Source organism: Chiloscyllium punctatum, chromosome 38 (assembly GCF_047496795.1).
Source record: "Chiloscyllium punctatum isolate Juve2018m chromosome 38, sChiPun1.3, whole genome shotgun sequence".
In the NCBI taxonomy this organism is placed as follows: domain Eukaryota; kingdom Metazoa; phylum Chordata; class Chondrichthyes; order Orectolobiformes; family Hemiscylliidae; genus Chiloscyllium; species Chiloscyllium punctatum.
The window spans coordinates 15,705,906-15,850,084 of NC_092776.1; the positions used below are offsets into that span (position 1 = coordinate 15,705,906).

The 144,179-nt window shown below is 44.9% G+C and overlaps 1 protein-coding gene across 3 annotated transcripts; it reads left to right on the forward strand.

Moving 5' to 3' along the window:
• Positions 1-33,286: 33,286 nt before the first annotated feature.
• Positions 33,287-92,351, forward strand: LOC140463382 (kazal-type serine protease inhibitor domain-containing protein 1-like). Of its 3 annotated transcripts, none has more exons than XM_072557251.1 (5): positions 33,287-33,386; positions 79,862-80,475; positions 85,655-85,815; positions 90,467-90,614; positions 92,155-92,351. In XM_072557251.1, exons 2-5 carry the CDS (start codon positions 79,974-79,976, stop codon positions 92,229-92,231), a joined length of 888 nt encoding a protein of 295 aa, XP_072413352.1. In that variant the 5' UTR covers positions 33,287-33,386; positions 79,862-79,973; the 3' UTR covers positions 92,232-92,351. The 3 variants fall into 3 exon arrangements, with proteins under 3 accessions (XP_072413352.1, XP_072413351.1, XP_072413350.1); XM_072557250.1 differs by lacking the exon at positions 33,287-33,386 and adding an exon at positions 71,071-71,259; XM_072557249.1 differs by lacking the exon at positions 33,287-33,386 and adding an exon at positions 71,072-71,264.
• Positions 92,352-144,179: the final 51,828 nt, after the last annotated feature.

Below are 144,179 nucleotides of genomic sequence, written 5' to 3' on the forward strand. Positions count from 1 at the left end.
CAACACAGGCATCTACCTGACAATTTGGAAAATTGCCCAGGTATGTCCTGTACACTCAAAGCGGCTCAAATTCAACTGATTTGACCAATTACCATCCCATCAGCCCACTCTCAGTAAAGTGATGGAAGGTGTCACCAACAGTGCTATCCAGTAGCACCTGCTCAGTAATAACCTACTCAGTGACACACAGTTTAGTTTCTGCTAGGTCATCTTTTGACTTAATTACAGCCTTGGTTCAAACATAGACAAAAGAGTTGAATTCCAGAGGTGAAGTGCGAATCTCTTGACATCAAAGCTGCATCTGACCAAGTGTGGCATCAAGGAGCTCTAGCCAAACTGGAATCAATGGGTATCGAGCGCAAACTCTCAGCCGTTTGGAGTCACACCTAGTACATAGCAAGATAGTTGTGGTTGTTGGAGTTCGGTCATCTCAGCTCCAGGATTTTTCTGCAGGAGTTCCTCAGGGTAGTGTGCTAGGCCCAACCATGTTCATCTGCTTCATTAATGATCTTCCCTTCATCATAAGGTCAGAAATAGGGATGTTCACCGATGATTGCACAGTATTCAGCACCATTCACAACTCCTCAGATATAGAGGCAGTCCACGTTCGAATGCAGCAAGATCTGGACAATATCCCGGCTTGGGCTAAAAAGTGGCAAGTAACATTTGTGCCACACAAATGCCAAGTAATGACCATCTCCAACAAGAGAGAATCTAACCATTGCTCCTTCACACTCAATAGCATTACAATCACTGAAACCCCCACTATCAAGACCTTGGGGGTTACCATTGACTAGAAACTGAACTGGACTCATCATATAAATACAGTTGCTGCAACAGCAGGTCAGAGGCTAGGAATACTGCAGTGAGTAACTCACTTCCTGACTTCCAAGACTATAAGTCAGGAGTGTGATGGAATACTCTCCACTTGCCTGGATGGATGTAGCTCCAACAACACTCATGAAGCTTGACATCTTCCAGGACAAAACAGTCTGCTTGATTGGCACCACATCCACAAGCATCCACTCCCTCCACCATCGACACTCAGTGTGTGTACTATGTGCAAGGTGCTCTGCAGTGACTCATCACATTTCTTAGAAAGCACCTTCCAATCCTGTGGCCACACCTTCCATCTAGAAGGACAAGGGCAGCAGATACATGAGAACACCACTAGACGCAAGTTCCCCTCCAAACCACTCAGTATCCTGACTTGGATATCGCTATTCCTTTACTGTCGCTGGGTCAAAATCCTGGAATTTCCTCATTAATGGCGTTGTGGGTCTAGCCACAGCAGGTAGACTGCAACAGTTCACCACCATCTTCTCAAGGGTAACTGATAGTGCAGGATTCCTTCAGTACTGCATTTTAAACATTGACCTGCTTTAGCTGCTGTTTATTGGCTGGAAAGCACATCCCATCCCTGCAGTAAACACACATCTGGACTGACGTGAAATGTCAACCTGGGCGGGGCTGCTCTGTTTGCCAAAGGCCACGAGCTGCCCCACCCTGGTGTTTCTGGTTCTTTACCGATGTTAGTGCACTTGCCGTGTCAGACAGCGACTGACACACGCAGCACAGACTGACAGGTACAACCCACTCTCCAACGCTTTGTTTCTGTAATTGCCTCCTAATGATCCCCATCGTTCAAATCACAACACCAGTCTCCACAGAGCCAACCCATTCCTTTTATCTCATCATTTCAATGTGTCGTAGTTTTTAAATAATGAGCCTCCAACATATCCTGAATCTGATGAACATTCTGTGTTAATCTGCCTTTTAATTTTTAATTAGGAACTGGTTGTTTTTCCCATGCAGCTCTGATTAAGATTGAAATGCATGGATTAATAAACAGCTATCGCCCACTCCACAGCCACACATCATTCTCCAAGTTTCTTCATGCAGTATCTTGTGAATGTATTTGCATGCACACACACAGACATACACGCACACACACACACACACACATACACATACACACACACACATACACACAGCCACACACATACACACAGCCACACACATACACACACACACACAGACAAATACCCAAACATCAATACACAAAGAACACAAACACGGACATACAAACACACACACGATGAGGTAGGAGTTGTTGCCCAACAAGGGTGGGGCTGTAGTTGCCAATATACCACCCCCTATACCCAATGCTTACCTCTTGTGCAGGCTACCCTCAGGAACCCACAAAGGAACCTGACACAGGTTTCCTTTTGCTGACTCCCTCCAGGGTGATGCCCATTCATTGTCCTTAGGGGCCTCTGTGTGCAGTGAGGCAGTGATATGCCATCTACCACACACCTTGGGAAGGCAGAGGCAGTGAAGTGGCAGAAACCTTACCCAGCAGCCTCCTACCTGAACAAATGGCCCCTTAGCAACAAACTCTTCTCATTATATTCTGTCCAACATTTCGAGCAGAAATATTAACTCTGTTCCCCTCTGTGTGGGTGTTGCCTGGACCTTGTGAGGATTTCCTGCAATTTCTATCTTTTTATTTAGAGTTCCAGCAGTTGTGGCATTTTGCTTTTGAGTTTATATTAATGTTAACAAACTCCTAGTCCCAGTTCATGAGCTTTGCACTATGCATGTGGACACTGTCACCTGATTCATTCAGCCCTTAACTCGTAAAGTTTGCTCAATATGGCATTGCTTCAAATGCCTGTTGTAAATGCAATGATGCTATATGTGCATTGCTAAAAAAAAGGCATGTTTTGTCAAGGTTTTACATCTTGCACTCACCAGGACCGTTTGCAAAGGGGAAGGACCAACGAAAGGTAGTTCACCATGTTTCCACCAATCAGAATCCAGTTACTAATGAATCAGCTCTTTAATGTTCTACAGTATTGATTTTCATTTCCTTAGTTATTGGTATCGTTCTGATGAGTGCAAGACAAAAGCCTTCAACAAAATGTGCCTCAGTGATACTTTGTCGCACAAAAACAATGAGTTGTTACTTGTACCAATTCCCCTTTAGACAGGATTGTGGATTTATAACCAGCTCATGATGGGTTCGAGATGCTGGCAGGAGCCAGAAAACATTTGAAAAGGGAAGTCGATATGTTATAATAGGAAATTACTGGCAGAGTGGGGTGATTAGGATTGAGTGGCCAACTCCTTCAAGGAGTTGTACTAAATACAATGGGTGAATGACTGGAGAGTTCAGATTCTGGAAGATGGGGTAATGTTACCAGGAGCTCAGGGTGAGTGTGATGGCTGTGAGTTCAGGGCCCAAGACGTTTGGGGACTGATGAAATCAAAGCAGAAGACAGAGTGCACAAGTGCACTTCACAAAGGACGAGAACAACTGCCTTTCAGAGGAGATGAGAAGTTGCTGCACAAACGATGGATGTGTTACCTGCACTGCCCACGCTGTGAAGAAACACAAAACCACTTAGGAAAATATAAAAAGCACTTCAGTGCTGAACATTGACGGCCATCTTAAATCACAATAATCTCAACCACAGTTTGCCTCCAACTCTTTGCTGAACTTAATTAGTGTGATCTGCATCACTGGAAAGGACTAGTTTCAATGTCGATTTTATCCACTGAGGCCTGTACATGTACACACTGACAAACACATGGGCACAAGAAAGACAGCGGGGTGAATAACCCTCGGTTATATAAATAGAGGAATTATTGAGTGAGCTTTACTCTGTCTCTGGCCTTGTGCTTTCCCTGTCCTGGAGTATTTTGATGGAGATACAGTTGAGGGAGTTTTATTCTATATCTAACCCAGTGCAGTACCTGTCTTAGGAGTGTTCGATGGAGACAGTGAAGAGGCAGCTTGACTCAGTATCAAACCCTGTGCTGTCCCTGACCTGGGAGTGTTTGATGGGGACAGCATGGAGGGAACTTTACACCGTATAAAACCCTGTGCTGTCCCTGTCCTGGGTGTGTTCGATGGGGACAGTGTGTAGAGAGAGCTTTACTCTGTATCTAACCCCATTCTGTCCCTGACTTGGGAGTGTTTGGTGGGGACAGTGCAGACAGAGCTTTATTCTGTACCTAACCCCATGCTGTACCTGTCCTGGGAGTGGTTGATGAAGACAGTGTAGAGAGAGTTTACTCAGTAACTAACCCTGTGCTGTCCTTGTCCTGGGAGTGTTTGATGGAAACAGTGTAGAGAGAGTTTTATTTGTATCTAACCCTGCGCTGTCCTTGGCCTGAGTGTTTGATGGGGACTATGTAGAGGGAGTTCTGTTCTGTATCTTACCCCCGTGCTGTATCTTTCCTGGAAGAGCTTTTTTCATGAATAGTCTGCTCTTGCTGATCTGAAAATATATTTCGACAAGCATTCCTACATTGTCTTCTGAAAAGTGCCTTTGATTCTTCATTATTTTTACCAGAATCCCCGATGTGTTCCTTACTCTTTCTCTCCGAATCCCTGCGGAGTGTGTCAGTGTTCTCTTGCTTTTGCGTCCGCTCCCCTGCTGTCACCTCTCTTGTTTTTCTCCTTCCTTCTAAGAAGATGCTCATCACCACGAGTCTCTAACTAAAGGTGATGTGAGTGAGTGGGAACATCAAATAGTGTGAGGCAGAGCCAGGCCTGGCCAGCAGGTGACAGCAGAGTGATAACTGGGACGTGATGCAGTCCAAATAATTAGGCACTGATCTCACTCGAAGAGTTCAGTATTGAACTAATTGTCACTAAGTTTGGCAGAAAGCAAAAGATCAGAGAAGGAGTGAAGCAGGTGCAGGTGAGAACTAGAGTGTTTCTCAGTCTCCTGTTCAGGTCACGTGTGGGCCTGCTGTCAGAGGGTATACATTAGGGGTAGATGGAGGGAGATGACTATGAGTGATCACTCCTTTCACAGAACAAGGTGGCTGAATGAAGTGGCCATATGAAATATTAAACCCATTAATCAGCACATTGCTGTTTGTGGGATCTTGGTGTGCACAGATTTTTTTTTTGCTTATTTCCTAATTTATGAGAGTATAGAGGGAGCTTTACTCTGTATCTCACCCTGTGCTGCACTTCCCTGGGAGTGTATAATGGGGATAGCATAGAGGCAGCTTCATTCTGTATTTAACCCCTTGCTGTCCCTGTTCTGGGAGTGTTTGATGGGGACAGCATAGAGGCAGCTTGACTCTGTAGTTAACACCATGCTATACTCATCCTGCAAGTAGAAAGGGAGAGGGAGTTTCACTTTCATTTCAAAAGAGTAGAGGGAGCTTTACTTTCACATCAAAACAGTAGGGGTAGGTTTACTCTGTATCTAAACTTTTGCTATACTTATCCTGGGAATGTTTCATGGGTTAAGTGTCAGGCCAGCTTTACTTTGTATCTGACCATGTGTTTGATGGGGATAGTGTAGAGAGAGCTTTACCCTGTATTTAACCCCATGCTGTACCTGTCTTGGGAGTGGAGAGCGAGACAGAGCTTTACTTTCAAGTTAAAAGAGTAGAGGAAGCTTTACTTTGTACCAAACCCAGTGTTGTCCCTGTCCTGGGAGTGTTTGATGGAGACCGTGTAGGAGATGTTATATTTATCTTTAATGTGCCTCTATCTTCGCAATTAAATCCTGATTCTCGTTGAATGCACCTTTCAAAAAACCAGCAGGAGGTTAATGAGTCCTGCACAGCTCCAGTGAAATCTGAATTGCTCTTAGTAAAAAGATTCAATTTAGAATTTCCTGTGGATTTATGGGATCTTATTTTAATAGCTGTCCAGTCTTAACACATTTCAGCTGTAGAAATAAATAAATATTTAAAACATATTGTATTTAAAACTGATGATTTAATGTAATTGAGAAATGCAGAGAGCCATGATGTGTCAGATTACATTGTACTGTCATGAATTACACAAAACAGGGACATTCTGAAAGCTTGTTCCAGCAAATGGGCTCTGGGTAATCACAGCCATTTCACTGATTGAAATGTTCTAACGAGCTGTGAGATATAAATTATATTTTTATTATGTTTTTCATGATGTCGCCAGTTTAAGCTGGGGCATCTGTTACCTTTAATGTCAGAATTTCACAGGGTATTTTACACACTTCCATAATGGGGGAAAACAACAGAGACCTGCTTGATGGAGGGAGGAAGAGAGAGAGAATGTGAGAAGAGGAGGGGAGAGAAGACAGATTGCGAGGTGTGAAGATGAGGGAGCAGAGGAGAAAGAATGAGCAATGGGAAGAAGGGACAGAGAAATGCCACACAAGGGATCACGTGTCAACAGTGGGACATGACCCACTCACTGCACTGTGTGAGCTGCTATTAGAACAAAGCCCCAGATTCTGGAAACAGGCCATTTGGCCCATTGAGTCCACACCAACCTTCAGAAGCACATTCTGCCCAAACCCACCTCCCGCTACCCTGTCCGGCATTTCTCACAGCCAATCCACCTAACCTGTATATCTTTAGACAGTGGGGAAAACCTGATGTACTCAGAGGAGACCCACACAGACACAGGAAGAATATGCAAACTCCACACAGACCATCACCCAAGGCTGGGATTAAACCTGGTCCCTGGCACTTGTATTAACTGTTGAGCTACTGTGCTACTCAGTATAGAAATTGCTGCCATCATCCTCTTTAAATGAAGAAAACTCCAGGTCCAGCCTGTTCTAATCTGATCAGGGCAAGCCACCTCCTGGTCCAATGAGAAGAGTCTCTTGTAGTGAACAGGATATTGTCCTTGTGTGTTAGCCACTGATTACTGGTCACACTGAAATGATGGACATTGTTACACAGACTTTGAGGAGATACAGAACTAAGTTCTCCCTCCTTCAAAATGCTAAACTGTTTCACCTGTAAATTTATACAACATCATCATATTGGGTGGTGCTAATGATACCCCGTTCACACTGATACCCAGAGCAGACAGGGGGTGAATGTAAGATTCTGCGATTGAAGGATATGAGTTAAAGGTGGGTAGGTGGCACTGAAGGATATGGGCTGGGATTGAAGGTTAAAGGAGGGTTTGGGGTTTAAGAGCAGAGATTTGTGATTGTAAGGAGGGATTGGGATTTATGGGGTGCTATTGGCATTTAAGGGGAGGGGTTGGGGTAAAGCATTGAATTGAGATTTAAAGGGAAGGTTCAGGGGTTAAAGGGTGGGTTTGGGGTTTAAGGGGGAGGGTTCAGGGGTTAAAAATGGAATTGGGGTTTCAGGGGAAGGTTTAGGGGTTAAAGGGTGGGTTTGGGGTTTAAGAGGAAGGTTCATTTGGTTAAAGGGTGGGTTTGGGGTTTAAGGGGGAGGGTTCAGGGGTTAAAGGGTGGGATTGGGGTTTAAGGGGAAGGTTCATGGGGTTAAAGGGTGTGATTGGTGTTTAAGGGGAGGGTTTAGGGGTTAAAGGGTAGGATTGGTGTTTAAGGGGAAGGTTTAGGGGTTAAAGGGTAGATTGGTGTTTAAGGGGAAGATTCATGGAGTTAAAGGGTGGGACTGGGTTTAAGGGGAAGGTTCAGGGGTTAAAGGGTGGGATTGGTGTTTAAGGGGAAAGTTCGGGTATTAGGGGGTGGGATTGGGGTTTAAGGGGAGGGTTCATGGGGTTAAAGGAGAGGGTTCATGGGGTTAAAGGGTAGGATTGGTGTTTGAGGGGAAGGTTTGGGGGTTAAAGGGTGGGATTGGGTTTTAAGGGGAGGGTTCATGGGGCTAAAGGGTGGGATTGGTGTTTAAGGGAAGGTTTGGGGTTTAAGGGTGGGATTGGTGTTTAAAGGGAAGTTCAGGGGTTAAAGGGTGGGATTGGGTGTTTAAGGGGAAGGTTCAGGGGTTAAAGGGTGGGATTGGTGTTTAAGGGGAAGATTCAAGGTTAAAGGGTGGGATTGGTGTTTAAGGGGAGGTTTTGGGGTTAAAGGATGGGATTGGTGTTTTAGGGGAAGGTTCAGGGTTAAAGGGTGGGATTGGTGTGGAAGGGGAAGGTTCATGGGGTTGAAGGGTGGGATTGGGTGTTTAGTGGGAGGGTTTGGGGGGTTAAAGGGTGGGATTGGTGTGGAAGGGGAAGGTTCATGGGGTTGAAGGGTGGGATTGGGTGTTTAGTGGGAGGGTTCGGGGGTTAAAGGATGGGATTGGGGTTTAAGGGAAAGGTTCAGAGGTTAAAGGATGAGAATGATGTTTAAGGGGAAAGTTTAGGTATTGGGGGTGGGATTGGGGTTTAAGGGGAGGGTTCATGGGGTTAACGGGTGGAATTGGGTGTTTAATGGGAGGATTCGGGGGGTTAAAGGGTGGGATTGGTGTTTATCGGGAAGGTTCAGGGTTAAAGGGTGGGATTGGTGTTTATGGGGAATGTTCGGGTGTTGGGGGTGGGATTGGGGTTTAAGGGGAGGGTTCATGGGGTTAAAGAGTGGGATTAGGAATCAAGTAGAAGGTTCATAGGGTTAATGGATATGATTGGTGTTTAAGAGGAAGGTTCATGGGGTTAAAGGGTGGGATTGGAGATTAAAGGGAGGGGTTGGGGTTAAGTGGTGGAATTAGAAGTTTAAGAGGAGAGATTGGGGCAAAGAGGTTGGACTGGTAGATTTTTCATTAGAAAGTTGATGCAATTTTATTCTGCAGCAATGGAGCCATGTCCCTGATCAGGTGAATCCAGGCCTTCCTACAACTCTGAGGAATTTGACATCCAAGCTTGGAGACAAGCAGGACCTTAATAGGATGCAAATATATAGAGGAACATAAACAGCAGCAAGTGGGCTGAATGGCCTGTTTCTATGTCCTACATTCGATCAAACCAGACCTGTTGTCAGACGGAGTTCAGCTTCAATGTGTATTTTAGAGTATGATGTTATTAACAGTGCTGACTCAGACTGTTGGCTCACTGAGGAGACTTTGTTTATGGAGGACAAGGCTCTGGTTTATTGCAACAATTAGGTGTTTTCTCCTGCCCTCCCCCTATGTACCAAACACCCCCCCCCCCCCCATCATGCCCTGACTTCGGGTGGTCTGAGTGAGTCTGATCCATGGGGGATTAACCACAATTTTATAACACTCTTGAGGAACAGACAGTATAAGACCAAGTGCGTCTGCGGTTTCAAGTGTGAATCAATCTGAAGAGAGCTTTTCCCAAACCTCACCCAAAAAGCATTTGTGTTGAAGTAGGATGGCCTGCAACCATTTACTGATAGTGTCTGGGAGTTCTCAAACTCAGTGAGATAGACCACAGTGATGCAAAATAACATGATGGAAATCCTTCTCAAATTCCAAATCACTGGAGCCACCTGAATGGATGATACCAGCTGGGTATGAAATAAGTGTTGTTGCCATGGTGATCTAACCTGGCCAGTGTCAAGGCTGGTTACAGAGAACCTAGTTTCAACACCCGTTGTGAGTGTCATTGTCAGTCTTTTCATTTAATTCACTTTAGAACCTGCACCATTCCACACAAACCCACTCAAACCAAATCATCGGACTTGTTTCAACTTGTCCACCTCCAACATCCAACATCTCTCCAGCCTGCCTTCCTATAGAATCATATTGAGGTACTGTCCAAAGCTAGGCTCAGGATCCTCCTTGCCACACCCTCACTCTTCATCTCACCCTATCACAAGATCCTTCACTCCTCTCGCCCTCCTCTGTTTATCCAGCTTCCCCTTATCTGCTTCTGGGGGATGATCTTCACATTCTCACCACTCCCATGGTATTGATGCTTCTCTGAATCCCTTCCTGGATCTATTAGTCTTATGTTTATAGTCTTGTGTCAGACTCTCCCCTATAATAGGAAACATCCCTTCTCTGTCTACCCGATCAAATCCTATCAGGTTTATAACACCTTGATTTGGTCACCCCTCAATCTTCTGTTTTCTAGAAAAGAGACCCAGTCTGTTCAATCATTCCTGATCTTTATAATCTCTCTGTTCTGGGATCATCCTTCTCCTCTCTATTCAGTCTAAGTGTTTCCCTCATCTCCACGTTTTGACCTTTTATCTTGCCATCTCTTAAGAACATCAACATTGTGATATTTTTCTCCCTCTCTCACCTTCTCACTCTCTCTCTGTCTCCCCTTCTCTCTTTCCTCCTCTCTTTCTTCCCTCTCTCATCCTCTCTCTCTTTCCATCTCCCTAAGTATCCCTCTCTCTTTCTGCCTCTCCCTCTTCTTGTTCTAACAGTCATAAATAGTAAGTAGCATATAGTAAATGTAAATCTCTGTCATCTAATTGTGTGATAAGAGAGGAGAATGTTCCAGAATGTTGCAAAGTTAGGCCCCAGTTCTATGTGCTCTGATGTCACTATGATTTCACACATGGTCAGGTGCTATAATTACAGTAAAGATATTATTCACTATTTATTATCTATTTTCTCCTGATTCTATTACAGTCCCTCATTTAAGCATTGACATTTAACCATGAACATATAACTCTTTACATTCATAAGATCATTACTTACAAATTGCAGGACAAAGTATTCTTCAGCTAATAATTCGTGATCTCAGAGCTCTGCATGTTTACCGAAATGAACTAATTGTTGTTTGTGTCAATGTCGGGTGTCTGTGTAGAGGATTTCTGGAAATTGTCAATAATCCTTACTTTTTACGTATCCAAGGCTCAGTGACATTGTGTAACTCCTAACCAGTGGGCTTTTACGACAACAGTCTCTTTGAGGTAGTTAGACTGCTCTGATCATTTAACCCTGATCTAACTGCGCTCCAGTGATGTTCTATTTAAGCTTCACCTTTGCATTCTGAGTCTCCAACAGCTCTATGATTTGGTTCCCTTTCTCTTTACTAAGAGAGGATTTCTATAGATGCTTGAAGGGGTTCAGTTGCAGGTTTGTGCTGGCTTTTCTTTGGAGATTAATTATTTTTCTCTAATGAGTATAGTTAGGCCCCAATTCAGACCTAAACATCTCCTTTCCTCTGGGCGCTATTTCTTAACTATTTAGAACATAGAACATAGAACAATATAACGCAGATCAGGCCCTTCGCCCCTCGATGTTGCGCCAACCTGTGAACTATTCTCAGCTCATCCCCCTACACTATCCTGTCATCATCCAAGCTTTGTTTAAATCTCCCTAATGTGGCTGAGTTAACTACATTAGCAGGTAGGGCATTCCATGCCATAACCACTCCCTGAGTAAAGAACCTGCCTCTGACATTTGTCTTAAATCTATCACCCCTCAATTTGTAGATATGCCCCCTCATACAAACTGATGTCATCATCCTAAGAAAAAGATTTTCACTGTCTACCCTATCTAATCCTCTGATTATCTTGTATATCTCTATCAAATCCCCTCTTAGCCTTCTTCTTTCCAATGAGAACAGACCCAAGTCTCTCAGCCTTTCCTCATAAGAGCTTCCCTCCAGACCAGGCAACATCCTTGTAAATCTCCTCTGCATCTTTTCCAATGTTTCCACATCCTTCCTGAAATATGGCGACCAGAACTGTACACAATATTCCAAGTGTGGCCGCACCAGCGTTTTGTATAATTATTATTGATTTGTCATTATTGATCTAAGCTTTCACCCAATAAAAATGTCTCTTGGCCCTTGATAAGAGCCTGTGACTATCATGAACTGAGGTGGCCTATTGTGAACTGTCTTTATGTGGCACTCAGCACTGGGCAGCATTGGCACTAATGTGGAGTTTTCCCACCACAATGCAAACAGGGAATAATAGTGAGAATAATATCCTCTTCTTCTTCTTCTGGCTGTTGCCTTCCCAGCTCATTAATAGCCCTCAGGTTAGCAAAGTGAACTGAGTCCAGGGTTCCAGGGAAATTCTCTGACCCCCTCAAATAGGAACTCTTTAAGAGTGATTTAATCAAAGTGGATTCAAGCACTAATAGGGGAAATGAACTAGATAGGAGCAACTATTTCCTCTGGTGTGGGAGGGGGATCCAGAACAAATCCAAATTAGACCCATTCTATTCAGGGGTGACAATTTTCCAAATAAATGACATTGCAGATCCAGAACTTTGTCCCTCAAAGTCTTGGAATCAACTGGAGCTTTCGAGACAGAGATTGGTTGTTTATTTTCTGCTGGTAGCAGAAAGAGGGTAGACATATACATCAGTCAAGAATTAACTGTACTGTAGAAAGGGATAGAGGGGCTGAACAACCTCCCCCTGTTCCTGTGTTTCAGTTCTGTCCTCACCTGGTATCTGCAGACCCACATCGTGCAGTAATCAGGAGCAGGAATATCAGCAGGATTTAACCAGGGGGGCACAGGTTAACCATGCTCCCGAGCTCGAGAAGAGAATTTCCCCTCTGGAGAAAGCAAAGAAGGCAACACTAGGGGTATGGGTGGAGGGGAGAACATAAGGGAGCTACACTGGAGAGGGGAACTCGCAGGGTTATATGGAAGAAATACTGTAAGGAGCAATGCTAAAGGGGTCATTGGGATCTACACTGGGGGAAGGGGGGCATTATGGGGATGGGAGGCTACACTGTGGACGAGCTTGGGCAGTGCTGCAGGGGGCAACACTAGAGGCTGTACTGTGGCGACAGTGGACTGGGAGGGAGAGTGTTAAACAGGAGGCTACAGTTTCATTAAGCTTGGACTATGTTACATTTTGTACCTCATTTGCTGAATGTGTTTATGACCAAGATTTACTGCACTCTCTTTCTTTAACTTGTTTGTTTGAAGCTGTACATTTACCCCCTCCCACCCTCCTTCCACCACTCCTTCCTTCCCTCCTTCTCGCACTCCCTACCTCCCTCCCGCACTCCCTCCATCACTCCCTCTGACCCTCACTCCTTCCTCCCTCCGTCACTCTCTCCTTCATCCCCTGCTTCCCTCCCTCACTCCTTCCTTCATTTCCTCCTTCCCTCCCTCACGCCTTCCCCTCGTTCCCTCCTTCCCTACTCCCTTTCCTCCCTCATTCCCTCCTTCCCTACTCCCTTTCCTCCCTCATTCCCTCCTTCCCCCTCACCCCCTCCTTCCCTTACTCCCTCCCTCACTCCTTCCTTCCTTCATTCCCTCCCTCATTCCCTCCTTCCCTCTCTCATTCCCTCCTTCCCTCTCTCATTCCCTCCTTCCCTCACATCCTCATTCCTTCTCTTATTTCCTCCTTCCCTCACTCCCTCCTTCCTTCCCTCATTCCCTCCTTCCATACTCCCTTTCCTCCCTCACCCCCTCCTTCCCCCCCCCACCCCCTCCTTCCCTCCCTCACTCCATCCTTCCTGTTAAAAACTTCAGGCTGCTGTCACTCTATCACTCCTTAGTCAATCTCTTAATCTTCTCTTTGTCATGACGTGCGGGCCTGCACCAGACTGTCTGTCTCACCATGCCCGCCCCCCCGGATATTGGATTGTACTCTACAATACAGAGCAATGCGATTAATGTATGAATTTATACAGAACCAATGGTTGAGCTGTCAGTGAAAACAGAATAAATGTAATTATGTCAGATTTTTAGTGGGAGATCAGTAGCAAAGCATTCAGTGTTGTAAATGTGCAGGACAATGCTTCCCCAGGCCCCCAGAGGGCAGTAGTACACGCTCTGCTGTGACCTCGGGACTGCAGCAAGATTCCAGTCCACTCACAGAGGGATTTAAACCCCCCACATTAGAATCCATTCCTCTCCTAACGCACTGCCCTTCCCCAAATCTATTATCCCTCCTTCCTCCTCGCCTATCCCTTAATACTTCCTCCTGCCACACCATCCTACACAGTTATAATTCTCTTACTCCCCTCTTACCCCTCTCACAATCATTACTACACTATCCACCCTCCATTTACTGTCCTCTAGTCTATCCCCACACTCTCCTCCTCCTCCCTAGTCAACTCCTCTACTACCCATTCGCTCCTTTCACCTCTCCGCTCTCTTTAATTCCCCTACCACACTATCTGCACTTTTCTCTCCATCCTCCTCCTCTTCTCCTACCTCCCACTCCCCTCCCTCTCCGACCCACTCTCCCAACTCGCTCCGTCACCCTCTGCTCATCCCCTGATACAGACTTTCACCTGCTTTCTGCTCTACTCCCGATAATCTAACTGCAGTGAGAGTGTTATCCAGACTATGGGATCCTCACTGTCTTCATTCTTTCATTCCCTGGGGAGTTAAAGCATTTCCTTTCTCCATGTCTATTTTTCTGGAATCAAACTCATTCAGGTGAATTCCTTCAATAAATCAGTTGTGTTCTTAATAAAACACAGACCAGAATAACAAACGCAAACACAACAGGACAGCTATCACATGAAAGAAACTCACAACAGCACATTTTACTGATGGGGTCAGAGTGGAAGGATTGTTGGATTCAAGAAAACTCTCAGAGAATCAAAGAGTCAGCAATTTCTGCTCAACCATCCAACAGGTCACCACAGCTTCCAACTTTTCATCTGTCAATAAAGGGTATGGAATATATTAGTACATTATAGTGAGGTGTGTGGAGTATATCACAATGTTACAGTGAGTAGTATGGGATATGTCAGTGTATAAATGTGTGTGGAGTATATTAGACTGTTATAGTGAGGGGTGTAAGATATATCAGAGTCTTACAGTGAGAAGTGTGAGGGTATATCACAATGTTATTGTGAAGGGCATGGGTTATATTAGAGTGTTACAGTGAGGGGTGTGGGGTATATCAGTGTGTTACAGTGAGGGTTGTGGCATATATCAGTGTGTTACAGTGAGACGTGGAGTATATCACAATGTTACAGTGACGGTCATGGAGTAAATTAGATTGTTACAATGAGGTGTGTGACATATCAGTGTGTTACAGTGAGGGGTGTGGGATATATCAGTGTGTTACAGTGAGGGGTATGGGGTAAATCAGTTTGTTACTATGAGAGGCAGGGGACATATCAGAATGTTACAGTGAGGGGTGTGGAGTATATCAGAGTGTTACAGTAAGGAGCGTGGGATATATTGGGGTGTTGCAATGAGGGCTGTGATATATATCAGAGTGTTACAGTGAGGGATGCGATGGATATCAGAGTGTTATGATGAGGGATATGGGATATATCAGTGTGTTACAGTAAGGTGTGTGAGATATATCAGAGTGTTACAAAGAGGGGTGTGGAGTATATCAGAGCATTACAGTAAGGGGTGTGGGATATATTGGGGTGTTGCAATGAGGGGTGTGGTGTATATCAGAGTGTTATGGTGGGGGATATGGGATATGTCAGTGTGTTACATTGAGGGGTGTGCAATACATCAGAATGTTACAGTGATGGGTGTGGGATATATTGGGGTGTTATAGTGAGGAGTGTGCAATATATCAGAGTGTTATAGTGAAGGTGTGGAGTATATCCGAGTGATACAGTGAGGCCTGTAGTATATAGCAAAGCATTACACTAAGGGGTGTGAGATATATCAGGGTGTTGCAATGAGGGGTCTAGTGTATATCAGAGTGTTATAGTAATGGGTGTGGAGTATATCAGAATGTTACAGTGAGGGGTATGGGATATATCAGTGTGTTTCAGTGAGGAGTGTGGGATATATCAGTGCATTACAGTGAGGGATGTGGGATGTATCAGTGTATTATAGTGAGGGATATGGGATACATCAGTGTGTTACAATAAGGGGTGTGCATTATATCAGAGTGTTACTGTGAGGGGTTTGATGTATATCAGAGTGTTATGGTACTGGATATGGGATAAATCAGTGTGAGGTGTGCAATATATCAGAATGTTACAGTGATGGGTGTGGGATATATTAGCATGTTACAGTGAGGGGTGCAGGGTATATTAGTGTGTTACAGTTAGGGGTGTGGGTTTTATGGGTGTGTTACAGTAAGGGGTGTGGGGTGTATCGGTATGTTACAGTGAGGGATGAGGGGTATATTAGAACGTTACAGTAAAGGGTGTAGAGTATATCTTTGTATTACAGTGAAGGGTATGGGATATATCAGAGTGTTACAGTGAGGGCTGAGGGGTATATGAGACACTGTTCAATGTTCTCTGTCACAGACTCCAGATGTCAGACGGCTTGCTTCTGGTTTTACAGGTCTGCAGTGTTAGGTTAGTATGAAATGAGAAGCAGGGATCTCAGATATCTACTGCCTATCCCTGTTTCGACCATGACCGAACCTTGTATCATTAAGTGCTCTGAGTACTGGGAGCTATGCTTCTTTAATGACGATGACATTGTGCCAGGGACAGGGAGGACCCTGCTGTATTGGGCACTGTGCACCGGGCAGGAAGTGACTGTCTCACTCCAACACCAGGACAAACAAGTGGAGACAGGGTCGAGTCTGACTTCAGCACTTAGCCTGATCGTAAATCTGACCACAACTTAAGCAACATTCAACACTCTCGCAGCCTGGTAATCGCTGAATCCATTATTGAACCGGCTTAACTGGCCTGTGAATTCTTACATTTCCTGATCAATATTACTGTCAATTGAGTAGCTCCCTTTGGCCATGTCCCAGCAAGTTAACCATCCCCTCAATAGTCACTTCAGTATGTGAGTGTCATCAATTGCTGTTTTATTTTTGAAGGTTCCTGTGAAAGGATTCTATCTTTGATCTGGCACTTTGACAGTATCCCTCTATATCAGCATGAGAAATGTAAACTGAGAAAGAATCATTTATTTCAGAGAAAGTGGAAGTCAGGCTGAAGAAGGAGTTTGTGGACTGTGTGACATGTTACAGCAGTGGCTACCATTTCAACACAATAAAGTATTTGGATTGTATTATGAGGGCCGTTATTAATATTTACACCTGATTCTCTCTCTGTGGGAGAAGCTGTAATTGGAATAGGCATTTCCCAATCACTGGGCACTCACTCACTCACTTTTTATTAGAGCCACAGTAAAGCAGTACACTGCAAAAAACACCAAAAGGAACAGCCAGTGTACAAAACTCTTGATCAGTCAATAATTCTAACACATTCCCTGATTTATTGTTCCCCTCCAAATATTGTATTTAACAATTTCAGACTGATTTCTGCCCCTGCTTTGTTCTTTTGCTAGTTTATTATATCTCGTGTTTCTCCCTTACAGCCTTTGCTTCCAAGCTCACCATCCTGCCATTCACACCTCCTCCAGACACTAGCTTGTTTCTCGCCATTGTGAAGTAATTTCCCTCCTTCCAGCCTATCACGGACCTTCCCTCTGTTTTTCTTCCCTACTCCCCCATCTTTACTCACTGAAAACCAATATTTTTAACTTTTGCTGTGGTGTTCTGGTGTGAGGTGCTAATCTGAAATGTCACCTCTGTTGCTTTCCTCACAGATGCCACCAGGCATACTGAGTTTCTCCAGCACTTTCTGATGGGTTTTCGTATTCATGGCTACCACAAGATTTTGTTTTTCTACCTGTTCATTTGTACCCGAATCAAAGGGAGTGTTTTGACTCTATGTTGCTCTGCACTTTAAACTATTTGAACACTGCAACTCACTCCAGTGGTAGGGGAGGTACCTATCGCACCATCCATCTCCTGTTCAGCTGGATTGTGTGATGTAAGTCACAGCAATTAAAGCTCATGTGCAGTTTGTAAGTTGTGGGACATGCAGAGCTCTGGCCAAAGTAGCTTGTCACTCAAAAGCCCCCCTTTAACTTCCAAATCCAGCCACTTCCCATCATCCCCCAGCCTGCTCACTCTTCCATTGATGAGTCAGGGCTTTCCTCTCAGCTACTCACTCTCAGTGGGGATTCAGGGCTTTGTAGCCAAGATTTAATGTGTCAGTCAAACCAGATGTTGTCACAATGGACATTGCTCCCTGTCATCATTTCCATACTGACGACTGTCAGTGATTGGAATTCTGTTTGGGTTTTCAGTCATTCAGTAACACTGAGTTTACAAACACATACTCCATTAACAAGGGAACTGGAGCTATGCGGAATTAGGAATGTCTGTGAGCAGCCTCCAGTTCCAATCATTCCTCTTGACCCAGGGGATAGGGGAAACCAGGCTGATCAAAAAGAAACAGCTTCCCTAGTATCTGCAGTGCCCCAAGAACCGACCATTTTCTATACGATGGATACACAGACCCTCTCTCCCTCTCTACCCAAGAGATATACCAATGCATCCACACACACACACACACACACACACACACACACACACACACACACGATACTAACAGCTAAAAGTCTTAAATTATGAGATATGGTCTCAAGAAAGAGGTGTGTCAGGACTTGAGTTCAGAAAACTGAGCAGCAGTCCTATTGAAGTGATTAAAGGATTGAATCAGGTTGATAGAGAGAAACTATTTCCTCTAATGTGGGGGATGAGTTCAGAACAATGGGAAAAGGCTGTACAATTCAAGCTAGGAACGTTCAGGAATGAGGTCAGGAAGCACTACCTCTCACAAATGAGGGCTTGGAAATCTGAAACTTTCCCCTTGAAAAAGCTGCTGAGGTCGGGGATCAGTTGAAAATTTTAACCATGGTGTGGGGTGCCGGTGTTGGACTGGGGCGGACAAGGTTAAAAATCACACAACACCAGGTTATAGTCCAATGGGTTTATTTGGAATGACTAGTGTTTGGAGTGCTGCACTAGCTACCTGATGAAGGAGCAGTGTTCTGAAAACTTGTACTTCCAAATAAACTTGTTGGATGATAACCTGGTATTGCGTGATTTTGAAAATTGAACGTGAGGGGGTTTTTGAAATCCACTGGGATTAGAGAAACCAATAGAAGATGAACATGCAGCACAAATCAGATCAGAAGACCCTTGAGGGGCTGAATAGCCTCTTCCTGTTTTCAATAAGCTTTTAGAGTCAATCCCTTTTCAGCTTCTTTCTCAGCTGTTTTCCAATGCGACCCGGATGTGCTCCAAATGCAGGAAATCTTCACCTGGTTGTGAACTTACTCTTCCTGTGTGATCAGTCCAATGTCAGTCTCAGGTGCTGAGGAATGTTCAAATATATGAATGAGGAGCAGAATTAGGTCACTCAGCCTCTCCGGCTTACTCTGCCATTTAATAAGATCATCACTTATCTGATTATACCTCAAATCCACATTCCCCCCTCCTGTTAATCTTTTACACTCTCTTTCTGCACAAGAACTCTGCCTTAAAAATGTTCAGGGACACTGCCTTCAATGGCTTTTCAGAAAGAGAATTCCAAAGACTCTCAACCCACACAGTGAAATGTTTTTCATCTCATCTATTTAAAATGGCAGCTCCTGATTATTAAAGAGTGACCCCAAGTCTAGATTCTCCCACAAAAGGATGTAACCTCTCCACATCAATCCTGTCAATAACCTTCAGAATCTTGTATGTTTCACTCGTCTAAACTTCAACAGATACAAATCCAACCTGTCCAACCTTTCCTCTACAGGCAACCTGTCAATTCCAGGTATTATTCCGGGAATTCTTCTCCTGCCATCCCTTTGATTCTGAGTTATGTTTAATGCGCTTGTGCAAAATGGCCTGGAAGGTGCTGAGATGAGGGGAATATGGTTAGGCCGCTATGCTGTAAGTAGGCCTCACTACGAGGCCCTCACTCAATTCAGGGAAAATCTAAAATGATCGTTTTTTGTTCTGTACCAATCCCAGTTGGGGCCAGAAACCCCCTGCCCCCAGAAAATTAGTAAGGAACTGGGAGCCGGAGAGATAGCCTTCATCTTTTGATAATGTAAATAACCTCAGCATTAAAGGGCAGTCTCAGGCTCCCAGAGACATTAGGCCAACCCTCCTGAGTCAAACCAATTGTCAGACTGTCTGTTCCCTCTCTATGGCGTGCTCTCAGTATCCTGATGCAATTTGCTAACTCCTGTTACTGTGAAACTCTAAACCTCGGCTCTGTTAATCTCAGTCAACACAGTGAAGTGGAACACAAAAATGGGATTAACCCACAATGTGCTGAGAGTTGGCAGAGTAGGTTGTGAATTCAAGCTCAGAGAGGATTCATTCAGAGCTACATAAAAAAAAGATGAACAGCCAGAGTAGTACTGAAGGAGCGTTGCACTGTCAGAGGGTCAGTACTGAGGGAGTGACGCACTGTCGGAGAATCAGTACTGGAGGGAGTGCAGCACTGTCGTAGGGTCAGTCTGAGGGAGGGTTGCACTATCGGTGGCTCAGTACAGAGCGATTGCTGAATCGTCATAGGGTCAGGACTGAGGGAGTGCTGAACTGCTGGAGGGTCAATACTGAAGGAGTGTGGCATTGTCGAAGGGTCGATGCTGAGGGAACACTACACTGCTGGAGATCAGTACTGATGGAGTGCTCACTGTCAGAGGGTCAGTACTGAGGGAGTGCTGCATTGTCGGAGGGTCAGTACTGAGGGAGTGCTGCATTGTCGGAGGTTCAATACTGAGAGAGTACTGCTGTATCAATGGGTCTGTGCTGGGGGAGTGTTGCACTGGTGAAGCATGAGTGTGTATATAAAGGCATACCCCAATGAGAATCAAAGTTCCTGGGACTAGTAAGCCAATATGCAGGGGCATACCCCAGTGAGAGTGAGTGTGATTGGGACCCTGTCCCAGTGAAAGTCAGTGTGTGTGGGACCCATACCCCAGTGAGGGTCAGTGTGTGTGGGAGCCTGTCCCAGTGAGAGTCAGTGTGTGTGGGACCCATACCCCAGTGAGAGTCAGTGTGTGTGTGTGTGTGTGTGTGTTTGTGGACCCTTGTCCCAGTGAGAGTCAGTGTGTGTCGTGAGGCGAGGTGAAAGTTTGGGGAAGTATTATGGAATGGAAGGAGTTAACCGATTGCCCCTGGGGCCACACTGAGAACAATAAAACATAACTGGAACATTCTAAAGGGGTGGGATTTAAGTCAATAAATCATTAAAGTTTTAATGAGTGGCTCTAACCGCAGGCTTTAACCTTGCTGGTAATGGGGGTGCTGCCTGTAATCTTTATCGACAAGGGAGATTTTGCAGCTGAATGATACAATCAATATTTGCTCTCATCTTAATTTACATCTAATTGTTATTTAATGAGGCGCTGATAATGGCTACTCTCTAGTGAGCTTGGCGCTGTGTCAGGAACAAAGGCTAGTGCCCTGGGCAAGAAGCATTAACTCCTGATCCATCCCTACCTGCGCTCCCCACCCCCCACCTCCCCACCACCCCCCCACCCTGGTCTAGTCTAACCAGCTGGGCTCATCGTTTCCTGCACTAACCCCAAACTGAGACATTTGTTGAGTTAAGAGGCTCATTGAGGAGTCTGGAGTTGGGGATTTGGGTGATACCAGAAGTGGAAGTTTGCCAGTCATCAACCTCCCAAATCTTTAACTCATCCAAAGTGCTTCTACACTGGAGCAGCCTTCACCTGCTCACTGTGTCTCTGTGATTCAAAGTGTGTTCACTGTTGTTCAAAATGCAGCAGCTAAGACAGCTTTGGAAGATTATTTAGATCAAAATGGCGGGCAGGGTTTTGGGGAAAGGTAGCAGATTGGTATTCGACACCATGGGCTGAATGGACCCCAGCTGTGCTGCAACAACTCTGTGATATTGTCAATGGTGCACAGTAATATCCCACAAGCATCAGTGTTTCAAACAATCAGCTTTTGTACTTTGATCCTGGATGACTATTAGCCAGAGCAAGATATAACTCCCCTTCAATTCTTCAAAATAGTGTCCAGGCTCTTTCACATTGGCCTGAGAGAGCTACAAATCCTTGGATTAACATTTCATCTAAAAGATAGCATGACTGGCAGTGCAGCACGCCCTCAGTCCTGCACCAGAGTATCAGCCTGTTCTTTTTGCTTGAGCCCTGGGACCTGAATCCAGAACGTTGTGGCTCAGAGACGCGCCAGCAAACACACACTTCAGCAACTCTCAACCAGTACCTCGACTTGCAGTAAATTCCAGGCCCCATCACCTCCTGTACCGGCTGCATTATACTGTCTGGTAACAACTGGTAAAAATACAGTCATAGAGATGTACAGCATGGAAACAGACCCATCAGTCCAACCCGTCCATGCCGACCAGATATCCCACCCCAATCTAGTCCCACCTGCCAGCACCCAGCCCATCTCACTGCAAACCCTTCCTATTCATATACCCAACTAGATGCCTTTTAAATGTTGCAATTGTACCAGCCTCCACCACTTCCTCTGGCAGCTCATTCCATACACATACCACCCTCTGTGTGAAATAAATGCCCCTTAGGTCTCTTTCATATCTTTCCCCTCTCACCCTAAACCTATGCCCTCTAGTTCTGGACTACCCCACACCAGGGAAAAGACTTTGTCTATTTATCCTATCTATGCCCCTTGTGATTTTATAAACCTCTATAAGGTCACCCCTCAGCCTCCGACACTCCAGGAAAACAGCCCTAACCTATTCAGCCTCTCCCTATAGCTCAAATCCTCCAATCCTGGCAACATCCTTGTAAATATTTTCTGAACCCTTTCAAGTTTCACAACATCTTTCCGATAGGAAGGAGACCAGAATTGCACACAATATTCCAAAAGTCAAAGGATGCAGCAAGAAAGGGATCAGTTGGAAAGTTATGCAGAGAAACTGCAGATAAATTTTAATTCAGACAGATGTGAGGTGATACATTTTGGAAGGCTCATTGCATGAGGAATCTATACACTAAACGGAAGGGGCCTCAGCAGTGTTGATATACAGAGGGATCTTCAGGTGCAAGTTCACAACTCCCTGAAAGTGGTGAAGGACGTGTATGGAATGCTGCCTCCTTCTTTAGAGACTGCAATTTCCCTTCCCACGTGGTTAAAGATGCCATCCAACGCATCTCGTCTACATCCCGCACCTCCGCCCTCAGACCCCACCCCTCCAACCTTAACAAGGACAGAACGCCCCTGGTGCTCACCTTCCACCCTACCAACCTTCGCATAAACCAAATCATCCGCTGACATTTCCGCCACCTCCAAACAGACCCCACCACCAGGGATATATTTCCCTCCCCACCCCTTTCCGCCTTCCGCAAAGACTGTTCCCTCCATGACTACCTGGTCAGGTCCATGCCCCCCTACGACCCACCCTCCCATCCTGGCACTTTCCCCTGCCACCGCAGGAACTGTAAAACCTGTGCCCACACCTCCTCCCTCACCTCCATCCAAGGCCCTAAAGGAGCCTTCCACATCCATCAAAGTTTTACTTGCACATCCACTAATATCATTTATTGTATCCGTTGCTCCCGATGCGGTCTCCTCTACATTGGAGAGACTGGACGCCTCCTAGCAGAGCGCTTTAGGGAACATCTCCGGGACACCCGCACGAATCAACCACACCACCCCGTGGCCCAACATTTCAACTCCCCCTCCCACTCTGCCGAGGACATGGAGGTCCTGGGCCTCCTTCACTGCCGCTCCCTCACCACCAGACGCCTGGAGGAAGAACGCCTCATCTTCTGTCTCGGAACACTTCAACCCCAGGGCATCAATGTGGACTTTAACAGTTTCCTCATTTCCCCTTCCCCCACCTCACTCTAGTTCTAAACTTCCAGCTCAGCACTGTCCCCATGACTTGTCCGGACTTGTCCTACCTGCCTATCTCCTTTTCCACCTATCCACTCCACCCTCTCCTCCCTGACCTATCACCTTCATCCCCTCCCCCACTCACCCATTGTACTCTATGCTACTTTCTCCCCACCCCCACCCTCCTTTAGCTTATCTCTCCACGCTTCAGGCTCACTGCCTTTATTCCTGATGAAGGGCTTTTGCCCGAAATGTCGATTTCGAAGCTACTTGGATGCTGCCTGAACTGCTGTGCTCTTCTAGCACCACTAATCCAGAATCTGGTTTCCATTGGCAGTCATTGTTTTTTACCTCGTTGATTTTTGCCTTCTTCTGTCAGGGGACTGAATATAAAACTGTAAATCTCATCCTTAGTTTTCAAATCCCTTCATGACCTTGTCCCTCTCCTCCAGCATTGCACCTCAATGGAATCTCTGTGTTTCTCTAATTCTGGTTTCTTGAGCATCTCTTGATTTGAATGATGAAGGGTCACTGGACTTAAAACATTAACTCTATTTTTCTTGCTGTAGATGCTGCCGGACCTGCTGAGTTTCTCTAGTAGTTTGTGTTTCAGATTGCATCTCAATTTTTAATATTTATTTTACCTGTACTTACCTTTACACATCTCTATTTACCTGTTTTCACCTGCTCCTGGAACTTCATGTCTGGTCTCATGGCAGTTGTTGACATTGCTGGGACAATCTGATTGGCCAACAGTTTTTGGAAGATGAGTCCTTTCCAAGTGTAGCAGTGATCTTGTCTCCAGCCAATGAACACTTTTTGGTGTGGTAAACCCTTGCCAAGGAGTGATTAGCAATGTTGCTTCTTGCATACAGTGACAGAGTGGGGAAATTCCGTCATCCTACCCTCGAATTTTGGGCGGCACGGTGGCACAGTGGTTAGCACTGTTGCCTCACAGCGCCAGACACCTGGGTTCGATTCCCGCTTCAGGCGACTGTCTGTGTGGAGTTTGCACATTCTCCCCGTGTCTGCGTGGGTTTCCTCCGGGTGCTCCGGTTTCCTCCCATAGTCCAAAAATGTGCAGGTCAGGTGAATTGGCCATGCTAAATTGCCCGTAGTGTTAGGTACAGGGGTAAATGTAGGGGAATGGGTCTGGGTGGGTTGCGATTCGGTGTGGACTTGTTGGGCCGAAGGGCCTGTTTCCACACTAAGTAATCTAATCTAATTGTACAAGACTTTGGTTCAGCCGCATTTAGAATACTGTACAGTTCTGGTAACCACATTACCAAAAGGATGTGGACGCTTTGGAGAGGGTGCAAAGAAGATTTACGGGGATGTTGCCTGGTATGGAAGGTGCGAGCTATGAAGAGAGGTTGAGTAGATTAGGATTGTTTTCATTAGAAAACAGGAGATTGAGGGGGGACCTGATTGAGGTCTACAAAATTATGAAGGGTTTGGACAGGGTGGATAGAGATAAGCTTTTTCCCAGGGTGAAGGAATCAATATTGAGAGGTCACGCTTTCAAGGTGAGAGGTGAAAAGTTTAAGGGGGATACACGCAGCAAGTACTTTACACAGAGGGTGGTGGGTGCCTGGATTGCGTTGCCAGCAGATGTAGGAGAGGCAGGCACGGTAGATTCATTTAAGGTGCGTCTGGACAGATGCATGAGGAGGTGGGGAGCAGAGGGATACAGATGCTTAGGAATTGCGCGATAAATTTAGACAGTGGACTTGGATTGGCTCAGGCTTGGAGTGCCGAAGAGCCTGCTCCTGGGCTGTAAAATTCCTTTGTTCATTTGTTCTTTAATCACACAGCACAAAATGATTTGTGCTTGTGCTGTCTTTTGAAAGAGCTATCTAATTATTCCACTCCCTCTTCCATTCTTTCCTCACAGACCAGCAAACATTTCTTGTCAAATGTGTATCCATTTCTTTTTTGAAAGTTTCTATTGAGTCTGTTTCCACTGCCCTTTCCAGATCATAATTCAATCTCTACAAAAACATTGTCTGCATCTCTCACTCTGGATTTGTCGTCCATTCCTGTCATTCTGTGTCTCTGTGGTCTAGAATCCTCCTCTCACTGGCAACAGTTTCTCTGTATTTTCTCTGCAAAGCCTTTCCTGATCTTCTTGTCTCAATCTCCCCTAATCTGCACAGCTCTAAGGAGAACAATCTCAGGATCTCCAATTTCCAGTGTAGGATAATTAATCAGAGTCTGTTTGATATTGTACCAGGTACCCTCCCCAAAGGAAGCGAGTTAGCACTAACATCCAGAATGACACAGTGTTGGGGACGTGTGAGTGGGGGATGTCTTCCTACTCTGGGTCTCAGAGGAGATTTGAAAGTCTCACTCATTCAATACCAGATTGGCAGGTGCAATTATCATTGAGAGATCAGGCATGCTGAGTGTCCTTGGGGTCAGAACCAGTTCACCCCAGTTCTGATGAAAGATCTTGCTTTCCCTCCTGAAGAAGGGTTACACCCGAAACATTGACTTCTTCACCTCCTGGCTTGTGTTCTTCCAGCATCCTGCCTGTCTACTTTGGATTCCGGCATCTGCAGTTTTTTTTGTCTTTTCTCTCCAGACTTGCTGGGTTTTTCTAGGAATGTCTGTTCTTGTTTCAGACTTCCCCATGTTTGAGAAAGAGAAAGGAATAGGCAGACTTCCCAGATGCAGGAGTGTAAGAGAGGGGGATTACGGAGTTCTCCACAGATACAAAAGTGAGACAGAGAGACAGGCATAGAGAGAGAGAGAGAGAGACAGAGAGAGAGAGAGAGAGAGAGAGAGAGGAGTAGCAAAAGCCTACAAATAATAGTTATAGTAATTTATTGTCACTTGTAGTTATGAAAATACATAGTTATGAAAAGTGTATAAATCGCCATAATCTGGCAACATTTTAATCACAGAAATTATAAAAAAAGGGACGAAACTAAGACAAAGTTCATCTTTTGTTCCCTCCATGGCTCCTGGGTTTCTACTGCAGCTACAGGATGCCAACACTGAAGTTGGCCCTGAGGCCGCCAAAACAAAGCAAAAGAATTTCCAGACCGGGCCCAAAGTTAACACTGAAGACATAACACTGCCATTGGAAAAGGGTAACTCCCGGACCCACCAAATCACCGACACTGAAGCAGTCGCTGTTGAAACTGCCACGTTGCCACCTCGCCTTCTCGCAGACCGCTTCAGAGAACATCTCCGGGACACCTGCACCAACCAATCCCACTGCCCCATGGCCGAACATTTCAACTCCCCCTCCCACTCTGCCGAGGACACGCAGGTCCTGGGCCTCCTCCATCGCCACTCCCTCACCACCCAACGCCTGGAGGAAGAATGCTTCATCTTCTGCCTTAGGACCCTTCAACCCCATGGCATCAATGTGGACTTCACCAGTTTCCACTTCTCCCCTCCCCTCACCTTAGGCCAGTTCCAACCTTCCTGCTCAGCACCGACCTCATGACCCATCCCATCTGTCCAGCTTCCTTCCCACATATCTGTACCACCCTTCCCTCCGACCTATCACCTTTACTCCCACCTCCATCCACCTATTGCATTCTGAGCTATGCTCCCCCCAGCCCCACCCTCTCCCATTTATCTCTCCACTCCCGAGGCTCCCAGCCTCCTTCCTGATGAAGGGCTTTTGCCCAAAACGATGATTTTCCTGCTGCTCAGATGCTGCCAGACCTGCTGTGCTTTTCTAGCGCCACACTCTTGACTCCAACATCTGCAGTCCTCACTTTCGCCACATTGCCACCATAGCCATGAGGACCAAACCAGTACCACCAGGCCCCCACCACTTAACCGCCGGTGCCAGGAGGAATGGACTAGACCTGCCCAGTTCCCGATGATGAAACCTTTGCTCAAGCCTCTGCCGCTATGGCCATGGGGAGGCCGCATCCAGATCTACCACACTGCTGCTGCCGCATCAGCCCCTGGCAACCCCCTTCCTCCAATGCAGGAAAGAAGGGAAGGTGAACTTTGATACAAAAAAGGAATGAAGAAACAACAAAAAAAGGGCAAAGAAATATGCGGTAGGCCAGGTGAGCAGGAGCACAGAATCCTGAACATTTCCCACTGTCTGTCACCATCATTACAGGGTGAGAGAGAGAGAGGGTTACAGATACAGGTACCGGAGTGGGAAGAAGAAGGTTTTAGAGAGACTTCCCCAGATAAAGCCTGTGAAAGAGTTAGAGAGAGAGGGTTAGATGTTACAGATGCAGGAAATGTCCGATAACTTTATCCTTATTTAGGATTGTATGAAGTATTGATTTGTTAGACAGTGAGGGGAGAATGTTGTGTAAAATATATAAAAACAGTTTTTTAGAAGGAGATTCATGCTGAATTACACAAAAATGTTTAGATGATAAACAGATGCATTTTGATTCCATACATTATTATAGGCTATTATCCACATAGCCCCGAGGTCCTAATATTGAATTCCATGCCTTCAGAAACTGATTGCATTACGTCTGTTCTCCATTTTACTTACATTCCCATCCCCCCTCCACCCCCCTCCACCCCCCCTTCCACACCCCTCCACCCCCATGGCCTTGCCTTGTTTATGCCTTGTTTATTTTGCTCTAGTAGTTAGGACCCATTCCCTCCCTTTCATACCCTAACTCACATCCATTTCACATCCTTTTTCCCTTTACCCACCATTAACAACCCTTGATCAGAGGCACTGTGCCTCTGCCTCCATCAGATTTATAAAAATACCCCATTTCCAAACATCTGAACAGTTGTACTTGACTCAAAACATTAATTCTGTTTCTCTCTTCACAGATGCTACTCGACCTGCTGAGCTTCTCCAGCATTTTCATCAGATCCCTACAGTGCCGAAACAGGCCATTTAGCCCATAGCAAACCTGCAAAAAGCATCTCACTCAGACCCCAACCCAATCATAAACCCACATTTCTCATGGCTAATCCTCCTAGCCTGCATAGCCCTGGACACCATGGGGCAATTTCCCAAGGCTAATCCACCCTAAGCTTCACATCCTTAGACTGTGGGAGGAAACCCATGCAGACACAGGGAGAATGTGCAAACTCCACACAGACAGTCACCCGAGGCTGGAATCGAACTGGGGTTCCTGGTGCTGTGAGGCAGAAGTGCGAACCACCATGCTGCCCCCATTCTCCTGAGGCTTGGTTCAGCTTTCCAGCATCCACAGCGTTTTGCTTTCTAAACGTCTACAAATGCCACATTAACAGTGTTAGAACATTGAGACTTTTCTGTTACTCTTCGAAAAACTTCAGCAAGTTATTCAAATGTGATTTTCCCTTTAGAAATCCATGCCAGCTCTTCCTAACCAACACACCTTTCTCCATGTGACCACTAATTCAATCCCAAACATCTGTCTCCAGAGGCTTCCCCACCACTGTCATTAAATGGACTGGTCTGTAATTCCTGGGTTTATCCTTGCAGCTTTTTTGGAGCAAGGTTGAAACGTTTGCAATTTTCTTGTCTTCTGGCACCTCCCTGAGTCTAGGAAAGACTAACAGATTATGGTCAGTGCGTCTGGAATTCCCCAGCTCACTCCCTTCAAAAACCTTGGACGCATGTCATTTGGTCGCAGTGTCTTGACAACTTTAAGTACCTTGTTTGTGTCTTGTTTACTTTGCTCTTAGTAGTTAGGACCCATTCTCTCCATTTCACACCTTAATTTACATGCATTTCCCATCCTTTTTCTCTTTCTCTGCTATTAACAACCCATTTGTCTTTTACACTGTGCCTCTGCCTCTGTTGAATGTATAAAAAGACCCATTCCTTGCAGTTCTGGAGAATCCATCCCAACCCGCCTGCCCGATCAGTTTTGAACCATTCTGGTGACTTAGGTCCTCCCTCTATCACTATGGCCTGAGCAGCATCTCTCCGTGTTATAGAGATGGATGCAACGTATTCATTTCTAACTTTAGCCAGCCCATTACCTCCATGAGTAAATCCTCTTTATCATTTTTAATCAGCCTCATTCTTCTTTTTTCTTTTTGTTTTGCTGTTTATACACCTATTATCTGATAGCAAGATGGCGGAGATGACAGGTTAGGTCGTTTTCAGGCTCCTGAACTATCCATTCCCTTTTGACTGATGACTGATCCTTCATTTTTTATTATTTTTTCTGATTGTTATTTCTGAATTTCAAATTTTGTATCAAATTCCTCTTCTTTCTGTGGCTGAAATGTGGCAGTTTTGTTTGGACAGCCCAGGTCCAAAATGATAAAGAGGATTTGTTCATGGAGGTAGTGGGCTGGCTAAAGTCATAAATGAATACGTTGCATCTGTCTCTATAAATAGGCCCAGTCCTCAACAGTTTCAACAGGTGCAAGTCCTCAGCAGTTACAACAGGCCTCGTTCCTCAGCAGTTTCAACAGGCCCTAGTCCTCTGCAGTTACAACAGGCCCCAGTCCTCAGCAGTTTCAACAGGCCCCGTTCCTCAGCAGTTTCAACAGGCCCTAGTCCTCAGCAGTTACAACAGGCCCCAGTCCTCAGCAGTTTCAACAGGCCCTCGTCCTCGGCAGTTTCACAAGCCCCCCCCACCCCAGGCCTTAGAAATTGGAGAAGGCCTTGGTCTTCGGCTGTGGTTGATTCATTAAACAAAAAGGCCTTGGAATGAACAAAAAATGACATCTGTCTTAACTTTGTCTCTTTTATACATAATTTATCATTAAATGGTATTTTTTATGGTGACTTCCACACATTTTACTGCATTTTCACAAACGCAGGTAACAATACATTTCTTTCTATCTATCGATCGAAGAGTTTGGGATACTACTTTATGTTGGATGTCTGTCTTTTCACATAATTCCTCTTTGTTTCTCATTTAATTTTTCACCTTCCCTCTGACCCTTCAGTACTCCTCATCGTTCTCAATTGTATTTTCCATCTGACAGATGCTATGTGCATTCTCTTTCTTCTTTAGCTTAATTTAGTCTCGTTTGTCACCCAGAGAGTTTTGGGTTTGTTTGTCCTATCTTTCCCATTTGAAGCAATACACCTCAATTGTACCTGAACCACCTCTACTTTGAAGATAGTCCATTATTAAATTACAGGTGTTCATGCCAACCTCTCATTCCAGTAAATTCTGCTCAGCTCCATTCTTATCCCATTGAACTTTAACATCAACCTGAACCTTATGAGATAATGATTACTGCCTTCATTGACACTTGATCGACTTAGCATATCTCATTTCCCAAGGGGCAAGTCCAATATTGCATCATTTCACATGGTACTGCACACACATTGCTGTAAAAATGAACAAGTTAGTCAAATGTGATTTCTGAGCACAATCTAGGAACACTTGCCCCTCACTGCCCTTAATATTGCCAGTATTCCAGTCTTTATCTGAGTAATTGAAGTCCCTATTGTAGCTGTTCTGTAATGTTACCGTTTCTCTGTATTTCCGTGAAGAATTGCTCCTCTACTTCCTTCCAATGGTCTATAGACTACACCGAGTATTCCCACTTCTGTCCTTATGGTGGAGGGAAGACCACCGACCAAGTAGCTGAAAACAGTAGGACACTACCTTGTAGAAATCCTGCAGAGATGTCCTGGGTTGAGATGACTGACCTCCAACAACCACACTATCTTTCTTTTTGCCAGGTCTGATTTCCGTTGACTGCAGTGTTGCTCGGGCTCCTTGATGCCATACTCAGTCAAACATGGCCTTGATCTCAAGGGCAGTCACTCTCACCTCCCCTCTGGAATTCAGCTTCTTTGTCCCTGTTTAAACCAAGGCTGTAATGAGGTCAGGGGCTGAGTGGTCCTAGTGGAACCCAATCTGGGTGTCACTGAGCAGCTTATTGCTGAGCAGGTGCTGCTTGACAGCACTGTTTATGACATCTCCCATCACTTTACTCATGACTGAGAATAGACTGATGGGCCATATTTGACGAGATGGTACTTTAACTATTTTTTGTGGGCAGTATGTATCTGGTCAGTTTTCCACATTGTCGGGTAGAGGCCAGTGTTGTAGCTGTACTGGAATAGCTTGGCTAAGGGAGAGGCAAATTTTGAAACACGTGCATTCGGAACTATTGCTGGAATGTTGTTGGGGAGGCCCATAGCCTTTAGCAGTATCCAGTGATTCAGCCATTTCTTGATAAGTCATGGAGAGAATTGATTTGGTTGATGATTGACATCTGTGACGCTGGAAACTACTGGAGGAGGCAAGATGGCTCATCTACTGGGCACTTCTGGCTAAAGGTTGTTGCAAATGCTTCAACCTGATCTGTTCCAACATTTGTTTTTTGATAGACTGCTGCAGACAAAATATGAGCATGAATATAAATTCAGTGACGGTCTGGGAGAGTCTTGTGTAGACCCATGGAATGTCACACCTGTACACAGTCAGGGAATCGTCAAACAGACAGACTAAAGAGGAAGAGCTACTTTGAAGCTGACAAGCCAATTCCAACTCCACAAGACATACTTGTGTTTTACCATTCCAGAGAAAATTGAGCTAATGACTGCTCTGAATGTCATTGAGTCATAGAGTCATAGAGATATACAGCACAGAAACAGACCCTTCGGTCCAACCCATCCATGCTGACCAAATATCCCAACCCAATCTAGTCCCACCTGCCAGCATCTGGCCCATATCCCTCCAAACCCTTCCTATTCATATACCCATCCAAATGTCTCTTAAACGTTGCAGTTGTACCAGCTTCCACTACTTCCTCTGGCAGCTTATTCCATACACGTACCACTCTCTGCGTGAAAAAGTTGCCCCTTAGGTCTCTTTTATATCTTTCCCCTCTCACCCTAAACCTATGCCCTCTAGTTCTGGACTCCCCCACCCCAAGGAAAAGACTTTGTCTATTTATCCTATCCATGCCCCTCATAATATTGTAAACCTCTATAAGGTCACCCCCAAGCCTCCGACGCTCCAGGGAAAACAGCCCCAGCCTGTTCAGCCTCTCCCTATAGCTCAAGTCCGTCAACCCTGGCAACATCCTTGTAAATCTTTTCTGAACCCTTTCAAGTTTCACAACATCTTTCCATTAGGAAGGAGACTAGAATTGCACGCAATATTCTAACAGTGGCTTAGCCAATGTCCTGTACAGCCGCAACATGACCTCCCAAATCCTGTACTCAATACTCTAACCAATAAAGGAAAGCATACCAAATGCCTTCTTCACTATCCTATCTACCTGCGACTCCACTTTCAAGGATCTATGAACCTGCACTCCAAGGTCTCTGTTCAGCAAGACTCTCTTGGACTTTACCATTAAATGTATAAGTCCTGCTAAGATTGCTTTCCCAAAATGCAGCACCTCGCATTTATCTGAATTAAACTCCATCTGCCACTTCTCAGCCCATTGGCCCATCTGGTCCAGATCCTGTTGTAATCTGAGGTAAGCCTCTTCGCTGTCCACTACCCCTCCAATTTTAATGTTATCTGCAAAAGTACTGTTAGTGACCGATTGGACGTGAAGATCACAATCATTTTAAATGCATCTGCGTTGTGGGTAAAGAAAGGCAAAAACAATTACTCACCCTGATTGCTGCTGGACAGCCACTGTCATAAGAAATCAGGACAAAAGAATTTCAATCAATCTGCAATTTGAAGAATTTTCAAATGGATTGCATAACCACCGTCGTGAACACCGCCAGTAAAATCAAATGTAACAGTCACATCATTCTACTTTCTATTCTCCACAAATGACCCAGAGACTGATGGGTTTATCATTATTAGTTATAAATATTTTTAAGACTCACTTCTTATTTCTAACCTGTCTGTGTATGTGCATGATATTATTATTTCTTCTCAGCTTTGTGACTAATAAATTCACTCTCTGTTTACTGAAGAAAGTCTGGTTAAATTGGATATTTTTGAAACAAGTTACATTAATCTGGGAGAAAGGGATCCATAAGGTGAAGGTATCCATTTGGGATTAAATCTTTCTAAGACCAACTGAGTGGATGGTTGAGTAAACAAGGGGAGTTGGTTCATTGTTCCTCCCTGGTTGGGGGGGTGGGGGGGCGGGGGATGGTTTTAATGATTTGGGATTCGTCATCTAGAATCATAATAAACTGGTGAACCTTGCCCAGAGGCTGGTTGCGAGACCATTGAATGTTCACTCCCGCCAATGAAGGCTTATCCACTTCAGCCAGAGGTCAGGCAAACTTTTCAAATCTGTTTTCTGAATTCCACGTAATTCTACGCTTTCAGTCTAAAATAGCTCCTGGATTTTGAAAGTTTGTCTGGAGAAAGAATACCCACAGAAATGAGGTAAGAGCCTAAGGTTGGAAATGCGAGAGTTGTCATTATGCTGTGTTTATGTTGGCTCAGTGCCTCACCTTGATGGATGGCTGTCGGACCACTGCACTGCTCTTTATGAAAGATTTCTTCTAGAGGTTTTTGAGGTTCTGCCTGTCCCAGTTGGGCTAAACTGTGTTAAGTTACTGGGGGAGGGGTGGGGGGGGTTGGAGGGGGAGGTAGGCTGCAGCTGCCAGCTAGTTGTGCTGTAACAGAGGTCGAAGGATGTTATTCCAGATGTGCGTATTTTCTCCAAAAAGGAGAAAGCCAAAATAGACCATCCATCTTTTGAGCTGAGGTTCTGAATCCAAAATACTCAAAGTAATCATTAATAATCTCCCGTGGACCAGATCAGTGTGATAAACTGTGCAGAGAGTGTAACATGAGGGTGTGTGACATAGAGTGTGTAACAGGAGGGGGTATAAATGAAAAGTGTATCACGTGAATGAGCATAATAAGAGGGTTTGTAACAAGAGGAGATGTAATAGGCGATTGTGTGATGGGAGGATGTGTAACCAGAGGGTGTGCCACAGGAGAGTGTATGATGGGAGAGGGTTTAATGAGCACATGTGCAACAGCAGAGAGAGTGTAACTGGAATGTGTGTAATAGAAAGCTGTGTGTGAGAGAGTGCGTAACGGGAGCATATGCAAAGGAAATTGTGTGATGGGAATGTGTGTAACAGGAGATTGTGTAACAGGAAGATGTGTAACAGAAGAGTATGTAATGGGGGCGGTGAATAAGGGGTAGGTTAAAAATGTAGGCGAAAGTGAGTACTGCAGATGCTGGAGATCAGAGTCAAGATTAGAGTGGTGCTGGAAAAGCACAGAGATCAGGCAGTATCTGAGGGGCATGAAAAATCAACATTTTCAGCAAAAGCCCTTCATCAGGTTAAAAATGACCTAATTCAAATTGCAAATGAAATGCTCAGGATAATGGTTTCTGAAATGCTTCAACATTCACATCAGGAAATTTACTCAAACCTCAGTAGGTTTGACACACCTCAGAGCGATGCCATGGTGCCAGCGGTGTGTACATCTACAAGATGCACTGCAAAAACTCACCAAGGCTTCTCAGACGGCAGCTTCCAAACCCACCACACTTCCATCCTGAGGGACAAGGGCAGCAGATAAATGGAACACCACAACCTGCAGTTTTCCCTCCAAGCTACTCAACATCTTCACTTGGAAATATTTCACAGTTTCTTCAGTGTCACTGGGTCAAAATCCTGGAACTTCTCCTCGCCCCACCCCCCTCCAAAAAAGTCATTGCATGTCAACATACAACACGTGGACTGCAGCGGTTCAAGAAGGCAGCTCACCCCCACCCTTTCCAGGGACAACTAGGGACGGGCAATAACTGCTGGTGCAGCCATGTTCCAAAACTTATTTCTTTAAATTTTAGTTCTGGCTAGAATTGATTGTTACGGACAGAAAGTTAAATCACAGAAGGAGAGAACGAGAGCAAAGATCAGGCAGAATCATTGGGACAAGAAAATGATTTTACTGCTGCTGGAATTTCCCTCACATTGAAATATGGATCTCCACTGAAAGCATGTTTCCAGTCAGAGACACATTAATGGGAACCAGCTGCCTGGGTTTCTCCTGGATTATTAACAGAAACAGAGAGAGCAATCGCTCCATCAGGGTGAAATTTTATAGAAGATCGAAGCCAGAATCTATCCCAATGTATTCTTCAGTCCGTATTAAAACTAAGTAACAATTTTTGCATTTATGTGGTGCCTTGCTCTACTGGACCTCAGTTTTGTTGATCTATGAATTGCTGACACCAAATGGATGATCCAAGACAAATCATTGGAGAAACATAAATCTCTCAATGCAATGTCAGTCACTTTGAATGGCATTATGCACTCGAAACACTGGGGTTCGGGAGCCAAGTCTCTGGTTTGTTTTTCCTGAAATATATTAAAAGAAAAAAAGGTCACAAACTCCCAACACTGCATGCAATCCACTCTGGGATTATCTGATGGATAATGTGAGAAGAAGTTGTAAGAAAAATGACAGTTTAATTGGTGGAAGGAAGTTAAATGCAACTCAGAAAAACTGTTTAAACAATGGAATAAATAGATCCCAATTCTAGGGGATAAGAAATCTTACTGGAAGTAGAAAATTTTAAGTTATGAATTGATAGAGCTTCCATTTCCTCAAAGTTGAGATAAGTGGGAGCAGGTGAATGAAGAGTGGAACATGAGGGGATTTGAAAGGTCGCACAATTTTAAATAAAAACAAAACTCTGGAAAGAAACATCTTTTTCGATTGTCCTAAATTGTCAGAAGCAATTGTTGAGTGTAGCAACATTCAATGAGCTGATGTCACCCAGTACATTGGGGTTTATATGTTAATGGAGTGTTCAGTCGCTCCACCAATGTCGCTCAGCAGCAGCTGTATGTACCGTCCAGTGTGTATTGCAGAAATTCATCAAGTCTCCTTCGAAAGTACTTACAGTCATAGAGTCATAGAGATGTACAGCATGGAAACAGACCCTTTGGTTCAACTCAACCATGCCGATCAGATATCCCAACCTAATCTAGTCCCACCTGCCAGCACCTGGTCCATATCCCTGACAGTGCAGCACTCCCCTCAGTATTAGAGTCATAGAGATGTACAGCACGGAAACAGACCCTTTCGGTCCAATTTGTACATGCCGACCAGATATCCCAACCCAATCTAGTCTCACCTGCCAGCACCTGGCCCATATTCCTCCAAACCCTTCCTAATTATATACCCACCCAGATGCCTTTTAAATGCTGCAACTTTACCAGCCTGCACCAATTCCTATGCAGCTCATTCCATACATGTACCACCCTCTTTGTGAAAAAGTTGCCCCTTAGGTCTCTTTCATATCTTTCCCCTTTCACCCTAAATCTATGCCCTCTAGATTAGATTAGATTCCATACAGTGTGGAAACATACCCTTCGGCCCAACAAGTCCACACCGACCCTCCAAAGAGCAACCCACCCAGTCCCACCTCCCTCTGACTAATGCACCTATCTCTACAGGCAATTTAGCGTGGCCAATTCACCTGACCTGCACATTTTTTGACTGTGGGAGGAAGCTGGAGCACCCGGAGGAAACCCACGCAGACACGGGGAGAACGTGCAAACTCCACACAGACAGTTGTCCATGGCTGGAATCGAGTCTGGTGCTGTGAGGCAGCAGTGCTAACCACTGAGCAACTGTTCTGCCCTGTAGTTCTGGACTCCCCCACCCCAGGGAAAAGACCTTGTCTATATGCCCTATCCATGCCCCTCATAATTTTATAAACCTCTATAAGGTCGCCCCTCAGCCTCCGACACTCCAGGGAAAACAGCCCCAGCCTATTCAACCTCTCTCTATAGCTCAAATCCTCCAAACCTGGCAATGTTCTTGTAAATCTTTTCTGAACCCTTTCAAGTTTCACAACATCCTTCTGATAGAAGGAGACCAGAATTGCATGCAATATTCCAAAAGTGGCTAAAGCTTACAAGTTTCATCCTGTACAGCCACCATATGACCTACGAACTCCTCTTCTCAATACACTAGTAATGCCTACCAGCACAGTGTGTACCCTCTACAAGATCCACTCACCCAGGCTCCTCAGATAGCCCCTTCCAAACCTGTGACCTTTACCACATAGAAGGACAAGGGCCGCAGATAGATGGGAACAAGACCACCTGTAGATTCCCCTCCAAAGCACTCACCAACCTGACTTGGAAATATACCACCACTCCTACAGTGTTGCTGCGTCAAAATCCTGGAGTACCCTCCATTTCACCCTGCATTGTGGACGATCTAAATGCGCAACAGAATCAGCTCGGGGAACGAGGGACAGGAAATGACTGTCAGCCTGCCAGAAGCAACCGAATATAAAATACCTAAAGCTCAGGATGTAGTAGAAATACAGATTTGTGAATGGGTTGAAAAATTAATTAGACAAGAGGTGTTCTTAGAACCTGAGATAATTGTTGAAATGAAGATTTGATTCGTGACATCGGGAGTTTGTAGAGAAACAGAATTTTGAAACTCTAGCATCAGGGAATTTTGCAGAGAGTGGAATGGAGCCATTAAGCATGAGAAAGAATAATCCAGCAGGAAAGTTCGAGCGCGATCGAACAAAGCTTGAAGCTAAAGATACAAAGAGCATATTGTGTTAATGGGAGTGTGGGATGGAGCATAGCCGTCGGAAAGTATACATTTGGAGGAAAAGTAACCACTATGTACAATGCTGTAAATCAAAGATTTTTTTAAAAATCACGAGCAGATTGTAGATGGAAAATCCCTTGAGAAATTTATGTGGATGCAATAACTGAAAATTGTATTGGCCCAATAGTCCATGAAACAGTCACATGATTCAAACTCAATAAAAAAAACAGAAGCAAAGTTAAAGCTTACAAGTTTTATCATTATTTTTAAATCCCCACATGGACTCACCCCCAAGATCGCTATAACTGTCAGCCTCTTCATCATACTCAATATTAATCACAATCAGTACGATGGAGTGCTGCACTATTGGAGTGTCAGTACAATACTGAGGGAGTGCTGCACTGTCGGAGAGTCAGTACAATATTGAGGGAGTGCTGCACTGTCAGATGGTCAGTACTGAGGGAGTACTGCACTGTCAGAGGGTCAGTACTGAGGGAGTACTGCACTGTCAGAGGGTCAATACTGAGGGAGTGCTGCACTGTCGGAGGGTCAATACTGAGGGAGTGCTGCACTGTCAGAGGGTCAGTACTGAAGCAGTGCTGCACTGCCGGAGAGTCAGTGAGGGAGCACTGCACCATCAGAGGTCAGTGCTGAGGGAGTGATGCACTGTCAGAGGGTCAGTGCTGAGGGAGTGCTGCACTATTGGATGGTCAGTTCTGAGGGAGTGCTGCACCATCAGAGGGTCAGTACTGAGGGAAGACTGCACTGTCAGAGGGTCAATACTGAGGGAGTGCTGCACTGTCAGAGGGAGAACAGTGAGGGAGTGCTGCACTATCAGAGGGTCAGTACTGAGGGAGTGCTGTACTGTCGGAAGATCAGTACTGAGGGAGTGCTACACTGTCAGAGGGTCAGTACTGAGGGAGTGCTGTGCTGTCGGAAGTTCAATACTGAGGGAGTGCTGTACTGTTGGAGTGTCAGAACATAGGGACTGCTGTACTTTGAGTTTTTTTCAAAAATATACTTCAATCATAAAAAAAATGTTGAGAACATACATGGTCAGTACAGCTGTTTGGTTCTGTATACAGTGTTTATATATGAAGAACAAACAAACCCAAGGCATCTCTTACACGTACAAGATTATATTTACAGATACTTGGGGCACTGGGAAGGCCCGATAAATGAACAGATCCCCATTATATTTTCACAGAAAGAGCTCAGTCGGTGGTCTTTCCTCACTGCCCCTGACAGCAGCTGCCTCAGGCTTTACTGCGTCCCTCAGCACGTAGTCCTGGACCTTGGAATGTGCTAGTCTGCAACACTCGGTTCAGGGTCAACTACTTGTTCTGGACAATCAACAAATTTCGGGCAGAGCAAAGAGTGCCTTTCGGCGAGTTGATGGCCCTCCAGGCGCAGTCAATATTTGTCTTGGTGTGTGTCCTGGGGAACAGACTGTAGAGCACAGAGTACTGGATTAGTGGTGCTGGAAGAGCACAGCAGTTCAGGTAGCATCCAATGAGCAGCGAAATCGACGTTTCGGGCAAAAGCCCGAAGGGCTTTTTCGCTGCTCGTTGGATGTTGCCTGAACTGCTGTGCTCTTCCAGCGCCACTAATCCAGTATTTGGTTTTCAGCATCTGCAGTCATTGTTTTTACCTTGTAGAGCACAGAGTCCCGCTCGGGACGAACCTCGACAAAAACGACTGCATCTTCCTCCAGTCTCAAGCACCCAACACCCCCCCACCGCCCTGCCGTCACTTTGAGGGTAGCGCGTGGTTGTGTACACAGACCAGGGGTCCACGAAGCATCTCACAAGTAGTGCCCTTCACACCATCAGCCAAGGGATGTCCTGGTGTTTGTTGGAAAGTTCTTGTGATGAGGTGTTCTGCCAAAGGACTTTGTTACTCTGCTCAGGGGACAATCCGACAGGATCCACTCTCTCCTTTTCCTGCAGGGTTTCAAGGACACTACATGCTGACCACTTCCTGATGGACTTGTTGTTAAAGGTGCTTATCTTTGCAAATTTCCCCACAAAGGACAAGTGATGTGGAACAGTCCAACTGCTGACTGCATTCCGCACCAATGAGGCCAGACACATCCTTTGTAATAGGCGAAAGTGAGGACTCCAGATGTTGGAAATCAGAGTCTAGATTAGAGTGGTGCTGTAAAAGCACAGCAGGTCAGGCACATCCGAGGAGCAGGAAAATTGACGTTTTGGGCAAAAACCCTTCATCAGAAATGAAGGCAGGGAGCCTCTGGGGTAGAGAGATAAATGGGAGTGGGGTTGGGTTGGGGAGAAAGTGGCAAAGAGTACAATAGGTGGACGGGGTTGGGGATAAAAGTGATAGGTCAGAGAGGAGGGTGGGGTAAGGTAGCAAAGAGTACAATGGGTGGATAGGGGTGGGGATGAAAGTGATAGGTCAGAGAGGAGTGTGGAGTGGATAGGTAGGAAGGAAGATTGGCATGTAGGACAGATCATGAGGATGGTGCTGAGCTGGACATCCTTTGTAATAGCAGGGATATGTAGAATCTCAGTAAGTAGTAACACTTTGCGTTTACATACCAAGGGTCTATGTAGAGCTTGATGCAGCCACACACAAAGGTGGCCATCAAGATGACAGCAACATTGAACACATTCTTCCCCTGCTTATCCAGATTCTTGTACATGCTGCCCCTACATAAAATCCATCTGAGACCTCTAGATGAAGTGGAAGACGGTTTGGGTGACTGCAACTGCACAGGTTCTGGTATTGGGCCAGGCCGGCATCACATACAACATCAGAGACAGCAGTGCTGCACTGTCACAGGGTCAGTACTGAGGGAGTGCTGCACAGTCATAGGGTCAGTACTGAGGGAATTCTGCACTGTCACAGGGTCAGTAGTGAGGGAATGCTGCACTGTCACAGGGTCAGTACTGAGGGAGCGTTGCACTGTCAGCAGGTCAGTACTGAGGGAGTTCTGCACTGTCTCAGGGTCAGTAGTGAGGGAATGCTGCACTGTCAGAGGGTCAGTACTGAGGGAGTGTTGCACCGTCAGCAGGTCAGTACTGAGGGAGTTCTGCACTGTTGCAGGGTCAGTAGTGAGGGAATGCTGCACTGTCACAGGGTCGGTACTGAGGGAGTGCTGCACTGTCACAGGGTCAGTAGTGAGGGAATGCTGCACTGTCAGAGGGTCAATACTGAGGGAGTGCTGCACTGTCAGAGGGTCATTACTGAGGGAGTGCTGCACTGTCACAGGGTCAGTACTGAGGGAGTGCTGCACTGTCACAGGATCAGCGGTGAGGGAATGCCGCACTGTCAATACTGAGGAAGTGTTGCACTGTCACAGGGTCAGTAGTGAGGGAGTGTCACTCTGTCAGGTCAGTAGTGAGGGAATGCCACACTGTCACAGGGTCAGTACTGAGGGAGTGCTGCACTGTCAGAGAGTCAGTACTGAGGGAGTATCACGCTGTCAGAGGGTCAATACTGAGGGAGTGCTGCACTGTCAGAGTGTCAGAACTGAGGGAATACTGCACTGTCGGAGGGTCAGTACTGAGGGCGTGCTGCACTGTCACAGGATCAGTGGTGAGGGAATGCCACACTGTCAATACCAAGAAATATTGCACTGTCACAAGGTCAGTAGTGAGGGAATGCTGCACTGTTGGAGGGTCAGTACTGAGGGAGTGCTGCACTGTCAGAGAGTCAGTACTGAGGGAGTGTCATGCTGTCAGAGGGTCAGTACTGAGGGAGTGCTGCACTGCCACAGGATCAGTACTGAGGAGGTGCTGCACTGTCAGAGGGTCAATACTGAGGGAGTGCTGCACTGTCAGAGTGTCAGTACTGAGGGAATACCGCACTGTCGGAGGGTCAGTACTGAGGGAATACCGCACAGTCGGAGGGTCAGTACTGAGGGAGTGCTGCACTGTCGGAGGGTCAGTACTGAGGGAGTGCTGCACTGTCGGAGTGTCAGTATGGAAGGAGGGCTGCGCTGTCACAAGGTCAGCGCTAAGGGAATGTGAACTGTCAGCTTTCTTTGGATTAGGCATGGAGTTATTGTCAATGATCCTGTAGCATTGCTTTGAGGAAGCGCAGGTGAGTTTTGCTGAAATCCTGTCCAATATGTACCTGTCCACCACCATCATTAAAAGTGAATAGAGACCTTCTTCTCATCACCAAATGTTTGTTTGTGACATTTTGCTGAGCACTCACTAGCTGCTATGTTTCTTTTGTTACAACACTGACTACAATTCGAATATACGTTCCTAGCTACCAGGTGCTGTGGAACTTTGTGATGTTTTTGGAAAGTGATAAATAAATACAAGCTGTGCTTTCATTCCTTCTTCCCTTATGTCAATTGTGTCCTATTCACTGTATCCGTGCTGGGAGTCCCATCATAAGCAGCTTCTTATCGAATCATACCAACTGAGGGGGTTTTGCAGTTTCACAGACACATATCTGCAAAGCGAGACTAGCAAGAGAACTGGGATGATAAACCTACTGAGGGAACAAAATTCTGGTGCAAGTTGTAGCGCATGGGCCTCCACACCTTCCTCTGGATACAAAGAATTATGTTAAGGATTGAATTTTTTCCAAGGACATTCATAAGGCACAAGTAAGGAGTGTGATGGACTGCTCTGCACTTGCCTGGATAGATGCAGCTCCAACAACCCTCAAGAAACTTGAAACCATCCAGGACAAAACAGCCTACTTGATTGGTACCATATCCAAAAACATTCATTCCCTTCACCACCAATGCTCAGTAGCAGCAGTATGTACTATCTACAACATATACTGCAGAGGTTCACTAAAGAGTCTCAGATAGCATCTTCTAAACCCATGACCACTTCCATCTAGAAGAACAATGGCAGCAGATACATGAGAACACTATCACCTTCAAGTTCCCCTCCAAGCCACTCACCACCCTGACCTGGAGATATATCGCCGTATCTATTCGCTGGGTCAACATCCTGGAATCACCTCCCTAATGGTATTATGGTGGACTGCATTAGTTCAAGAGGGCAGCTCACCACCACCTTCTCCAGAGCAACTATGGATGGGCAATAATTATCGGTCAGCCAGCAATGTCACGTCCCACAAATTCATTAAAAAAATAGACACAGGGAATGAGGAACCTCAGTAATCTAGGTACAAAGGAAGATACTGAGGGAAGCAATTGAGCAAAACAGGATGATAATGATAATAAAAAATGGAGTGGATCATCAGGGATTGTTTAAAAAATGGTAAATTGCGAGTTTGTCAGGATGTCAACAAGTTAAATTTCTTTATTAAGAGGGAGCCTATTAAGAAGGATAATTACAATGCAGTTTGTTGATACAAATTAGCCTCAATCTGTGGTGACCGAAATGAGATGAAGCCAGTTACAGATCAGAGAACGTGACAGCGCAGTACAGGCCCTACGGCCCTCAATGTTGCACCGACCTGTGAAACCAATCTAAAGCCCCTCTGTCCTACACTATTCCGCTTTCATCCAAATGTCCATCCAATGACCATTTAAATGCCCTTAAAGTTGGCGAGTCCACTGCTGTTGCAGGCAATTCCATGCCCCTACTATTCTCTGAGTAAAGAAACTACCACTGACATCTATTCTATATCTATCACCCCTCACTTTAAAGCTATGTCCCCTCATGCTAGCCATCACCATCCGAGGAAAATGGCTCTCACTCTCTACCCTATCTAACCCTCTGATTATCTTATATGTCTCTATTAAGTCACCCCTCTCAACCTTCTTCTCTGAAAACAGCCTCAAATCCCTCAGCCTTTCCTCATAAGACTGTCCCTCCATACCAGGCAACATCCTAGTAAGTCTCCTCTGACCCTTTCCAAAGTTTCCATATCCTTCCAATAATGTGGTGACCAGAACTGTACACAATTGACCAGAACTGTACACAAGATACAGTTCATTCTTCCTTACTGGAGTTGACATTATCAAACCCATTGATTAATTATTGGACCTGGATAGAAAAGCTACCATGTTCAAGGTGTTGACATTTCAATGGATGACCCCAGGGCGATGTGTTGGGATTGTCCTAATAACAACTCAACATCAGAAGGTATTTGGAGCTCTTGGAAAAATCAGCCAAACCCTTCACAAAGGGAAGCACAAGATAAAGAGAAATGAATCCAGAAAAGGTTGAAATAAAATAAAGAATCATGGATTCTGGAAATCTGAAACAAAGACATATGTTACTGGAGAAACTCAGCAGGTCTGGCAGCATCTGTTGAGAGAGAAACAGAGTTAATGTTGGGAGGAGTTATATTTGTCTTGATGACAGCATCAGGGGACAGGGGTGAGAGAGGAGTGATTGGATGGTGGAGAGGGAACTCAGAGACAGAGAGAGGAAATTTAGGCAGATAAAGGCAGAAAATGCTGGTCTTTGTTTAACAATGATGTGGGGGTGCCGGTGTTGGACTGGGGTGGACAAAGTTAAAAATCACACAACTCCAGGTTATAATCCAACAGGTTTAGTTGGAAGTACAGGTTTTTGGAGTGCTGCTCCTTCGTTAGGTAGCTAGTCCACTGATGAAGGAGCAGCGCTCTGAAAGCTTGTATTTCCAAATAAACCTGTTGGACTATAACCTGGAGTTGGGTGATTTGTAACTTTGTTTAACCAGTCAGCCATTTTCTGGGGCAGGAGGAACTGAGTGCTCACTCTTCTACTGTGGACTCTTTCTGTGCATGAACTGTTTGTGCCTCTCATCTCTCAGCAGACACTGCTAAATACTTCAGTCTCCTCAGATTTGGCTTTTGTTCCTGTTACTTGGAGTATGTAAGTTGATCATCACTGTTTAGTTATGTAACTTCAACTCATGCAAATCTTGACTCACACCTAAGAGCGCTCCCCGATCACATTGCGCTTGCTGATTTATGCTGGCTCACAGTCTAGCAACATCCCAATTTTATAATTCTCATCCCTGTTTTCAAATCTGTTCATGATCTTGCCTCTTCAATCTCTGGAATCTCTTCCAGCTCTACAGCACTCTGACATCTCTGCACTCCTCCAATTCTGGATTTGCCCATCCCTGATTTTAACGGCTTCACTCTAGAGACTTTTCAGCCGCCCAGGTTCCAAGCTCCCAAATTCCCTCCCTAAATCTCTCCTTCTCTCCAATCCTTTAATGTGTTCCTCAAATCCTACTTCTTTGTCCAGGCTTTCGGCCATCTGTCCTAATCTCTCCTGTCGTGACTTCTTGCCAAACCTTGTTTGCTAAAAACCTCATGGAGTACCATGGGACACATGCTTTGATTAGGTGCTACGTAGGTGCGCAGCAGAGGTGTCAACCCTGTGAGTGTAATAGCTCATGGCTGAGTAAGGCCAGAAAATGCCGTAAGCAGAGACTGCCAGACACAGATGAACTCAATACCAAAACATTTTGCACAATACTATCTCTTACAAACAGTCAATGGGAGCAAGAGTTCCCAATTGATAGAAACATGAGATATTTAATGGCAGACTCGAATAAGAACTGTTTAGGAATTTCTATAACTGGAAGTAGCAGGTAAACATTTGAGCTAATGTCTCAGTGATAGGATTACAGATGCTGATACAAATTGTTCTGACACATCAGTGAGGCCTCACATTTGGACACTGTGCAAGATACACGAGGTGCATTCCTGAGATGCAAGGACTTTACTTGCGAGAAAAGTTTGATGGAGCATTTCTTCCAGCCCTCAGCTGCCAGCTGTGAATGTGTCTAATGGTGAAATCCAATCAGACTTTGTGGATGATATTCAATGGTGATTTTAAGCTATTAAGGAGAAGGTTCCTCACCATCACTCACAACTGGGACACAAAGATGATTCAAACTCAAGTGATATTGTCCAACTTCCCCCTGACAGGGCTAGAATTGAGCTGTGCAGAAGGTGCAGTTAATCTGAGTAATTCAATGATCCAAAGTTAGTCAGAGCCAATTGGGATTGGCTGGGTTCTGTACTGAGCTCTGTAACTCAAAGGAGATCTTGACCATGGAGGATCAGCAGCAGATTTTGTGAAGTAGGTGTCAGATTCAATATCCATGTCAGCTCTGGTGAGCCTCTCAGTCACTGAGATTTTCTCCTACTTTATTTTTAATTCCAAAAATATACTTTATTCATAAAAAAATCTTTATTTTATATATATACATATATAGTCACAATTGCATTTTGGTTCTGTACAGTTGCATATTAAGGAAAACAAACATTGGAATTTGACTCTGCAAATGAACCAAAGGCATTTCCTACTTGAATCAAGCTATATTTACATGCATTTTAGGCACCAGGAGGGTCCAGTAACTGAACGGACCCCCATTTAACTTCAGCAAAAGACCTCAGGCCGTGGTCTTTTCCCACTGTGACTTGGCAGCTGCTGCCCCAAGCTCAGGGCATCCCTCAGCACCTCATCCTGCACCTTGGTTTGTGCCAGTCTGCAACACTTGGTTGAGGTCAACTCCTTGCTCTGGAAGACCAACAAGTTTTGGGCAGATCAAAGAGCACCTTTCACCAAGTCGATGGTCCTCCAGGCACAGTTGATGTTTGTCTCAGTGTGTGTCACAGGGAACAGACCATAGAGCACAGAGTCCTGCGTCACGGAGCTGCTCAGGACATTCTGTTCCTCAGGAGCTTCCTGAGGCAGCTCAGATGAAAGCGGCTGAACTTCTTGGTATGACTCTGGTCCTTGTTCAGACGTGTCAAGTAGGTTGGGTAGGAGTATTGTTGTATGGGGTTTCTGTTTGGGATAATCAGACCACGTGAGCAGAAAGCATTGATAAACAGAGGAAGGGAACCTGCCGGTGAGGTTGAATTGTCTTGTTATTGATATTGAGGAGCCCTGGGCTAATGGGGCCCATCATCCTTCAGCACGTCCTCTTGGTCATATGTGTTGTTTAAGGTAACGGTTCTGAAAGGGTTCTTGTTGAAGGCTCCAACCAATCTGATGCTGTCATACATGGGTGAGGAGAAGAGGATTCTACCTCAAGATCCTGACAGAGACTGAGGAGTCATCAGTGTTCCTGACTATTTGGATGGGTATATGAATAGGAAGGATTTGGAGGGATATGGGCCAGGTGCTGGCAGGTGGGACAAGATTGGGTTGGGATATCTGGTCGGCATGGACGGGTTGGACCGAAGGGTCTGTTTCCATGCTGTACATCTCTATGACTCTGTGTCTCTATGTCTAACTAGACAATGTAATAGCCTACTGCTTGTTATTAGGAAAGGTTCCTTTTCTTGTTAAGATTTTCTAGTGGTTTATTTTCTACTCCTATTGACCAAAGACGTCCTTGGTCCAAGTATGGAAATGAGGATTGGGAGCAATGTTCCCTCCAAGCTGCTCAGAAGATCCACACACACTGATCAGTGTATTGACTCCTGCAACCTCAGTCAGAACAAATATTTGGAACTTTCATCAGGCATTGAGCTCAAAGGTGAGGGAACGTACTTGGAAATTGGGGAAACAGTCTATATGTTCAAAAAAATCTCAATTGCCAGAGCAAAATTATAATCTGTGAAAAGTCAAGTTTTGAGGTGAGTGTGTTTCTAAGGCAAAGTGAAAAGGCATGGTTCACAAACAGGGAGCTGGAGGGGTGCAGGGGATGCAGGACAGAGGGGGTACTGAGTGACAGTGTGAGGGAGCTGAATTAACAGCAGTAGAGATGCAGTCAGCAATACAGAATACTGGGGAGAAGGGTTACTGGAGTTGGACTAACATCAGGAGACATATAGTTATCAGCTGTTCCTATCAGGATTAATGGGCATGGATGGTGATGGTTACTAAAGCAAACTAGGTGAAGGCAGTAATTATATCATTCCCAGCAAGATTAAATTGAATGTGGAGAATGCCATAAACTGGTGTTAATCGTGCAGTTCCCAGCAGCCCCTGCTCCGTTTCCTGCTAGCTGCAATAATAAAGTGAGTTGCTCCTTTGTTTAAATGTTCTTGATTGGTCTAAATTTGGCATAACGTCTGTGTTATTCAATCCTGTGATTACAGATGAAAGACAGTTGGGTCAATCGCTGTTATTTTAACTTGAGGGGGGTTGATAATTACTGTTTGTACAGAGTTGGCCAGGAACAGCTGTTATATATAAGAGTGAGTGTGTATTCAGTAACTTGATCTGTGGTCACCCTTCAGCCAGTGTGTTACTGAGAGTGCAGAGCTGAGTGCTTCCCAGAAAGTAAGACATTGGGGCAATGCAGCATAACATTGCAAACTCTACTAACCATCAGACAACTGGCAGCATCAGAGGGACCACTACTGGCCCTGAACATTAGTGCGAAACAAAGGAGCTTGCAGAACACTCACATTCATCATGAACAACCTTCCCCATCAAACGAATGCTTGAGAAGTGTTTTTGTAACTGAGGAAATGCAGCGGCTACCTTGTGCACTGAAACATAGATAATAGCCTGAGAGGGAAGACAAGACCTTGGTTTAACACGTGGTCCCAATGTTAGCAGCATTCTCACTACAGCATTCCCTCAGTACTGACCCTCCGACAGTGTGGCACTCCCTCAGTACTGACCCTCCGACAGTGCGGCACTCCCTCAGTACTGACATTCTGACAGTGTAGCACTCCCTCAGTACTGACATTCTGACAGTGTAGCACTCCCTCAGTACTGACATTCTGACAGTGTAGCACTCCCTCAGTACTGACGATTCAACAGTGTGGCACTCCCTCAGTTCTGCAGAGGGAGTATTAGCCACAGTTAAGAATGTTTGTCACAAGGGTGTCATTTGAAGCTGCAATGTTTGTGTGTAAGAGACAAGGGCCTTACAGAATCACAGAATTGTCATGGTGCAGAGAAGGGCCGTTCAGCTCATCATGTCAGTATTCACAGAGACTCAATGATTTTGCAGTCATAGAGATGTACAGCGCGGAAACAGACCTTTAGTCCAATTCTTCCATGCCGAACAGATATCCTAACATAGTCTAGTCCCATTTGCCAGCACTTGGCTTCTCTCCCTCTAAACCCTTCCTATTCAAATACCCATCCAGATGCCTTTTAAATGTTGCAATTATATTAGCCTCCACCACTTCCTCTGCAGCTCATTCTATACACACACACCACTTTCTGTATGAAAAAGTTGCCTCTTAGGTCCCTTTTAAATCTTTCCCCTCTCACAATAAACCTATGCCCTATAGTTCTGGACTCCCCCATCCCAGGGAAAAGACTTTGTCTATTTATCCTATCCATGCCCCTCATGATTTTATAAACCTCTATCAGGTCACCCCTCAGCCTCCGACGCTCCAGGGCAAACAGCCCCAGCCTATTCAGCCTCTCCCTGTAGCTCAAATCCTCCAACCCTGGTAACATCCTTGTCAATCCTTTTTGAATCCTTTCAAGTTTCACAACATTCTTCCGATAAGAAGGAGACCAAAATTGCACAGAATATTCCAAAAGTGGCCTAACCAATGTCCTGTACAGCTGCAACATGACCTCCCAACTCCTACAAAAGGAAAGCATACCAAACGCGTTCTTCACTATCCTATCTACCTGCGACTCCACTTTCATGGAGCTATGAACCTGCACTCCAAGGTCTCTTTGTTCAGCAACACGTCCCAGAACCTTCCCATTAAGTGTATAAGTCCTGCTGTGATTTGCCTTTGTCTGATAGCACAATAATATTCGCTCATCAGCACAGGCACCACACCCCTGGCTCTGCTGTCCATGTTAGTTACCTCTCAGATTTGCTCAGAGGCAATGGAGACTTTCTGTTCATCCTGGGGAGTTGTCCTGTGCTTCAATTTGATTTCACAAATGCCAGCTTCCTTCACCCCATTGGCCATTGTCACCATGCCAACCCAGAGGTGGTGTGTCAGGAGCTTTCTGATTGCTGCATATTTCAGAATAGAAACTGATCATTCCCCTACCAAGGCAGCTCAGGGACTGTGCTCAGTTAGTTGCTCCGATCCATGGTCACACTTCAGTGCTATAGTCACTGGAGAAGGTGTAGTGAGAATGAGATATAAACCCTGCTGCTTGAACCCTGCCTAGTGCTCCGCCCCAACCCCTCAAAAGGGTCATTGCCGAGGGGTAAATTCAGCTGGACTGCGCTGGCTTCCTGTCATCTCTATTGAGGCTCACACTCCAAAGACGGGCTCTGTGCTCAGCACAGTCTTCAGGGCTAAAAGCCTCAGCTCTGTTAGAAACCCAAACACGTATTTCTGAATATTCTATCCCACGCTGCCTTTAACTGAGGAAAACTTCCGCAAAAGTTGCAAATGTGCTTCTTGGAGTCCAGGGGGATATAAAAAGCAAAGCATGAGCTGTCCACACAGATTTAAAAACTGCGTCTTCCAATCACCACATAATGCATTCCAGCTGTAACTCCAGCCCAACAGAGAGAGTCATTAACCCATTCAACCCTCAGGAATACTAACCCCTTCCACCTTAGGAACAATTAACCCCTTCCACACTAGGGGCAATTAGCCAATTTCACACACAGCCTTAATCTGACAAAGCCAATTAAATACCTTTTGATGTGTTGCCACTGATGTAACACAAAAAATGCTATTTCTTCTATGACAGAGAAAATTTGAAAACAGCAGGATTCCACAATGTTCAGATAATCCTCTCCAGGTGATATAGGCTAAAGGAGAAATATGAGAACAACATCAGGGGGCTATCTCCTGATTCGTCCTCCAGGCCAGGTCACGTCATCTTACACATTCCCCTGAAAGGACAAAATCAGCCATTGTTTCATGATTTCTGAAAACTCAAAACAAGGCCACACAACCCCGCTATTGACCCTCTGACAGTATGGCACTCCCTCATTACTGACCTTCTGACAGTATGGCACTCCCTCAGTACTGACCCTCTGACAGTGCGGCACTCCCTCAGTACTGACCCTCTGACAGTATGGCACTCCCTCAGTACTGACCCTCTGACAGTGCGGCACTCCCTCAGTACTGACCCTCTGACAGTATGGCACTCCCTCAGTACTGACCCTCTGACAGTGTGGCACTCCCTCAGTACTGACCCTCTGACAGTGCAGCACTCCCTCAGTACTGACCCTCTGATAGTGCGGCACTCCCTCCGTACTGACACTCTGACAGTGCAGCACTCCCTCAGAACTGACTGTCTGACAGCATGGCACTCCCTCAGTACTGAGCCTCTGACACTGCAGCACGCCCTCAGTACTGACAGTGCTGCACTCCCTCAGTACTGACCCCCTGACAGCACATCTCTCCCTTCATACTGACCCTCTGACAGTGCAGTTCTCCATCAGCACTGACCCTCTGACAGTGCAGCTTTCCCTCAGTACTGACAGTGCAGCACTCCCTCAGTACTGATGCTCTGACAGTGCAGCATTACCTCAGCACTGACCCTCTGACAGCACAGCACTCCCTCAGCACTGACCCTCTGACAGTGCAGTTCTCCATCAGTACTGATCCTGTAAACATGAAGAAAACCATTTCTCATTCTTACAGCAGTTATTGTGAGCTGTGACATTTGAACTAATAAATCAGAGGTATTTTCCGAGTGAATCAGTTGCTGTGTTCTGGAAGTTTGCAGCAAAAGACAACTGAACAGCAACAGCCTGGCTAATCAAAGAAAAATTCCCTCAACATTGAATTTGGGAAGCAAAGAAATCTAAACTGACTATCGCGTATTTTTTCTACTTCCCCAGTAAACTGTGTTTGTTTTTGTGTGTAAAAGGGAGAGGTTGAAGGGGATTAGAATGTTATTTAACAATGTTCTATGCCAGTGGTTCATATTTGTTTATTTATAGCTTTGATCTAGATACTTGCAATAAATAGTAATTCTTGTTTAATTCTGACCCATGCTCTCTATCAACCCTGGTTTAACAATCATGTAAACTGGGCTGCTGTACATAATTCAAAAAAAAATTCCAGGAATAGTTGGACTTGATTTATAGCATGCTATACCAGTGGATCATAATACTGTCCTGGGAGTGTTTGATGGGCCAGTGTAAAGGAAGCCTTAGTCTGTATCTAGAGTGTGGTGCTGGAAAAGCACAGCAGGCCAGGCACCATCCGAGAAGCAAGAGAATTGACATTTCGGGCATAAGCCCTTCATCAGGAAATACTCTTGACTCTGGCCTCCAGCATCTGCAGTCCTCGCTTTCTTTTAGTCTGTATCTAACCCTGTGCTGTACCTGTCCTGGGACTGTTTGATGGGAATTGTGTAAAGAGAGCTTTACTCTGTATCGAACCCTGTGCTGTACCTTTCCTCGGAGTATTTGATGGGGGACAGTGTAGGGAGAGCTTTTACTCTGTATCTAACCCCATGCTGTACCTGACCTGGGAGTGTTTGATGGGGACAGTGAAGGGGGATTATTAAATTGAAGTGTTTAGAACTTTTCCGTTGAGTTCCTCATTTCATGGACAGGATTAGTGTAAATGTTTGGTGGATCAGATTGTTATCTAGCTTTGTAGATCACAGAGGTGTTTGGAATCTCCTACAGTTGTAGCTGGTTTGTACATCTTCAGGCCAAAGGCCATCACAGTGTCATTCAAAACTACCTGCAGCGTTGTTGAGCATTTTATCATTTTGTACCTTTTTCCAGTGTGGCTCAAGTTGAAGGACTCAGTTGTTCCCAATCGCTGTGTATCTGCTGCAGCTCAGGGTAACTCAGATATTCCTGACTCATAGCCTCGGCTAATGCTCTGGCAGCATGAGTGAACCAGCACTGATTGCACGGTCAAACAGCTTTAAATTGCAACAACTGTTGAGTCTCTTCAGAACCCTCACAGCCTGGGACACAGCTATCTATCAGCAGGCAACCACTGACTATTCCAAAGACGCTGAATGGAGGTTTTGGAGTGTTATCAAGATGTTTAGATTAGATTAGATTACTTACAGTGTGGAAACAGGCCCTTCGGCCCAACAAGTCCACACTGGCCCGCCGAAGCTCAACCCACCCACACCCCTTACCTAACACTACAGACAATTTAGCATGGCCAGTTCACCTAACCTGCACATCTTTGGACTGTGGGAGGAAACCGGAGCACCCGGAGGAAACCCACGCAGACACGGGGAGAATGTGCAAACTCCACACAGTCAGTCGCCTGAGGTGGGAATTGAACCCGGGTCTCTGGCGCTGTGAGGCAGCAGTGCTAACCACTGTGCCACTGTGCCGCCCAATGTTGTTTTGACTCATTCATGAGATACTGGGCCAACATTTATTGTCTATCGCTAGTTACCTCAGATCAGGTGATGGTGAGCGGTCTTCTCAAACTGTTGCAGTCACTAGGGGCAGGGAGACCCACGATGCTGCAACTTGTGTACCAAGTGTTGTTGAAGGTTTTATCACATCCCCTCACACTCATGTCATTGGTCAGCCAAGACCCCCATCCCACTTGCTCACAGCTAATTGAGAAGCAAAAACTTTTCATGAAAAAATTTGATCATCCCGGTTCTCTTTTCTCCCCAGCTTGAAAATCGCTGAAATGAATAAGCAGAAATGCTTCAGCATTTCTTTACAGAAGTAATATTCTGCATAAAAATCTGACGATCCTGTCTGATTGGTAACCTGGTGTGGGGGATGGGCACCAGATCTCCTCACAATTGTGAAGCTAAGTAATAGTGAGACAGACCTGATTTCAAACGGTCTCGGAGGTAGAGAGAGTTTGGATGGGTTCCCAAGTCTGGACGGGCTTGCATCGACAGGAGCTGAAGGGAAAGTTTGTAATGAGGTTGAGAATTTCAACTGTGGTTGTGAGGAGTGTAGTTTACATCCTCATCTCTCCCTGACTCCCTGCAGACATAACTTATAGAAAAAACACACTCCCTGCAAAAACAGCAAAGCCAGAAAGTAATGAATCCCAGCTCAGAGTGTCTACTGTTCCCCCAGACCTAACAAGCAAAGCAGTTTTGCTGCAAATGTTATTGATCATTCTTCTCAGTCTTAATACAGCAATCGTCCAGGAAACAGTTTAACACAATGTGTCTGCAAACCTGGATAAAATTACACTTATTGTTGATCACATCAGGCTGACTCAGAGTTAGTCTGAGCTCTGAAGGAGAGTCAACTGGTGTCGAAATATTAATCCTGTTTCTCTCCCCACAGATGCTGCCAGACATGCTGAGTTTCTCTAGTACTCTCACTCTTTATTTCAGACTTACACCCGTATACATGAAAAATAGTGGACTTATTAGTGAGTTTTGAGAAGACTTGTAGCTCAGGTTGAGGTTTTGGATGTAGGTCTGCTCGCTGAGCTGCAAGGTTCATTTCCAGATGTTTCGTTACCTAGTAGGTAACATCTTCAGTGGGCCTCATGCGAAGCAATGCTGAAAATTCCTGCTTTCTATTTATATGCTTGGATTTCTTTGGTAAAGAAAGATGAAACCCAAACATATAAATAGAAAGCAGGAATTTTCAGCATTGCTTCGCCTGAGGTCCACTGAAGACATTACCTAGTGAGGTAACGAAACATCTAGAAATGAACCTTTCAGCCCAGCGAGCAAACCTGCGTCCAAGTGAACGTATTCTCAGTAATTGAGCTGAATGGTGCACTTCATGACAGAACTTCTTCACAAGAGACAAGAGGGAGATCACACCAACCCTCTGGAGACCAGTGTCACTGGGGATCCAGCAGAGTTCTGGGTATCACTGCTCCCACTAGCTGTGGAAGGACAGGTTCGGGTTACATTCCTATTAATAGACATTTATTCCTCCTGGGGATACTCAGTCTCTCCAACCTAAGTCCCTCATTCAACCCCATCCTCGCGATGTGTTGATCCCAGTTACTCTGCATCCAGAGAGAGATCATACATTAGTTGGAAACATCTAGCACTCCAGTGGTGATTATGGTTTTGACTCAGGGACGTTGCATTTTCACCCAGAGTCTGAAGGATGCAGTTCTTTGTCCCACTCCCACAATTTGAGCCCAGAATGTAGGTTGACACTCCCAGTGCAGCACTGACTGCTAGGCCTTCAGTTGCCTCAGCTCTTGAGCTTGGAAACACCCTCTTTAAAGCTCTCCCTCTTTACACCCTACAGTCAATTCTAAAACCACCAAACTTTTGGTCATCTGACCTAAATTCTGCTTAGGATGCAATGTCAAATATTGCTCTTGTAATGTTCCTGTGTCATATCTAAAGACTTTTGATTATGTTAAGGATGCTACATAAATACACAATTTTCTTATTGGGCGGCACCATGTCTCAGTGGTTAGTACTGCTGCCTCACAGCACCAGGGACCCAGGTTTGATCCCAGCCTCAGGTGTGGAGTTTGCACATTCTCCGTGTCTCCAGTTTCCTCCCACAGTCCAAAGATGTACAGGTCAGGTGAATTGGCCATGCTAAATTGCCCATACTGATAGGTGCATTAATCAGGGGTAAATATAGGGTAGGGGAATGGGTCTGGTTGGGTTACTCTTCAGAAGGTCGGTGTGGACTTGTTGGGCCAAAAGGCCTGTTTCCATACTGTAGGGAATCTAATCTTGTTGTCTTTTACATACTGCTTTCACCCAAAGCCTTGATTGGATTTAAAAACACACAGTCATCATTTAACTAGGGGCAAGAGGGAGTTCTACCCAGTTTCCTGGGCGATATTTATCCCTCAAAGAGCACCATAAAAACAAATTAGAACGAGAATTACAATTAGCTTTTTATTGTCACATGTACTCAGCTACAGGAATACAGGAGTGCAGTGAAGTGTATACAGAATCCACCATTCATTGGGCCATCTCAGGTATAAAAAACAGAGTTAACATTTCAAGTCTGGTGATTCTGCTGAAGAGTCACCATTTTCAAAATGTTAACTCTTCTTTCTTCTGACAAATGCTGCCAAACCTGCTGAGTTTCTCCAGCAATCTCTGCTTTTCTTTCAGTTTTCTACCCACATCTACTCTACCCCTAATCCCTTGCACTTTAATCTTACATGCTAATCTCTTATATGGGACCTTCTTGAAACTATTCTGAAAGAACACGTAAACCATATCCACTGGCTCTCCCTTATCAACTCTAGTCATTACGTCTTGTTCATATACCCATCCAGATGCCTTTTAACTGTAGCAATTGTACCAGCCTCCACCACTTCCTCCGGCAGCTCATTCCATACACGTACCACCCTCTGTGTGAAAACGTTGCCCCTGAGGTTCCTTTTGTATCTTTCCTCTCTCACCCTACAGTGTGGAATCACTCCCTTTGGCCCAACAAGTCCACACCAATCCTCTGAAGATTAACCCAGCTAGACTCATTCCCCTGCCCTGTTACTGTACATATACCCTTGACTAATGCACCTAACTTACACATCCCTGAACACTATAGGTAATTTAGCATGGCCAGTTCGCATAATCTGAATATCTTTGGAATGTGGAAGGAAACCAGAGCACCCGGAGGAAAACCATACAGACTGCCTCCAATGGCAGTGTATCCTTCTTCAGTGTCCAAAATTGTTCATAATATTCATAATGTGGCCTGAATATCACCTTTTAGACTTTCAACAAAACCTCCCTATAACTATACTCCATTCCCTTTGAAACAAACGGCAGCATTCTATTTTCCTGTTCAATGATCATTGAATTGGTATACTTGCTTTTTTGCAATTTATTCACGAGGAATCCAAATCCTTCCATGTCACTACTTCCTGCAGTGGTGTGACATTCAGGGTGTGAGCACAGTGGGATGGTCAGAGAGGCTGTTGCTAACGGCGATCCCTGTGACAATGTCAATAGAAACGCCACCAATTATTGTAATTCTAATTCCGGATGTTGCCAGGGTTGGCGGGTTTGAGCTATAGGGAGAGGTTGAATAGGCTAGGGCTATTTTCCCTGGAACGTTGGAGGCTGAGGGGTGACTTTATAGAAATTTATAAAATCATGAGGGGCATGGACACAATAATAGTTTTCCCTGGTGTGGGGGAGTCCAGAACTGGAGGGCATAGGTTTAGGGTGAGAGGGGAAAGATATAAAAGTAACCGCAGGGGTAACATTTTCACACAGAGTGTGGTACGTGTATGGAATGAGCTGCTGGAGGAAGTGGTGGAGGCTGGTACAATTGCTTACATTTAAAAGGCATCTGGATGGGTATATGAACAGGAAGGGTTTGGAGGGATATGGGCCGGGTGCTGGCAGGTGGGATTAGATTGGGTTGGGATATCTGGTCGGCATGGACAAGTTGGACCGAAGGGTCTGTTTCCGTGCTGTCCATCTCTATGACTCTGTGATATCATTCTTGCAGATTCCACACTGGAATTCACCAGATACACCAATGCAGTTGGGATTATCACAGATTCAGCTGGTCAGGATATGGAGTATAATCGACAGTGAGAAGAAGCCCCATGTGTCTATGTCAATGCTTATCATTTGCTGCTCAGAAACATATATGAAAGTGGTTTGATAATAAAAGGAAACCTAGTCAGAGGAGCCTACTTTGGTGGATTAGAGACTCACCACTGCATTTAGCTCAGGCACTTTGCACGCTCAAGCCACTGAGAGCTTTTCAAAAGAATCTTTCTGACCTGTCGAGGGGACTGTAGTGTGAAGTGCAGGCTCTTGATGGAATGTTTTGGGGGTCAGGGCAGTTAGTTGCCAGCTGGACGGGTTAGGAGGAGGATTGAAGATACCGGTCAACAACCGTTGCAGTTAATGTGAAGAGTCGGGCACCGAAAGTCAGGACTCAGTGATACCCTGTCCCCTCCACCACCCCACCCCCTACAGACACAGACAGACACACACCCTTTTGGGAACACTCCAATGGTGACAACTCTCAAAACGGCAGCCTGGCTCCAGAATTATCTTCACTTCTGATTTCCATGGTTGCCCCTTCAATCTCAAGATCTCAATCACACCCAGTCTCACTGGGTCTGTCACTTTAACCTGATTCATGATGAGCTCGGTGAGCTGACTGTCGTGCAGTAGTGAGTGATGTGGAACCCGGGATACTTCAGTGCACCATATAGTGCCTCAGCCTTTAAACAATACAACAATATCACATGCAGAGGAAAACAGACAAAGCAAATGAAGAACTGAGAGGTAAAAAGCTCCACAAACACAAGTGATTCCGGATCTGGTGTTGCACTTAAGATAGTTCTCTTCCATTTTGTGCTGCCTCTTTGTCATAGAATCATAGAATCCCTATGGTGTGGAATCAGGCCATTCGGTCCATTGAGTCCACACCGTCCCTCAAAAGAGCATCCCACCCAGACCCACTCCCCTCCCTTATCCCTATAACCCTGCACTTCCCTTGACTGACGCCCCCCCACTAGCCTGCACATCCCTGGACACTATGGACAATTTAGCACAGGCAATCCACCTAACCTGCACAAATTTGTGTCTGTGTTTCCTGACTAACTGCACGGCTACTGGAGTGACTGCCAGGCACAGCCCAGGGCACTCGCCAACAGACTCAGTGGGGTAGATAAGAGCCAGTGGAGTTAAGCAAACCCAGTGTATCAAAGCAGTCTGTGGACCAGAGAACAGACAGTGGATCCAAGGATAGTCAGTGGATCAGAATAGACCTAGTGGGCCAGAGTAGAACTGAGTCCACCATAGCCAGTGGGCCAGTGCAGAGCCCATCTCATCCAGTTCACCAGAGCAGAATTGGGGGAGCCAGGATAAAGCCAGTGCAGCAGAACAAATCTAGAGAACCAGAGGACAGTCAGTGCATCAGAACAGACCCAGTGGATCAGAACAGCGTCAGTGGATCAGAACAGAGCCAGTCCAACAACACCACATTTAAAGGAATGTGTGATGAAAGGTGTAGAATATATATTATCAATTTTGGAATTTAGTTTGAAAAATACAGGTCGATTAATTTTGGTTAGTTCTATGAAGGCTTTCAAAAAAAATGGTCAGAAGGTCATTTCAACAGTGAACTAAGAGCGTCAATTCCAAGAAGACATAAGACTACAGTAAGATGCCTGGGAGAACCCTGTGTGTTATGATAAAATGTTTATGCTAGTTAATTTAAAGCAGACAGAGTAAATACATTAAAGTGATTCATTTAATTTTGACTTCAGAAATGAAGTTTCAAGCTTTCTGTTCAGAAGAATCTGGAGTTGAGTTCAGAAACAAGTGTACAGTTCAGTTCAGGGCAATCAGTCACTTCAGCAGAATTGGTTTCTAGTCTGTGGAGTTTCCAAGCCAGGAGAGTTTGGATAGGAGCCTTCAAATTGTTCAAACTTTCATGCAGTTCAAAGTGAAAAGTCTAGGTATCAGGATCCTGAGGGATTTATTCTTGCAGATGTGGAAAGGAATTATAAAATTGTCCCTGAAGTCCATTAAAGTGAAACTAGAAGTTAAGCTTATTGAGTCATGTCAGGAATTGATTATCTCTGGACTTGGGTCTCGGTAACAGATGGTTTTGGCAAACAGGTTAAAGCTTCATTTTAATGTTTTTGTTAAGATCTTTCCAACAGTTCTATAACTTGTTTATTTCTTCATTAGTGTAATAAAATTATGTTCTGTGGTTAATGAATATCTGTAGCCTCATGTGAATGCTTCAGAGACTAATCACCACCGTAACTAATTGCAAACATTAAATACATGTTCTATCGAATCAGGTTTAATTCTCAAATCTGACCTGTTGAATATTACCATCAGCCGGCACCATAACAAATAACAAATAACTGAAAATGGTGAAAAATTGGCTGCAACAGAACTTAGCTGGGCTTGCAGAATGGGTAGATGAGGAATTTGATATCGACAAGTGTGAGGTGATAAGTTTTGGCAGAAGGGCTAGGGAGAGGTAATTTAGATTGAATGGCCCAATTCCCAGTATACAGGACAGAAAGACCTCAGGGCTAAACATGCATTGATCTTTGTCGGAACATATTGAGAGTGTGGTTAATGATGTTTAAGCAATCTTAGCTTTCATAAAGAGAGACCTAAAATGCAAAAGCAGGGAAGTTATGCTGGGCTTTTCTAAAACTTTATTTCAAGCCCCAGCTACAGTTTTTCAGCGAGTTCTGGTCACCACACATTAGGCAGATCATGAGCGTACATGAGCGAAGGTGCAGAGGAAATTGACTAGTATGATTCCATGGTTGAGTAGGTGGGGATGGGAATTGACCAATATGATTCCATGGCTGAGTAAGTGGGGTTGGAAATTGACTAGCATGATTCCATAGTTGAGTAGGTGGGGTAGAAATTGACCAGTATGATGCCATGGTTGAGTAGGTGGGGATGAGCGAGGTAATGTTTAGTCAGTGGGTTTGTGTGAAAGGTTGAAGTTACTCTCTTTGGAGCATATGAGCTTGAGGAGAGATTTGACTGAGATCAACAAAATTAAGACAGGGAAGAACATTTCAATTAGGCAATAGATTGAGGTTCAGAATCCCTACAGTGTGGAAACAGGCCATTTGGCCCATCAGGCCCACTTCAACTCTCTGAAGATCATCCCACCCCAACCCTGGATACAATGGGCAATTTAGCACAGCCAATCCACCTACCCTGCCCATCGTGGGAGGAAGCCAGAGCACCCAGAGGAAACCCAGACAGACACAGGGAAAACATGCAAACCTTTATCCATCCTCCTTACATCCTCAAAGACCTCTAATAAATCTGTCAAACACAATTTCCCTGTCACAAAACCACATCAACTCTGCCTGATTGTATTATGAATTTCTAAATGACCTGTCACTACCCCCTCCCATAGGATCCCTACTTTGTGGAAACAGGTCACTCAACCCAACAAGTCCACACTGACTCTCCATAGAGCATCCTACCCAGAACCATCCCCTAACCCCCACATTTCCCATGGCCAACATACCTAATCTACACATCCTTGAGCATTATGGGTAATTTAGCATGGCCAATCCACCTAACCTGCACATCTTTGGACTGCGGGAGGAAACCAGAGCATCCAGAGGAAACCCATGGAGACATGGGCAAAATATGCAAACTCCACACAGACAGTCACCCAAGATGGAATTGAACCTGGGTCCCTGGCGCTGTGAGGCAGCAATGATAACCACTGAGCCACTGTGCTGTCATTAGGTGACACAGATTTAAGATTTTGGGCAAGAGGTACAGGCGAATCCAAAGAAGAACTTGTTCAAGCAGCAAATGGTTATGAGTAGAGTTTGCTGCCCCTGAGGGGGGTGGAGGCAGAGATGATGAATGATTTCAAAAGGAAATTGAATTGGCTCAAAGGAAGCTGCCGAGCTAAGGAGATCAAGCAGGGTTTCGGTACGGTTGGATTACAGTGCAAAGAGACGGCATAGACTCAACCAGCAAAACTGTCACAGTCTATTCCAGAAATAACTTGGAGTTGAGAAGTGAAATTACTGTTTCAATTTATACATCAAAGCAACTAACTCATGCACAACTAACTCTCACCAAAGCAATGTGAAAATGATTACATAATCTCTTTCAGTGACTGTCATTTGAGAGTTAAACATTTCTTCCAGAACTCATCGTGTGTATGTGTGTGTGTGAGAGAGTAAGTGACTCTGTGTGTGTCTGAGAGACTGTGTGTACACGTGTGAGTGACTCTGTGTTTGTGTGTGTGTGTGAGAAAAGAGAGGAGAGTGAGTGACTCTGTGTGTGTGAGCTTGTGTGCAAGTGACTCTGAGCATGTATGTGTGTGTGTCAATGTATCAGTGTACATGTCACCATATCACTGTATGTGTCATTGTGTCAGTATCATTGCAGCAGTTTGACAGGTGTGTCAGTGTGTCACTGTGTAAGTGTCAGTGTGTCATTGTGTAAGTGTCAGTGTGTATGTAGCAGTGCATCACTGTGTAGGTGTCAGTGTATGTATCAGTGTGTCACTGTGTAAGTGTCACATTGTGTTTATCAGTGTGTCACTATGTAAGTGTCAGTGTGTGTGTGTCAGTGTATCACTGTGTAGGTGTCACTGTGTAAATGTCAGTGTGTCACTGTGTGTCAGTGTGTATATCAGTGTGTCACTGTGTAAGTGTCAGTGTGTATGTAACAGTGTATCACCGTGTAAGTGTCAGTGTGTGTATCAGTGTGTCACTGTGTATATGTCAGGGTGTATGTGTGTGTCACTCTGTAGGTGTCACTGTGTATGTAACAGTGTGTCACTGTAAGTGTCAGTGTGTATATGTGTGTCAGTGTGTCACTGTGTAAGTGTCAGTGTATATGTGTCAGTTTGTCACCAAGTGTCAGTGTGTGTATCAGTGTGTCACTGTGTAAGTTTCTTTGTATATGTATCAGTGTGTCAGTGTGTGCCAATGTGTCAATGTGTAAGTGTCAGTGTGTGTCAGTGTGTCACCGTGTAAGTGTCTTTGTGTATGTATCAGTGTGTGCCAGTGTGTCACTGTGTAAGAGTCACTGTGTGTATCAGTGTGTCACTGTGTAAGTGTCATAGAGTCATAGAGATGTATAACATGGAAACAGACCCTTCGGTCCAACCTGTCCATGCTGACCAGATATCCGAACCCAATCTAGTCCCACCTGCCAGCACCCGGCCTATATACCCATGCAAATGATTCTTAAATGTTGCAATTGTACCAGCCTCCACCACTTCCTCTAGCAGCTCATTCCATACACGTACCACCCTCTGCTTGAAAAAATTGCCCTGTAGGTCTCTTTTATATCTTTCCCCTCTCACCCTAAACCTATGCTCTCAAGTTCTGGACTCCCCAATCCCAGGGAAAATACTTTGCCAATTTATCCTATCCATCCCCCTCATAATTTTGTAAACCTCTACAAGGTCACCCCTCAGCCTCCAAAGCTCCAGGGAAAACAGCCCCAGCCTGTTCAGCCTGTCCCCATAGCTCAAATCCTCTAACCATGGCAGCATTCTTGTAAATCTTTTCTGACCCTTTCAAGGTTCACAACATCTTTCCGATAGGAAGGAGACCAGAATTGCACACAATATTCCAACAGTGGCCTAACCAATGTCCTGTACAGCCGCAACATGATCTCCCAACTCCTGTACTCAATACTCTGACCAATAAAGGAAAGTATTCCAAACGCCTTCTTCACGATCCTATCTACCTGCGATTCCACTTTCAAGGAGCTATGAACCTGTACTCCAAGGTCTCTTTGTTCAGCAACACTCCCTAGAACCTTACCATTCAGTGTATAAGTCCTGCTAAGATTTGCTTTCCCAAAATGCAGCACCTCACATTTATCTGAATTAAATTCCATCTGCCCATTGGCCCATCTGGTCAAGATCCTGTTGTAATCTGAGGTAACCCTCTTCTCTGTCCACTACACCTCCAATTTTGGTGTCATCTGCACACGTACTAACTGTACCTCTTATGCTCACATCCAAATCATTTATGTAAATGACAAAAAGTAGAGGACCCAGCACCGATCCTTATGGCACTCCACTGGTCACAGGCCTCCAATCTGGAAAACAACCTTCCACCACCACCCTCTGTCTTCTACCTTTGAGCCAGTTCTGTATCCAAATGGTTAGTTTTCCCTGTATTCCATGAGATCTAACCTTGCTAATCAGTCTCCCATGGGGAACCTTGTCAAACGCCTTACTGAAGTCCATATAGATCACATCTACTGCTCTGCCCTCATCTTTGTTACTTCTTCAAAAAATTCAATCAAGTTTGTGAGACATGATTTCCCAAATACAAAACCATGTTGACTATCCCTAATCAGTCCTTACCTTTCCAAATAAATGTACGTCCTGTCCCTCAGGATTCCCTCCAACAACTTGCCCACTATCGACGTCAGGGTCACTGGTCTATAGTTCCCTGGCTTGTCCTTACCATCCTTCTTAAACAGTGACACCACATTAGCCAACCTCCAGTCTTCCAGACTGTGACTATCGATGATACAAATATCTCAGCAAGAGGCCCAGCAATCACTTCTCTAGCTTCCCACAGAGTTCTAGGGTACACCTGATCAGTTCCTGGGGATTTATCCATCATTACTCGTTTCAAGACATCCAGCATTTCCTCCTCTGTAAGATGGACATTTTGCAAGATGTCACCATCTATTTCCCTACAGTCTATATCTTCCATATCCTTTTCCACAGTAAATACTGATGCAAAATACTCGTTTAGTATCTCCCCCATTTTCTGCAGCTCCACACAAAGGCTGCCTTGCTGATCTTTGAGGAGCCCTATTCTCTCCCTAGTTACCCTTTTGTCCTTAATGTATTTGTAAAAACTCTTTGAATTCTCCTTAATTCTATTTTCCAAAGCTATCTCATGTCCCCTTTATGCCCTCCTGATTTTAGATTAGATTAGATTACTTACAGTGTGGAAACACAAACTTGATTTGCCTCTTAAGTAACTCCTACTTCCTTTATACTCTTCGAAGGATTCACTCAATCTATCCTGTCTATACCATACATATGCTTCCTTCTTTTTCCTAACCAAACCCTCAATTTCTTTAGTCATCTAGCATTCCCTACACCTACCAGCCTTTCCTTTCACCCTGACAGGAATATACTTTCTCTGGATTCTCATTATCTCATTTCTGAATGCTTCCCATTTTCCAGTTGTCCCTCTACCTGTGAACATCTGCCCCCAATCAACTTTCAAATGATCTTGCCTAATACCATCAAAATTGGCCTTTCTCCAGTTTAGAACTTCAACTTTTAGATCTGGTCTATCCTTTTCCATCACTATTTTAAATCTAATAGAATTATGGTCGCTGGCCCCAGAGTGCTCCCCCACTGACACCTCAGTCACTTGCCCTGCCTTATTTCCCAAGAGTAGGTACATCCACATACTGAATCAGAAAATTGTCTTGTACACACTTAACAAATTCCTCTCCATCTAAACCCCTAACACAATGGCAGCTCTAGTCTATGTTTGGAAAGTTAAAATCCCCAACCATAACCACCCTATTTTTCTTACAGATAGCTGAGATCTCCTTACAAGCTTGTTTCTCAATTTCACTCTGACTATTGGGGGGTCTATAATACAATCCCAATAAGGTGATCATCCCTTTCTTTTTCTCAGTTCCACCCAAATAACTTTCCTGGATTTATATCTGGGAATATCTTCCCTCAGCACAGCTGTAATTCTATCCCTTATCAAAAACGCCACTCCCCCTCCTCTCTTGCCTCCCTTTCTATCCTTCTTGTCACATTTGTATCCTGGAATATTAAGCTGCCAGTCCTACCCATCCCTGAGCCATGTTTCTGTAATTGCTATGATATCCCAGTCCTATGTTCCTAACCATGCCCTGAGTTCATTTGCCTTCCCTGTTAGGCCCCTTGCATTGAAATAAATGCAGTTTAATTTATTAGCCCTGACTCTTCTGTTCTCAGCTGTACCCATCTCAGATCGATTTCTTTCCTCACTACCTCCCTGGATCCGACCCGCCCCCCCACCCCCCCCCACCACCTTACTAGTTTAAATTCTCCAGAGCAGCTCTAGCAAATCTCCCTGCCAGTATATTAGTCCCCTTCCAATTTTGGTGCAATCCATCCTTCTTGTACTCGTTTCTACCCCAAAAGAGATTCCAATGATCCAAAAATGTGAATCCTTCTCCCATACACCAGCTCCTCAGCCATGCATTCATCTGCTCTGTCCTCACTAGCTCGTAGCACCGGGTGTAATCCAAATATTACTACTCTTGAGGACCTCCTTTTTAAATTTCTGCTTAACTCTCTGTAATCTCCCTTCAGAATATCAACCTTTTATTTCCTATATCATTGGTTCCAATGTGTACAATGACCTCTTGCTGGCCCCTCTCCCCGTGAGAACATTCTGCACCCTCTGTGAGACATCCTTGATACTGGCACCAGGGAAGCAACACACCATTCTGCTTTTTTGCTGCTGGCCACAGAAACGCCTGTCTGTACCTCGGAGTAGAGAATTCCCTAACACAAGTGATCTCTTGGAAGCCAACGTACCCTTCATTGCATTAGAGCCAGTCTCAATACCAGAAACTTGGCTGTTTGTGACACGTTCCCTTGAGAATTCATCACCCCCTACATTTTCCAAAACAGCATACCTATTTGAAATGGGTATATCCACAAAAGACTCCTGCACTAGCTGCCTACCTCTCTTACCCTTCCTGGAGTTAACCCATCTATGTGACTGTATCGGAGACTTTCCCCCAGAACTATAACTGCCATCTATCACATACTGTTGCTGTTGCAAATTCCTCATTGCTTCTGACTGTCTCTCCAACTGATCCATTCGATCTGATAAGATTCACAGCCAACAGCATTTATGGCAGATATAATCCCCAGTAACCCTTAAACTCTCTTTAAATTCCCACATCTGACAAGAAGTACATATCACTCTATTAAAGGCCATTTTTGCTCCTTCACAATCTACAGACTCAGAAATTAACACCGTCTTATTCCTCTACAAGCACTGCCCCAGGTTAAATGAATAGTTATGGCTTATATTTTAAGTTTAATCAAGAGACATATCTCCAAAAACATATAATCAAGAAAGAACCCACTCTACTCACTACTGCAGATTCTCTGTAAGCCACACTTGAAACAATGATTAACTTCTCTGATTCTGTGCTGTGAACTTCACCCAACAGTTCCTCCAAGATTAGTTGTGAATTTCACTGTTTGATAATTTTCCCAGATGCACTCCGATGTCCAGCGATACACGAATTCAAACATCAAAGGCAGTAACTGTGCAGGTTCTCTCTCTCTCCTGCAATGACCTCACCATGTGTGTGTCAATTTGTCACTCTGTGTCAGTGTGTCACTGTGTAAGTGTGAGTCTGTATCAGTGTGTCACTATGTAAGTGTAAGTGTGTGTGTCAGTGTGTCAGTGTGTCACTGTGTAAGTGTGAATCTGTATGTATCAGTGTGTCACTGTGCAAGTGTCAGTGTGTGTATTAGTGTATCACTTTGTAGGTGTCAGTGTGTCACTGTGTAAGTGTCAGTGTATGTATCAGTGTGTCACTGTGTAGGTGTCAGAGTGTGTATTAGAGTGTCACTTTGTGGGTGTCAGTGTGTCACTGTGTACATGTCACTGTGTCACTGTGTATGTGTCACTGTGTATGTATCAGTGTGTCACTATGTAGGTGTCAGTGTTTAAGTTTCAGTGTGTATGTCAGTGTGTCACTGTGTGTGTCAGAGTGTTACTGTGCAAGTTCAGTGTATGTATCAGTGTGTCACTGTTTATGTATCAGGGTGTCACTATGTAGGTGTGAGTGTATGTATCAGTGTGTCAGTGTGAAAGTTTCAGTGTGTATGTCAGTGTGTCAGTGTGTGTCAGTGTGTCACTGTGCAAGTGTCAGTGTGTGTGTCAGTGTGTCACTGTGTAAGTGTCACTGTGTGTATCAGTGTGTCACTGTCTAGGTGTCAGTGTGTTACTATGTAAGTGTCAGTGTGTGTGTCAGTGTGTCACTGAGTAACTGTCAGTGTGTGTATCTGTGTATCACTGCATAATGTCAGTGTGTGTATCAGTGTGTCACTGTGTAGGTGTACGTGTGTCTGTGTCAATGGGATACTGTGTAAGTGCCAGTGTTATGTCAGTGTGTCACTGAGTAAGTTTCAGTGTGTATCAGTGTTTCACTATACACATGTCAGTGTGTGTGTCAGTGTGTCACTGTGTAAGTATCAGCGTGTGTGTCAGTGTGTCACTGTGTAAGTGTTAATGTATGTCCATGTGTCACTGTGTAAGCATCAGTGTGTCACTGTGCAAGTATGAGCATGTGTGTCAGTATGTCACTGTGTGTCACTGTGTGTCAGTGTGTGTATCATTGTGTAAGTGTCAGCGTGTGTGTCAGTGTGTCACTGTATGTCAGTGTATCACTGTGTCAGTGTCGGTGTGTGTGTCAGTGTATCACTGTACGTCAGTGTGTGTGTCAGTGTCTGTGTGTATGTATCAGTATGTCACTGTGTAAGCGTGTGTGTATCAGTGTATCACTGTGTAAGTGTCTGTGTGTGTATCAGTTTGTCACTGTGTAAATGTCAGTGTTTGTGTGTCAGTTTGTCACTATGTAGGTGTATGTGTATTGGTGTGGGAACCTGGGTTTGAAGCCCATCTCTGTGGGTGGTAAAGTATTGAATTTAAAAACAAATCCTGAATAAAGAAACTTGCCTCATTGCAGTCATGGTTGATTGTCACAAAATCCATCCAATTCACTAATGTCTTTCAGGGAAGGAAATCTGCCATCCTTACTCTACAAGGGACTCCACACCCACAGAAATGTGGTTTGCTCTCAATTGCCCTCTACATAATTAGGGACGGGCATTAAATGCCAGCGATGCCTGCATCCTGTGAACAAAACAAAACGTTTTGGTGTGTGGTAATTGAGTAGTGATGTGTTTTTGTGTGGATAAGTTCCAAATCCAGGATGAAGGTAATTTTCTCCAATTACTCACTGATATATAATATAGCAAACTACGGACTGGTCTTTTTCCCAACATAAGCCTAGCCAAGAAACCATTGAGTGTCAGCTATTCATGAACAGATTAAAACAAGTAACTAATTCTGGATCTCTGACAATCTAAGCCAGTTATTGCACACAATTAGCATCCTGGCAATCATTCCGCATTCACTCAGTCACTTTCTATTATACTTCAATGTGTAAGCTGAGCTCTCCAGGCAGAGTCTGATGTGGGATGAGAGCCAACACAATCTCTGAAGGTGTTTCTCGGAGCTCAGACAGTGACACAGACAGAGAGTGAGAGGAGAATCTGCACATTGGCATATCAGCCTTACGCTGCCTGACCAAGAGTGAAGCCAGACACTGAAGCTGAAATTGGGGAACAGAAAAGAATAGAAACATTTGGAGAGCAGCTGTGAGAAAAAGAGAGGACTTCATATCTCAGGAATTGATGTTTCTTCAAAGTACAGAATACAAGGTGGAAAGCAGATGAATACAGTCAGCTAAGTGCAAAGAAAATACAATTTTCACCATGAATCTAGTATCTATCCTTCACTGAATCTTCTAGCTGTCTGTAAATCATTTGTGTCCATTTCCTAATGCCACTACTACCTGATTAGCTTTGATTATATAATGAACCATAGTCTATGAAGGACCTTAGGCTATTAGTTATATTATAATCTTGAAGACCACCTCCACCTAATCATTTTCTCTCTCTCTCTCTTTGTCTCGCTGTGATTCTCTTCCTTTTCTGATCACTCTCTCTCCCACTCTGGCCTTGGTTGACAGCAATGATTCACAGACCTCCCTGAACGATCAGGCTACTGGGGTGGTTATAGTGTAGTGGTATTGTCATTGGACTAGTAGTGGAACAGTTAGTGTTGGGGAAGTGGGGAGGCTGCAGAAGGACTTGGACCGGCTAGAAGACTGGGCAAAGACATGGCAGATGCAATACAATGTAGGAAGGTGTGAGGTTATGCATTTTGGTCGGAACAAGAGGCGTAATCAATTTCGTAAAAGGGGGGAAGGCTTCAGAAATCTGAAGCACAAAGGGACTTGGGAGTCCGATTTCAAAGTTCTCTTAAGGTTAACAGGTTCAGGCAGGTTCAGTTGACAGTTAGGAAGGCAAATGCAATGTTAGCATTTATTTGGAGAGGGCTAGAATACAAGAGCTGGTCTGTACTGAGGGACTGTCAGAGGGTCTGTACTGAGGGAGTGCTGTACTGTCGGGTCAGTACTGAGAATGCATTGCTCTGTCAGGGGGTCAGTACTGAGAGAGTGTTGCACTGTCAGGGGGTCAGTACTGAGAGAGTGTGGCACTATCAAAGGGTCAGTACTGAGAGAGTGTTGCACTGTCAGGGGGTCAGTACTGAGAGAGTGTGGCACTATCAAAGGGTCAGTACTGAGAGAGTGTTGCACTGTCAGAGGGTCAGTACTGAGAGAGTGTTGCACTGTCAGGGGGTCAGTACTGAGAGAGTGTTGCACTGTCAGAGGGTCAATACTGAGAGAGTGTTGCACTGTCAGGGGGTCAGTACTGAGAGAGTGTGGCACTATCAAAGGGTCAGTACTGAGAGAGTGTTGCACTGTCAGGGGGTCAGTACTGAGAGAGTGTGGCACTATCAAAGGGTCAGTACTGAGAGAGTGTTGCACTGTCAGAGGGTCAGTACTGAGAGAGTGTTGCACTGTCAGAGGGTCAATACTGAGAGAGTTGCACTGTCAGAGGGTCAGTACTGAGAATGCATTGCTCTGTCAGGGGGTCAGTACTGAGAGAGTGTTGCACTGGCAGAGGGTCAGTACTAAGAGAGTGTTGCACAATCTGAAGGTGAGTACAGAGTGAGTGAGACCCTTTCAGAGGGTCAGTAATGCAAGTTGCTGCACTCGTGCACAACACTGACTATTCATTTCCTTTGAAGTGTTTTGTTTGTCGCAAAGTTTTAAATGGTGCTATATAAAAATGCAGGTCTGACTTTTTTCTTTGTATAATCTTTGTTTCAGATACAAGATGCAAAATGTCATGGTCACTTTATTCCTCTGAACCCATTTTGCACCCAGCCTCCAGTATCCCAAAGACCGAATCCTGAAATGCTACTGTTTGGATTGAGCCTAGACTTTGACTCTTTCCCCTCACAGACAGAGGAAGGTTCAGGGATATCATTGGATGGAAGCATGTTCCAGTGGAGGCTTGGGCAGTGACTGCAGCACCACCACTGGACAGAGGGTGTAACTGTGACATGACCTGTTTACATGGACTGTCTGCTAATGGAATCTAAATACTGTACGTTATTGTAGGAAGGGTTGGAACAAAATTGATTTAAATAGTTTGTCCAGTTATTCTCTACCTTGACTTTGTGAATAGTCTTAACTTCAGCTTCTCATAAGAACCCATCCTGGACAGCTTATGGAAAGGTTGGTTTCCAAATAGGGACAGACATAGTCTATGAAGGACCTTAGGCTATTAGTTATATTATAATCTTGAAGACCACCTCCACCTTATCATTTTCTCTCTCTCTCTCTTTGTCTCGCTGTGATTCTCTTCCTTTTCTGATCACTCTCTCTCCCACTCTGACCTTGGGAGTTTAAATAGAATGGGAGTTTAAAGAAAAAGGATGTGAAAATAGGTATGTGAGGAAGACATAGGAAGGAGATATAACAAAGGCAAATGGAGGCCATTCAGTCCACTAAGCCTATCTCACTATTCAATTAGTTCATGGTTGATCGTCCATTAAATTACCATTTTCTGGCACTATCCCCACATCCCTTTACGTCACTACTCTCCAAAAACCTATCAGTATCTGTCTTAAATGCAGTGGAATACTGAGCTTTCCCAGGATATGAAGGAGAGAATCCCAAAGAGTTCCCGCTTTCTAAATGTTGAAATGTCTCCCTCCTTCAGTGTTAAATTGCTTTCCTCATCCTGTGACTGTGTCCCCTGGTGCTAAAGTCAGTCATCCTCCGGGGAAAGGTTCTATCTGTGTCCGCTCTGTCATAGGCAGCGCTCCGAAAGCTAGTGCTTCCAAATAAACCCGTTGGATTATAACCTGGTGTTGTGTGATTTATAACTTAGGCCAGTCAGAGAGATTCAATGAGATCTCCTCCCTTTCTCCAAACTGGAGATTTATACCCGCTCGCATCAGCAGGTAAAGACCACAGGCAGTAGGAGTGTGTGACAGGGAGCTCAAAATAGAGCTGGAGAAAGTATGTGTGAGAAGGAGGATGTTAGACAAATAGAGAAAGGAAAGATAAAGTGACATGATGTTGACACAAAGTAACAGACACAGGGAGAGGAAAAGAGTGCGAGAGTTAGTTGGAAAGTTCCGCCTGGTTTCTCTGTTGTAATGAGGTAAAGTTTAAAGGACCATGTGGTTTCTGAGTTAACTGCTGGTTAGAGAGCGAGAGCTGGAGTGTGGGGCGGGCATCACATTTCACTCAGCGTTAGTGCTGTGCACAGACAGGAACGTCAAAAAAGATTGACTTGGAGCTCTTGGACAGAGGAAGCTCAGGAACCAGCCTTTTTCATGAACTGTCCGGGATGGGTTCTTAGGAGAAGCCGAGGTTAAAACTCTTCACAAAAGGCAAGGTAAGGAATAACTGGACACACTGGGGTCGGATTGAGTTAAATTTCTCCGATAGGGAGCCGCCAGGCTCTCCTTGTGTTTGAGGTTAAGTTGGAACTGCTCTGTATATTGCGGTCTCTCTCGAGTCGGTACCCAGTCAGAGCACCTCAAATCCACTCTGTACTCCATTGTGATCACAACATTGACAGTGAACTCGAGGAAGACACAGGGATAGGAAGAGATATAGTTACGGAGAGATACTTAGACACAAAGACAGAGGGATACAGCGGGACCAATACCGGGATAGAGAGCTAGAAACACAAGAGAGGGAGACAGAGATACAGAGAGAGGCGCAGAGATATAGGGAGAGACAGAGAGACACAGGGATACGGAGGGACAAACCCAGCGATAGAAACACAAGCAGAGAACCAGAGACATACTGAGAGATACAGAGGGACACGGAAAGATACATAGAGACAAAGAGAGCGACATGGAAGCAAGGGAAAAGAGTGATACAGAGACACAGAAACAGAAGAAAAAAGGACAAAGAGAGTAGATTGTGAGTGAAGCGTAGTTATTCAGAAAGGCAATTAAATGGGAAGTGCTGTTCTGCAAAGACCAATGCCAGGTAAAACACATCTTCTAAATTTGCAAATTGCACCAAATTTTGAGAGTGGGGCGTGAGAGAACTGGATCAACACTGAGGAGGGCTAAAACCACAACAGGAGAACATTCATAAACTTGCAACATTGGCCAATAACGAGGAGGTGAAGTTCGGGTGACTTTGAGGCAGCGCGTGTTGATGGGAAGATTAGGGAGCTCCTTAACTACTTGGCAGACCTGAGATTGGATGGGGACTCAGAGCAGAGGGATCTTAAAGTCCAAACACATCAGTCACCAAGAGTGGTGCCACAAGTTAATACATGGCCATATAAAGACAAATCAAAGTGGCATGCTTTAGTTCCAGAGGGATAGAATGGAAAAGTAGGGAGCTTTTGTAACGAGCCTCGATTAGACCACAATCAGGTACCATGTGCAGTTTTTAGTCACCATTTTCTGTTAGGAATTAAACTTGAAACATGGGGATTTACAGATCAGGAAAGGACCAATAAGATGAACATTCTCTTGAAAAGAAGTATGGGCTGAGACATACATTACTAGAAGTACTTAAATTTATGAAAAGTTTTGATAGAAGTTTGGTTACAGAGGGAATGTTTCCCCCTATAGAGAAGATTATAACTAAAGACCATTATAAGATAGTCACTAAGAAATCCAGTATTCAGAAAAATCCTCCTTACTTACAGAAGTGAGTTTGTAGATCTCACGCCCACAGGGAGTGGCTGAAGCACAGGTTATTCAAAAGGAAACTAGACAGGAATAAGAGGGAGATTGTAATAAAAGCTTACTTAACACATAATATGGGCAGTTCAGGTGGGGAAAGATGGGAGTCAACTCAGATGGACCATCAACAGCAGGATGGGCTTTATGGGCTGAATGGCCAGGTTTTCTGCCGTAAATCCCATATGATCCTAAATAATCTGGTGTTATGATGGAGGGGGCTGCAAATGATAACATCAGTTAGACTTGCAAGTGACGTGAAGCTCAGAAAAATTATTACAAGAACCAATAGGTGGATGAGGAACAGCATGAACTCTGGAGTGTGGGTGAACTTTGGCAAAGTCTGAATGATGCATATATTGAAATCACCAAGAAATATTCCAACATTAATGAAAGGAGGAGAATGAGAACAGGGTACAGAATCCAAGTTCTAGATTAGAGTGCTGCTGGAAAAGCACAGCAGTTCAGGCAGCATCCTAGGAGCTGGAAAATCAACGTTTCGGGCAAAAACCCTTAATCAGGAATAGAAGCAGAGTGCCTGCAGGGTGGAGAGATAAATGAGAGGAGGGTGGGGGTGGGGAGAAAGTAGGAAAGAGTACAATAGGTGAATGGGGGTGGGGATGAAGGTGATAGATCAGAGAGGAGGGTGGAGTGGATAGGTGGAACTAAGATAAGCAGGTAGGACAAGTCATGGGGACAGTGCTGAGCTGGAACTACCTGCCTATCTTCTTTTACACCTATCCACTCCCCCCTCCTCCCTGTCCTATCACTTCCATCCCCACCCCCATTCACCTGTTGTACTTCATGCTACTTTCTCCCCACCCTCCTCTCATTTATCTCTCCACCCTGCAGGCACTCTGCCTCTATTCCTGATGAAGGGCTTTTGCCCGAAGCATTGATTTTCCTGCTCCTTGGATGCTGCCTGAACTGCTGTGCTTTTCCAGCACCACTCTAAGCTAGAATCTGGTTTCCAGCATCTGCAGTCCTGGTTTTTACAGAATCTAAGTGTTTGGGATACATCATATCTGCAGGCAGAAGATGCAATGAAACAGAGAGAAAGGAAAGCTATGTGAATGCTTTCATTCAGCAAGAAATGACAGTCACTTTCTAGAAAGCTGAATAAACAACGCCAAAAGCAACTTGTGAAAAATTGGATTGGAAGTGTTGTTTTGTATGAATGTGAAACTTGGACCCCACAGTGACAGTTGAGCGACTGGCTTGATAACTTTGAAGTGTGGGTTTGGAGGAGAATGAAAAGGATCAGCTGGAGACAAGAAGTAGCAAATGACAAAGTGCTGAGGAGAATGAATAAAAACAAAGGATTTGACGAGTGTAATGAGGAAAAGGCAGACAGTCTGGCTATGGCTCATTTTGAAGGAACTTTTTAAAAATGTACTCATTTGTAGGATGTGGGTCTTGTTAGCAGGCCTGCTTTTATTATCTATCCCTAGTTGCCCCCTTGATAATGTGGTGGTGAGCTGTCTTCTTCTTTCGCTGCAGTCCATCTGCTGTGAGTTGACCCACAATGCCATTAGGCAATTCCAGGATTTTGACTCAACAGCAGTGAAGGAACGGCAATATATTTCCAAGTCAGGATGGTGAATGGCATGTAGAGGAACTTGAAGATGGTGGTATCCCCATATATCTGTCCCCCTTGTCCTTCTAGATGGAAGTGCTTATGGGTTTGGAAGGTGCTGTCTGAGGATCTTTGGTGAATATCTGTCAAGTATCTTGTAGATAATACACACTGCTGCTCCTGACCATCACTGATGGATGGAGTGAATGTTGTGCCAATCAAGTGGGCTGCTTTGTCCTGGATGGTATCAGGCTTTTTGAGCTTTGTTGGAGCTACACCCATCCAGGAAAGTGGGGATTATTCCTTTACACTCCTGATTTGTCTCTTGTAGATGGCAGACAGGCTGGTAAAAAAAGTCACGGAGGGGGAATTTCAAGGAAAAAGGGAGAGAACAAAGAACTGAATATCAATGTTGGTGGCTTGAACATTGAAGGGAGTCACTAGTAATTTGAAACATTGGCACAAAAGAGATGATAAAGGAACTGCTTTTCAGCAGTGCACATTCTACATTGACAGTGATTTCAGTGTAAGTCTCTGTAGGTGAGATTTGGCATCTGAGTTTAGCTGTAAAGACACAACCTTCTTGTCCTGTTATCTTGTGCTCAGCATTGAAACAAACCCTTTGGTCCAACACATCCATGCTGACCAGGCACCCTAAACTGAACAAGTCCTATTTGCCTGCATTTCAGACAAGCCCTGTGGAGCAGGCCATTCAGGCCATCAAATCCACTCCAACCCTCCAAAAGAGCATTACCCTATATTTCCCATGGCTAATCCACCTAGCCTGCACACTATAGGCAATTTAGCATGGCCAATCACCTAACCTGAAAATGTGTTGCTGGAAAAGCGCAGCAGGTCAGGCAGCATCCAAGGAGCAGGAGAATCAACATTTCGGGCATGAGCCCTTTCCAATCACCTAACCTGCTCATTTTTGGATTGTGGGAGGAAACCAAAGCATGGAGAATGTGCAAACTTTACACAGGCTGTTGCCTGAGGCTGGAGTCAAACCCAGGTCTCTGGTGCTGTGAGGCAGCAGTGCTAACCACAGAACCACTGTTTCACCCAGAAAGAAATGATATCCCTCCAAACCCTTCCTATTCCATATACCTGTCCAAATTTCTTAAGTGTTATAACTGTACCAGCCTTTTCCATTTCCTCTGGCAGCTCACTCATACACCCACCACCATCTGTTTGAAAAAGTTGGCCCTCAGGTTCCTTTTAAAGCTTTCCCCTCTCACCTTAAAATGCCTTCTAATTGAAAAAAAGACCTATCTTTTCACCTTATCTATGCCACTCATGATTTTATAAACCTGTCCAGTTTAAGGTCACCCCTAGCTTCCTACATTCCAGGGAAAGAAGTCCCAGCCTATCCAGCCTCTCCGTATAACAGAAACCTTCCAGTCCCAGCAACATCCTTGTAAATTTTTTCTGTACCCTTTCTAGTTTAAGAACATTCTTCCTAAAGCAGGATGACCAGAATTGTATACAGTATTCTAAAAGTGATCTCACCAATGTCCTGTACAGCCACAACACAACATTCCAACTCCTGTACACAATGTTCTGCAGATCAAAAAAAAACTTGCCTTAACCAGAAGTTCAGAGTTTCTGATAACACAGAAACTACATTATTGCTAGTCTCCTCCTTCACTGAATGTTACTCCAGTCCAAACAATTAATGCAATGGTCACTTCTTATGTGTTCACAGTGCACGTCTGTAGTCACAGTCTGCTGGTGCATGTTAACTGGAGGCTCTGTCACTCCTACACTGACAACCTCTGTCTGTGTTGGTTTTATATTCACACAATTAACTCACATGGGACTCACACAAAACAGGTGATGGAATCTGGGTACCAGCTGTTTCTGTCTGATTAGCTGTGTAAGATCGTTTCAATCTGGCAATTAAAACCAGAGAGGGAGAAACAGTGAGAGCAGAAGAGAGAGAAAGAAAGAAAAAGAGAAAGAGAGACATAGAGACCAAAGAAACACAGGTAGAAAGAGATAGGGACAGATAGAGAAAGAGATGAGATAGTGATTGAAAGAAGGAGAGAGAATGAATGAGCACAGAGAGAGAGATATATAGAGGAGGGAAGCAACAGAAATCATTGAGGTATGAGAAAGAGAGAGATACAAAGTGACAAAGAAAGAATGTATGGCCTCAAAATTCAAAGGTAGAGAAACCAAAAAGAATGTGAATAAGGTTGAAAAAGGGAGAGAAAAGACAGAGAGTAATGGAAAGAATGATGGAACAGAGACAGACAGAGAAGGGCAGAGATATAATGAAGGACAGCATGAAAAACTGAAAGGAGTGGAGAGACAAGAATAACTGCAAAGTGAAAGAGGGCATAAGAACATTACAAAGGAATAGAGGCAGTCAGACAGGCAGGGGCAGTCAGAGAGAGAGAGAGAGAGAAAGAGAGAGGCAGCTAAAGAGAGAGAGAGAGAGAAAGAGCAAATATAGGGAAGTGTATGAAGAGAAAGTTAGCTTCCCTAGCTCTGTAATGTAAGAAATAAGGCCAGAAATACAGGAAGCTGGATTTGAAACATACAGCTTTTGGAATGTGACTTCATGAACTAATAATTATTCTCAGATAAAACTGATGATTTTCCTGTTTGAAATGCAAATTTCATCCTCTGAATGTTGGCAGGAAATTCAACAGTGGGAGTATCAAATTCATTGGCTAAATTCAATCCCCATGCCACTAATTTACTGCCCATACAACTTCCCCTCCTGGTCCCATCTCAGCCGATATTGTTAATGCTTCCCTGTTAAAGATTTTGTCCCCTTCAAATCTGCCATTTTAAATTAATTCACAGGATGGAGGTGTTGCTGGCTTGGTCAGTATTCATTGCTCAATCCTCATTGCCCTTGGAGAGGTGGTGGTGAGCTGCTTTCTCAAACACAAGCAGTCCATTTGATGTATGTCCACCTATTGTCTCATTTGGGGTGTTGTAGATCCAAGGGCTTCAGTCAGCAACCCTGAAGGAATGACAATATATTTACAAGTCAGGCTGATGTGTGACTTGGAAGGGTTAGTGCCCTTGTCCTTCTAGATGGTAGAGGTCATGTAGAATTTTTGTAGAATGCCAACAGTGTGGAAACAGGCCCTTCAGCCCAACAAGGCCAGACCAACCCTCCGAAGACCAACCCACCCAGACCCTTTCCCCTACCCTATTACTGTAACTAATGCACCTAACCTACACATCCCTGAACACTATGGGCAACTTACCATGGCAAATTCACCCAGTGCACATCTTTGGACAATGGGAGGAAACCAGACCACCTGGAGGAAACCTACATAGACATGGGGAGAATGTGAAAACTCCACACAGACAGTTGCCCGAGGCTGGAATTGAACCCAGGTCCCTGGCACTGTGCGGCAGCAGCACTAACAACTGAGCCACCATGCTACTCTGGAAGTCACAAATGTTGTAGACTTTCTGTGACTACTCACTGTCCAAGATCCTTAAACAAATCTCAGTTTCTGGTATCCCAGATTTGGTCAGGCTTTCCTACAGGATTAGGCACAAGTTCAAAAGATGGTAAATGAGACATTACCTCTTTCTGTGCAGCTGCCTCCATTGCTGTTAGAATACTGATGACTCACAAGCTGGTCATTCCCCTTGGATGCAACAAAGGTCAAGGATCTAGTGACTGCTCCTCCATAGAAGGCGTCGCAGGCCAACCTTCATCCAGTATTCACACTCAAGCAGGGGTTGTGGGTAGTGATCAGGAGCAGAAAAAAAGGAGGCAATGGCCTAGTGATATCATCACTGGACTGTTATTCCAGAGACCCAGGGAATGTTCTGGGGAACTGAAGTTCAAATCCTGCCACAGCAGATGGTGGAATTTGAAATCAATAAATATCTGGAATTAAGAGTCAAATGTGGGTCTGGGTGGGTTGGTCTTCGGAGGGTTGGTGTGGACTTGTTGGGCCGAAGGGCCTGTTTCCACACTGTTGGCATTCTATGAAAAACCCACCTGGTTCATTACTGCCCTTCAAGGAAGGAAACTGCCATCCTTACCTGATCTGGTACCTAAATTTGACTCCTAACTGCCCTCTGGGTGATAAATGCAGGACTAGCCAGTGATGTCCTCAGCCTGTGAATGAATTAAAATAAAACTCTTGGCTCAGGGACAGAGATCCTGGGCAGGAAGTCCAATATTGACCATTATATTATCAAGGCTTACACAGTCTGGGATTGTGAAGTTGCATCACTTAGGAAGATAGGAGCTGGAGTAGGCCATTCAGCCCATCAAGCCTGCCCTGCCTTTCAGTTCGAGGAAGGCTAATAAGCCACCCCAATGCCCTTTTCTCACACTATTTCCAGTTCCCTCAATGTAATTTGTTTCCAGAAATCTATCCTTTTCTGGCTTGAATGTACTCAATGATTAATTCCACAGATCTCTAACATTGACAATTCCAAAGGTTCACCACCCTCTGAATGAAGACATTCATCCTCAACCCGGTCTTTACTGGCCTGTCTCTTCTTCTGAAATTATATCCCTTTGTTATAGACTCATCAGCCGGGGAAATATCCTATCAACACTGAACTTGTCACACTCTGTAGGAATTGTTTCAGCTTTAATAAGACCACCTCTCATTTTTCAAGATCCTTCAGAATGCAGACCCCACCTCCTCAGTTTCTCCTCTGAAGACAATCTCACCCTCCTAGAGATTAATCTGTGGACCTCTATCACACTCCCTCTTTGGCAAAAGCATACATCCATGGAGACAGGGACCAAAGCTGTGTACAATAATCAAGGTGCGGTTCATTGAGGTGTTATACAATTACAGCAAGATCTGTTTACTCCTTTACTTGGGGAGCAAGTTTTACTCTGGATCTCATCCCATACTGCGCCAGTCTGGGAGTGTTTGATGAGGACAGTGTCAATGCAGCTTTACTTTCAGTTTTGAAGTGTAGAGAAGCATTATTTTCCATTTAAAAGAGTAGAGCAAGCTTTACTCTGTATCTAATCCAATGCTGCACCTGTCCTTGGGAGTTTTTGATGGGGACAGTGTAGAGGGAACTTTATTTTGTGTCTAATCCCGGGGATTGTAACTGCCCGGGGAGTGTTTGACTGGATAGTGTAAAAGGAGCTTTACATTAAGAAAAAACAAAAGCATTACTTACCATTTAAACGAGTAGAGGAAGCTTTATTATGTACTTAACCCTGTGCTGTACCTGTCCTGGGAGTGGTTGATGGGGTCAGTGTAGAGGGAGCTTTAATCTGTGTCTAATCCCTTGCTGGAACTGTCCTGGGAGTGTTTTGATGGACAATGAAACAGTGTGGTGAACATTTTCTGCAGGAGATTTTCATCAAATCAGTAACCTGATTTCTGGATTAATCAGATCAGCCGTGACCTTATCGAACAAGCAGAACAGGCTTGAAGTGCAGAATAGCCCGCTCTTGCTCCATATTCATTGACCCCTCTCCCACATAGCTAAAGGGAATTTCCGTGTTCAGGGCACCTTTGACTATGAATCATTCCCTCACTATCACACCTGAGAATCATACAGTCAGGATGGACTTGTAACTTCTGCTCTTATTCTGATTGATGGACTTGAGGAGATGTTAGGGAGGTGTGATTGTTGAATATTGAGAGGTGGGCGAATTGGGGGGTGGGGGGGGGGTTTGCTGATTAATATGGGACGATGTTGTAAATTTAATTATTTCTGAAGTCTTGTTTCTTGGTTGCTTTTCAGGCATTGCTTGAGCAGCAAGAAGATGCCCCTGGTCTGAGGAAATCAGAAACTCTCAGGAACATCAGTAAATTACGGGCAATGAGATTGGCCTAAGGGCCACAGGGAGGCAGTAATGATGAAGTTGACCAGTCCGTCCCCTCTCTGGTATCTGATTCTCCTGCTCTCTTCGAGCTGGAATGCACCAGGATCAGTGTTGATAGGTGCCAATCCTTTGGATTCTGTGCATCGAGGGTGGCAGAGGTTGATGGAGCAAGAGGATGATTGCCCTCCCTGTGTGTCAGACCAGTGTCCTACCCCCCAGGGGTGTCTGGCCGGTCTGGTCAGGGACCCCTGCCACTGTTGCTGGGAGTGTGGCAATATTGAAGGCCAGATCTGTGACCTGGACAACAGCAACCATTTCTATGGTCAGTGCGGAGAGAACCTGGAGTGTAAGCTAGACCTGGGCGACTTGAGGCAAGGGGAGATCCCTGAGCCCCAGTGTGTGTGTCAGTCCAACCAGGCCGTGTGTGGCTCCGATGGGCAAACATACTCCCAGATCTGTAAGTTCCAGGAGGCTGCTAATGGCAACGAAACATCCAATATCACCTTGGCACATGAGGGGCCTTGTGAAGGAGGTAAGAATGGGTTAGAGTGGGGAAATGTTGGCACACCATAGGAGGGGAGAATTCATAAATAAGACCCTAAAACCATAAGACATAACAGCAGAAATTAGGCCATTCAGCCCATCAAGTCTGCTCCACCTTTCAATCATGGCTGATATGTTTCTCAACCCCATTCTCCTGCTTTCCACCCATAACACTTGATTTGATCCCCTTGAACTCCAGAACCTGTCTATCTCAGTCATAAATATGCCCTGGCCCCCACAGCCTTCTGGAAATGAATTCCATTGATTCATCACTCTCTGCCTGAAGAAATTTCTCTTTATCTCTGGTCTAAAAGGTCTTCCCTTTACTCTAAGGTTGTGCCCTCAGGCCCTAGTCTCTCTTACCAATGGAAGCATTTTCCCAACATCTACTCTATCCAGGACAGTCAGTATTCCATAAGTTTCAATTAGATCTCCCCTCATTCTTCTAAACTCCATCGAGTATAAACCCAGAGTCCTCAAATGTTCTGCATATGTTAAGCTGTTTATTCCTGGGACTCCAGAGCCAGTACGTCCTTCCTGAGATATGGGGCCCAAAACTGCGCACAATACTCCAAATATGGTCTCACCAGGCCATTTTAGAACCTCAGAAGTACATTCTGCTTTTATATTCAAGTCCTCTCAAAATAAATGCCATCATTGCATTTGCCTTGCTAACTACTGACTCAACCTGCAAGTTTACCTTGACAGAATCCTGGACTAGAACTCCCAAGTCTCTTAACACTTCAGACTTCTGAAGTTTCTCCCCACTTAGAAAATAGCCCATGCCTCTATTCTTCCTACCAAAGTGCATGAGCTCACATTTTCCCACATTGTACTTCAAGAATATTGGAGCTGGAGGGGGTATATGACTGAGTGTGGTAGTGAGGGTGACATGCGTAGTTTACATCAACAGTTCCTGTCTCACTGCAGTCTCACTGACCCTCCGACAGTGCAGCACTCTCTCAGTACTGACCCTCCAGCAATGTGGCGTTCTCCAACTACTGATTCTCTGATGGTGCAGCATTCTCTCAGTACTGACTCTCTGACAATGCAGCACTCCCTCAGTACTGACTCTCTGACAATGCAGTACTCCCTCAGTACTGACCTTCCGACAGTGCGGCACTCCCTCAGTACTGACCCTTCAACAGTGCAGCACTCCCTCAGTACTGACCCTCTGACAGTGCGACACTCTCTTAATACTGACCCACCAACAGTGTAGCAGTCTCTCGGTACTGATTGGTACTCTGACATGATCCAAGTCGGGTGATAATTTACCATTGTTCCATGTTCTATCATGTTCCCGAAGCTCTGGCCCCTGGTGTGAGTGGGATCGGGGTGGCGTTGGGTTACAGGGGCATCTTTATAAGCGAGAGACTGAGAGCAAGAAACCTACTGAACCCCTGCCATCCTGATTCCTGCAGGCCTTAACTGTTATTCACCTTAATAAGATTGCAACCCAATCTCTGGGAAAGGGCAACAGTCCTTTAACAGAATTGGCGAGTGAGCAATACTCTGGCCAGCGTGGGTTAGTGTTGAATTGTTGAGAAGCTGCAAACTAGGTGAGTGAAAATTTAGTTGCTTAACTATAGGGATCAGTGAAATCTCCTCAACAGGTCGGTTATTAGTCACAGAGAATGAAGCTCTGTTGGAGAGTGACAGCTGGTTAAATCGCTTGAGAGCATCCCTTCACCTCCAGCACAGAAATCGTGAGGTGGCTGAAGCCAAGTCCATGTCGGCTGGAAGAGGAATTGCACCCATTATGAATTTGATGTTGAATCACACACAAACCATTGAGCAAACTGAGCAAAGCTACAAGGCCCCTGGGCCCCCAGTGCTGCTCTACCATTCAATAAGATAGTAACTGATCTATTTGAGTTTCAAATCTCCACTTTGTCCATCTACCCCATTAGCCTTTATCTAACCGGCCTCCCTAGGCAGTACAAACCACGATTCAAAAAAACCGAATCCTCATTATCCCCAGTCCATCTGTTAGTCTCGGACAGAAAACCGAGCAAACTCACCAGAATAGTCCCAGGGTTAAAATTGAGAACATTGACTTGATTTGGATTCATTTGTGCTTAGAAGGCTGATGATGAGCTCATCAAAGGGTTTAAGGTGATTCAAGGATTTGATTGCGTGGAAGGAGAATAACTATTTCCTTTCTTGTGGGGGTGGAGCGTGACTCCAGGACACCGAGGCAGAAACTTCGAACTTGAGCCAGACCAGTCAGGAGGGGTTTCAGGAAATCTGGAACCCTTCCCTCACTAGATAAATATTCATTGGGCCAAAAAACATCAGAACTGAGATAGATGGGTTTTTATTGGCTGGGAGGATATGGGGTTAAGGTGGGTAAATGGAGTAATTGCTGCTCCTATGTCTTATGGTCTGGTAGGAGAATGGAATTAAGAAACTTATCAGCCATGATTGAATAGTGGGGTGGACTTGATGGGCTGAATGGCCTAATTTCTGCTCCTATCTCTTAAGGTCTTATGTCCCTTGACCGTCAGGACACAGGGCATCCAAGATCTTATGGAATAATGGAACAGTCTGGAGGAGCTGACTGGCCTCCTCCTGTTTTTAACTACACACCAGCACCTCTCAAATACCCCAGCTCCATTTCCAAAACGATTTCCCAGCTGCTCTGTTTCCGGCTGGAACGAGATTTCCATGACATTTTTCAGGAGTGTGATGAGCGTTTTATTTTAAATAAGCAATATCACAGGCTGGCTGTGCCTCCCCATGCATCACGATCCCCTTTAACAGGTTCCAGGCCAAAAAGCCCCCCAAATCCAAATTCTGTTTTCCTGGAGTTTAGGCACTGTTCCAGGAATGAGAAAGAGAAAAGACAAACATTACAATGTGTTCTGAAGACGGATAGTATTAGAGAGTGTGGAATGAGAATCAGATGTCTGGGGTTTGTGTAGCTGGCCTCAGTACCGTAGCCTGCCTGATGGTCAGTGAAGGAGGCATTGATGACCAGTTTGCCTTCTGCCTGTTCATCAACATTTAGACTCACATTCCCCATACCTCAAAGCAATTACAGAATTTACAACACCCCAACTGTTAATGTGACAGAACATTGTACTTTCTCACCAGTGTTTCTGCTGGATCGAGAAAAGGCCATTCGGCCCCCTGGCACTGTTCCTGACACTCAGTTTGATGATGGTTCACCTGAGCTCAAAAATCCACTCGATTAACTTTGCAACATAACCTCTAATGCATATACTAGTCCAGCTGAATTGTCAATTCGGCAATGACGTTGGAGAATTAATTTACTCCATTACGGTTAGTTCCGAATTGGACATGGAAACACCAGCCACTGAAGTTCCTGTGTGATCTGTGTCAAAGTTAGATCCTTTGAAGCATCTAACCAATCAACTCCAGAATTGATTGGATTAGGCAATGCTCACAGCACTTCATATTTGAGAGCTAGGTCATCAACATGTCCAGGTGGTGGACTATGGCGGGGGGGGGGTTGTAATTCCTAACTGCCTGTCCTCAGTCAGGGTTACATCTGTGTTTAATAAGACCATAAGACATAGGAGTGGAAGCAAGGCCATTCGGACCATCGAGTCCACTCTGCCATTTAATCCTTGGAAAGTCTCCACCAGTGCTGTCGTGGCTTTCAGAGAGGAGTGGGCACGGTGGGGTCTATTCCCCTTTTGGTTGAGTTCTTTTCCTTGCTTCCACCTCATTTTTTTTTGTTGATTTTCGTTGTTGTAACACTGGGTGTTGGACGTACTGATAATCTGAGTGATTGGTTAACTTCGTGGTGGGTTATTCGAATAAGAAGGAAAAGGTGAGTAACCATCGACTGGTTCGGGCAGTGAGCCATCGATCCCCGATGCCTGTCCCTCTTCCGTGGTTACATTAATGCCCAGCCCTTGGAGCGAGGGTAACTGTGTCCATCAGAAGCTATAATATCTGCAGGGAGAGGTAGGCCCTGCAAGGGGTGGAGTATAATATCTCCCTCTCCAATATCAATTTGATTTAATTCCTCCCTCGTTTCTCCCTCTTTTATTTTGTTTTTCTTTATTTTCTGTTTTGTTGGATGATCAGATTGGGTGCTAATTTCATGATTAGGTGATTTTTTTTCTGAAAAGTAGGAGCAACCCCTTTCACCTCCATTTTGATTTAGTCCCCTCCCCACTCCTCTCCCTCTCCTTCACCTTTGACAGTTTGATGGACTTTGCAGATAAATGAATCAATTAGAGAACCAGAGTGACTTACTGGGTGGCAGTTAATAGATGGAAGAAAAATACCACAGCTGATTTGGTAATGCGAAAAATAAATGTTTGGTTGTCAAAGTATAAATAAAAAAGAGTTGAATTCTTGGCACGGGTGCATTATTTCACCTTCTAGTGCTATTTTGATTTAGTCCCCTAGTTTGAAACATCAACAGAAATTGCTAGAGAAACTGTCCAGGCATCATCTGTGAAGAGAAAGCATGGTTAAAGTTTTGAATTCAGTGACCTAGAATCCATAGAATAGAATCCTACAGTGTGGAAACATGCCTTTCAGCCCAATAAGTCCACACCGACCCTCCAAAGAGTAACCCACTTCAACCCACGCCCCTACCCTGTTATCCTATATTTACCCCTGACTTCTGCACCTAACCTACATATCCCCAAACACTATGGGCAATTTTAGCATGGCAATTCACCGAACCCATTTGGATGGTGAGTTTTTTGTGATAGTTACAGTATCTCTGGTGGGCAGATTTCATTACTTTGTTTAGTTAGTTTTTGATACAAACGAAGCCCAGTCCTTCCCCAGTAGAGAGCTGTGGGGGAAGGGGTATGGGAGAGATGCATTGGGAGGATGGGGAAGAGTGCAGCTATAGGATGGGAGGAGGAGGAGGTTGTGGGATTGGCTTCGGGTCAGGCAAATGATCCAGAAGAGAAAGGTGGAAACTGATGTTTGTACTGAATTGAAGATTTGCAATAAGTCTTTTAATGTTTTAAAGTCTTTGGCTATCTGATTAAACATATGGATATCGCTGTATGAAATAAACAATTGCTTCTGGTATTAATCACCAGCTCTGAACATGACTAAAGCTGGTGTAGTAGCTCTTTCAGTTCTCCCAACTGCCCATAGTTTGGATCTTCCATCAAAGCCATGTGCCCTGTCAATTCCCATCCTGCTATTTTTCACCCTTTCTCTGTCAGTCCCTCAGATTATATCCGCTCCCTTCAATATCTGGAACACCACGGGAGAGGATGTCATTTTCGGTTGCGAGATCTTTGCTTATCCAATGGCAGCTATTGAGTGGCGCAAAGACGGGCTGGACACCTTCCTGCCAGGTGATGACCCCCACATCTCCGTACAGGTACCTTCCTGATGCCAGAGCAGCATCATTGAATGCTTTCAAACTTTCCCAGTAATTTAGAGACATTCCCTAACCATTAATATCAGCCAATTGGGCAGGAGTTGGAAATGGAGAAATGTAAACAAAGGTTGAATTGTTGGATGTAAATTTGGTTTTAATTTTTTTTAAAAGTATTTTCAGTCTGAAAATCGAATGAACCATAAGCCTGAATTCTGATTTTATTGATGCATTAATGTCTCAGTAGCACACAATAAGGATGGCATTCCCTTAAGGAACATGTAAAGTTGCATCTCTTACTGGCTGCATTATTAATGAGATACCTGTACCTGCTTCCAGTTCTTAAGGGTGGGGCAGTGTCCCGTCCAAGCACACCCCACTCTGGGCAAGTCTCCCTCCAACACCCTATAGCCAGCTCACTTCAGGATTTGGATCCTTGATAGAATAATGTTTGAATAACTTCCCTCCAACCCATGAATCTCCTCTGAGATGTGCTTCCTCCAGGGTCTCCTATTCTAGGTAACCGTGGACAGGACAACATGGAATGGCAAGAAGAGGGAAGACGTAAAAACAATGACTGCAGATGCTGGAAACCAGATTCTTGATTAGTGGTGCTGGAAGAGCACAGCAGTTCAGGCAGCATCCAAGTAGCTTCAAAATCGACGTTTCGGGCATAAGCCCTTCATCAGGAATAAAGGCAGTGAGCCTGAAGCGTGGAGAGATAAGCTAGAGGAGGGTGGGGTGGAGAGAAAGTAGCATAAAGTACAATGGGTGAGTGGGGGAGGGGATGAAGGTGATAGGTCAGGGAGGAGAGGGTGGAGTGGATAGGTGGAAAAGGAGATAGGCAGGTAGGACAAATCCAAACAAGTCATGGGGACAGTTACTGAGCTGGAAGTTTAGAACTAGGGTGAGGTGGGAGAAGGGGAAATGAGGAAACTGTTGAAGTCCACATTGATGCCCTGGGGTTGAAGTGTTCCGAGGTGGAAGATGAGGCGTTCTTCCTCTAGGCGTCTGGTAGTGAGGGAGCAGCGGTGAAGGAGGCCCAGGACCTCCATGTCCTCGGCAGATTGGGAGGGGGAATTGAAATGGGCCACGGGGCGGTGTGGTTGATTGGTGCGGGTGTCCTGGAGATGTTCCCTAAAGCGCTCTGCTAGGAGGCGCCCAGTCTCCCCAATGTAGTGGAGACCATATCGGGAGCAACGGATACAATAAATGATATTAGTGGATGTGCAGGTAAAACTTTGATGGACGTGGAAGACTCCTTTAGGGCCTTGGATAGAGGTGAGGGAGGAGGTGTGGGCGCAGGTTTTACAGTTCCTGCGGTGGCAGGGGAAAGTGCCAGGATTGGAGGGTGGGTTGTTTAGGGGCGTGGGCCTGACCAGGTAGTCGCGGAGGGAACAGTCTTTGCGGAAGGCGGAAAGGAGTGGGGAGGGAAATATATCCCTGGTGGTGGGGTCCGTTTGGAGGTGGCGGAAATGTTGGCGGATGATTTGGTTTATGTGAAGGTTGGTAGGGTGGAAGGTGAGCACCAGGGGCGTTCTCTCCTTGTTACGGTTGGAGGGGTGGGGTCTGAGGGCGGAGGTGTGGGATGTAGACGAGATGCGTTGGAGGGTATCTTTAACCACGTGGGAAGGGAAATTGCAGTCTCTAAAAAAGGAGGCCATCTGGTGAGTTCTGTGGTGGAACTGGTCCTCCTGGGAGCAGATCCGGTGGAGGCGGAGGAATTGGGAATACGGGATGGCATTTTTGCAAGAGGTAGGGTGGGAAGAGGTGTAATCCAGGTAGCTGTGGGAGTCAGTGGGTTTGTAAAAAATGTCAGTGTCAAGTCGGTCGTCATTAATGGAGATGGAGAGGTCCAGGAAGGGGAGGGAGGTGTCAGAGATGGTCCAGGTAAATTTAAGGTCAGGGTGGAATGTGTTGGTGAAGTTGATGAATTGCTCAACCTCCTCGTGGGAGCACGAGGTGGCGCCAATGCAGTCATCAATGTAGCGGAGGAAGAGGTGGGAAGTGGTGCCGGTGTAATTACGGAAGATCAACTGCTCTATGTAGCCAACAAAGAGGCAGGCATAGCTGGGGCCCATACGTGTGCCCATGGCTACCCCTTTGGTCTGGAGGAAGTGGGAGGATTCAAAGGAGAAATTGTTAAGGGTGAGGACCAGTTCGGCCAAACGAATGAGAGTGTCAGTGGAAGGGTACTGTTGGGGAGTCTGGAGAGGAAAAAATGGAGTGCTTGGAGGCCCTGGTCATGGCGGATGGAGGTGTAGAGGGATTGGATATCCATGGTGAAGATGAGGCGTTGGGGGCCGGGGAAACAGAAGTCTTGGGTGGAGGGCGTGGGTGGTGTCTTGAACGTATGTGGGGACTTCCTGGACTAGGGGGGGATAGGACAGTGTCAAGGTAGGTAGAAATGAGTTCAGTGAGGCAGGAGCATGCTGAGACAATGGGTCGGCCAGGGTGGTCAGGCTTGTGGATCTTGGGAAGGAGGTAGAACCGGGCAGTGCGGGGTTCCCGGACTATGAGGTTGGACGCTGTGGGTGGGAGATCTCCTGAGGTGATGAGGTTCTGTATGGTCTGGGAGATGATGGTTTGGTGATGGGGGGTGGGGTCATGGTCGAGGGGGCAGAAGGAAGAGGTGTCCTCGAGTTGACGTTTGGCTTCAGCGGTGTAGAGGTCAGTGCGCCAGCTTACCACTGCGCCCACTTTATCTGCTGGCTTGATGGTGAGGTTGGGATTGGAGCAGAGGGATTGGAGGGCTGCGCGTTGTGAGGGTGAGACATTGGAGTGGGGGAGGGAGGTAGACAGGTTGAGGCGGTTAATGTCCTTGAGCAATTCATCAACTTCACCAACACATTCCACCCTGACCTTAAATTTACCTGGACCATGTCTGACACCTCCCTCCCCTTCCTGGACCTCTCCATCTCCATTAATGACGACCGACTTGACACTGACATTTTTTACAAACCCACTGACTCCCACAGCTACCTGGATTATACCTCTTCCTACCCTACCTCTTGCAAAAATGCCATCCCGTATTCCCAATTCCTTCGCCTCCACCGGAACTGCTCCCAGGAGGACCAGTTCCACCACAGAACACACCAGATGGCCTCCTTCTTTAGAGAACGCAATTTCCCTTCTCACGTGGTTAAAGATGCCCTCCAACACATCTCGTCCACATCCCGCACCTCCGCCCTCAGACCCCACCCCTCCAACTGTAACAAGGACAGAACGCCCCTGGTGCTCACCTTCCACCCTACCAACCTTCGCATAAACCAAATCATCCGCCGACATTTCCGCCATCTCCAAACGGACCCCACCACCAGGGATATATTTCCCTCCCCACCCCTTTCCGCCTTCTGCAAAGACTGTTCCCTCCGCGACTACCTGGTCAGGTCCACACCCCCAAACAACCCACCCTCCAATCCTGGCACTTTCCCCTGCCACCGCAGGAACTGTAAAACCTGCACCCACACCTCCTCCCTCACCTCTATCCAAGGCCCTAAAGGAGCCTTCCACACCCATCAAAGTTTTACTTGCACATCCACTAATATCATTTATTGTATCCGTTGCTCCCGATGCGGTCTCCTCTACATTGGGGAGACTGGTCGCCTCCTAGCAGAGTGCTTTAGGGAACATCTCCGGGACACCCGCACCAATCAACCACACTGCCCTGTGGCCCAACATTTCAACTCCCCCCTCCCACTCTGCCGAGGACATGAAGGTCCTGAGCTTCCTTCACCGCCGCTCCCTCACCACCAGACGCCTGGAGGAAGAATGCCTCTCTTCCGCCTCAGAACACTTCAACCCCAGGGCATCAATGTGGACTTCAACAGTTTCCTCATTTCCCCTTCCCCCACCTCACCCTAGTTCTAAACTTCCAGCTCAGTAACTGTCCCCATAACGTGTCCGGACTTGTCCTACCTGCCTATCTCCTTTTCCACCTATCCATTCCACCCTCTCCTCCCTGACCTATCACCTTCATCCCCTCCCCCACTCACCCATTGTACTCTATGCTACTTTCTCCCCACCCCCCTACCCTCCTCTAGCTTATCTCTCTATGCTTCAGGCTCACTGCCTTTATTCCCGATGAAGGGCTTTTGCCCGAAACGTCGATTTCGAAGCTACTTGGATGCTGCCTGAACTGCTGTGCTCTTCCAGCACCACTAATCCAGAAAGAAGAGGGAAGAACTGACTGTATATCAATCCCATGTTGGTCCTTGGTGTTTTAGGTATTCCTGGTGACTGCCTGAAATCAGTATTAGTCCAACCAAACCAAAGGTGGAAAGTGCCAGGAGAACACCATCTGGAATACCCTACGTGTTTGAAATGTGGATTTATAATGAACTTTCAGTAGGAGTGCCCAACGGAGGCATTTAGTCCTTGATGTGGGGCAATGTTAGTGTCAGGAATGTATGACACTTGCAATCAACGTTAATGATTATAGACTTGGAGTCACAGAGTCATTACTGCACTAAGGAGGCTATTCGATCCATTTGGCTCCTGCCTGACCTCAGGAAGGTCGAATTGGCCATTTCCATACAGTTTACAACCTCCATTGAAACAATGGTTTTGTAACAGGGAATCTTTGAGTGCTCACTGCTGTTCCCCCCCACCCCTCCTCCTACTGATTCTAAATCATTGCAATCCTTATTGGCAGTTTCGAGGAGGTCCATTTAAGTATGAAGTGACCGGTTGGCTCCAGATCCAGGCAATTCGCAGCACGGATTCGGGAGTGTATCACTGTTCCGCAAGGAACAAACTGGGTGAAGTGTCAGCAGCTGCCAGTCTGACTGTCATCTCGCCAGGTAAGAGAGGGTCAAGCACACTCTGGCGCATGGAGTGTTCCTCCTTAACTCCTGTTCCTTCTCTTCGAATAACTGAATGACTCAGTGTAGAAAGAGGCCATTTGGCCCATAACAACTTTGCAAGATTACTTACATCCAGAAGGACAGTAGAAACAAATTTGATAGTGATTTTCAAAGGTGAATTGGCTAGGTCCTTGAGAAGGAAAGATTGGCAAGACTATGGGATAAGGGCAGATGTTTGGGACGAATTTGATTAAACTTTCATTGAGACAACCGAGGCATGGTGGGCTCAATGGCCTCATGCTCTGCTTTCTGATATGATTCCCTTGATCTTCATGGAGATTTGACTTAGAGTTGTTTTGATCTTACCTCTCACTACCCCTGGGCAGTGAAACTAATTATAGAGCCTGAAGTGCCCCTCCCCCCCACCCCTCCGAACAATCACCTCAGGGAACATTTACCCAACTCAGTATGACCAGGCAGTCAATGACACCCATACCTCCCTTCCTTCTTTATACTGGACCAGGATGAGGCCATTCTGCCCACTCAAATCTGTTCCATCCAATTATGGAAACTGATCTGTCTTTCAACTCCACCACCTTTGCTCGGTCATCAGTTGTCCCTAGTTCTTGAGCTCACCATGGCTTCCAATCCCCATTCGGTTTTCAGCAGGAGGGCAAGGAGGGAATGTTCCAACTTTCCGCTATCATGTGTTTGAGAAATATCCTGCCCAACAAATGGGTCCATTTCTGACCCCAGGAAGTGATGGGCAGGAGAGGGGCCAAAGGTGTGATTTAGGAGTTGGGGGAGAGTTTGTTAAAACTGCAGGGTGCTCTCTCACCAGTGGGCAGGATCAGAATCTGATTGGCTGCCAGCCCAATGTAGGTGACCAACCAGCTGCGATACGTGAAGGACCACTTCACCATGCCATTGATGCATGACAACGTGGTGCCATTGAATTGTGCCAATGGGGGGTCCCATCATACACCCCCACTACCTCAGCTCAACACAGGTAGAGGCTGGCAGCTGCCAGATGGCAACCTGCAGGGAGGTACTGGTGGGGGTAGGGTTGAGGGGGGCAGGGGGAAGATCTTTTTTAATGAGAAATGGTGAACGGGAAGGGCAATACCCCAGTGATATTCCTGGAGGAATTTCCTCTCCAGTACGCAGCTCCTCGGTGTATTCCTTTCCTCACCCACTGTCAGGAGCAGCTTTCCCAGAAGTGGCCACTGTTGCTGGTGGCACTGTTGAAATGCCAGCCCCCCAACTGGATGCAGCTCTTGGGAACTGTGTGCCCATGTCCTGGTGGCAGTCATTTAATTGGCTGATGCCCCTGAAATTCAAGGCAAAGTGCCAACGGCTGCCTGGGTGTATCTGCGACTCACTTGTCGTGCCCTAAGCTCAATTGGCAAAAGTCTGCAAATCAGCTTTGCTCCCCTCTCCACAGATGCTGCCAGACCTGGTGGCTTTCTCCAGCACTTCCTGTTGATTGCTGCTCTCCAACTACCTGCAGTAAATAACTGGGTGTTTTGTCTTTCAGATCAGATGAGTGAGATTGAAACTCCATGGAGGCAGTCCCTGCATCTCGTAGAGGATTATTCTGATGATTATTACTGAGGAAGGAAATTTGCAACGCGGGCTAAACTCACTCAATGTGGAGACACCAGTGCATCAGCCAACAATGCAGCCCTGCTGGATGTGGCAATGAATCCTAATAAAGTTTAACAGTATCCATCAGATATTGATTATATCACAATTCACTCTTTCTGTTGGGGGAACTGGTTTCTAATGGTAATTAGTTGGGCAATTAGTGCGGATGCTGCCAACTGGTGACCCCTCAAAGGGCTGGTTTCTGGCAGTCTCCTGGTGCTGAGTGTGAGAATAGTTAGGAACTAAGAGCTAATGGTTTTCCTCATTGGGACAGGTCTCCTTGGGAGATAACCCTCCCCACCTCTCATATCTAACTGACTTACACCCCTCACCGTCCCAGAATCTAACTCTCTCATTTGCTTCCATGGAATCTGTTTGTGCTGATTTTGTAATAACTTCAAAGGGTTATACTTGGTTTTCCATAAGTCTGACTTCCATGCCAGCCGGTGAGATGAGTTAAAATTCATCACTTATCAACATGTTCAAAATTCATGAACTGTGGACATCCCCTGGCTGGGCCAGCATTTATTCACTATCCCTAGTTGCCCTTGAGAAGGTGGTAGTGAGCTATCTGCTGCAGTCCATTTGTTGTAGAGAAACCCACAATGCCATTGTAGAGGGAGTTCCAGGATTTTGACCCACTGGAGGAACGTCAGTATGTTTCCAGGAGAGGATAGTGATGACTTTTCGATGGGAACTTGCGGGTGGTGGGGTTCCCATGATTCCGTGGCCCTTGTCTACACATTGTGTAGATGCTCCATCGACATGGGATTATGGGATTCAGGCAGAGAAGAGCAATCTGAGCTGCAAACCGATCAGCTATTTATTGAACCATCAGGTTCAAAGGGCTGAATGGTCACGTTGTGTTTCTGTTCTGTATCGTTTTCCAGCTGCCTGTAGCAAGTGTCATGAGTGATTAGGAGCAGGAAGCAAAATCAACTAAACCAATTAATTTACTTTAAACATGGTCCTGGTGTTATTCCAGGGTCTCGTGTTGCCGTGCTTTGATTCTCACTGTCAAGAATTTTTGCCCAAAGTCATAACACTTCAATGAGGAATACTGTTCCCAACCTTTTCAACCACCCTGTATTTCCAACAATCAGCACATTCCAAAACTCTCAGAACACTTTCAAACACTGCAGAAAGAGGGGAGAAGGTTAATCCTTTGCACATTAACACTTGAGTGAAAGATGAAGTTCCCCTCATAGTTTGCTAAAGTCCAGTGAGTATAGTCTGAAGGACAAAGTCAATAAGTGTAAGTGAAAAAGAGAAGGAAGGTAGAGTGAAAGGGAAACACAAGTGTATGGAGAGACACAGAGAGCAAAAGAGCCATGAGATCTGAAAGGAACTGACAATGAAACAGAGTTCCTGGGAAATAGACAGAAAGACAAACATGAAAGAATATAGGTACAGAGAGGATGAGAGGGAAAGAGAAACCCAGGTAGTTTTCCAGACTGCTCTTCTCAGGTCTGTAACAGGTGTGGATGTTTTGGCCAATGTTTTCAACACAGGCATTTCCGTCCTAGGGAGCGAGGTTGCTGTGGATGCTGAGAGGGGAAATAATTTTTCAGGATCAGTAATGGATTCCCTTCTTCAGTGAGAGGAGCCATTTTGTGTAGGTTACTCATGTACAAGATCAAAACATACTTCCACATTGAATGGATAATTCTTTGCATTACTGGCACATTCTGGGCTGTACGATTTGAAAATTCTTATGATAAATATTGAACAGGACAGTGAGGAGAATTCCCCTTGTTTTAAAAAAAAATTGCATTGAATCTTTTATTGGAGTAGAGTGGGCAGAGTGTTTAATCTCTCCTTCAGTAATGACCCAATGACAGTGTGGCACTTCCTCAGTACTGACCCTCTGACAGTGCAGCACTCCATCAGTACTGACCCTCTGACAATGTGGCGCTCCCTCAGTACTGACCCTCTGACAGTGTGGCACTCCCTCAGTACTGGCCCTCTGACAGTGCGGCACCCACTCAGTGGTGACCCTCTGACAGTGCGACACTCACTCAGTAGTGACCTTCTGATAGTGCAGCATTCTCTCAGTACTGACCCTTTGACAGTGCAACACTCCCTCAGTACTGACCCTCCAACAGTTCAGTACTCCCTCAGTGCTGGCCCTCTGACAGTGCAACACTCCCTCAGTACTGACTCTCCAACAAGATGGCGCTCCATCAGTCGTGCACTGGGATTTTCAGACTATTTTGCATTTAAAATTCTGCAAGAGGCTTTAACCCCATAGCCCTCACTGCCAGAGGGAATTACCTGCCCTGCACCTCTGTGTCCTTCATGAGCAAGTGTAAACACAGGTTACAGGGAATGACTTGACCAAACCAACAGGAAACAGATTTTACACCAGCTGTTGGACAATCACGTTCATTGCTATTGAAGACAGGTACAATTTTTCTTGTTGGAAAAATTTTTACTTTATTTATTTATTTTTTCTAAGTACACTATAAAACAACTCAAGTTGGCCATTAGAGGATATACAATGAAGAAATCTTGATTTTATTTGAGCAGTGCATTCTTAGGTGCCTCCATCCAAATGCAAAATTGGAACATTTATGAAATAGAGATGTAGACATTACTCTACAGAAAGAGGCCCTTCAACCCATCGTGAATGAGCTAGTCCCAATCTCCAGTCCTCTCTCCACATCCCTCGAAATTCATTGCTTTCAAATATCTAGCTCTTTTTGAAACCTCCTGTGGAATCCATCTCCACCACTTTCCCAGTCAGCGCATTCCAAATCTTGACAACTCTCTGAGTCAAGAAGTTTCTCCTCACCTCACTCCTAGCTCTCTTGCTGACAATATTGCCATTGTGACTCCCTAGCTAATGACATACCCACTAGTGGAAACAGAATACCCTTCCTTACCCTGTCAAAATTGTTCATAATTTTGAACACCTCAAGAGTCTTCTATGTTCCAAGGAGAATAAGCAAACTTTCAGTAACCTTTCTTCATATCTAAAATTCCTCAATCCTGCTATCATTCTAGTAAATCTCCTTCGCACTCTCTCCAAGGGTTTAACATCCTTCCTCAAATAAGGTGCACAGAAATAAATATAATATTCCAAATGTGGTCTGACCAATGATTTGTAGAAATGTAGCATAATTTCTTTGTTTTTATACTCTATGCCTTTTAATAAACACAAGGATCCACATTGCAGAAGAGGAGGTGCTGAAAGTTTTAAAACACATTAAAGTAGATAAACCCCCAGGACCTGATTAACTGTATCCCAGGACTATGTGAGAAGTGAAGAGGAAATTGCAGATATTTGTATTATCGATGGCCATGGATGAAGTGCCCGAAGATTCGACGGTGGCTGATGTTGTGTGTTTTTTTAAGAACGGCTGCAGGGAAATGCATGGCAACTACAGAGCGATTTCACTTATGACTGTGGTGGGTAAATTGTTAGAGGGGACTTTGAGAGACGGGACCTACAGGTATTTGGAGAGGCAAAGACTCATTTTGGATGGTCAGCTTGGCTTTGTGTGTGGGAGATCGTGTTTCACTAATTTGACTGAGTTTTTTGAAGAGGTGACCAAGGAAGTAGATGAGGGCAGTGCAGTAGATGTTATCTACATGCACTTTAGCAAGGCCTTTGACAAGGTACCACGTAGTAGGATATTGAGTAAAGTTAAATCTCATGGGATGCAGGGGGAGCTAGCCAACAGGATACAAAATTGGCTTGACTGTACAAGGCAGAGGGTGGTGGTAGAGAGTTGTTTTTCAGACTGGAGGCCTGTGACCAGCGATATGCCACAGCAATCGGTGCTGGGTACACTGCTATTCATCATTTATATAAGTGATTTGAATGAGAATTTAGGAGGTATGGTCAGTAGGTTTGCAGATGACACCAAGATTGGTGGTATAGTGGGCAGTGAGGAAGGTTATCTTGGAATGCAGCAAGATCTTGATCACTGGGCCAGTGTGCTGAGGATTGGTTGATGGAGTTTAATTTAGATATATGCAAGGTGTTGGATTTTGATGGGTCAAACCTGGGCAGGACTTACACAGTCAATAGTAGGGCTCTGGGAAACATTATAGAACGAAGGAATTTAGGGGTACAGATTCATAGCTCCCTGAAAGTGGTGTCACAGGTAGACAGGGTGGTGAAGAAGGCTTTTGGCATGCTTGCATTCATCAGTCAAAGCATTGATTATAGAAGCTGGGATGTCTTGTTGCAGCTGTACAAGATGTTGGTGAGGCCACATTTGGAGTATTGCGTGCAGTTCTGGTCTATAGAAAGGATATTATTAAACTAGAAAGAGTGCAGAAAAGATTTACTAGGATGCTACCTGCACTGGATGGTTTGAGTTATAAGGAGAGATTGGATAAGACTCGGACCTATTCCCTACAGCATTGATACTGAGCAATGACCTTACAGAGATCTATAAAATCATGAGAGAACTAGATATATTGGATAGCCAGCAGCATTTCCCCATGGTAGGGCAGTCTAAAACTAGAGGAATATGTTTAAAGTGGGAAGGGAGAGATACAAAAGGGTCCAGAGGGGCATTTTTTTCTCACAGAGGATGGTGAGTGTCTGTCCAAGGTAGTGGTGGAAGCAAATACAATTTAATCATTTAAGGAACATTTAGACAGGTACATGAATGGGCTAGGTATGGCGGGATATGGACCAAATTCAGGCAAATGGGACTGGTTTAATTGTGAAAACCGAGCAGCATTGGCAAGTTGGGCTGAAGGGCCTGTCTCCGTGCTGTAGACCTCGATGATATATGACTCTGAGCCTTCTTAAAAACTGCTTCAACTGGCCTGGCCACCTTCAAAGAATTATAGACATGAACCCCAAGGTTCCTCTGCTCTTGTACTCCCCTCAGAGTTGTACCATTAAGCCCTTACTGTCTCTCTGTGTTTCTTCTACCAAAATGCTCTAACTCAATTCCTTTGGAATGAAATGATCAGCCAGGTGTCTGCCCATTTGGCCAATTTGTCAATGTCCTTCTGAAATCACTCAGTGTCATCCTCACAATTCACTGTTCTCCCTACCATGGAATCATCTGCAAATTTAGAGGTTTTGCCTTTAGCGCCCAACTCCAATCTATAAACAAAGGGTCACAACACCAATCCCTGGGGAGCGCACTTTTAACTCATCTTCAATCTGAGAAATGCCAATCTATTCCTACCTTCGGTTTCATATCTTTTGTTCATCTTCTGATCCATGCTGCCAAGGACCCGTTAATTCCAAACATTTCTAATTTTCTAACTAACCTGCCTAGTGGCACCATATCAAATGCTATCGTCAACCACAACCTCATCAAAAATCTTAATCAAATTTATCAGACATGACCTGCCTTGACAAAGCCATGTTGACTGTCAAGTAGTAATATATTTTTAATTATATTAAAACTTATATGACAGAACTAGATATATTGGATAGCCAACAGCATTTCCCCATGGTAGGGCAGTCTAAAACTAGAGGGCATATGTTTAAGGTGGAGAAAGTGAGGACTGCAGATGCTGGAGATCAGAGCTGAAAGTGTGTTGCTGGAAAAGCGCAGCAGGTCAGGCAGCATCCAAGGAACAAGAGAATCGATGTTTCGGGCATCAGCCCTTCTTCAGGAATGAGGAAAGTGTGTCCGGCAGGCTAAGATAAAAGGAGGAGGGACTTGGGGGAGGGGCGTTGGGAAAGCGATAGGTGGAGGGAAGTCAAGGTGAGGGTGATAGGCCGGAGTGGGGTGGGGTCAGAGAGGTCAGGAAGAAGATTGCAGGTTCGGAAGATGGTGCTGAGTTCGAGGGATTTGACTGAGACAAGGTGGGGGAACTGCAAGAAATGCAAAACTTGCGCCCACACCTCCCCCCTTACCTCCCTCCAAGGCCCCAAGGTACACTTCCATATCCGCCACAGATTCACCTGCACCTCCACACACATCATCTATTGCATCCGCTGCACCTGATGTGGCCTCCTCTATATTGGGGAGACAGGCCGCCTACTTGCGGAACGTTTCAGAGAACACCTCTGGGACACCCGGACAACCAACGCAACCACCCCGTGGCTCAACACTTCAACTCCCCCTCCCCTCCCACTCCACCAAGGACATGCAGGTCCTTGGACTCCTCCATCGCCAGACCATGGGAACACGACGGTTGGAGGAAGAGCGCCTCATCTTCCGTCTGGGAACCCTCCAACCACAAGGGATGAACTCAGATTTCTCCAGTTTCCTCATTTCCCCTCCCCCCACCTTGTCTCAGTCAAATCCCTCAAACTCAGCACCGCCTTCCTAACCTGCAATCTTCTTCCTGACCTCTCCGCCCTCACCCCACTCCGGCCTATCACCCTCACCTTGATCTCCCTCCACCTATCACATTTCCAACACTCCTCCCCCAAGTCCCTCCTCCCTACCTTTTATCTTAGCCTGCTGGACACACTTTCCTCATTCCTGAAGAAGGGCTGATGCCCGAAACGTCGATTCTCCTGTTCCTTGGATGCTGCCTGACCTGCTGCGCTTTTCCAGCAACACATTTTCAGATAAGTTTAAGGTGAGAAGGGAGAGATACCTGCTTTATGGTCTCAATCAGTTTTCCCACTACTGATGTCAAGCTGACAGGTCTATAATTTTTTGGATTATCCTTTACCCCTTTCTTAAACAATGATGAAACATTTGCAATCCTCCAGTTCCACGGAGCTAATCCTGTCATCAGAGATGCCTGACATATTTCTGTCAACGCAATTTGTTCATTTACCTCTCTCAGGAATCTAGGATGCATCCTATCCAGGCCTGGTGACTTCTCTACCTGGAGTGTTGCCAGCCTTTTCAGCATCACTTCTTTAACCATCACTGTACTGCTCAATTGCTCAGCCTGCGCATTTTCAACAAAGTCATTTCTAATTTGGTGACGTCAGAAGCAAAGTACTCACTGAGAACCTCTGCCATAATCTTTGCTTCAGTGAGCAGCTTACCCTGACTCTTCCTTATGGGCCCCATTCTATTCTTCACTAATCTTTTACTATTAAGGTATTTGAAGAACATTTTACTGTTTGTTTTAGTACAGCCTGCCATCCTTTTCTCATGCTTCCTCTTCACCTTCCTTATTCCAGCTGTCGCTTCTCTCTTGTATTTGAGATACCCTTCCTGATTTCTATTGCGATTATTATTCCATAAGTATCACACATCTTTTTTTGCTTTATTTTCTCATCAAACCCTTAGTCATCCAAGATACCCAGGCTTTGGATTCCCCATATTTATTTCTCATGGGTAATGTGACCAGAAGCCATGTATATTTCAACGAAGGACTGCATCAGTTAACAGCCTCTCAGTATCTTATGGCAGAAGGGCCTTAGATGTCAGCCATTCCCAACAGCACATTGTCAGAAGCTGCCCAAGTCACAATAATCTCACTGCCTTTGCCCACTTCCCCTTTGACCAGGATCCTGGGGGAATTGAAACAATCAATGACTGCTTGGGAAACACTTTGCAGTGGCCATGGTCAAGGATGGCAATCTACTGTTCAGTGCAAAATACCAGCCAGGGCCTCACTGCAGATCACAGCCTGTGTAGGTCACATAGTCCATTGCAAACCAGACCACCTCGAAAAGCTGTACTTTTCTGGCCCTGAACTTGAGCGATTGGATACATGACAGGGCAAGCTATTTCATCTCCCACACTGATCCTCTCCCTGTCTAAATGTAATGGCAATGACATCAAATCAGCTGTAATTTACAATGATGAAAGTCTGAAGTTAAAATAGATCCAAGGAGAAACTTGGAATATGTAACTCTCCAAAACTATAGGCCTTTCATCATTTAATAGAATACATAAATATTTGATGAAGAACAGGATGATGTTTACACTTAGTGCAGCTGGGCCTACGGCTATGTAACCTCCACTGGTGCCTCTCAGTACAAGGCAGTCTTTGATATTACAGAGGGTGATAAACACTGATGTTAAAGAGCTCAATAAATATTAGATATTACAGAGTGTAATAAACATTCTGACATTACAGAAGGTAATAAACACTGATATTACAGAGGGTAATAGACATTACAATGTTACAGAGCATGATAAACACTGATATTACAGAGCGCAATGAACATTCTGATAGTACAGAGGATTATAAACACAAACATTATAGAGTATAATAAACATTCTGATATTACAGAGTGTAATAAACATTCAGATATTACAGAAGGTAATTAAATTTAGATATTACAGAGCATAATAGACATTGTCATATTACAGAGGGTTTTAAACACTGATATTACAGAGGGTGATAGACATTGCAATATGACAGAGGGTGATAAACACTGGTACAACAGAGCATAAGAGACAGTCCAACAATACAGAGTATTGTAGACACTTAACATTATCATGTATTTAATGGAGATAGTATAAACAGAGCTTTACTCATGTGAACTATTCAGGTGTTCATTCCTGATTGGAACATCACTCAGTTTAAAGAAATTTACTTCGCCAATATTTTAAATCTCTAAGCTCAGTTAACTGACAATTTCTTACTGGGAACAGCTTCTCCTGAGTTATTCTGTCGAAAACCTTTCTGATTTTGAGCACCTTGATCAAATCTCTATCTTAACCTTCCCTTTTTGTAGGGAGAACAATCCCACCTTCTCCAGTCTCTCCATGTTATCCCTGAAGCCATTCTGTTAGATCCCCTCTACACCCTTACCAACGGTTGGAACCACTGCCTAAAGTATGGGCCCAGTGTTTTGTAAATGTTTAGCCCAATGTTCTTGTTTTGTATTATGTGCCCTATTTACAACAGCCTTTACACTGTCTTCACCTCACCTTGTCACATTCAAGTATTTATGAACATTCACCCACCAAACACTTGATTCTAGGAATCCTGGTAGTTAAATCTTCTGTCCTAATGATAGAGCTAGCAGTTGGTTGTCAGTTTTCATTATGATCTGTGTTCAGCACTTCCCCCAGAATCAGTTTAATATCTCTGCTTCGATTTCCAGAAACTATGGGCTTGAACTCAGTAACAGCAAAGACCATTCAGCCCCTCAACCCTGTTATACAGGAACAACCGAGGCCATTCAATGTTACTCAGGGACACAAGGCATCCATGCAGCCCCACAAGTCTGTTGTACAGGAAGAGCAGAGGTCATTCAATCTTTCCACCCTGTTACATTGGGGCAGGAGGAGGATATTCAGCCCCTCAAAGACAGAAGCTTTTTGCAATCCAGCTGGAGAGCCCAGCTGATTATGCGATAAGGAGAGATGAGCAAATCCGAGTGCTGAAGAAGGGGGAAGGAGAAGGGAGGAGGAAAATGCTTTTGTTGTGATGGATGAGGAAAGTTGCCATAGTTCCACTCTCCCATTAGAGATAGAGAGAGACAGCCAGTGGTTGAACCTGAGAGTCAACACACCTCAGGCAAGGGGCAAGGTTATGAAGGCATGGTGACCTCAGCTGGTACAGGAATTGAACCCAGGCTGTTGGCAGCAAAAACCAGCCATCCAGCCAACGGAGCTGCCCAACCACTAAATGATGATATATACTGGGAACTGACCAGTTTGATTCCCTCAGCTCATGCTCCCTATCTATCTATGAATTAGCGATACTAACTGAGGCACTCACCGTAATGGGTTATATTTATTTCAGATATGATTCACCATCTTAAGAAGAACTTCTGGTTCCATCAGCTTCACTTTTAACGGAACCTTTCAAACTAAAACATTTTATGGTTTTCCATCTGAACAGGAACTTCACAATTCACCAGCCACCGAACAGCACCACCTGCAGGCATTTCTCCAAATGACAAGTTGCACAGTGAGTGGGCAAAATGACTGACTAATTCATTCCCGTCTAGTATTTTACTGCTTGTGTGCCTCTGTGTTGTTTTTTTTCACAGGGTAAAGGAGGACATTTCTTTGATTTTTGTCCCGTTCCTCTATTCTCCCTGTCCTTCCATTAACTATGAGCCTCAGAGAGCTGCAGGCAGGGCTAAAGGTGTCTGCTGTTTCATGGCAGTGATTACTTAAAGTGATTACAGAGTGGATTAGTGGTGCTGGAAGAGCACAGCAGTTCAGGCAGCATCCAAGGAGCAGCGAAATCGACGTTTCGGGCAAAAGTCCTTCATCAGGAATAAAGGCAGAGAGCGTGAAGCGTGGAGAGATAAGCTAGAGGAGGGTGGGGGTGGGGAGAAAGGAGCATAGAGTACAATAGGTGAGTGGGGGAGGGGATGAAGGTGATAGGTCAAGGAGGAGAGGGTGGAGTGGATAGGTGGAAAAGGAGATAGGCAGGTAGGAAGAGCTTCAGGGCAGAGGAAATGACCTGGGAGTTGCAGTGGGAGAGGGACTCCCTGAGATTCTTGTAGAGAGAGGAGGAAAACTTCTTCAAGGCAGGCATCCTTGCAAGAGGATTCGCAGTAGGGTTAAAGTCAACGAGGTAAAAACAATGACTGCAGATGCTGGAAAGGCTCATGTCATTTTGTTTTTCACTCCATGCATTTAACTCGGGCCTCCACTGCTCTTAGGGGAGAGAATTCCAGATTCACAACCTCCTGAGAGAAGAAATTCTGCCTCAACTCTGTCTTAAATGAGAGACTATAAACTAGTTCTAGATTATCCCACAAGAGGAAACATTGTACCAAGCCCCTCAAAATATGATAAATTTCACTGAGCTCACCTCCCATTCTTCTAGCTTCCAATGATCATAGGCCCAACTGTCCAATATCTCCTCATACGGAAAAACCTTCATCACACATAATGAACCTTTCGGGTGGCACGGTGGCTCAGTGGTTAGCACTACTATCTCACAGTGCCAAGGACCCGGGTTTGAATCCATCCTCAGGCAACTGTCTGTGTGGAGTTTGTACGTTGTCCCGGTGTCTGCGTGGGTTTCCTCCCACCATCCAAAAACGTGAAGCTCAGGTGGGTTGGCCATGCTAAATTGCTGGAGAAGGACTCATGCCCGAAACGTCGATTCTCCTGCTCCTTGAATGCTGCTTGACCTGCTGCGCTTTTTCAGTAGCACATTTTCAGCTCATGCTAAATTGCCCATAGTGTTCAGGGATATGTGGGTTAGGTGCATTGGTCTTGGGTAAATGCAGAGTAATAGGGCAGGGGAATGGGTTTGGGTGGGTTAGTCTTCTGAGGTTCGGTGTGGACTTGTTGTGTCAAATGGCCTGTTCCCACAATGTAGGGATTCGATGATTCTCTAAAGTTTCTCCAAGGTGATGTATCTGTCTTCAGTAAAATCAATACAAATGTTTCAGGTGTAGTCTCACCGATGCTCTGTATATTTATGGGAAGACTTCCCAACATGTATACTCTGTTATTCTTGAAATAAAAGCCAACATTTCATTTGTTTCTCTGATTACTTACTACACTGGCATGCTAAGCTTTGTGGTTCATGGAAAATGAGTTCCAAATTCCTTCTTGCTAAATTCTGTGTCCCTCCCCATTTGAATAATAATCTGCTTTTCTACTTCTTCTGCCAAAAGTGAACAATATCATATTTTCCCACATTATACTCCTTCTGTCAATACACTTCACCCACCTTCATCACTTTACAGGCTATTGTGTCCACCTTAGAATTTCTTTTCCCACCTATCTTTGCATCGTGAGTAAACATGTCCACAATACAGTCAATTCCTTCAGTCAAGTCATTAACATGGATTCTGAACCCTGTGGCACTCCACTGATTACAGAATGCCAAGTTGAAAGTGAGCCATTTATCCTTATTCGCTGTTTCCTATTAGTTAACCAACCCTCTATCTATACTAATATATCACCTTGTGGCAACCCCCACCCCAACCACAACATCCCCACAACATTACCTCCCATCTTGTGTGGTGATATTTTAATGTGCACTTTATCGAAAGCCTTCAGGAGATTAAAATTTTCTACATCTGCTGATGTCCCTTTATCCATCCTCCTTCTTACATCCTCAAAGACCTCTAATAAATCTGTCAAACACAATTTCCCTGTCACAAAATCACATCAACTCTGCCTAATTGTATTATGAATTTCTAAATGACTTGCCATCACCCCCTTTCATAGGATTCCTACTGAGTGGAAAGAGCTCGTTCAGCCCAACAAGTCCTCACTGACTCTGCATAGAGCATCCCACCCAGACCAAACCCCCTAACTCCACATTTCCCATGGCTAACACACCTAATCTACATATCCCTGTGTAATTTAGCATGGCCAATTCACTTAACCTGCACATCTTTGGACCACGGGAGGGAACCGGAGCACCCGGAGGAAACCCATGGGGACATGGGGAAAGTATGCAAACTCCACACAGGCAGTCACTGAGGATGGAATTAAACCCAGGTCCCTGGCACTGCGAGGCAGCAGGGCTAACCACTGAGTCACTGTGCCACCCTTCATAATAGATTCTGGCATTTTCTCAATGGCAGAAGTTATTCTAACTGGCCTATGGCCTTGCTACTTTCTGTCCCCATCCTTTCTTGTATAGAGTTACGACCATTGCAGTTTTCCAGTCTGGGAGAAAATGAGGACTGCAAATGCTCGAGATCAGAGTCAAAGCGTGTGCTGCTGGAAAAGCACAGCCAGTCAGGCAGCATTTGAGGAGCAGGAGAGTTGATGTTTTGAGCATAAGCTCTTCAGAAGAACTTATGCTCTAAACGTCGACTTTCCTGTTCCTCGGATGCTGCCTGACTTGCTGTGCTTTTCCAGTGCCGCACTTTTTGATTCAGTTCTCCAATCTGCTCAAACCTTTCAAGACTTGTTGAATTCTTGAATATTGCAACCGATTAATTCATTATCTCTGGAGTCATTTCCTTTATCATCCTCAGATGCTGACTGTCAGATCCAGGGGACTGGTCAGTCATAATCACATTCACTTTCTTGATATACTTTCCTCCAGTAATGGAGGTCATTTTAAGTACATCTCCTTTGCCTTTTGATTTTCCATTTTTTGTAGATGCTTTCTGTGTCTTTTACCATGCAAATAGATCCAAAATATTTGTTCATAGACTCTGCCATTCTCTTGTTTCCTATCACTAATTCCATAATCTCACCCTCTAAAGGATTAATGTCTACTTCAGCTCCTCACTTCTTTTCTATACACTGAGGAATGTTACAGTGTCAGTTTTTATGTTCTTGCTGGTTTTCAATAATACTCTCATTTCTCCTATTTTTTTTACTCACTCTTCCCTGGTTTCTAAAATTTCCCAGTCTTCTGGTCGATGTTAATCTTCACAGCATTGTGTAACTTTTCTTTCAATTTACAAACATCACCAACTTCCTGAGTTGCAAATCTTTCTAGAGTGTCTTTCTTTCTTAATGGAATATGACGTCATTAAGAATTATGAAATGTGTCTGTCAAGACTGCCCTAACCTATTACCCTTTCACCAATTCACTTTAACTAACTTTGCCTTAAGGCCTTTGTAATTGTATTTGTTTAAAATTTACCCATTACTTTCAGAACCACATTTCTCACTCTTGAACTGAATGCGGAATGCTAACACGCTGTCTGTAAGCCTCAAAAATTTGACTGCAACTGGGGAACTGAAGCAATTTTCTTGATGTTTTGATCCTCAAAAGCATTGATCTATTTTGGCCTATAAGTGGGATTGTAAGACCAGCGACGACTTTTGATTCTTCCTATATACCCTACCTAAACAGACAGCTTGTCAGGAATGGCATTATCTAGTGGAAACACTTTACATTAGGGAAGAAGAAGATGAAGAGCAGTCAAGAAAAAGGGAGGGGCGAGGCTTTGAAGAATATGTGACTCCACCAGTAGAGGAGGAGGTTCTTGGGACAGCTGTTGCTTGGTGTTGGGAGACAGTGAGGTTGGTCTGGGGGAATAGGGTGAGGTATAGGGTCACTGGATGTCCAAACACACAGTTGTCATTGGAGCTTTGTGAAGCAACATTGACCTCAAGTTCTCCATCTCCTCACACTGAAGATTGTGTTCATCCAACTGGAGCCAAACCAGGAGAAGGAGGCAGGGAAAAGTACAGGGAAACATGGTCTTCATGATTGCGTTGATGAAGGTGCTCACGTGGTGGATGATGATCATGGAAGGAGATCATTTAACCTGTTGTACCCAACTGAGTTACCTAATTGGCCCCACTCCCCTGGTCTTTCCCTGTAAATTTCTCCTTCTCATGGTAGAAGGGTGGTGATAAGGGAGAGGGAAACCAGAGGTCAGACTTGATACCCATCTTTCACAGGTCTGTGGCCTCACCCTCTTCAAGGATCTGGTTTTCCATTGCCATGTACCTTTGTGACTTGTGTAAAACCAGAAATCCTAAAGTTGTGGAAAGGAAAGGAAAGGAAAGAGAGAACTCAAGGAGATGGCAATTCATTCAGAAGAGAGATGAGAGGTTAATGTAGAGGAGATAGAAAGAGTATGGAGACAGTTTGAAGTCTTTCCCTCAGAAACAGATTAAAGAATTAAAGTTACGGGTGAATCCAAAGACACTCGTCATGATTTGCTCTGATTGTGCAGTGAAATATTCTGTCTGCTTTACCACTGAAAGGAAAACTTAGGTCTTAATAAAGACGATCATAATGTGACACACAATTCATTATTCAAAAAAATGTAAATAGTTTAATAAAAATGTTCCCGTTTGAAAAATTATTCATTTTAAATAAATAATATACAGGTTTAATAACTTATGTCACACTTTGAGTTATGGGAGCTTGCTTTACTAAATAATGTAATGTTCTCTATAAATTATTCATTGCCTCACAAGCAATACAATTTTCTGATACATAATCCTTTACCAATTGTCGAGTTTATTGCCTCAAACCCAGGGTTTTGTTCTAACATTTTCTTATTAAGTTCTGATCTTCTTGTTTTGGTATGTTATTGGCTGAACAGACGAGTGTATTACAGAGTAAATCTAACATTTACAACATCCTCCGACCTGATTGTAATATTGCTTTATGCCATGTACAAAGCCTGGCACAGGAATCAGACAGACTGTGTTGTCAAATTATTGTACTTCAGGAAATATAAAATACCTAATATCGTCCACACACGAAAAATATTATTTCCTTTCCTCGTCCTCTCTCTCTCTCTCTCTCTTAATCCACCTCCATCACCCAGCACTCTGTTTTCAAAGTGATGGAGGTTTCTACATTACTCAGGAGCCACCCGTCTGTCACAGAAAGTGGCTGTGAATTATCAGCGGGAAATGGCTTTTTATAATGTAGCAAGATCCGATTCAGCTTCTCTGTGACTCCCAGGAGCACAAAGGTAGCTCCCTGCAAAGTTATAAACTAATGAAAGATTCAGTCAGGAAGGGAACCGTTATAATATTACTCCAAGTTATTATTATTTATATATATTATGTATGTTCCATTCTCATTTGAAGGAGTTTGCGAAAATTACTTTATGCCTCAATATTGTATAAAACATGAAAACTGATACATAAACCTCCTCCAGTGGAAAGAAAGAAGGTGTATTTCTGAAGTGTAGTAAGAGTTTTAATGTAGAGACCTCAGCAGTTAATCTGGACATGACTGGACATGAAATTTCCAGACTGGCTGGATCGGAGGATGGAGCTGATCAGTCAGATGTGGAACCTGGGTCTATGTTCTGCTCAATGGGTCAGAGATCTGAGACATTAACTCTTGTTTGTCCCTGCCAGACTTGCTGAGTGCCTCCAGCACTTTCTGTTTCTTTTTATGTCAGATCAGATTTCTAGTGTCCGCAATAGTTTGCTCTTGTTTTCCTAATGATCTCATTGTGGGGAAAGGGGGAGCTCCAGTTTCCTCCCACAATCCAAAGATGTGCAGGTCAGGTGAATTGGCCAGGCTAAATTGCCCACAGTGTTAGGTGCATTAGACAGGGGTAAATATAGTTAGGGGAATGGGTTTGGGTGGGTTACTCTTCGGAGGGTCGGTGTGGACTTGGGCCGAAGGGCCTGTTTCCATACTGTAGAGAATCTAAACTAATCTAGATGCAAAATAGGAAGGGCCCAGATAGATCCATGGGGACATATCAGAGTAACAGTGTGGCAGGAAGACGAGAACTCAAAGATAGTAGTTTTCCAGCGATAATTGTATCATAAGAACTCGGATAGAGCAGTCACAACTAGGCTGAGGACATTCAAGAGGCTTTGGAGGAGGAAGCAAAGCTCAATGGGTCAAAGTTGCAGATAGTTTATGAAGTGGGAATGTTTGAGGAGTTAGTTGTGGTAAAGTATGTGTGTGAGGGTGGGGGTTAGTTGAGGAAAACTGTGTGAGGGTGGGGAGTTAGATGGATATAGTGTATGTCTGAGAGGGTGGGGTGTTGGATGGAGTACAGTGTGTTTGAGAGTGTGGGGAATTGGATGGGGACAGTGTGTGTGAGAGGGTGGGGTGTTGGATGGGGTACAGTGTGTGTGAGAGGGTGGGGTGTAAGATGGGGTAAATGCGTATATGTGAGGGTGGGGAATTGATTGTGGTACAGTGTGTGTGAGATGGTGGGGTATAAGATGGGGTAAATGCATATATGTGAGGGTGGGGAATTGGATGGGGCATAGTGCATATGAGAGGGTGGGGTATAAGATGCGGCACAATGCATCTGTGTGAGGGTTGGGAATTGGATCGATTACAGTGTGTGTGTGTGTGAGTGGGTGTAAGGTAGGGTACAGTGCATCTGTGTGAGGGTGGGAATTGGATGGGGCATAATATATGTGAGAGGGTGGGGTGTAAGATGGGGTACAGTGTACCTGTGTGAGGGTGGGGAATTGATTGTGGTATAGTATATGTCAGAGGGTGTGGTGTAAGATGGGGTACAATGTGTCTGTGTGAGGGTGGGGAATTGGATGGGTTATAGTGTGTGTGAGAGGGTGGGGTGTAAGATGGGGCACAATGCACCTGTGTGAGGTAGGGAATTGGTTGGGGTACAGTGTGTGTGAGATGGTGGAGTGTAAAATGGGGTACAATACATCTCTGTGAGGGTGGGGAATTGGATGGAGCACAGTGTGTGTGAGTGAGGGTGGAGAGTTAACTGGGGTACAATTTGTGTGAGAGGGTGGGTTGTTGGATGGGGTACAGTGTGTGTGAGGGTGGGAGATTGGATGAGGTACAGTGCATCTGTGTGAGGTTGGGGAATTGGATGGAGTACAGTGTGTGTGCGTGAGGGTGGAGAGTTAACTGGGGTACAGTTTGTGTGAGAGGGTGGGTTGTTGGATGGGGTACAGTGTGTGCGTGAGGGTGGGAAATTGGATGGAGTACAGTGTGTGTGTGAGTGAGGGTGGGGAATTGGATGGGGTACAGTGTGTGTGTGAGGGTGGGGAATTGGATAGGGTACATGTGTGTGAGTGAGGGTGGGGAGTTAAATGGGGTACAGTTTATGTGAGTGGGTGGGATGTTGGATGGGGTACAGAGTCTGGGAGGGTGGGGAGTTGGATGGAGTACAGTGTGTGGACAGAGGGTGGAGTTCTGCCCAGGTCAGTATTGGGACTACAACTATTAACATTATACATTAGCAATCTGGTCAAAGAAACTGTGAGCTTTTTTGCTAAGTTTGTAGATAACACAAAGACTGGTGATGGGACAGATAGTGCTGAGGAAGCGGGGAGGCTGCAGAAGGACTTGGACAGGACAGGAGAGTAAGCAAAGACATGGCATGTGGAATACAATGGTGGAATGTGTGAGGTTATGCACTTCAGAAATCTAAAGCACAAAGAGACTTGGAAATCCTAGTGCAGAATTCTCTTCAGGTTAGCATGCAGGTTCAGTTGGCAGTTAGGAAGGCAAATGCAATATTAGCATTCATTTCAAGAGGGCCGGAATACAAGAACAGAGATGTGCTGCTGAAGTTGTATAAGGCTCTGGTTAGACTGCATTGGGAATATTGTGAGCAGTTTTGGGCCCTGTATCTAAGGAAGGGTTGGAGGGGTTCCAGAGGAAGTTTACAGGAATGAACCAGGAGTTAAAGGTCTGGTCATATGAGGAGTAGTTGAGGACTCTTAAGTCTGGGTTTGTTGATGGAGTTTAGAAGGATGAGGAGGATCTGATTGAAACTTACAGAATACTGAGAAGCCTGGATAGAGTGGATGTGAAGTAGACTTTTCAATTGGTATCAGACACTAGGACCCAAGGGCACAGTCTCAGAGTGAAGGGTTGACCTTTTAGAACTGAGATGAGGAAGAATGTCTTCAGCCAGACAATGGTTATTCTTTGAAACTCATTGCCACAGATGGCTGTGGAGGCCAAGTCATTGAGTATATTTATGACCAAGGAAGATAGGTTCTTGATTAATAAGGGGATCAAGGATTAAGGGGAGAAAGCAGGAGAATGGAGCTGAGATGCATATTGCCGTAGTTGATTGGCAGAGCAGACTCAATGGGCTGAATGGCCTAATTCTGCTTCTAACTGTTTAAGGTCTTATGGGAGCTGCATGGGCTACAGTGTGTGCAAGAGGGAATGGAGATGAAGTCTTTCTCTTTCTGGTTCAAACCCCAACACTCATCACAGTGACCTTTCTCTCAGTCTGTCTCTCACTCTTACTTTGTTTCTTCCTCTGTAACTTTTCTGACATTCTCTTGGTCTCTCACTCACTAATGACCGAGTCAATTTCAGTGTAACCTCCCTGCTCCTAAATTCTATCCCTCGGTGAATAAGGGAAAGTCTTCAACTTGCCCTCTTGACCACCAAATCACTCTGCATTTCTCTCCCCAGCACCTTCCCTAAGGATTACAGGATGTTACAGTGGAGAAGGCAATTATTCAGCCATGTTGAAAAGATATCCAGTTAATTACACACCTCCACAGCTCTGTAACTTTATGCCTCATGTACTTAATCCATTCCTTCTCAGAATCTGTTACTGAATCTACTTCCATTGCCCTTTCAGGCAGTGCATTCAGATCATAGCATTAGAATTAATAGTAGGAGGAGGCCATTCAGCCCTCTGAGACTGCTCTGCAATTTAATAAGGTCCTGAATGATCTGAACATCTAGAACAGGAGGGATTCCAATACAAGGATCTGGAAGGAAAGATTGAGAAAACTTGCAGCATAGGTCATAGATATGATCGTCCAGAAGCATCCAAGAAAGAATGATCAAATTGGATTTGGATGATTTTACAATAATTGGTCACAAAAAGTGATAAGCAATTGGAATGGAGAGGGGAAATATAAATTATCTAATAAACCAGTAATGCTGATGTATACAGAGCTTCTGATGAGATGAATAGCCGTCCTCATCCTCACTGGCACCTTGTAAGACATGATCACAAAAGAGTGAAGAAACTTGAGCTTTTCTGGTTTGGAAACTGAGTGTAGTGATTATAACGAGGTCAGCCAGGTCGACCTCATAGAATATGAGTTCCCTGATTGGAGCTGTTAACTTGGTTCAATCAGGGAGGCTTGGCTGACAGATATAAACAGGACTGTCCGAGATTCTGTTCACCCTGAGAGCTGGCTGTTAGGAAGCCAGACCAGTGTCAAGTACACATGTAAATAAAGGGAGATTTTGTGACAGGACATTGGCTACTGTGGAGTCATTTCACTGAGCATCTCAGATTGCCTTAAAGAGGGAAATTAGTTGGCTTACAGAATGCAGGATAGAACATTCTGAATACGATTTCAAATTAGACTGCAAAAAGTGACAGTAAGAGAGCACATTGGGTGTACACTATAGGATTAATAAAGCAGAGACAGCCCTCAAATCACAAAATGGTAGCTGGGGAATTTAAATTTAATGAAATTGGAATTATGAGCTAGCCTCGGTAATGATGACCATTATACTACTGGATTGTTGTAATAACATATTTGCTTCACTGTATCTTTTATGGAAGGAAATCATAGAATCCCTACAGTGTGGAAGGAGGCCAATCAGCCCACCAACCCCTCTGAAGACCCACTCCCATTCCCTATCCCTGCATTTCCCATGGCTAATCCACTTGGCCTGCACATCCTTGGACACTATAGGCAATTTAGCATGGCCAATCCACCCAACCTTCACGTCTTTGGACTATGGGCGGAAACTGAAGCACCCAGAGGAAACCCCTGCAGGCATGGGGAGAATATGCAAACTCCACACTGACAGTTGCCTGAGGGTGGAATCGAACCCAGGTACCTGGATTTGTGAGGCAGCAGTGGCTAACCACTGAACCACTGTGCTGCCCAAATCTGCCATCTGTGCCTGGTCTGGTGTACATGTGACTCCCAACACACAATACTGAGGGTAGTTCTTCAATGCTGTCTCAAATGACCTTGCATGACCCTCAGTTGTATTCAAGAGGGAGAACTCTGCTACCTTTTCCAAAACAATTAGGGATGGTTGATAAATAGTAGAAATATCTGTAATCAATAAAAGAACAAAAAGTTTAAGATGAGTGGGACACAGGTATAAAACCAGGAAAAGGCATCTCTGGTGGTTGAATGAAAAAGAACATTTTTACACAGGGAGCATGGTTGACTCAGATTCCTGAATGAAGGAGAAGAAACGCCAACACTGGAGTCTATAGGAGGCTGTGAGATCTTCCTTGTGTGGGTCAGTTCAGACAAGTTCTAATTAGCTGTGACCTTGACAGGTTGATGTGAGCTGGACTGTAATTATTTCAGCCTGTGGCAGTCATTGTAAAGTTATATTTGCCATTGGTCTTTTCTATAAGACATATTGAATTGTCTATTTAATAAAGGATACCAAATTACCCTTTAAAATAGATTTGCGTGACTTTGGAAGCTGGTGGACGTCGGGGTGGGGGGTGCGAGAGATGTCATTGAATAATAGACTGGATAGAATCTTGATGGACAGAGGAATTGAGGGTTATTGGGAGTGCATGTCAATGTGCAGTTCCAGATACAAACAGGTCAGCTAGCACCTTATGGTGGAGTAGACTCAAGGGGATAGATGTTCTTAATTTGAAGGTTTGTACAGTGATATTGGACATTGTATGGGCAAGGAGACTAGTCTGGGAGCCGAACAGAGAAAGAACTGGTAAATTCTGTTCTTGAAAAGAATGAGTTGAGGGTTATTTGACCCAGATCTGGCAACCATGAACTGTTGTTGCTGTTTCTGTAGATCTGATCCAGGAATTGAGGCTTGTATTTCTATGTTCTTGATCCTGAATTAGAGTCCGTTTTTCTGCATGTTGTAAAGGCTATACCTTTTTATTCTAGTGTTTTAAAAAAATTGGATTCAACTAAGAAGAAACTGTTTTTAAAGCAAATGTTTTGAAAGCATGTGCACAGATAATAACGCCAGTCATTGTGTAAACAACTATTTGAGCAATTAGTAATTGAAGTTGCTGTTGACTCGGAGCTGAGTACAGTTGCAGTTTTTGCTCGCAACAAGAATTTATCTATAGACGAATGACCAATTTAGCAAGGATGAGGCATTTTTGCCTGGCAATAACTATGTGAGTGACTCTCAGGTAACTAAACAGCTTGGAGCTGGGAACAACACTCATAGAGAGAGAATGTTCAGTTCTTTCCCACCTCAAGAGAGGTCACTGTTCTCTGCAGCCAAAATGCACGGTAAACCTGAAAAAAAACAGTTTACCTTTCCTGCAGCTGACGTAAACTGTAACATTTTGATAAGTTAGAAATTTGTTATAAATGAAGGAGCCAGTTTGTGTCCTTTACCAAACCAGTGGAAGCATCCAGAGAAAGATGATTGAAGCAATGTGCGGATAAGCCAAAGAATCATAGCTGGAGAAACCTGGAAAGACAGCTCAGTCTTTGGTCCAGGTGATGGTGATGAGATGATCTTCATGAATTGAATTGAATTTAATTTATTGTCACATGTAATGAGGCACAGTGAAAAGCTTTGTCTTGTGAGCAATACAGGCAGATCACATAGTTAAGTAGCATAGATAAGTTAATAATAAGTAAACAGTGGCAAAAACAAAAACTTGCGTATGTGTCCATCTGTCAGTCTGTGTGCCTGTGTGCCTGTGTTTCTGTGTCCGGGTCTAAATGCTTCGAATAAATATTAATTCTTGTTAGAAAAGAAAGCTGGGCTTGAAAGTCACATAAATTGGGAAACTTTGTATTCTTTACAAGACAATTAAGGAATTAGCAGTGCTCAATTTTCAAAACTTTACCCCACGTAAGTCATAACAGTGTGTAACATGGGAACTGAGGATTTTGTTCCTGCATGTCTGACCATAGACTTTGGGTTTGCGTTTCTGCAGGTCTGATCTGGGATTTGAGATCTGTATTTATATGTATCTGACCCAGAAACTGGGTTTCTATTTCCACATTTCTGACCCAGAACTGGGGATTGTGTTTCTGCAGGTCCAACCTGGGAATTAAAGTTCTTATTTTTGCATGCCTGACCCGGGATTTGAGGTATTTGTTTGTACGTATCTGACCTGTGAACTGGGGCCTGCGTTTCTGCCTGTCTAACCCGGGAACTGACATCTGTGTTTGTATATTTAGAGTCATACAGTAAGGAAACAGACCGTTCAGTCCAACCAGCTGACTATAATCCCAAACTAAGCTAGTTCCACTTGCCTGTGCTTGACCCATATCCCTCCAAACATTTCTCATACATTAACTTATCCAAATTTCTTTTAAATGTTGTAACTGTAGCTGCATCCATTACTTCCTCTGTTCATTCCACACATGAACCATTCTCTGTGTTAAAAAATTGCCCCTCATGTCTTTTTTCGATCTTTCTCCTCTCACCTTAAAAATATACCCCCTAGTCTTGAAATTCCTCAGCTGAGGGAAAAGATACCTGACGTTCACCTTATCTAAATCCCTCATGATTTTATGAACCTCTGCAAGATCACCCTTTAACCTCCTATGCTCCAGTGAAAAATGTCCCAGCCTATCCAACCTCTCCTCATAATTCAACACATTCTTTTCCGGCAACATCCCCCGGTAAAATCTTTTCTGAACCTGGTCCAGCTTAATAATATCCTTCCTAAAAAAAAGGGCGACCAGAACTGGACACTGTAGTGCAGAAGAGGCCTCACCTGTACAACCTCAACATGACGGCCTAACCCCTATACTGAAAGGTCAGCACAATGAAGGCAAATGTGCTAAACGCCTTCTTCACCATTTGATATACATGTGATACAAATTTCAAACAATTAAGTACCTGAACCCCAAGGTCTCTCTGTTCTACAACACCATCCAAGGCCCTACTTTTAATTTTAAAAGTCCTGCCCTTGTTTGTTTTATCAAAATGCAATACTTCACATTTATTCAAATTTAATCCCATCTGCCATTGATCCAATTAATCAAGATCTCTTTGTCATTTTAGATAACCTTCTTCACCGTCCATTATACCACCAATTTTGGTGTCATCCTCAAATTCACTAACTGTGCCTTCTATATTTGCATAATCATTTACATAAATGACAAACAATGTGGACCTAGCACCTATTGCTGTAGAACAATGGTAACAGGCCTCCAGTCTAAAAAACAACTCCACACTACCGCACTCTGTCTCCTGCCATTAGGCCAATTCTGTATCTAATTGGCAAGCTCACCCTGAATCCCATGTAATCAAATTTTACTAATTAGCCTACCATATGAAACCTTGTTCACTAAAGTCAAGATTAACAAAACCTACCGCTCTGCCCTCATCAATCTTCTTGGTTACTTCCCCCAAAAACTCAATCAAGTTTGCAAGACACTATTTCCCTCACACAAAACTTTACTGACTATCCTGAATCACTCCTTGCATCTCCAAATGCAGATAAATCCTATCTTTCAGAATCACCTGCAACAACTTACCCACCACTGAAGTCAGATTCACAGGTCTATAGTTTCCAGGCTTCTTCTTACATCCCTACTGGAACAAATGCACAATATTAGCCACTCTCCTGTCATACTGCACCTCACCCGTCGTCATAGATTGATACAAATATTTCTGCAAGGGGCCCCACAACTTCCTCCCTAACTTCCCACAACATTTTGGAATACACTAGATTCTGACCTGGGAATTGAGGCTTATAATTCTGTGCTTCTGACCAGGGTATTGGAGTTTTTTCTGACTTGGAAACTGGAGCTTGTGTTTCTGAGGATCTAACCTGGGGATTGAGGTTAGTGTTTCTGAGTGTCTAACCTAGCAATTGGGGTTTGTGTTTTCTGCATGTTTGACTCAGGATTGGGGATTGGTGTTTCTGTGAGTCTAACTTGTGGATTTATGTTTTGAAAATAATAGCTACCATATGATGAACACACAGATGGGAAATTAAGTTGAAGTTAATTGAAACCTGCAACTGCTTCTCACTGGAATGATCAATATTGACTGGGACCAACTGCGCAGAAATAGGTACGGCAGATGTTGGAAACTAGAAACAAGATTAGAGTGGTGCTAGAAAAGCACAGCAGGTTAGGCAGCATCTGGGGAGCAGGAAAATCGACGTTTCGGGCAAAAGCCCTTCAACTGGGAGATCCAACCAGGAATCATTTGGCCCTCAGAATCTGTCAGGCGATTTTGACTGTGGCTACTTCTGGTTTACTGGTCCCAGTTTGCTTCAATGTTGGTCTAACTGTTTGATGTCAAGCATTTCCACATTCCTGTATGTCTATATCAGTGTCACCAGGCTGTCACCACGTTCTCTCCACTCCCAAGGATTCAAGCCTTATTCTTGATGATGGGCCCTGACCCGCAACGTCGATTTTCTTGCTCCTCGGATGCTATCTGACCTGCTGTGCTTTTCCAGCAACAAACTCTCAAACACATTCCCCGTGTCAACGATCAGTTTGAACAAAGTTTGTAGACCTTGTCTTGTGCTACTTATTAAATCTCATCCAGTATTTTACCCAGACACTATGAGATCTGTCCCAGGCTGCAATATCAAGATTGCTGAGTGTGGGAGCTGAGAGCCCTGTGGTGCTCATTGTAACCCATACAGTCATCTGCATTCTGGAATGGCTGTGTAGCGTGAGGGGGCTGTTCTGGTACAACAGTCATGTCCCTGCCTCTGGGTTGAGTGAGAACAGGGTGATGATCATTTCCAAATTTTCAACTTCCAGTGAAAGAATGGAGAGCCTTCAAACCCTGCCCTGAGCTCAGTTTGGATTCGGTGCCTACTTAGATGGGGACAAGGTAGGGAGCTTCATAGAATCCCTACACTGCAGGAAGAGACCATTCAGCCCATTGAGTCTGCACTAACATTTGAAAGAGCATCTTACTCACCCCTCCTACCCTGTGACCCTGCATTTCTTATGGTTAACCCACCTAGCCTGCACATCCCTGCACACTGTGAACAATTTAGCATGGCCAATCCAGCTAAATCTGCACATCTTTGGACAATCGAAGGAAACCCGGAGAAAACCCATGCAGACACAGAGAGAATGTGCAAACCCAAATTGGGTTCCTGGTGCTGTGAGGCTGCAGTGCTGACCACTGACCTTCCCTCAGCTGCCCATTTTCATTCTGAAATTGTGAAAAAGATAATTCCCACTGTTTATCAACCCCTTTCCTTCCACAGTCTCTATGCATTCCCCTCAATGGAGAATCCAATTTAATCTCTTTCCAGAGTCCTCACCAACCACCCCCCCACCCCTGCCTGTGTGCCCACCGCTCCCATTAACAGGAATCCCAATCATCGGACTCTTACATTAATAGAAGTCCCAAAGGTCAGACTCCCCTTTAACCGGAGTCTCGGTGGTGAGGTTCCCTCTTTAACGTGGGACCCAGTGGAGAGACTCCCGGCTGAACAGGAGTCCCAGTGGAGACATTCCTTCTTTACTAGGGATCCCGATGGTGAGACTGCCTGTTGTAAGGTTCTGATATGGGCGCAACTAGTTTAACAGAGCCTGGTGCTGTGATGATTAATTTCTATGCAGTGAGTGCGGAGGCTGATGTTTTTTTGTGAGATGCCGAAACACTGATCAGATGCTGATTGAAGCCAGGGCTGAGATCCACTGACTGTGTGAACGGCTGCCTCTGCTGCCCTGGGACACAGGGCTGACACACACAAAATACTCATTGCTCATGTCAACGAGGCGAGCAGGAAGACAAACCGTCGGCACCAAAGCTTATCAGTAACCTGCCTGCCATCAAACCACGTACAGTGCTGGACAATGAACAGCCCCCTCACTAACTCCATTAACCCTTCCTGTGCATGTGAGACCCTCCCCATGACTAACTCCATTAACCTTTCACGTGCCTGTGAGACCCTCCCCCTCACTAACTGCATTAACCCTTCCTGTGCCTTGGAGACCCTCCCCCTCACTAACTACATTAACCCTTCCTGTGCCTGTGAGACCCTCCCCCTGATAACTCCATTAACCCTTCGGGTGCCTGTAAGACCCTTTCCCTCACTAACTCCATTAACCCTTCCTGTGCCTGTGAGACCCTCCCCCTGATAACTCCATTAACCCTTCGGGTGCCTGTAAGACCCTTTCCCTCACTAACTCCATTAACCCTTCCTGTGCCTTTGAGACCCTCCCCCTCACTAACTGCATTAACCCTTTCTGTGCCTGTGAGACCCTCCCCCTGATAACTCCATTAACCCTTCGGGTGCCTGTAAGACCCTTTCCCTCACTAACTCCATTAACCCTTCATGTGCTAGTGAGACTCTCCCCCTCACTAACTCCATTAACCCTTCGTGTCCCCCTGTTCGAAAGTGCAGGCAATACATTTCACCTGTCTCCTAGGAACCTGGGAAGCACCTGTTCGGCCTCTCCATTCTGTTCTGCCATGTAATTAGAAGGCCGATCTGTATCTTAATTCATTTTAGTCATCTTGTATCCTTACATCCCTGCATTCTAACACCATATCCCTTAACACTAAGAGTGTATATTTTTATAGGAATACTATACTCCTTAATACTCTTCCCTAAAAAACTATCAACTTCAGAGTTTAAATTACCAGTTGAACTAGCATCTACAGCTTTTCGTAGGAGACAGGTCATAGAATCCCTACAATGTGGAAGCAAGCCATTTGACTCATTGAATCCACATTGACCCTCCAAAGAGCATCCCATCCAGAACTCATCCTATAACTCTGCCTTCCCATGGCCAATCCACCCTGAGCTGCACATCTTTGGACGTTGGGAGAAAATAAGAGCGCCTGGAGGAAAACTGTGCAGACACTGGAAGAATGTGCAAACTCCACACAAACACTCTCCTGAGGCTTGAAATGAACCCGGGTCCCTGGTGCTGTGAGGCAGCAGTGCTAACCACTGAGCCACCCCAGTGCTCGTCCATGCTGACCAGATATCCCAACCCAATCTAGTCCCACCTACCAGCAACTGGCCCATATCCCTCCAAACCCTTCCTATTCATATACCCATCCAGATGCCTTTTAAATGTTGCAATTGTACCAGCCTCCGCCACATCCTCTGGCAGCTCATTCCATACACGTACTACCTTCTGCGTGAAAAAGTTGCCCCTTAGGTCTCTTTTATATCTTCCCCTCTCACCCTAAACCTATGCCGTCTAGTTCTGGACTCCTCCATGCCAGGGAAGAGACTTTGTCTATTTATCCTATCCGCGCCCCTCATGATTTTATTAACCTCTATAAGGTCACCCCTCAGCCTTCGATGCTCCAGGGAAAACAGCCCTAGCCTATTCAACCTCTCCCTACAGCTCAAATCCTCCAACTCTGGCAACATCCTTGTGAATCTTTTCTGAACCCTTTCAAGTTTCACAACATCCTTCCAATAGGAAGGAGACCAGAATTGCATGCAATATTCCAAAAGTGGCCTCATCAATGTCCTGTACAGCAACAACATGACCTCCCAACTCCTGTACTCAATACTCTGACCAATAAAGGAAAGCATACCAAACACCTTCTTCACTAATGTTTTTGCACCTCTGGCTCTGTGTTTCTCTGATTTACTGTTTGCTGCTCTGAACTCCAGATTTCATGGTGTTACTGTTTGATACCAATACATTTTCTGTATTACACCCAGAGACTTCCTCCTCTATTCTCTGGCTTCAGTTTGAAATTGTCTATTAAAACAGTTTGGATTAAAATTCCTGTTCATAAATTATATAAAAGATTTGGACTTTGGAATCAAAATTGCATTATCTAAATTTGCGGATGACACCAAATTGGGAAGGGCTAGTCAATCCTGAGGAGGACTGCACCAAATGAAATGAAATCTTCTCAAATGGACAAATAATCAGCAAATGCATGCCTGCATTATTATAGAGAGATCATGTAGATAGGAAGAATAGGGAGGTCACTTATCATTTGGAAAGTCTGACACTGGATGAGGTAGAGGAGCAAAGGAATCTTGGAGTGCAAATACATCAAACACTTAAAGCCATAAGAAAAAAATACTTTATTTTTCGAGGGATAGAACTGAAAATTTTGCAAGCAATGCAAAACTTATATTGAACTCTGGTTAGACCCCACCATTTTATTATATTGCAACTTTGATTTGATTTGATTTATTTATTGTCACATGTACCTAAGGACAGTGAAAAGCTTTGTTTGCTTAGTAAGCAAAGACATATATGATAGGGTGAATAAAAATAATTAGACAGAGGCATACAGGTTATGTTGCACAGAGTGTGTGCTAGGCAAGATTGACATTAGCAAGATCAGCATTATTTGAAGTTAGAAAGTCCCTTCATCAGTCTGATAGCAGTTGGGAAGAAGCTGTTCCTGAATTTGCAGGTGCACTCTCTCAGTGGAGCAGGTAAGGGCTGTTTGGCAGTGGCTGCTTGAAGGCTCAGTGACGTTTGTTTAACGGTTTAAATTTGAAAGTATTTTTTTAAAAAAAGCGTGGAGCGGACCCAGAAGCTGGTGTAGTGCAAGCTTACCTGGGTAGGTTTTTTCCTATAAAGGCGCGCAGGAGAGGAACCCGAGGTACTAGAGGGGTAGTGCCTCCCACCCGCCCTCCTCTTCTAACCTAATAATAAGACTCATTGTGGTAAGCAGGTAAGTGCTGCATTTTGCTTGTTCTATTGTTTAGACCTAGTTTTTTTTTAAAAGGTTACTTTTAGAGGGATGGCAGTGAAGGCAGTGCAATGTTCCTCTTGCAACATGTTTGAGGTGAGGGATGCCATGGACGTCCCTGCTGATTACACTTGCAGGAAGTGCACCCATCTCCAGCTCCTCCAAGACCATGTTAGGGAACTGGAGCTGGAGCTGGATGAACTTAGGATCATTCGGGAGGCAGAGGGGGTCATAGATCGGAGCTTTAGGGAAGTAGTAACTCCAAAGATTGCAGACAGATGGGTGACAGTGAGGGGGACTGGGAGGAAGCAGCCAGTGCAGGGACCCCCTGCGGCCATTCCCCTCAAGAACAAGTATACCGTTTTGGATACTTGTTGGGGGGACGACTTACCAGGGGTAAGCAATGGGGTTCAGGCCTCTAGCACGGAGCCTGTCCCCATTGCTCAGAAGGGAAGTGTGGAGAAGAGCAGCGCAATAGTTATTGGGGACTCGATAGTTCGGGGCACAGATAGGCAGTTTTGTGGGGGCAAGAGAGACTCACGTTTGGTATGTTGCCTCCCAGGTGCAAGGGTACATGATGTCTCTGATCGTGTTTTCCGGGTCCTTAAGGGGGAGTGGGAGCAGCCCGAAGTCGTGGTCCATATTGGCACCAATGACATAGGTAGGAGGAGTGCTGAGGAAGTTAGACAGGCTTTTAGGGAGCTAGGTTGGAAGCTCAGAGTTAGAACAAACAGAGTTGTTGTCTCTGGTTTGTTACCCGTGCCACGTGATAGAGAGTCGAGGAATAGGGAGAGAGAACAGTTAAATGCATGGCTACAGGGATGGTGCAGGAGGGAGGGATTCCGGTATTTGGATAACTGGGGTTCTTTCTGGGGAAGGTGGGACCTCTATAAACAGGATGGTCTACACCTGAACCTGAGGGGCACCAGTATCCTTGGCGGGAGGTTTGCTTGTGCTCTTTGGGGGGGGGGTTTAAACTAACTCTGCAGGGGCATGGGAACATAGACTGTAGCTTTAAGGTGCAGGACCTGGAGTGTAGGAAGGTTAGGAACATGGCATCAATCTCAAAAGAGGGTGCCTGTAAACAGGAAGGTGGCTTGAAGTGTGTATACTTCAATACGAGAAGTATACGAAATAAGGTAGGTGAACTTGCAGCGTGGGTTGGTACCTGGGATTTCGATATTGTGGCTATTACGGAGACATGGGTAAAAGAGAGACAGGATTGGCTGTTGCAGGTTCCAGGGTTTAAATGTTTTAGTAGGGTCAGAGGTGGGGGTAAAAGAGGGGGAGGTGTGGCATTGCTTGTCAAAGATAGTATTACAGCGGTGGAAAAGGACGATGGATGAAGACTCGCCATCTGAGGTAGTTTGGGCTGAGGTTAGAAATAGGAAAGGTGAGGTCACCCTGTTAGGAGTTTTCTACAGGCCTCCTAATAGTCTTAGAGACGTAGAAGAAAGGATTGCGAGGATGATTCAGGAGAAGAGTGAAAGTAATAGGGTGGTTGTTATGGGGGACTTTAACTTTCCAGATATTGACTGGGAAAGCCAAAGCTCGAGTACATTAGATGGGTCGGTGTTTGTCCAATGTGCGCAGGAGGGTTTCCTGACACAATATGTAGACAGGCCAACAAGAGGTGAGGCCATACTGGATTTGCTTCTGGGTAACGAACCAGGCCAGGTGTTAGAATTGGAGGTAGGTGAGCACTTTGGGGACAGTGACCACAATTCGGTGACTTTTACTCTAGTGATGGAGAGGGATAGGTGTGCACTGCAGGGCAAGAGTTATAGCTGTGGGCAGGGAAATTATGATGCGGTGAGACATGACTTAGGATGCGTGGCTTGGAAAAGTAGGCTTCAAGGGAAGGGTGCAATCGATATATGGAGCTTGTTCAAGGAGCAACTATTGAGTGTCCTTGATAAGTATGTATCTGTGAGGCAGGGAAGAAAGGGTCGTGTGAGGGAGCCATGGTTTAATAAGGAATTGGAATCCCTTGTTAAAGGGAAGAGGGCGGCCTATATAAAGATGAGGCGTGAAGGTTCAATTGGGGCGATTGAGAGTTACAAGGTAGCCAGGAAGGATCTAAAGAGAGAGCTAAGAGCAGCAAGGAGGGGACATGAAAAGTCCTTGGTTGGTAGGATTAGGGAAAACCCAAAGGCTTTCTATAGGTATGTCAGGAATAAAAGAATGATGAGGGTAGGAATAGGTCCAGTCAAGGATAGTAGTGGGAAGTTGCGTGTGGAGGCTGAAGAGATTGGGGAGACACTGAATGAATACTTTTTGTCAGTATTCACTCAGGAACAGGACATTGTTGCCGATGTGAATATTGAGTCACAATTAATTAGAATGGATGGCTTTGAGGTATGTAGGGAAGAGGTGTTGGAAATTCTGGAAAGGGTGAAAATAGGTAAGTCCCCTGGGCCTGATGGCATTTATCCTAGGATTCTCTGGGAAGCAAGGGAGGAGATTGCAGAGCCATTGGCCTTGATTTTTATGACCTCGTTGTCTACAGGAATAGTGCCAGAAGACTGGAGGATAGCAAATGTGGTTCCCTTGTTCAAGAAGGGGAGTAGGGATAACACTAGTAACTATAGGCCGGTGAGTCTCACTTCTGTTGTGGGCAAAGTCTTAGAGAAAATTGTAAGGGATAGGATTTATGAACATCTGGATAGGAATAATGTGATCAAGGATAGTCAGCATGGTTTTGTGAAGGGCAGGTCGTGCCTCACAAACCTTATTGAATTCTTTGAGAAGGTGACTAAGGAGGTGGACGAGGGTAAAGCAGTAGATGTGGTGTATATGGATTTTAGTAAGGTATTTGATAAGGTTCCCCATGGTAGGCTACTGCAAAAAATACGGAGGTATGGCATTGAGGGTGAGTTGGAGGTTTGGATTAGGAATTGGCTGGCTGGAAGAAGACAGAGGGTAGTAGTTGATGGTAAAGGTTCATCTTGGAGTGCAGTTACTAGCGGTTTTCCCCAAGGATCTGTTTTGGGACCATCAGTAAATGTGATAGAAGGAACGTACTGCAGACACTGGAAGTCTCAAATCAAAACAAAAAGTGCTGGAGAAACTCAGCAGGTCTGGCAGCATCTGCAAAGAGAGAAACTGAGTTAACTTTTCTTCAGAACTCAAAATATCATTCCTTACAATGGGAAGACCAAAACTGTTCACAATAGCCTGGCGTGGTCTAATGAGTGCCTTATATAATTTTAGCAAAATTTCTGAAATAATATACTCCATTCCCTTTGAAATAAAGACCAAAATTCCATTTGCCTTCCCTATTACCTGCTGAAATTGTTTGTAAGCCATTTGTGACTAACGTACGAGGACTCCCAAATCTCGCTGTAATGCAGCTTTCTGCAGTCTTTCTCTATTTAAGTAACAGTCAGCTCCTATTGCTTCCTGCCAGATTGCATAACCTCACATTTTCCCACATTATATGCCATCTCCCTCTTGTTCCCCACTCACTTAACCTGTCGCTTTTCTTCTACAGATTCTTTGTATCATCCTTACAATTTGCCTCTGTCCTACATTTTTGTCATGCACAAACACGGCAATAGTACACTTACTTTCCTCATTCATGTCAGTAATGTATATATTGAATAATGTGGCCCAAGCACTGATTCCCTGTGGCACTCCATTAATTTAAGAATATCTTCTGGAAAATCCCCCAATTCCAACACTCTCTTCTGTTAATTAGATCCATGCTAATATACCAAACCAAATGCCACATTTGACGAAGTAACATCTTATCAAACACCTTCTGAGAATCCAAATATATCATATTCACTGCTTCCTCATAACCTATCCTGTTTGTTACCTCTGCAAAAAATTCTGATAAATTTGTCAGTCGAGAAGTGTGGCGCTGGAAAAGCACAGCCGGTCAGGCAGCATCCGAGGAGCAGGAGAGGTGACGTTTCGAGTATAAGCTCATCATTCCTGACGAAGAGCTTTTGCTCGAAATGTCGACTCCTGCTCCTTGGATGCTGCCTGACCGGCTGTGCTTTTCCAGCGCCACACATTTTAACTCTTGTCTCCAGCATCTTCATTCTCTCCTAATAAACTTGTCAGTCAAGATTTCTCCTTCATCGAGCCATGCTGACCCTGCTGGATTATATTATGTAATTTTTAAAAATTTATTATTACATCCTTTAAAATGGACAACTCAATTTATTAGTAACAGATGTTAAGCTACCTGCCTCGAATAACCTGTTTTGTCTCCTTAATTTTTGAACGAGGGTGTGACAATGTCCAACACTTGTTGCTAGAATAAATCACCTTGGACTTGACCGACCAACAGTACAGTGCTCACTCAGTACTGACCAGCTGATAGTGCGACACTTTGAATTACATACCACCAACACTGCACACTCTCGCAGCACCGACCCTCCAACAGTGCAGCACTCCCTCAATACTGACTCTCCAACAGTGCAGCACTCCCTCAGTACTGACCCTCTGACGGTACAGCACTCCCTCAGTACTGACCCTCTGACAGTACAGCACTCCCTCAGTACCGACCCTCTGACAGTGCGGCGCTCCCTCAATACTGACCCTCTGACAGTACAGCACTCCCTCAGTACTAACCCTCCGACACTACGACACTCCATCAGTACTGACCCTCTGACAGCGCAGCACTCCGTCAGTGCTGACACTCCGGCAGTGCAGCACTCCCTCAGTACTGACCCTCTGACAGCGCAGCACTCCCTCAGTACTGACCCTCTGACAGTACAGCACTCCCTCAGTACTAACGCTCCGACAGTACAGCACTCTGTTAGTACTGACCATCTGACAGTACAGCACTCCCTCAGTACTAACCCTCCGACAGTGCAGCACTCCCTCAGTACTGACCCTCTGACAGTACAGCACTCCCTCAGTACTGACCCTCTGACAGTGCAGCTCTCCCTCAGTACTGACCCTCTGACAGTGCAGCACTCCCTCAGTACTGACCCTCTGACAGTGCAGCTCTCCCTCAGTACTGACCCTCTGACAGTGCGGCACTCCCTCAGTACTGACCCTCTGACAGTGCAGCACTCCCTCAGTATTGACCCTCTGACAGTACAGCACTCCCTCAGTACTGACCCTCTGACAGTGCGGCACTCCCTCAGTACTGACCCTCTGACAGTGCGGCACTCCCTCAGTACTGACCCTCTGACAGTGCGGCACTCCCTCAGTACTGACCCTCTGACAGTGCAACACGCCATCAGTACTGACCATTTGAACAGTGCGGCACTCCCTCAGTACTGACCCTCTGACAGTGCGTCACTCCCTCAGTACTAACGCTCCGACAGTACAGCACTCTGTTAGTACTGACCATCTGACAGTACAGCACTCCCTCAGTACTAACCCTCCGACAGTGCAGCTCTCCCTCAGTACTGACCCTCTGACAGTGCAGCACTCCCTCAGTACTGACCCTCTGACAGTACAGCACTCCCTCAGTACTGACCCTCTGACAGTACAGCACTCCCTCAGTACTGACCTTCTGACAGTGCAGCTCTCCCTCAGTACTGACCCTCTGACAGTGCAGCACTCCCTCAGTACTGACCGTCTGACAGTACAGCACTCCCTCAGTACTGACCTTCTGACAGTGCAGCTCTCCCTCAGTACTGACCCTCTGACAGTGCGGCACTCCCTCAGTACTGACCCTCTGACTGTACAGCACTCCCTCAGTACTGACCCTCTGACAGTGCAGCTCTCCCTCAGTACTGACCCTCTGACAGTGCGGCACTCCCTCAGTACTGACCCTCTGACAGTGTGGCACTCCCTCAGTACTGACCCTCTGACAGTGCGGCACTCCCTCAGTACTGACCCTCTGACAGTGCAGGACTCCCTCAGTACTGACCCTCTGACAATGCAGCAGCCCCTCAGTACTGATCCTCCAACAGTGCGGCACTCCCTCAGTTACTGACCCTCTGGCAGTGCAGCACTCCCTCGTTGCTGACCCTCCGACAGTGTGGTATCCCCTCAGTACTGACCCCCCAACATAGGGGCGATCCCTCAATACTGACCATCTGACAGCACAGCTCTCCCTCAGTACTGACCCTCTGACAGTGCAGCTCTCCCTCAGTACTGACCCTCTGACAGTGCAACACTCCATCAGTACTGACCCTCTGACAGTGCGGCACTCCCTCAGTACTGACCCTGTGACAGTGCAGCACTCCCGCAGCACTGACCCTCTGACAGTGCGGCACTCCCTCAGTACTGACCCTGTGACAGTGCGGCACTCCCTCAGTACTGACCCTCTGACAGTGCGGCACTCCCTCAGTACTGACCCTCTAGCAGTGTGGCACTCCCTCAGTACTGACCCTCCGACAGTGCGGCACTCCCTCAGTACTGACCCTCCGACAGTACAGCACTCCCTCAGTACTGACTTTCTGACAGCGCAGCACTCCCTCAGTGCTGACCCTCCGGCAGCGCAGCACTCCCTCAGTGCTGACCCTCCAACAGTGCAACACTCCCTCAGTACTGACCATCTGACAGTGCGGCACTCCCTCAGTACTGATCCTCCGACAGTGCTGCACTCCATCAGTACTGACCCTCTGACAGTGCGGCACTCCCTCAGTACTGACCCTCCGACAGTGCGGCACTCCCTCAGTATTGACCCTCTGGCAGTGTGGCACTCCCTCAGTACTGACCCTCCGACAGTACAGCACTCCCTCAGTACTGACTTTCTGACAGTGCAGCACTCCCTCAGTGCTGACCCTCCGGCAGTGCAGCACTCCCTCAGTACTGACCCTCCAACAGTGCAACGCTCCCTCAGTACTGACCATCTGACAGTGCGGCACTCCCTCAGTACTGATCCTCCGACAGTGCGGCACTGCCTCAGCACTGACTCTCCGACAGTGCAGCACTCCATCAGTACTGACCATCTGACAGTGCAGCACTCCATTAGTACTGAACCTCCAACAGTACAGTACTCCCTCAATACTGATCTCCAACAGTGCAGCACACCCTCAGTACTGACCCTTTGACAATGCTGCAGTCCCTCAGTACTAACCCTCTGACAGTGGGGCACTCCCTCAGTATCGACCCTCTGACAGTGCAGCTGTCCCTCAGTGCTGACCCTCTGACAGTGCAACACTCCCTCAGTACTGACCCTCTGACAGTGTGGCACTCCCTCAGTCCTGACCCTCTGACAGTGCGGTACTCCCTCAGTGTTAACTGAGAATCTGCACTGTCCTATCTGTTTCACAGGCAGACTATTGATGCTGTGAGCTACCGCTGATAGTGTGGTTGTGCTGAGAAAGTGGACACCACGGAAAAGGACTCAACTTTGGGGAAAAGTGACCCTTAGGACGTGTAAGCAAGAAATTGCTGAGCACAGCCAATGGGATTTGTGAATTGGTGTTCGAAGTTTGAATTAATTCAGCATATTTTACCTCAACTCCCCCCCAGTTCCTGGCTAAATGAGGTTGGGTGGGACTGTCCAGCCAGAGCTGTCTCACCGGAAATTTCTAAAATATAAACCAGACACCCAAATGTCTGGCTTTCACAATTGGGCTGAGCTCTCCGCGTTTAGTGCTGTGTTTTGTGGAGACGAGGTGTTGCTGATTAATGGTTCACTCAGGATTCAGTGCAGCAAAAGCAAACTCAGCGCTCGGTCCTGACCGCGGCTTCACCATTCCCCAGTATCAGTCCACTCCTCTGTCAGCTCTGTCCCGGGGCCTGGCAAAAAGCTAGGAGCCATCCCATCACCCTAACCTCCCCCCAACCCCAATCCCATCACCCTAACCTCCTTCCAACCCCAATCACATCCCCCACTCCCCCATCCGTAACCACACCACCCCCTATATACACACACACAGACACATACACACACAGGCACATAGACACACACACACTCACACACACAGACACACTCACAAACACACACAGGCACATAGACACACACTCAGACACACACACAGACATAGACACACACATACAGACATACACTCACAGACACACACACACAGAGACATACACACAGACACACAGACAGACACACACACACATACACTCTCCCAAACCTCCACCTCCTGTCCCCACAATCCTAAATGCTTTAATCAATGGCAAATAACATTTCAGTCAACAAAACAATCCCATTATCACTAAATACACAGAGAGGAATGTATTGAGCTGTGCACACTGCATGAATGAGGGTATAATGATGATATTTTGTCCCATCATTGACTTTAGAGAGATCAACAAGAAGGAGTTGCACATTTTTTGTGAAAATATGAAGCTGTCTGTTTAACAGGACAGGGCTTCAGTGAAAGGGAAACAGCCCCGTCCAGGGGTTGAAATAAACACGAGTTGTCCCTTGGTTCCAGTTCCAATGAGAGATGAAGAGCTTTGTGGAGTGAAAGACAGGCCAATCAAAACAGAAATAGGCTGTAGGAGACTGAATGAGTGACTGAGAAAGAGATAGGGACACAAAGAGAGATGGGGTTAGGAGGAGTGGCTGGAGAATAGAAAAAAAGAAAGAAAAATAGGAAAGTTAATAAACTGTTGGAATAAACAAGATATAGAGAGAGAGCAGGATAATGTGCTCGAGGGAGAAGAGAAACAGAACAGTGAAAATAAAAGGAAGGGAAGAGCACTCATCGCTCTCCAGCAGTTTCTCTCTGAGACAGAGATAATTCATTCAGCTAATGCATAATAGTGGCACTACAGTATTAAGAAACAAACACAATTAAAGCTGTAATAACTATGCAGCCATTGTAAAACAATCAGACTTGTCCCATGAGAGTAATGGGATAAATCAGTCACAGAAATGGAGAGCAGACAGAGTGAGGGGCAAAGGAAATCAGATGTGGAGGGTGATTACAAGGAACACAAATAGATGGAGGAAAATGGAAAGAACTGAACTGTAGAAGGGGAAAAGCATGAACAAAGCAATGACCAAAACAGGAGAACCGAAGATTAAGAGCAGAAAAATGGAGAAAGAGAAGTTGAGGAGAAATTTGGTGGAGAGCAGAGGAGAGAGGAAGAAGAGGAAACAGGTGGAGGTGGAGGAGAGGAGAGAAAGAGAGGAGGAAATGAGTTGTGGAATAAATGGAAATGAAAGAGAGCAACTTCAATTTCATTCTGTGATGTTATAACTACAGCAGCCGCAGAAATCACCTGTAACACATCTAAAGCATTCACCATCTCCGAAATGATTTCCCTGTGAGGGGATGAAGCTCAGCCAGACTGTTTCATCTCTGTTTGAGATTCCAGGGTGTCAAATCATCCAGATCACATAACATAGACTATTTTGCCTGTTTAACTCTCTAAAAGCACCTGTTTCTAAAACTGCTGGGGATCCATGATCAAGATGGATTGGCCCACTGATCTCAACTCGGAATGGCCTAATGGTGCTTTGTAAATGTTTTTAATGGAAGGTGGGCATTAGCATCAAGGCCAGCATTTGTTACAATTCCTAATTACCCCTGACTGAGTGTCAGAATTGACCATTTCACTGGGCGGCCAACGCATCGCTATGGGTCCTGTCAGACAGACTGGTTCAGGACAACAGATTTCCTTCGCTAAAGCACATTAATGAACATGGCGGGGTTTTCAACAATCAATGATAGTTTAATGGACACCTTCACAGAAACTAGCTTTCAATTTCAGATCTATTAATGAAATTTAACTTTAACCATCTGGCAGGATGAGATTTGAACCTGGGCCCCCAGACCTTGCATCTGTGCCTCTGGATTACTAGGTCTGTGGTATTGCCACTAAGCCACTGCATCCCCATATATTGACGTCAGTGGATAAACTGATTTTATCACAGAGTTAAACCGACTTTTAAGGTCTTTAGAAATGGCAGGCAAGGCCCAGGTGTTGAAGTCCATCCCATTTTCAGTTGTTCTAAGTGCCCTAAATAACAGTCTGCAATTCACAAATTTATGCAGCAGATATAAATTTAAAGTGGAATGGTGGTTCAGTGGTTAGCACTACTGCCTTCCAGTGCCAGGAATCCAGGTTGAATTCCAACCTCGGGTGACTGTCTGTGTGGAGTTTGCACATTTTCCTTGTGTCTGAGTGGGTTTCCTCCCCCAGTCCAAAGATGAGCAGATTAGTTCAATTGGCCATACTCAATTACCTATAGTGTCCAGGAATGTACAGGCCAGATGGATTAGCCATGGGAATGCAGGGCTACAGGAAAGGGTGGTGTTGATGTGGACTCAATGGGTCGAATGGCCTGTTTCTACACTGTAGGGATTCTATAAATGCTCTTCTAGGGCAACAAAGATCTGTTAGGTACGATGGACTAGAGGTATTTATAGAAACAGCCCTTTAAACGTGAAAAATAAACTAGGCCACTGATGACAATTTGTGTACAATAAAACATTCTACTTTTATACATTGATTATCAGGCAATCTTAACACAAAACATGTTTTCCTGCAGCTTTTGTAGACATCATTGTTGGTATTTCTCAAAGTCAGAGGATTCTTTATAAATGCTGGGCAGAGTTCCAAACAATCCAAAACCATTAAACTCTGAAGAGGTCTGAGTTCACATTTTTATTGACAGTTTTAACAGGCCATTAAAAGAATTGCTGTGGTTACTGAACAGATATTTGTCTGTTTTTATAAAAAAATTGACCACTTGAGGGGATTTAAACATTTGAAAATGTTTCATGAATATCGCTTTTTTAATCAAGTAGTTATGAGTGAGAGCACTTTGCATTGTTGGAAGTTTAACTGTTATATAACTCCACATCACTCCTGAAATCTACCCACAATGGGTATTGGATAAATAGCTGTGAATGTGGCATGAGGGTGGGGAAAATGAGGGCTGAAGTCCGAACTGCATTTTATAAAACTGAGCCTGTCACCAAGAACTGAGATAGGTGTTCAAACCAGCCCTGCCTCAGTATTCATCTGCCTCCATGGCCATCTCTGAACAGCCAGGTGAAGCAGCAAGCCCAGATCAATTATATCTCTGAGCTTGAGAGAATTCATGATGTTCTGGATGTAGGTTTGCTCACTGAGCTAGAAGGTTCATTTTCAGATGTTTCATCAACATACTAAGTACCATCTTCAATGAGCCTCTGGACGAAGCACTGCTGGTGTTTCCTGCTTTCTATTGATCTCTTTGGTTTTTCTTGGGTTGATGATGTCATTTCTTGTGGTGATGCCATATCCTATGGTGATGTCATTACCCGTTCTTTTTCTCAAGGGGTGGTCAGTGGGATCCAAGTTAATGTGTTTGTTAATAGAGTTCTGGTTGGAATGCCACACTTCCAGGAATTCTCATCCACATTTCTGTTTGGATTTGTCCTAGGATGGATGTGTTGGCCCAGTCAAAGTCGTGTCCTTCCTTATCTGTATGTAAGGATACTAGTGAGAGACCGTCATGTCGTTTTGTGGCTAGATGATGTTCATGTATCCTGGTGGCTAGTTTTCTGCCTGTTTGCCCAATGTAGTGTTTGTTACAGCTCTTGCACGGTATTTTGTAAATGACATTAGTTTTGCTTGTTATCTGTATAGGGTCTTTCAAATTCATTAGCTGCTGTTTTAGTTTGTTGGTGGGTTTGTGGGCTACCATGATGCCAAGGGGTCTGAAAAGGTGAAAATCTCAATGATAGAAAGATAGCAGAAATATTAAATAATTATATTGCTTCAGCATTTACCAAGAAATTAAATGAGGCCCTGAGTGATGAGGTGAGCAAGGAGTTAATTACATTCAGAACCAAAACTAGGCTGGAGTAAATAAACTTCACAAATGCCAAAAAGGCTACAGGAACTGGTGCAGGTGGATTGAATCAGTTTATTTTTTAAGAATCTAGAGAAATAAATTTCTGAAGCATTAATTTTTAATGTTAATAAATTATTAGGAAGAAACATAGTGCCAAAAAGTTGGTGCACAGAGAACGTGTTTCTAACATTTAAGAAGGGGGTCAGACAAGATACATTGCAGAAATTAATCAAAGATCCTCAGACAGCACCTTCCAAACCAAGACCACTTCCATCGTGAAGGGCAAGGGCAGCAGATACATCAGAACACCACCATCCTCAAGTTCATCTCCAAGACACTTATCGTCTTGACCTGGAAATATATCACCATTTCTTTACTATTACTGGATAAACATCCTCGAATTCCTCCCTCAGGGTATTGTGGATCTACCTACAGCAGGTGTACTGTCACAATTCAAGAAGGCAGTTCACCACCACCTTCTCAAGAGCAACTAGGGACAGGCAATGAATGCTATCTCAACCAATGATGCCCACATTCCACAAGTGAATTAAAAAAAGAGAGTGGCACTGAGTTTCCACAAACAATGGGAGATGTCAAGACTGTGAGGATAACCATCACCACATGGTCACCTATAAAGAAGCTGGCCAACTTCTGTGCCCATGGTCAAGGGTGTAGCTCCTCTTCCAGTGGTTAAGGGGTCAGGTTCTATGACAGAAGCCATGAATTCATCTCCTGTGCCAGTGGTCAAGGAGTCATCTCCTGTGCCAGTTGTCAAGGGGTCCCCATCTTTGCCAATGGTCAAGAGGTGAGTTCCTATGCCAGTGGTCAAGGAGTCAGATTCTCTGCCAGTGATCAAGGGGGTCAATTCCTATGCCAGTGGTCAAGGGGTCAGCTTCTCTGCCGGTGGTCAAGGGGGTCAGTTCCTATGCCAGTGATCAAGGGTTCAACTCCTGTACCAGTGGTCAAGGGGGTCAGTTCCTATGCCAGTGGTCAAGGGGGTCAGTTCCTATGCCAGTGGTCAAGAAGTTCAGCTCCTCTACCAGCGGTTAAGGGGTCAATACTGTGCGAGTAGTCACAGATTCAGGTCCTGTCCAAGTGGTCAAGGATTTGTTAACATCCTGTCTCTGCTTCCGTGTGTGTGTGCATGTGTGTGCGCGTGCTTGTAACTGGCTTGCCTGCAGGACTGAGTGCTGGGACACCCTGAGTTCACACAAACCTGCTCTTTGTCTTCATCTGTCAGACAGTGTGACAGTTAGATCCATCTTCCAGTGGGGTGAGAAGGAAAACAGTAATTAACCTCCATGAACAGCAGTGCTAGTGGGGGCTGTGAGATGCCCACTGCACAGATCCATTACTGACAGTTTATATTGCTTTCTGCAGGGCTGGTGTAAAGGTTGCAATAGATTGCTGTCAGCTTGCATGGGGCACAATATAAAAGCTGTCACAAGTCTCACCGACACAAAGCAACGTTACCAAACCTGCCGATCCACTAAGACAATGCTCAGGATGCCCAGGGGTGAGAGCCTCAGTCTCAAAGACCTGAGACACCAAACAGAGGAGTTAAGTTACAAACAGCAAGGCAAATAAATCAAGAGAAACTGCTTGTGGTGGCAGGAGGGTCAGTAACAAGAAGGACACAGACCGACCAAAGAAGCAGGGGATGGGCAGGGGCGAGCGGAGATGAGGAGAATTGAGAATGAGGGAAATCAGTTAAATGGTGAGCTGTTGTGGTGTGGAACACACTGCCTATAAGGATGTTGGAAACAGATACAATAGGAACTTTCCAAAGGTAATGGCAGAACTATCTGAAAAGGAAGAATTTTCAGGGTGACAGGGAAAGAGCGAAGAGGGTGGGATTACTTGTTCAGCTTTATCAAAGAGGGCCAAATGGCCTCTTGCTGTGCTGTCAGTCTCAATGGACAGAATCTTCTTGAGTCCTTCAACAGAGTGGACAATGCCGAGAAATTTGGGAGAGTGCAGAGACAATGAAAAAATGTAATTCTCGACGTTGAGAAGAAAATGTTTCATATTTCTATTCAGGTTCCGAAGGCTGGATAAAAATTTAATCGAGGGTAATTCTTCATCAAATTCTCCAGAATTAATATTTGGCCAAGGTTTGGGAAACCTCAGCCCCATCATTCCATGGGATATGCCATGGGTCATAGGGAATGGACAGAAAGACCACACCACAATCTCCTCCCCTCTCTTGTCTTCCTACTTTTAAAAATCTTTCCTTCCTCTGTCTCACTTTCACAGTGGAATTTCAATGGAGAAATTTTAGAGTTGTATGTTGGATTAGGAACAACCTCTGAAAACTCCCATGCAGCAGGAACGAAAAACATGTTCCTGGAAAAGTGTCGGATTTAGCTACGAGCCAGAAGAGAGACAATTCCTTTCAACTTTCAAATATGGCAATGGTTTATTTAAATGAACAGTTCATTCATCATCCTGGAACTTTCGAACATCACAACCATTGGATTAAAGCTGCTCAGAGCCACACAGGAACATCACCAACTCTCTAAACCAACACCCCAACCCCTCAGACACCAAACCCATCACCGCTTCCCCAGACCAACTCCACCATCAACCACCCCACACCAACCCCTTCACCCCTCCCCACATTAACCTCATCAACCTCCACACCAACCCCATAACCCCTCCCCAAAACCAATCTCACCACCCCCCCGACACCAAACACTCCACACCAACCCCATCATCCCTCCCCCACATTAACCTCATCAACCCCCACACCAACCTCATCACCCCCCAATACCAACCACCCCACACCAACCCCATCACTCCTCCCCCATACCAACTTCATCACCCCCCCACAGCAATCAACCCACATTAACCCTATAACCCTCCCCAAAACCAACCTCATCACCCCTCAACACCAAACAACCTACACCAACCACATCACCCCACACCACACAACACCAACCACCTCATACCCACCCCATCACGCCCCCACACCAACCACCCCACACCAATCCCATCACCCCTCCCCTACATTAGCCTCATCAACCCACCCGACACCAACCTCACCACCCCTTCCCCACACCAACTTTATCACCCTCCCCACAGCAACCAACCCACATTAACCCCATAACCCCTCCCCAAAACCAACCTCATCACCCCCCCATATCAACTACCCCACACCAACCCCATCACCCCTCCCACATACCAACTTCATCACCCCCTCACAGCATTCACCCCACATCAACCCCATAACCCCTCCCCAAAACCAACCTCATCACCCCTCGACACCAAACACCCTACACAAACCCCATCACCCCACACCAACCCCAACACCCACCACACCAACCCTATCACCCTTTCCCACACTAACTTCTTCACCCCTCCCCAACACCAGCCCCATCACATCCCCACACCAAGCACCCCACACCAACCCCATCACCCCTTCCCCACAACAAACTCATTCACCCCCCCACCAACCACCTCACACCAACCCCATCACCCCTTCCCCACAACAAACTCATTCACCCCCCCACACCAACCACCCCGCATCACCCCATCACCCCTCCCCCATATCAACTTCATCACCACCCCACAGCAACCACCCTACACCAATCCCATAACCCCTCCCCAAAACCAACCTCATCACACCCCTGACACCAACCACCCCACACCACCTCCATCACCCCACCCCTTCACCAATCCCACCACCCCACCCACAGCAATGCTATAACCCCCTCCACCTCAACAACCCCATCATCCCTCAATGGATATGGGTGGGCTCTCTGGGGTGTACATCTCCTGGATACCAGCTTTTGTGTTCTCTTACTCTTGACAGGTTTTAGTATCTAGTGACTCAGGAAAAGTTAGGTACCTAATAACTGAAAAAACTGCAGGTCCACAAGCTGTCAGGAGAATTATTTCCTGCTTTTCGCCCCAATATCATTTGCCTGGAAAAAAATAACACATTCTTTCCACATATTGGGCCCAGTCTTTGATGGCTGGATTGAATGAGTCAAGCTTCCCAAACAACAACATGATGCCAGAAATGTTCAACCCAACTCAAAGACCACTGTTGTGAGCAAATTTCTTCAGGAGCATGCTTTTCTCTCATCACCATCTAAATAACTCCACAAAGGCTGGTGTCCTGTCACTAAGTCACCCTTTATGTATGTGTGGACAGTCCTTAACAATGATCCAGCTTCCTCAGAGCCAGCTCTCAGACTGAACAGAACTCAGATACTTCTGTTTATATTTTTTGATTATTTTTCTTATTTTTTACTTTTTTTTCTCTATTATATTACTTACAATGTGGAAACAGGCCCTTCGGCCCAACAAGTCCACACCAACCCTTCCAAACAGCAACCCACCCAGACCCATTCCCCTACATTTACCCCTTCACCTAACACTACAGGCAATTTAACATGGCCGATTCACATAACCGGAGGAAACCGGAGCACCCGGAGGAAACCCACGCAGACATGGAGAGAATGTGCAAACTCCACACAGACAGTTGCCTGAGGCGGGAATTGAACCCGGGTCTCTGGCGCTGTGAGGCAGCAGTGCTAACCACTGTATCACCGTGCCGCCCGCACACTCCTGTTAGTATCTGTCAGCCAGGACTCCCTGTTGGACCATTTCAATAGCCCCAGTCAGGGAACTCATATTCTATGAGGTCCATCTGGCTGACCTTGTTACAATTTACATTAAATTCCATCGGCCACGTTTTGCCAAGTTGCTCAACCTAATTCTTGTTAATCAAGGGGGTGAAAGGTAATCAAGCTAACAATCAATCTGGAGCCATCAGATTGCATTGAATATCACAGCAGGGTCGAGAGCCTGATGGCCTACCCCGACACTAATTTTAACCTTTACATTTTCATCAGGTTCTAACTTTAAGAATCTAAATTCAGTTTTAAACTCCCCAACCAGCGGAAATAATTTTTCTTGATCTATCTCAAATGTTCTCATAAATATGTCTTGCAAGTAATCTCTCTTTCTAATAAATTACAAACCCAGATTTGATTGATTGATTGATAAATTATTGATTGATTGATTATTGTCACATGTACAGTGAAAAGTGGTGTTTTGCATGTTACACAGGCAGATTGTACCTTATAATCACATCTGTGTTTTTGCAACTCGAAACATTTGTCTTGTAAGAGGTTAGTTTCAGTATCAATGTCATTTTTAATGATTAGATTTTAAAGTAGTGGTATATGATTTTTGGTTACTTTCTCTTTAACAAAGCTAACAAGGACATGGAGTCCTTCCAGAACAAGTGCCTAAGCCAATATGTGTCCAAAAGCAAGTGACTGTAAACCCCTGGAATGTTAAGGGAATAAGATGTTTATGCCATGGAGTTTACAACAGGTAGAGTAAAAATGGAAGGCCATTAGCTTACCTTCAGTGCAGAATAATCAAGGATTGGTTTTATCTTAGAAACTGAGGGATTGAACTTTTTTGGAGTGGTTTGGAGGAGACCTGATCGGGGTCAGAAGCAAGTATACATTCTCTACTAGAAAAATGCTTTTCAGAGTAGTTCAAGTAATAAGTTACCACAATAGGAAAGTTTAAGTTTGTGTAACTACCAATCTTGAAGAATTTAGAAACTGAGAAAGATTAAGCTTACAGTTTTGCGAGTATTCATGTTAGAAGACATCTGAAGAAACAACAGGAAGACAATATAATTTATCCTTCCAGCTTTTTTTGTGTTATTATGGTTTTTAAATTTGAATTAAAGTATGACCATTAAGGTTAATTAACCCATCAATTTATGAAAACTAGAATTTAATTGGTGATTACATCCTAGTTACCATGTGAAGGTTATATGGGATTCTTTAACTGGTTTATTTATGAGGATTATCTCCAGCTTCTCAAAGGGCTATCTTGCATTTTGCTGACCTCACTATTTTTGCTTGTTTCTTTCACAACTTGTGAAAGAACTTGTTGTGCTGAAATTATACACAAATTTCAAGTAAAACATACATATTCCTAAAAGCCACATGATTTTTCATTTAGTTTTAGGAACAGGAAACTTTCTTTTGCTGTTCTTGGCAACACCTGACCTTGACATACCATATGTCTAGTACCATACTCTTTCTTATGCAAATCCACTGTTGACTAGATTTATTACTAAACCTGTCAAACCTAAGCAGTTAAACCTTATATTTGACACACATGCTCTTTCCATGTGCTATTATATATTATGACATTGCCTGAATAAACAATAAAGTTGTGCACTTCAGTTATGACTTGATTTGTAAGCCCTTTGTAATGTAGCTGGGGCATTCATTAATCCAAATGTCAACAGGCAACATTGGTATAACCCATTAAGTTTGATAAAAGTGATTATCTCCTTAGACTTTGATGTTAATGACTCTCCCTTCAATAGATTAATTTTAGAAAAGAATGTAGAGTTCTAAACATTGAATAAGTTACAAATTTCATCCCATAAGTTACAAAGTTACATCCCATTTCTGGAATGTAGGTGTCACTGGCTGTGCCAGCATTTCTTTCCTGTACCTAACTGTCTTCTTGAACCATTGCAATCCATGTGCTTTCAGTAGAGTCACAATGTCCTTAGGAAGGGAGTTCCAGGATTATAACCCAGTCACACTAAAGGAATATTGATATATTTCCAAATAAGGATGATGAGTGGCTTGGAGGGCAATTTGCAGGTTCCTATGTATCTGCTGCCCTTGTCTTTCCAGCATCCATTTTGAAGATGCTGTGTAAAGAGCCTTGCTGAATTTCCACAGTGCATCTTGTAAATATACAGCATTTAATTTTCTGTAGACCATATAGAATCTAGTTAATCCATCTGGTTTAGAACCTATCACTTCTGGTGATTTCTAGCTGCTTTGACTAGGTTCAATCAAATGACTTTCCAGCATGTATTGAATTTCTGATTCCACCTTGTCTTTCTGGGTTCAACTGCTGAGTAACTGGTTTTAATGTCTCTGCATCAGGTCTAACTCATGTACTACAACCAGGTATATCTCCCTTGATTACTTTATCCTTTCTAAGTAATCTTGCAATGTCCCCTTAGGTTTTTACTCTAACTATGGGCACACAATGCCTACCTGTCTCAGAATTTGTGTTAATTAACTGAATATTAGGAGGTTCACCTTGAGAACTTCTGAGCTCTGCTCTGATAAGCAATCACTAGGAGGGTATAAGTCATGGTACAAGAGCACCCTGAAATCCTCCCTAAACAAATGCAACATCTCCACTGACATGTTGGAGTCACTTGGTCTGGGTTGCACAAAGTAGTAAAGCAGCATCTTTAAAGGCATCAACCACATTGAGTGTCACTATGTGGAGTGTGAGGAGGTTAAGCACATGCAAGAGAAAGAGCACACAGAATTCAGAGCATCTGCCCACCCATCTCATCAATACCACCTCTCCCGCCCTCCCACAACCATAGCTGAGTCTGCAGCTCCAGTATATTCAGCCACTGCAGATCACACAGCCCGGAGTGGAAGCAAGTCACCTTCAATACTGAGGGACTGAGAAAGATGGAGGTTTGCTTTAAGAACTGTCTACCTCTCCTTCCATCTCACTCTTCTTGTCGCCATCATCGTTCAACTCCTACTGCCTGACACGCTTCTCCTCCCTATTCCCCTGCCTGTGATGAAATTACTTCAGTACATTAATGTGCCATAACTGATTCTGTTTCCGATTATCAGGAGTATTGATCAGATCAGTCAGTTTACTAGCCTTCCTAACTACATTATATGGGCCATTGGATTTCACGTCACTTTCACAGGTTCAGCTTGCAAAGGCAACAATATCAATACTTCATCTCCCAATCAAAACATTCTCATTGCTAAATGCATATCTGTCCATTCTTTCATTTTCACTTGTGAAACTTTTTAATGTTCCTGTGCTACCTTGCATGCACCTGCGAGTCTTTCTCAAAGCATTGACACTTAATCCAACATTGAGTATTTGTCTCTCATTTCAAGAACTTCTCCCTAATCAATATTAATATACATCTCATGGCGATAAATCAAATCAAATGGACCAAATCTCAATAGATTCATTTGGGGAATCTCTGGTAACAAATAGTAAGAAATTTAATGCATTATTCTAATTCTGTTGTGTATTTGTGACAGTATTCCTTAATCATGGTTTTGGGAATCTGATGTTACCTCTCCCTGTGTTTACAAATGATGCTTACAAAGCTTTGGGCCAAGTGCTGGAAAATCAGATTGGAATAGATAGATGCTTATGACTGGTGTGGGACAACGAGTGTCATTCTGTGCTGTAAAACCTCTATGACTCTCTCTCATAAATGTCCTGTGCTTTACCTATCAACTTACTGTACATGAGCAATACCCAGACTGCTTTTGCTAGATTCATTGTCTGACTATTTTCTTAAATGAAATGAAGAATACCTCCAAATCTTTCTCCTCCAATGTTGGTAAACGTAATAATTTCCTTATTGGACTTCACCTTATGACTCAGGTTCTTCTCACCAGGCCCTGCATCAGCATCAGGAGTCTCATATGTCAATGACATTATGTTTATATTTATGTTCCCTCACTTTACTTTTCTCTTGCAATTCTAGTTCCAATTGTTTCATTTTCACTTCTGGTCTTTTTAATTCCCTTTGGAATTCCATTTGCCTTTTCTGTTTCTCTCTCTCCAGCGTTTTCAACTTTTATTCATGTTCGAGTTTTTTTAACTGCAACACTGTATTACCTAATTCTAATGTGTCACTACTCAAATTTGCTGGCTTATCTTGTATTTCTACGAAACATGAGTACCATGCTAATATCTCAATTAGTTCTGCTTTCCTAGCTGTGACAGGTAATGCTACCTCTAGTGTACCTGCCAATCCAGCAACTTGTGTTTTGAATGTTCACTGAAGATTGTCAGGCAGAATGCTGCATCGGTAGGAAATCCCTGGCCATTTCCAATGCCATGTCTTAACTGCAGTAAAGAACCTGGGTTTTCCTTCACCAAGATAGCAGGGCAAACACAACTAACAATGAGCTTCAGTACCTTGCATCTTAAAATTGCAGCAATTCTTTTCCAATGCTTTGTTTTAAAACAGCCCCTTTCCCATTTCAGTTCACAGTCAAAAATATAGAAAAATAAAAAGATACAGTCTGTAGGCCACCAGAAAAAGTTTCCCGAGTCTCCTTCTGCTCCAAAAGCAAGCTAAACCACAAAGGCTGCTTTCCTGCTGGCTTATGCCTGAAATGTCGACGCTCCTGCTCCTCAGACGCTGCCTGACCTGCTGTGCTTTTCCACCACCACACTCTCGACTCTGATCTCCAGCATCTGCAGTCCTCATTTTCTTCTGCCTGTTAAAGACCTTGTGTAAACTAAGACACAGCAGATGCTTGGGTCCAGCTCAGTGTTGATTATCCTGTCTGTGAGAGACGTGAGATGCCTGTCTGTCCCTCCACATAAGCTTAACCTACCATAAGCTCACAGGGTCTGCCTGTACCCCAACTCCAAGCTTGAAGCTCTGACGTCATGGCAAAATTGGTCTGAAAGGTAGTATATGATATTGTGAGGCTGGTGTTTTGCCACTGCCCAAGTTCTGCAGATCAAGTGTCCAGAAGAAAGTGGCCATTGACCCTGCAGACTCCTTGCACAGAAGCAGTTGTTCCATATAAACTGAGGCCAGATGCCCATTTTCAATAGACACTGACAGGACACATTGCCAGTACTCGTTCTGTTTTGCCAGTCGAGGTTTTACAATGTTGCGTTTCTCAATTATGGAGGGGAAGATTGGAAATGTGATTTTAATATGTTCAGTTAGGCTGCTAATGAAGTGAAAGTGCATGGAAATTAACATCTAACACACTACACAGATTCTGCATTCACCATCTATGGTGTGAGTTTGGGTGAGATTTTTTCTCAATTGTTATGAAGGTTCATAATATCGCTTCCTTCTTTGAGAACTTGGGTTCTGAAATGGAGGAAAATTGGGCTTTAGCTTTTCAGTGCTGGGAAGGGCTAACCTGCTTTTTTTAAATGTCAGGAAATCATTTTGAGCACTGAGTTTGAAACAGTGTTACAAGAAGTCATGTGGTTTTAGGAAGGGTGTGATGATTCAGGGCACTCGAGAAAATTCTTCCTCAATTGTTGCTGGAGGGAAGCAAATCAGCGAGGTTCTAAATATTTCAAAAGGAGTTATTTGTTTATTTTTCGTAAATAAAGAAATAAACCATAAAAAGATACTGAGAGGCACTGGGGCAAGTAAGTCACTCATTTGGCTAATTATACAATTCATCTTCCAGGGGGGTGAATGAAGAAAAAACTATTTATTAGAGGTTTATACAGAGATTATAAACTAATGTCATATAAGGGATCACATATCTTTCCTTTCTGGGTTATAAACTGGAATGAAAGTCAGATGCTGCTATATAACTGAAATGCCAGGAGAGTTTTGCAACTTAGAAAAATTAAGTGGTGCACAATTTTAGCTGTGCAAGGCAATATTGCTTTCGGAGCAGTGAGATGGTTACTGAGCACCAGGGGGTTTTTGAGTTAAAAAACAAACTGCCCGATAACAGCCCTCAGATTGGCTCAGCTACAGTTTGTTGCAAATCTGCAAGCTCAAAGCAGCCAGAGGCCCCCAGAGCCAGCAAACAGAAAATATCCCTCTCTTTGGGAGTTAGAATACAAGAAAAAAAAGGCTTAAGATAAAAATTCCAACAAGGAAAACCTTGGGTCCAATGGGTCAACTACCAAAGTGAAGAAAACCATCATTATTGTCCAGAGAGCAACATGTCATAGTGTTAAAGTCAAGAGGAACCTTATAAGACAATTTAATACACCCTTAAGATCTAGTGTTTTGATCTCCATAATTTTGACCCCGACTATATTTCTTCCACCCATTATATCTGTGTCAAACATTTGTCTGTCTTCATTGTGAATGAGTGTGTGTCTATTTAGGGGTTTTAAAAGGGGCATAATTTAAGAAACATTGTATTGGAATTCTTTTCTTTTGCTTCTATATGCTAACGTTGGCTGCTGTATTACAATAAGTAGAGCTGGCTGCTGTTAATGACAAAACCTGGACTGAATTGTTATTGTCATGAATAGCAGTCGTTCAGGCAAATTGGTCAAAAACAGAAACTGCTGGAGAAACTCATGCAGGTCCAGCAGCATTTGTGGAGAGAAAACAGAGTTAATATTGTGAGTCCAGTGATCCTTCTTCAGATCCTGACTTGAAGCGTTAACAGAAATTGCTAGAGAAACTGGTGAATTTTCTCAGTGTATCTTAAAAATAGTATACAATGCTGCTACTGAGTGTCTGTGGTGAAGGGAGTGAATGCTTGTGAATGTAGAGCCAATCAAGCAGGCAGCTTTGTCCTTAATGGTGTAAAGCTTCTTGAGCATTGTTGGGATCTGCACTCATCCAGGCAAGTGGTAAGTATTCCATCACACTCTTTGTGCTTTGTAGATGTGGATAGGCTTTGGGAAGCCAAGAGATAAGTTTCTCATCACAGTATTTCTAGCCTCTGAACTGCTGTTGTAGCCACTGGGTTTATGTCATAGAGTCA

What these genes read in the sequence shown, in the direction of transcription:
- LOC140463382 (XM_072557251.1), top strand. Translation starts at nt 79,974, where the DNA reads ATGATGAAGTTGACCAGTCCGTCCCCTCTCTGGTATCTGATTCTCCTG. An exon ending in TGAGGGGCCTTGTGAAGGAG is followed by an intron (nt 80,476 to 85,654) that starts GTAAGAATGGGT and finishes TTTCTCTGTCAG; the next exon opens with TCCCTCAGATTATATCCGCT. An exon ending in ACCCCCACATCTCCGTACAG is followed by an intron (nt 85,816 to 90,466) that starts GTACCTTCCTGA and finishes CCTTATTGGCAG; the next exon opens with TTTCGAGGAGGTCCATTTAA.